At 46.3% G+C, this 144,179-nt stretch overlaps 2 protein-coding genes across 4 annotated transcripts in view; both read right to left on the reverse strand.

The window, feature by feature from the left end:
• Positions 1–38,582: 38,582 nt before the first annotated feature.
• Positions 38,583–113,488, reverse strand: LOC106601278 (noelin-2). 2 transcript variants are annotated; one of them, XM_014193365.2, is made up of 6 exons: positions 112,922–113,488; positions 54,025–54,174; positions 46,096–46,251; positions 44,415–44,634; positions 42,901–43,007; positions 38,583–39,762 (listed from the first exon to the last, which is right to left on the reverse strand). In XM_014193365.2, the coding sequence occupies exons 1-6, from the start codon at positions 112,976–112,978 to the stop codon at positions 39,088–39,090; spliced, it is 1,365 nt and encodes a 454-aa protein (XP_014048840.2). In that variant the 5' UTR covers positions 112,979–113,488; the 3' UTR covers positions 38,583–39,087. The 2 variants fall into 2 exon arrangements, with proteins under 2 accessions (XP_014048840.2, XP_014048839.2); XM_014193364.2 differs by lacking the exon at positions 112,922–113,488 and adding an exon at positions 71,007–71,510.
• Positions 113,489–130,130: 16,642 nt separating this feature from the next.
• LOC106601277 (collagen alpha-1(XI) chain) overlaps positions 130,131–144,179 on the reverse strand; it is an 83,312-nt gene continuing 69,263 nt past the window's right edge. For both annotated transcript variants that reach the window (XM_045715123.1, XM_045715122.1), the window contains 8 exons: positions 143,996–144,179; positions 143,847–143,882; positions 143,341–143,394; positions 142,904–143,222; positions 141,006–141,118; positions 140,508–140,576; positions 132,691–132,924; positions 130,131–132,333 (listed from right to left, as the gene is read on the reverse strand). The exon at positions 143,996–144,179 is cut by the window's right edge and continues 32 nt beyond it. In XM_045715123.1, the coding sequence (XP_045571079.1) occupies positions 132,187–132,333; positions 132,691–132,924; positions 140,508–140,576; positions 141,006–141,118; positions 142,904–143,222; positions 143,341–143,394; positions 143,847–143,882; positions 143,996–144,179 (1,156 nt within the window). In that variant the 3' untranslated portion in view covers positions 130,131–132,186. The remainder of the gene's footprint in view (positions 132,334–132,690; positions 132,925–140,507; positions 140,577–141,005; positions 141,119–142,903; positions 143,223–143,340; positions 143,395–143,846; positions 143,883–143,995) is intronic.

Consider the following 144,179-nt stretch of genomic DNA (forward strand, 5'->3'; position numbering starts at 1 on the left):
TCAAAGCCTTGACCACGGCTAACAACTCCCTGTCCCCCACATCATAGTTGCGCTCCGCCGGGCTCAGCTTCTTAGAAAAGAAAGCGCAGGGGCGAAGCTTCGGAGGAGCGCCCGAACGCTGCGAAAGCACAGCTCCCACCCCAGCCTCGGACGCGTCCACCTCCACTATGAATGGCATAGAGGGATCCGGATGCGCCAGCACCGGAGCGTTGGTAAACAGAACCTTCAGACGACGGAAGGCTCTGTTCGCCTCTGCCGACCACCGCAATTGCACCGGACCCCCCTTCATCAGTGAAGTAATGGGAGCTGCCACCTGGCCAAAACCCCGGATAAACCTCCGGTAATAATTGGCAAACCCCAAGAACCGCTGCACCTCCTTCACAGTGGTAGGGGTCGGCCAATTACGCACAGCCGTAACGCGGTCATCTTCCATCACCACCCCTGTGGTGGAAATGCGATATCCCAGAAAAGAAACGGCTTGTTGGAAGAACTCACATTTCTCAGCCTTGACGTATAGGTCATGCTCCAGCAGCCGCCCAAGCACTTTACGCACCAGAGCCACATGCGCGGCGCGAGTGGCGGAGTAGATCAAGATGTCATCAATGTACACCACCACCCCCTGCCCGAGCATGTCCCTGAGAACCTCGTCCACAAAGGATTGGAAGACAGCGGGAGCATTCTTTAACCCATATGGCATGACGAGGTACTCATAATGGCCCGATGTGGTACTAAATGCGGTCTTCCACTCGTCTCCATCTCGGATACGCACCAAGTTATAAGCGCTCCTGAGATCTAATTTGGTGAAAAAGCGCGCCCCGTGAAATGACTCCACGGCCGTAGCAATGAGAGGTAGTGGGTAACTGAACCCCACTGTGATAGAATTTAGACCTCTATAGTCAATGCACGGGCGCAGGCCTCCCCCCTTCTTCTTCACAAAAAAGAAGCTTGAGGAGACGGGTGATTTAGATGGCCGAATGTATCCCTGTCTCAAGGATTCAGTGACGTATGTCTCCATTGCCACTGTCTCCTCCTGCGACAGAGGATACACGTGACTTTTAGGAAGGGCCGCGCCAGCCTGGAGGTTTATCACACAATCCCCTGGTCGATGGGGTGGTAATTGAGTCGCCTTCATTTTACTGAAGGCGATAGCCAAATCGGCATATTCAGAGGGAATGTGTACAGTGGAGACTTGGTCTGGACTCTCCACCGTGGTTGCACCGATGGAAACTCCTATACACCTACCTGAGCACTCCCTCGACCACCCCTTAAGAGCCCTCTGCCCCCACGAAATCAGAGGATTGTGAGAGGCTAGCCAGGGAAGTTCCAGCACCACCGGAAACGCCGGGGAATCAATAAGGAACAGGCTGATACGTTCCTCATGACCCCCCTGCGTTACCATGACCAGTGGCACTGTTTCCTCCCTCACTTGGCCAGACCCTAGTGGTCGACTCTCTAACGCGTGCACGGGGAAGGGTTTGTCCAGTTTAACCAGGGGGATCCCTAACTTATCAGCAACACTTCGGTCCATGAAACTCCCAGCTGCGCCTGAATCGACTAGTGCCTTATACTGGGAGTGAGGGGAAAAACCAGGGAAGAAAACAGAGACATACATGTGGTCGACAGGGGGGGTCTGGGTGAGACTGGTGCGGACTCACCTGGGGGGGTCGATGGAGTGCTCTGCCTGCCCTCTGAGTTCCCGGGAGAACCTCTCCAGCACCGGTCCGCAGTGTGTCCTCTACGGCCACAGTGGGTGCAGGAGAGGCCGCCCCCTCCGGTCCTCCTAGCAGCGGTCCCTCCAAGCTCCATGGGCGTTGGAGCAGGAGGGATGGGAGGTGGAATGAATAGGCCCCGATCGGAACGTCCCCGGGCAGTTAGCAGGTTGTCCAGCCTGATGGACAAATCAATCAACTGGTCCAGAGTGATGGTATGGTCCCGGCAAGCCAGTTCCCGGCGGACGTCCTCACGTAGACTACACCTGTAGTGGTCAATCAGGGCCCGCTCATTCCACCCCGATCCGGTGGCTAGAGTCCGAAACTCCAGCGCAAAGTCCTGAGCGCTCCTCGTCTCCTGCCTCAGATGAAATAATCGCTCGCCCGCCACCTTGCCCTCCGGGGGATGATCGAATACCACCCGGAAACGGCGAGCGAACTCTGGGTAGTTGTCCTTTGCTGAGTCTGGGCCCTCCCAGACGGCGTTGGCCCATTCCAGGGCTCTACCCGTGAGGCACGAGACGAGGACGCTCACCCTCTCTTCATCGGAGGGAGAGGGCCGGACGGTCGCCAGGTACAGGTCCAACTGGAGCAAAAACCCCTTGCACCCAGCGGCCGTCCCATCGAACTCCCTGGGAGCCATTATCCGTATCCCGCTTGTACTGGGTTCGGTTGGATTCGGTAGGGGCGCAGGGCGATGAATTGGTCCTGGTGGGGGTGATGGAGCGACTCGCTCCCAGCTCTCCAGTCGGGTCAGCACCTGGTCCATGGCCGTGCCCAGTCGCTGGAGGAGACTGGCATGTTGGCCGACTTGTTCCTCCATTGACAATGTTCCTGTCCCTGCTGACTCCATAAGCGGTGCGGGATTCTGTCACGAACGGAATGAACAGTTTAAGGATTGAGTCAAACGCAGGAGACTGAGGTCCGTTGGAACAATCTTAATTTAATATATCCACGGGTAAGTTTCACATACGGCTGGGAGCATAACAGTCAGAAAAATGGACAAAAAGAAGCTCCGTTCAAAAGACAGACGAGGCGCAGCCCGGCAACCCTAATGCCTAGATAATAAAAGTAACACCACACGTAACAACGAACAATCCCGCACAAAATCCTAGCTAAACACAGACAGACTAAATAACCCCCCCACTAATGACAAAACACAAAACAGGTGCAAACAAAAACCAGACATAACTAATAGACACTGAAACACAGATCGGTGGCAGCTAGTAGGCCGGCGACGACGACCGCCGAGCGCCGCTCGACCGAGGAGAGGCGCCCCCTTCTGTGGATGTTGTGACACCCAGACCATTATTCCTCCTCCACCAAACGTTACAGTTGGCACTATGCATTGGGGCTGGTAGCGTTCTCCTGGCATCCATCAAACCCAGATTCGTCTGTCGGACTGCCAGATGATGAAACGTGATTCATCACTCCAGAGAATGCATTTCCACTGCTCCAGAGTCCAATGGCAGCGAGCATTACACCACCCCAGCCGATGCTTGGCATTGCACATGATGATTTTAGGCTTGTGTGCAGCTGCTCGGTCATGGAAACCCATTTCATGAAGCTCCCGACAAATAGTTATTGTGCTGACGTTGCTTCTAGAGGTAGTTTGGAACTCGGTAGTGACTGTTGCAACTGAAGAGCTACGCGCTTCAGCACTCGGTGGTCCCATTCTGAGCTTGTGTTGTCAACCACTCTGCGGCTGAGCCGTTGTTTCTCCTCTACTTTTTTCACTTCACAATAACAGCACTTACAGTTGACCAGGGAAGCTCTAGCAGGGCAGAAATTTGAGGAACTGACTTGTTGGAAAGGTGGCATCCTATGACAGTGCCACGTTGAAAGTCACTGAGCTTATCAGTATGGGCCATTCTACTGGCAATGTTTGTCTATGGAGATTGCATGGCTGTGTGCTCGATTTTATACACCTGTCAGCAACGGTTGTGACTGAAATAGCCGAATCCACTCATTTGAAGGGGTGTCCACATACTTTTGAATATATAGTCTAAATTGAGGAGCTGACGTTTTTCAAGAATGTAAATGTGTTATTTTCTGACACCAAGTTCAATTCAACGAGAAAGCAGAGTGAGATTTGGGGGAGAGATGAGAGATGGGGTGACAGTGAAAAAGAGATCAAGAGGGCCAAAGAGAATGTGTGTGTTTGGATAGAATATAGGGGAGAGTACTGTCTCTGCTCATTTGCCCCCAGGCAGGATGATTTCCCTCGTGAAAGGCTATCAAACAAAACTCTATGAAGAAGAAATCACATCAGAAATTCACTTTTGGAGGACCTGAATCGTTGTGTTTTTCTAACCCCAGACAGGGTAGTGTAGAGCCTGCCGCCCGCGTCTCTGGAGGATCAGGCTATACGGTCTGTTTTCCCATACGGCTCTATCTCATCAAGCCAGCGTTTGACATCTTTCTGCTCTTTTCCTGGGGCATAATTGCAATTATAGGCTGTGTAGAATGTAGATGTCATGTGATTTACCAGTTGGCCTCTTGTTAGAGGAGCTACGTACCTGGTTTAAGCTCTTGATTGTTTCAGTGTTTAAAACCGACCTCTGCACCGTGGCAATTTAACACGGAGCTGCTGAAATGACTAATTGGCCACACACTTAGGCTGCGTTTACACAGGCAGCCCAATTCTAATCTGTTTTTCACTAATTGGTCTTTTGAGCGATCACATCAGATCTTTTCACATCAGATCTTTGTCAGAACTGATCTGATTGGTCAAAAGACCAATTAGTGAAAAAAGTAGCAGAATTGGGCTGCCTGTGTAAACGCAGCTTTTGGCTACTCTACACTCTCTCCTCTAGTCATACAGTAACCTCCGTTCCAATGGCACACGTACATGCATGCACGCAAACCACCCAGGGGCTAGAGGACCCATTACTGTTCTGTTGAAGAAAACATGTGAACCAGCTTAGCATAAATTAGTGCACAGACTGCCATCCATCATTTAAAGTCCCCAAGTAGCCTGTCATACATACATAGCTGTCATGTCCTGACCATAGAAAGCTTCTATTTTCTATGGTAGAGTAGGTCAGGGCGTGACAGGGGGTTTTGTCTAGTTTATTTATGTCTATGTTGGTTCTAGTTTCTTTTTTCTATGTTGGGTTTTTTGTCTAGTTTCTGTATTTCTATGTTTTTTTGGGGGGGGGGGGATGATCTCCAGTTAGGGGCAGCTGGTCATCGTTGTCTCTAATTGGGGATCATATTTAAGTTGTTGTTTTTCACACTAGGTTTTGTGGGAGATTATTTTGAGTAAGTGTATGTTGCACCTCTTCGTCACGGTTTGTTGTTTTGTTTACTAGTTAATTTGTATGTCTTGCATAGTTTCACAGTTTAAATAAAATGTGGAACGAATACACATGCTGTGCCTTGGTCCCATTCTTCAGACAGCCGTGACAGAATCTCCCACCAACACAGGACCAAGCAGTGTACCCAGGAGGTAATGGAATCCTGGTCTTATGAGGAGATTAGGAGGAGTATATCCGGGGCTTGGGATGAAATAGTGGCAGGAGAAAAGAGCCTGCCAGGGAAGCAGGCGGAAGCAGCGAAGGAGGAACAGCTACGAAGTCGGGAAGGAAGGCCACAGAAACCCCAATAATTTTTTTTTGGGGGGGGGCCGAGGAGTGAACCAGAGCCAATCCGGGAGAAGAGGGAGAATTTGGAGAAGAGAGAAATGGGAGAGTTGTTGAGTTGGTGGAGGATGCACAAATTTTTCCCAAAGGAACGTGTTGTCAGTTTGGTGCCACCTGAGTCAGCTCCCCGTACTCGTCCTGAGAAGTGTGTTGAAGTTCCGGAACAATTGATACCGGCTATACGCACCAGGTCGCCATTACGTCTCAACAGCTCGGTACGTCCTGTGCCTGCTCCTCGCATTCGCCCTGAAATGCGTGTCACCAGTCTGGTGCCACCTGTCCCGGCTCCATGCAGTAGGCCTTCAGTGCGTCTCCCCAGTCCGGTGAGACCTGTTCCGGCTCCACGTAAGAAGCCTCCAGTGATGATCCATGGTCCGAAGCCTCCAGTGATGATCCATGGCACAAAGCCTCCAGTGATGATCCATGGCGCGGAGCCTGCAGAGATGATCCATGGCACGGAGCCTGCAGCAACAGCCCCCGGTCCGGAGCCTCACGACGGCCCCCGGTCCGGAGCCTCCGGCGACGATCCGCGGTCTGGTGACATAAAAGCAGAGGGATCAGTTGGCGGAGCGGGGGCTATGCCCCGAACCGGAGCTGCCTCCTATGCTGGCGGATAAGCAGGATGAGAGGGTTCTTCGTCCTGCACCAGAACCGTCACCGACATTAGACACCCACCCTAACCCTCCCTGTTTTTTGTTGTTGTTTAAGGTTGTGCGTTCGGAGTCCGCACCTTTTGGGGGAGGGGGGGGTACTGTCACATCCTGACCATAGAAAGCTTTTATTTTCTATGGTAGAGTAGGTCAGTGTGTGACAGGGGGTTTTGTCTAGTTTATTTATGTCTATGTTGGTTCTAGTTTCTTTTTTCTATGTTGGGAGTTTTGTCTAGTTTATGTATTTCTATGTGGGGTTCTAGTTTATGTATTTTTATGTTTTTTTTTGGGATGATCTCCAATTAGAGGCAGCTGGTCATCGTTGTCTCTAATTGGGGATCATATTTAAGTTGTTGTTTTTCCCACTAGGTTTTGTGGGATATTATTTTGAGTAAGTGGATGTTGCACCTCTTCATCACGGTTTGTTTTGTTTATTCGTTATTTTGTATGTCTTGCATAGTTTCACAGTTTAAATAAAATGTGGAACGATACACATGCTGCGCCTTGGTCCCATTCTTCAGACAGCTGTGACAATAGCATAATTTTATTATCACTGGGGAGGGGGGAAAAAACTGTTTTAGCTATGGCTCCGTCAAAGGTTGCAGAAGCTGTGACATAATATCTCTTCTGCAGATGTAGATGATGTCTAGCTGCCGGTTGTTCTCTGAGATGGAACGAGAGGGCAGAGATTTCTACTGCTAGCTAGTTTGATGACAGGCCAGCTCTCGCCTGGGGAGTACTAGTTTGTCTGGCAGCGATGGCGAGGGAAGTAGAGCAGTCTGGGTAGAGTGGCGGGTGACTGGACGTTTGCTGTGGCTCTGTGTGTGAGTGTGTGTCTCTGTCTCTGTGTGTGAGTGCATGCGTGTGTCACGTCCTGACCAGTAAAAAGGGGTTATTTGTCATTGTAGTTTGGTCAGGGCATGGCAGGGGTTGTTTGTTTTGTGTGTTTCCGGTTCTGCAAAGGCAGAACTACGTTTCTGGGAGAGAAAAGTAAGGGAGCAACATGAGGCCGAGAGGCATCCCCAAAAACATTTTTTGGGGGGGGCACACAGGGAGTTTGGCAGAGTCAAAGTGGAGACCTGAGCCAACTCCCCGTGCTTATTATGGAGAGCGACGGATCAAGCAAGCACCTTGTTACGCAGAAATGCGCACGGTGTCGCCCATATGCAGTCCGGTACGGCCAATAAGGGCTCCGCAGCGTTGCCGGGCGATCTGGTCTCCAGTGCGTCTCCTCGGCCCAGTTTACCTTGCGCCTGCTCTACGCACGGCAGCCCTCATTCCTCAGCACAGCCCAGTTCGCCACATGCCAGCGCTCTGCCCGTGCCGGGCTACAGTGACTATCCAGCCAGGACAGGTTGTGCAGGCCGTGCGCTCCAGACCTCCAGTGCGTCTCCAAGACCCAGTGTACCCTGTGCCTCCTTGCACTAGCCCTGAGGTGCATGTTACTAGTCTGGCACCTCCAAAGCCAGCCTCATGCATCAGGCCTCTAGTGCGCCTGCCCAGTCCAGTACGTCCTGTTCCTGCTCTCCACACTAGCCCTGAGGTGCGTGTTACTAGTCTGGCGCCTCCAAAGCCAGTCCCACGCACCAGACCTTCAGTGCGCCTGCCCAGTCCAGTACGTCCTGTTCCTGCTCCCCGCACGAGCCCTGAGGTGCGTGTTAATAGTCTGGCGCCTCCTATGCCAGTCCCACGCATCAGGCCTCCAGCGACGCTCCTCAGCCCTGAGCCTTCAGCGACGCTCCTCAGCCCTGAGTCTCCAGCGACGCTCCTCAGCCAGGAGTCTCCAGCGACGCTCCTCAGCCAGGAGTCTCCAGCGGACGCTCCTCAGCCAGGAGTCTCCAGCGACGCTCCTCAGCCAGGAGTCTCCAGCGACGCTCCTCAGCCAGGAGTCTCCAGCGACGCTCCTCAGCCAGGAGTCTCCAGCGACGCCCCTCAGCCCGGAGTCTCCAGCGACGCCCCTCAGCCCGGAGTCTCCAGCGACGCCCCTCAGCCCGGAGTCTCCAGCGACGCCTCTCAGCCCGGAGTCTCCAGCGACGCCTCTCAGCCCGGAGTCTCCAGCGACGCCTCTCAGCCCGGAGTCTCCAGCGACGCCTCTCAGCCCGGAGTCTCCAGCGACACCTCCCAGCCCGGAGTCTCCAGCGACGCTCTTCAGGGTTGGGAAGGGGGGGTGTAGGACAGGGACCATCGTTGACGGTGGCCACCTTCCCTTCCCTCCCTTTAAGTTTGGGATTGTTTTTTATGGGGTTTTGTTTTTAAGGTGCATTCGGGGTCTGCACCTTTGGGGGGGGGTACTGTCACGTCCTGACCAGTAAAAAGGGGTTATTTGTCATTGTAGTTTGGTCAGGGCGTGGCAGGGGGTGTTTGTTATGTGTGTTTCGGGTTTTTTGGTTTATGTTCTATATTTTCTATTTCTATGTGTATATCTAGTTTTCTATGTTGGGTTTTTGGCAATGACCTCCAATTAGAGGCAGCTAGTTGTCGTTGTCTCTAATTGGAGGCCATATTTAGTTGGGTTTGTTTTCACTTGTGTTTTGTGGGTGGTTGTTTCCAGTATAGTCTGAGCACCTTACCGGACTGTTTTCATCGTCAGTTTATTTTGTTTAAGTGTTTTCTTTAATAAAGAAAGAAGATGAGCACTTTACCCGCTGCGCCTTGGTCCAATCCTTATGACGCCCATGACAGCGTGTCAGGAGGGATGGAGGGATGCCCAGACCTAAGTTGTTTCTGGGAAAAGGGATTGGATGGAGGAGTGAGTGCCACAGTTGTTAAAAACGTCTTGGCTATTTTGTTTCTTTTTGTGAACATAAAGTGATCATATGAGACAAACTGCTTGGCAAGCTGGACTGTGAAAAGCATCAAACTCACCATTATTTTGAGTGGACAGCAGGTGTGTGTTGTGATCTGCCTTGTAGCACTGCAGACAGACCTACAGTATATCTGGGCACTTTCACTGTAGGAAATTAGACTGTGGTCAGCTCAGTGTTTATGCTTCTAACTATAGAAAAATGTACATGCCAGTCAATTCATGTACTTTTTCGGCACCAACCGTTTATCAACCAATCAAATCCCACATGTTTTCGCGTTAAGCACATTCATATATGTCACCAAATCAGAGAAGTTCTAGTATTTCAGTTAGAGATGCACTGTAATGAAGTGGCTGTCATGACTTCTCCCGAAGTCGATTCCTCTCCTTGTTCGGGCGGTGTTCGGCGGTCGGATATAGTGAGGATGTAGTGTCTGATCGGGGTCCCCAGTTCACTTCGAGGGTCTGGAGGGCGTTCATGGAACGTCTGGGGGTCTCGGTCAGCCTTACCTCAGGTTTTCACCCCAGGTGGAAAGAGTTAACCAAGATGTGGGTAGGTTTCTGAGGTCTTACTGCCAGGACTGGCCGGAGGAGTGGGCAGCGTTCGTGCCTTGGGCAGAGATGGCCCAGAACTCGCTCCGCCACTCTTCCACTAACCTCTTTCCCTTTCAGTGTGTGTTATGGTATCAGCCGGTTCTGGCTCCTTGGCATCAGAGTCAGACCGAAGCACTGGATGACTGGTTCCGGCGGGCGGAGGAGACATGGGACGCCGGCCCATGTCCATCTTCAGCGCGCCGTGCTGCGCCAGAAAGTTGGCGCAGACCGTCACTGCAGTGAGGTCTGGCTCTCGACCCAGAACCTGCACCTCCGCCTGCCCTGTCGGAAGCTGGGTCTGCGGTTTGTGGGGCCATTTAAAGTCCGGAGGAGAGTGAATGAGGTATGTTATAGGTTACAGCTTCCCCCGATTACCGCATTAACCGCATTAACCGCTGATTACCGCATTAATGTGTCTCTTCTCAGGCTGGTGGTGGCTGGTCCGCTCCAGGAAGCTGAGGTGCGGGAGGTTCCTCCGCCCCCTCTGGACATCGAGGGGGCCCCAGCGTACTCCGTTCGATCCCTTGTGAACTGGGAGGGGTATGGTTCGGGAGGAGGACGTGTTGGACCCTTCTATGCTGCGGGATTTCCACCATCTCCGTCTGGATAGCCCTGCGCCTAGTCCTCCGGGCCGTCCCCGAGGCCGGTGTCGGCACGCTGCTGCGCATCAGGGGGGGGAGGGGTTACTGTCATGACTTCTACCGAAGTCGGTTCCTCTCCTTGTTCGGGCGGTGTTCGGGTGGTGTTCGGGCGGTGTTCGGCGGTCGACGTCACCGGTCTTCTAGCCATTGCCGATCCATTTTTCATGTTCCATTTGTTTTGTCTGGTTGTCACACTCACCTGGTTTCAATACCCTAATTACATGTTGTATATGTTCCCTCTGTTTCCTCCATGTCCTTGTCGAGAATTGTTTATTGTAAGTTGTGTGCCTTTGTGTGACTGGTGCTTTACGGGTTTTGTGCCCATGTGTTTGTTATTTTTATATACCGGTAGTTATGTTTATTTAACGGCTCCGGCTATATATCAAGTTCTGCTCTCCTGCGTTTGACTTCCCTGCCACCAGTTACGCACCCCTGACAGTGGCTTCTAATTACGCCTCATTTCAGGACAGCTCTCTCCATGTTAGTTCAGAGCAGAGTGAGGTAATTTGTGTCCTGGCTAAGGGTCCTCTCAGTAGCCCCACTAAGCACTTCAATTTCCCTCTTATTCTGCAGCCTCTTTGTCCGAGGATAATCACCAAAGCTGTGAAATATCCACTGAATGCACTAGGCTTTATGTAACTCACACTCGTTGGATGGAGAGACCCATTCTGACTCTACAGTAATGTTTTCAAGGAGGGAGAGCGGATATTAGGACTAGATCAGGGCTGCTGAAAGATGAGTAAAAGACCCATGGCGTTCTACAGTACAACGAGCGGATTGAGCTTTGTGTGTTTGGTGGGGGGTTGAGTGAGAGGATGTTTGTTTGGACTGGAGGAGGGAGATGGGTGAGTCGGTTGCATTTGGGCCTCGGAGCTGCTGAGTGAAGTAGTCCCATATGTGCCTGGGTATAAATAATTATCCTCACTGTTCTGCGTCAACAAGCTGACATACTTTCATCTCTGCGTTCTGAGGATCAGAAAATAGATCTGGGTGTTGCTCTAAACAGCAGACAGGATCAGCAACTGTACAACCATGAGACTTCATAAGGAACGGAGTTGTTGTCAGTGTTACCGGGGTCTTTATTCATGTTACAGGCAGATGCAGTACCTGGTGGTTTATGGGAATACTGGCCCACATGAAACAGTACATGAGAGGATAAAGCCATGGTTGACAGGATACTGTAACTGCAAAAGACATCTCCTATGCTGTTTGACCAATATGAAGGCATAGTCTCTGTCCTCTTTAGTTTCTGAACAAAATAATTGATTCAAGACATTTCTATACTTATTGTTGTGTAAGTTTCCGTGTAGTGTTTATGGGACATACCTGCCAGAGAAAACGGAACGTGTCTGAGTCTTGCTGTAATATATTAGCTCTACTCTGTTTATTTGTCTGGGGCTCTTGATGAAAAGCCATGTCGCTCTCCATTCTCACTGTGTTTTCAGTTATTACGCAGAAATTAAACATGGCTGTCACTTTACCTTGCCTATGAGCTCCATCATGTTACAGGGGGGGAGAGGGTGGGGAGGGAGAAGAGACATGCAGACCCACGTGATCACACAGTTTGCATCTGTCTCCTGCTGTGAATGATTCTCCCCTACACATCCCCTTGTTCCCTCAGTTCCTCTGCCTCCAAACTCTTCTATTCATTATTTTCATTTTCCAGACCATCTAATAAAGTAAATCAACCCAACCCTTCACCAAGACGAAACAACAACAACAACAACACGCTGGTTAAAATACCCCAAAGCCTTCCTGCCGAAAGAGGAATAGTTTGGGACTCATCAAAGATTTACTGGCTGTGACTTTTTATATTTATTTCTGCCCGCCTCTGTTTTGCAAATGAGTTTGTTTTCCTCCTCCGCTCCCATGCTGATAGATCCCCTCCCAGCCAAGTCTGGTTTCCACAGTGATGTGGCTGCTATTGCCTCTGCTCAGAATATGCATAGCCTAATGCTCAGTTTTGTATGAGGGGTGGTGAGTCCCCTAAGCCTCGGGGCTAGGACTGAAGTCTGACAGAAAGGGCTATCTGAAATGGCATTATTGTTTCATTATTAAGCGCATCTGGAAACAGCTATACATTCATTAAGCAAATACCTGCTGCAGTAAACCTGATGATTACATTAATTACCAAATTACCAAAATCCAAATGAAAGTTCAATATTTCCTCGTCATTCTTTGAACTTTTCAGCAATAGCTACTATTAATAATTTCAATGTTTCATTAGAGTCCTTTAAAACATTAATGATTCATCTCATATTCAGCATTCCATCACTTCTGATCAAATTTCCTATAACTTATGTCCACCTTCCATTACACTTCCAGGACCCAGGCACACACACACGCACGCACGCAAGCATGCACACACACACACACACACACACACCTCCTTTGTTCTCCAGGGATGGAGGAAGACAGAACCACTTTAAAGGTTATTTCTGCTGCTGAGAGGTCAGGAAGTTATTAGCAAGTTCATGAATGTGGCCGTCCTTCTCATTTCCTACCTATTACTGTTCCATTACCCTGTACTGTGTGGATACATGTAATTACACATTTATTCTCAATATTGAAAAGTACAGTTATATAATAGCAGTATTTATTTAAGGCAGCTTATAGCCTAGACTGTATGAGGCTTTTAGTCCAGTTGTCCTTGATGGTCTGGCTTTAACTGTACTGTTCTGCTTCCATTCGATCTGTGTTTTCAGTGTTCTGGTCTTGAGTCAGTGAAACATGAAGACTGTGTCTACCCACTGCCTAACTAACTACTCCCTTCTCCCTACCTTCTCCACTGTTCCTGTGTCTCTGAACATACAGCAAGGGCTATTAACAAGGTCTGTGCCACAAGTAACCATACTGCCTAAGAGCTGCACTGGGTGTGCTAAAGACACTGATATGGAGCAGCAGCTGAAGAGCAATGAATGAGGAAGTAGACCAGAGGTGAGGGACCTCTTGGTGTGTGTCAGAGAATCCCAAACCACCCCCTCACCCCTACCAACTCGCTCGGAGGGCTCTCCGTTGTCACGTGTTGCTGATGAAACTCTGAGGGTGACTTCCAGAGAATGGCGAGGAGATCAATAAACCCATCAACTTCTGGACACACTGCTGACTTGAATGAAGCAATTCATGTTCCACTTTTAAATAATAAAACAAGCATGAAATTCCTCCTGTCGTTTTACAAGATATAAACCTCAGTAAGAGTTAAATATTTAATTTGGGAGGTATTTGTGTCAAGTCTTGAAATCAGACATAAACAAACGCATGTGGAATATAATCTGGCACGCCTCTCAATTAAAAAAAAATGTAATTGAATAAACTCCAAACATATCGCAGTGCATGTCAGAATAGTACTTTGCTCTGAAGCCTGCAGCCTTGCTGGTTCATGTCTATCTGGGGGTCTAATTAGCCCCTACACCCTTGATCATTTTCACTCCCTCAGCTTTGGGACACTTGTGCAAATGGTGATTTGGTGTGTGTGTGTGTGTGTGTGTGTGTGTGTGTGTGTGTGTGTGTGTGTGTGTGTGTGTGTGTGTGTGTGTGTGTGTGTGTGTGTGTGTGTGTGTGTGTGTGTGTGTGTGTGTGTGTGTGTGTGTGTGTGTGTGTGTTGACTGGGCTGGGCATCTGGTGTGATGTGAATTATAACTCTCATCTTCACCACTAGCTCTTAGTGTCTGGGAACTCACTACAAATCCTCTTTTCTGCAGACAAAGCACAATGCCATGGAGGGAGAAATTAGTTTTAGGTTAAGGCTTTGTCCCATTCAACAGATTACATTACTCTCCATCTTAAATTACTTTAGCCAATGCTCTTATCTGGGCTTACTCACAGCTTTCACACCCTAGCAGTTTCTGAATTTCAGGCATGGAGTTATCATTGTGGATGAATACAGAACTAGTATTTTGTTTGTGTCAAAGTGGGACCAATCTGTATACCCCATTCAGCCACTTTATATCCATACAACCTCTCCTCTATCTCTCTTTATTCCTTTTGGCTATGTGGGAACAAACCTACTTTCCTACGCTTCCACTCCCTCCAACCTGTCAGTACATCTCAGCACAGGAACCTATCCATTGATATCAGCATTCCCCTTTGTAAAACTAAACATAAAAAATCAATTACTTTTGCAACTAATTCTGCTTCACTTTTAGCTGAAGTGCTTCCCCACTGTTGGAAAGGCAAAAAAATTATAGCCAATTTGCATGTTTCTCTCAAACAGACATTTTGGTCTTTTCACCCTACACAAACCCTTTCTCCAAGGTCATCAGTCACTCCTACACTTTAAGTCTCCTCCCTGTCCTTCTCCTGCTATTAGGGATCTCGATACTGGAGTCCCCATTTTCACAATAAATGGCTTCTGTCGCCTTTCCCCAGCACTGCCCTCTAAATTATTACAGTTGTTATACCTTGCGAGTTGGGCGCTTTGGATGGAGACCTATTTACTGCAGAGAGGAATATGTGATGGAAAAGGTTGTAGATAACACAAGGGCACAAACACAAAGAAAACACAGAACTGCCAACCTGAGCGAGGATTTAATTTGGACTGTAAATGCCAGTTGTCACGGCACTACTTTCTGCATCACAACCGACCATGTTTTGCTTTGGGTTTGTACACGTAAAAAAAAATCAGTGAAATTACAAATGGCTGTGAGAAGTCCAAGCAGCAGTTCAATCACCAGAGGGGCGGAGGGGCGCCAGGCATGCCTAGGGTGTAATTGGGCTCCTGTTCTTTACATGAGTCAGCAATTTACTGTGTACTCAAAGTTAACGATTTACTGCAATCCCTTGCTATCCCTCTATCTCCCAACTCTCTCTCTCTCATAAACACACAGATAGCATTGTTATGTACCTCTTGACAATGCACATTTACAATATTGTATACACTGTATAAACTAAACATTGGGAATACCTTCCTAATATTGAGTTGCACCTCACCCCCCCCCCATTCTTGATACACACGGGAAACTATTGAGCGTGAAAAACCCAGCAGTGTTGCAGTTCTTGACAAACTACTACCATACCCCTTTCAGAGGCCCTTACATATTTTGCCCTGCCCATTCACCCTCTGAATTTCACACATACACAATCCATGTCTCCATTGTATCAAGGCTTAAAAATCCTTCTTTAACCTGTCTCCTCCCCTTCATCTACATTGATTGAAGTGGATTTAACAAGTGACGTCAATAAGGGATCATAGCATTCACCTGGATTCACCTGGTCAGTCTATGTCATGGAAAGAGAAGGTGTTCCTAATGTTTTGTACAGTCAGTGTATGACTCATGCACGCAGAGGAAACAGACTCTCCTCCCTCTCTCTCGCTTTCTCTCTCTCTCCTTCTCTCCTTTCTCTTCATTGCTCTGTCGCTCATTTACTTTCAACTTAAACCTACTAGCTATACATTCATATATTGTCCACATCTAAGTGCACTCTCTTGTTGCAAACTGTCTTAGGTGTGAACTGTTTATTCACGCCAGCTTGGTCCTAGTCTAGCAGCGTATAAAAATCGAATTCATCAATAGGTGCCTTGCTGGCGCATCTCTGTTTCCACCAAAGTAAACAGTTAGAGAATAATTGAATGAGTGCCTCTCTGACTGAGACAAATTACTCTCTTCTGTGACTGATTGGACTTGTTGCTGCGCCCTTACCCTCCTATCTCTCTCTCTCTCTCTCTCTCTCCTCTTCTCTCTCTCTCTCTCTCTCTCTCTCTCTCCATCTCTCTCTCTCTCTCTCTCTCTCTCTCTCTCTCTCTCTCTCTCTCTCTCTCTCTCTCTCTCTCTCTCTCTCACTCCTCTCGCTACAGCTACTCGTATTGCCTTCCTTGCTCTCCCTCTGTTCGCCCCAAATTTTTATTAAAATAAGGTGCATTGGTACTCACAACAAACAGTGTGCTGTTGCCAAATTATTTTAAGATATTTAGAAATGCCAACTTTAGATGAGATGAGAGACGAGATGGAAAATTGATGTTAGCTCTTGATTTGCTGTCGTATTGGCCAAGCACCTCTTCACGACTTCCGCCGAAGTCGGTCCCTGTCCTTGTTTGGGAGGTGTTCGGCGGTCGACGTCACCGGCTTTCTAGCCATCGCCGATCCACTTTTCATTTTCCATTTGTTTTGTCTTTGTCTTACACACCTGGTTTCAATCCCCCAATTACTTGTTCATTATTTAACCCTCTGTTCCCCCATGTTTGTTTGTGAGTGATTGTTTGTATGTTATACAGTCCGTTATGTGGGCTTGCCTTATTGTATTGTATTTGCCTATTTTGAGTAAATTACATTTATTTACTCATATCTGCTGTCCTGCTCCTGACTCCTCTACACAAGCTACACACAGACCTCATAGCAGAATCACTCACCCGAAGAATGGAGTCAGCAGGAGCAGACGCCCTCCCTTCAGAGATAGAGGAGCGCATCCAGCAGCACACGACCATATTGCGACATCTGGGCACCGCCATGGATCGCGTGCTGCAGAAGATAGATCGTTGGGAGAGAGGAGGAGGTCGTCCAGCGCCTCCACCAGCCCCACTACAGCAGGTCCCACTGTCCACCCCTCCTTCACCCGGTTCCAGCGGGATTCGGCTCGCGCTCCCGAGGGAGTATGATGGGACGGCTGCCGGATGCCAAGGGTCCCTACTCCAGCTGGAACTCTACCTGGCGACCGTCCACCCGGCTCCTTCGGGACGTGAGAGCATGTCCGCCCTCGTCTCCTGCCTCTCAGGCAAAGCCCTGGAGTGGGCCAACGCCGTTTGGAGTGAGGGCTCACCCAGAGCCCCCTGTTGCTCACATGTATGTGTTTATTTCTTTACCTGAGATGTCCCCGCATTCCCTGCATAAGGCGCAGCTGAGAATTTTATTGACCGTTCATTTGCCCATAGTTTAGGGATCCCCCTTGTTCCTGTGGGTATGCCGTTCCCTGTGCATGCCCTAGATAGTCGACCATTAGGGTCAGGGCTGATTAGGGATGCCACCGCTCCACTAGACATGGTTACGCAGGAGGGTCATAAGGAGAGAATCAGTCTCTTCCTTATTGATTCTCCTGCATTTCCCCTGGTGTTGGGCCTACCCTGGTTGGCCTGTCATGACCCCACTATTTCGTGGCAACAGAGGGCTCTCAAGGGGTGGTCACGAGAGTGCTCAGGGAGGTGTGTGAGGGTTTCCATCGATGCAACTACGGTAGAAAGTCCAGACCAGGTCTCCACCGTGCGCATCCCCTCAGAATATACCGATTTGGCTCTCGCCTTCTGTAAGAAGAGGGCGACTAAATTACCACCTCATCGACGGAGGGGATTTTGCGATAAATCTCCTGGTAGACGCAGCACTTCCCTGGAGTCACGTGTATCCTCTGTCACAGGAGGAGACGGTGGATATGGAAACATATGTCTCCGAATCCCTGGGGCAGGGGTACATTCGGCCCTCCACTTCACCTGCCTCCTCAAGTTTCTTTTTTGTGAAGAAGAAGGATGGGGGTCTGTGCCCGTGTATTGACTATCGAGGTATCAATCAGATCACTGTGAGGTACAGCTACCCGCTGCCTCTCATCGCCAGTGTGATCGAGTCAATGCACGGGTCACGCTTACAACCTGGTGCGTATCCGGGAGGGGGACGAGTGGAAGATGGCATTTAGTACCACCTCTGGGCACTATGAGTACCTCGTCATGCCGTACGGGTTGATGAATGCTCCATCAGTCTTCCAAGCCTTTGTTGACGAGATTTTCCGGGACCTGCACGGGCAGGGTGTAGTGGTGTATATCGGCGACATTCTGATATACTCGGCTACACGCGCCGAGCAGGTGTCCCTGGTGCGCAGGGTGCTTGGTCGACTATTGGAGCATGACCTGTATGTCAAGGCTGAGAAATGTCTGTTCTTCCAACAGTCCGTCTCCTTCCTAGGGTACCGCATTTCCACTTCAGGGGTGGAGATGGAGAGTGACCGCATTTCAGCCGTGCGTAATTGGCCGACTCCCACAACGGTAAAGGAGGTGCAGCGGTTTGTAGGGTTTGCCAACTACTACCGGAGGTTTATCCGGGGTTTTGGTCAGGTAGCAGCTCCCATTACCTCACTGCTGAAGGGAGGACCAGTGCGGCTGCAGTGGTCGGCTGAGGCGGACAGGGCTTTTGGTCACCTGAAGGCTCTGTTTACTTCGGCTCCCGTGCTGGCTCATCCGGATCCCTCTTTGGCGTTCATAGTGTAGGTGGACGCGTCCGAGGCTGGGATAGGAGCCGTGCTCTCTCAGCGGTCCATGGATCACACTCCCATACTTCCGGCCTCTTGCCTGGTGGCACCGGTGGTGTGGGAGCTGGACGCGGACATAGAGCGGGCGTTACGCACAGAGCCCACTCCCCCTCAGTGTCCAGCTGGGCGCCTGTACGTTCCGTCTGTTGTCCGTGACCGTTTGATCTATTGGGCCCACATGTCACCCTCCTCTGGTCACCCTGCCTTAGAGGGAAGTACTGGTGGTCCACCTTGGCCAAGGACGTGAGGGTTTATGTTTCCTCCTGCTCGGTGTGCGCCCAGTGCAAGGCTCCCAGGCACCTGCCCAGATGGAAGTTACAACTCCTACCCGTTCCACAACGGCCGTGGTCGCACCTGTCGGTGGACTTCCTGACAAATCTTCCTCCCTCACAGGGCAACACCACGATCCTGGTCATAGTGGATCGGTTTTCTAAGTCCTGCCGTCTCCTCCCTTTGCCCGGTCTCCGTACGGCCCTACAGACTGCGGAGGCCCTGTTCACTCACGTCTTCCGGCACTACGGGGTGCCTGAGGATATAGTCTCTGATCGGGATCCCCAGTTCACGTCCAGGGTCTGGAGAGCGTTCATGGAACGTCTGGGGGTCTCGGTTAGCCTCACCTCAGGTTTTCACCCCGAGAGTAATGGGCAGGTGGAGAGAGTAAATCAGGATGTGGGTAGGTTTCCACTTTTCATTTTCCATTTGTTTTGTCTTTGTCTTACACACCTGGTTTCAATCCTCCAATTACTTGTTCCTTATTTAACCCTTTGTTCCCCCATGTTTGTTTGTGAGTGATTGTTTGTATGTTATACGGTCCATTATGTGGGCTTGCCTTATTGTATTGTATTTGCCTATTTTGAGTAAATTACGTTTATTTACTCATATCTACTGTCCTGCACCTGACTCCTCTACACAAGCTATACACAGACCTCATAACACACCTACCCCATTCAAACTCCCATAAAGACTCCCTTTGCATTTGCATATGACTATTTCCCTATTCCCTTTCTCCATCCCCACTGCTGACATTAGCACAAATCACATCAGTTGCAGTGAGCCAGCCCAGCGTCCCAGTACTGACCGAAACATGAATATGGGCCAGTGGATGGTTGTTTCAAAACTGAACAATAAAGTATCATCACCTCTAAGGAGTGATCTGGTAGTCTTTGGCTACTATTCTGCCTCAATATCTCTATCTACCAAAACCAGGTCTGGAGAGATGTATTCTCTGGTTGGTTCTGTTGGTATCCCTATTCTCCTCGGTGCCTGTGGTGAAGCGCCCTAACTCAAAGTCCTGATGAAATTTCCCATTTCCATTCAATTCAATTGTGGTCCTATAAAGAATGGAACAAACCGTAATAATTAGAAAGCTCTTATCTATAATTTATAAGCAGATTCAATTAGAATCACCTGCCTGCATGCGAGGAGGCATGTGCTGCTAGCTGGCTGGCTGGGGAAAGCTGCTCACAGGAGCACAAATACAAATGGCTATCATCAATAACTGGTGCTACTATGATTTCTAATCATGTGTGTGGAAGTAGAGAGCAATATGCTCTGTACTGTATCTGGGGATAAGGCTATAGCTTATTTTCCATAATGTCTCAGGCAGATACACTTGCTGGCTTCTCTAAGTAAAGAGGTAGGAGAAAGATATATGGCCCAACAATATTTCCTAACATTCCTATCTTTATTTGGTGTTGACCGTTGCTGGTGGACAGTAATGGAATGTGGACTGTTCTACTATTGTGTGTGTATCAGTCTCCTCATATCTGATAACCACAAAGGAAATGAGATCAGGATAGGGCCCTTGTGCTGTCCTGCATGTTGTTATATATTGTCCCCAACAGGAACAGTGAGTTATATTGTGCTGACATCCAGAAGCCCATGCGTGTCATTTATTCTCCATGAAGGTGTCTTTCAGAGCGGCAGCCTGTACGCCCGTGTTTTAGATATATTTAGATATATTGGTGTGTAGCGGCTGATGTGCGTGGAGGGAACAGGCCAGCTGAGAGGTTAATTAGCTTCCTGCGTCCCGGGAGGCACTCTGAAATCTAGCATACCTGTCATCCATTACTGCATTACAGGAGACCGGCTCAGCTCAGGGCATTTGTGTGTGCGTGCGTGGATGCATATATTACATTTAAAAAAATAATCACTGTGTATCATGTTGCCATAGTTCTGATGATACTACAATAATGTAGTTGTTCCTCCCATACCAGTGAGGGTGTATCTGACTAGTAAACCAGCCCTTTGGGGTGCTGTACAGCAGGTACCAACAGGTCTCAGACCTGCTCAGTGCTGGACTCTATGTAAATGACTACAGTAAGCAGATGTAAGTGGCTGCTCATGTTCACATCACAGCTTTGCCCCTCTGAACTCCCTCAGGGGCAGAAGCTGAGTTTGACACATCATTTCATTCTCCCCCTTTAGCCCAGAACAGCCCTGTGCTGTGACCCAGACCTGGCTAATCTTTTAGCACCAACTTCACACAAAGCAGACTCATTGGTCAGGAGATGATGAATAAATACGTCTCTTGTGAGGCTTGTTCTATTGGCCTCCGTCTTCACATTACTTTATCTCATTACAAGACTGACAAGGTAATGACATGGAGATGGCAGCCAGTGGCAGTGGAGAGTAAAATGTTTATGTAGAGAATTCAAATAGCTACATGTGATTGAAACATTCTTTGTTGTTTTTCACCCCTGGGTGTGTCAGATAAACATGATTATAAAGGTCTTTATATATTAAACTGTTTTCATTGGAATCTGTCCCAGTAATGTCATCTCCTTTCAGTGTTCAGACGTGTGGGGGAGAGGATGATTAGATGGTTTGCTGTGTGTTTATGTGTGCATGTTTGTGTGTGTGTGTTTGTGTGTTTGTGAAATCAAATCAAATCAAATTTTATTAGTCACATGCGCCGAATACAGGTGTAGACCTTACAGTGAATTGCTTACTTACGAGCCACTAACCAACAATGCAGTTTAAAAAAAAAATACGAATGGAGTAAGAATAAAAGTAACAAGTAATTAAAGAGCAGCAGTAAAATAACAATAGCAAGACAGGGGGGTACTGGTACGGAGTCAATGTGCTGGGGCACCGGTTAGTTGAGGTAATATGTACATGTAGGTAGAGTTATTGAAGTGACTATGCATAGATAATAACAACTGTGTGTGTGTGTGTGTGTGTGTGTGTGTGTGTGTGTGTGTGTGTGTGTGTGTGTGTGTGTGTGTGTGTGTGTGTGTGTGTGCGTGGCAGGCTTTGACAGCCTCCAGTTGAGATAATATGTACATGTAGGTAGAGTTATTTAAGTGACTATGCATAGATAATAACAAGTGTGTGTGTGTGTGTGTGTGTGTGTGTGTGTGTGTGTGTGTGTGTGTGTGTGTGTGTGTGTGTGTGTGTGTGTGTGTGTGTGTGTGTGTGTGTGTGTGTGTGTGTGCATGTGGCAAGCTTTGACAGCCTCCAGTTGAGATAATATGTACATGTAGGTAGAGTTATTTAAGTGACTATGCATAGATAATAACAAGTGTGTGTGTGTGTGTGTGTGTGTGTGTGTGTGTGTGTGTGTGTGTGTGTGTGTGTGTGTGTGTGTGTGTGTGTGTGTGTGTGTGTGTGTGTGTGTGTGTGTGTGTGTGTGTGTGTGCGTGGCAGGCTTTGACAGCCTCCAGTTGAGATAATATGTACATGTAGGTAGAGTTATTTAAGTGACTATGCATAGATAATAACAAGTGTGTGTGTGTGTGTGTATGTGTGTGTGCGTGTGTGCGTGTGTGTGTGTGTGTGTGTGTGTGTGTGTGTGTGTGTGTGTGTCTGTGCGTGGCAGGCTTTGACAGCCTCCAGTTGAGATAATATGTACATGTAGGTAGAGTTATTTAAGTGACTATGCATAGATAATAACAAGTGTGTGTGTGTGTGTGTGTGTGTGTGTGTGTGTGTGTGTGTGTGTGTGTGTGTGTGTGTGTGTGTGTGTGTGTGTGTGTGTGTGTGTGTGTGTCTTTGTGGCTGTGTGTGTGTGTGTGTGTGTGTGTGTGTGTGTGTGTGTGTGTGTGTGTGTGTGTGTGTGTGTGTGTGTGTGTGTGTGTGTGTGTGTGTGTGTGTGTGTGTGTGTGTGTGTGTGTGTGTGTGTGTGTATGTGTGCGTGGCAGGCTTTGACAGCCTCCAGTTGAGATAATATGTACATGTAGGTAGAGTTATTAAAGTGACTATGCATAGATAATAACAACTGTGTGTGCGTGTGTGTGTGTGTGTGTGTGTGTGTGTGTGTGTGTGTGTGTGTGTGTGTGTGTGTGTGTGTGTGTGTGTGTGTGTGTGTGTGTGTGTATGTGTGTGGCTTTGACAGCCTCCTTCCTTCTGTCTCCCAACACATAATGAAGATCAGGAGGCAGAACGACCTCAATCTCTCACTCAGCCACAGCACCGGGACACCTTCCCATTGTCATGTCTACTGTTCTCACACACTTCACACAGCTCACACCTCCATGGCAGTGTTTGGATAATATCACCTTCAGATTCCTACAAATGGGTATAGTTGGAGTCTCGGTATGAGCTGAATCAGGGGGAAGCAGTATGAGCTAAGCGGGCAGTGTGACGCCCTTTACACATGGACAAACACAAACACAAACATATGGACACACCCTAATTCAAACCATAGCATGATAACCGAAGTAACATGTGAGACATACTCCGCCTAGTAAGGTCTGTAAACCATATTTCATGCATGGTCTGTACACACACTAAACACATACACATGTCTGAAGTTCTTGTCAGTTGTAGTCAGTACAGTATTTCAGTGAAGCAGAGGGCTGTGACAGAGTAAAAAGCTGCTATTAATGTGTACAGTACTGTAGGAACTCAGTTAGACTCTGTCTCTGTGAAGACCTCAGAGTATAAAACCCGCTGTCAGACATCATGCTGCCCTCCTCCTCCCTCCTTCCTCCCTTCTTCCTCCTCTATCTCTATCTCCTGCTGGGCAAGAAGGATCGCTAGCTCGTCCTCTCCCTCTCCTCCTCTCTCCCTTTCTCTCCCCCTCTCTCCCTTCACCTGTCAGCCAGGCTGACAGAGGTTTGTGGTTCATCCTCTGAGCAGTGACCCTTACTGGGTTACAGCAGCACTGACAACACGGGAGGAAACTCTACAGGCTAGGGAGGGGGGAGGATGAGGGAGGAAGATGGAGGGAGGGAGGGAGGGATGGTAGGAGGAGGGAGAAAGAAGGTGCGATGCAGTAGGAGGAAGAGAGGGAGGGAGAAGAAGAGGGGGAAGGAGAGGAGGAGCTAGGTTGAAGTGAGGCAAGGGAGAAAAACCTGTGCAGAATGTTTGCTTTCTCATGGCTGAGTTGTTGTTACTGTCTGGGTAATAAACCTCTAGAGGATCTATCTGAGTGTCATTGTTAGAGTCTGGCTGCCTCTCTCTCTATCTCCTTCCTTCCTTCTCTCCCCTCTTTCCTTCCCCCTCCCCCCTCTCTCTCCCTCCTTCTCTTTCTCCCTCTCTCAATTCCTACACAAGGCACACACTCCACGCAACCAGGTACACACAGTTCTGCATAAATTCTCTCCTGTCTGACCTACGCACACACACATGGACACACACACACACACACTGAGTGACGTGGTGTGAACTCAGTGAGTCAGAGCAAGGGTATGACAGTTGTCTGAGAAATATAATAAAGAATGACCTCTAACCCCACTGCCTGAGCCTGCCATCCTATCAGTGATACATGCTAGAACTCCATAGTAACCACAGGCCTCATGTCTTCCAACTCCACAGCTGGCTTTTTGTTGGGTGAACTTCACTAATCATAATGTGTGTGTGTGTGTGTGTGTGTGTGTGTGTGTGTGTGTGTGTGTGTGTGTGTGTGTGTGTGTGTGTGTGTGTGTGTGTGTGTGTGTGTGTGTGTGTGTGTGTGTGTGTGTGTGTGTGTGTGTGTTTGAGAAAGATGCTTATGATAACATATTCTTGCCATTTGCTTGAGTAGTATCGATGTTGTCCTGCACCAGCGGTCCAACTGTTGAATAGAAGGAAATTAGTGAGTGAAAAGAGTGATTTCCTAAAGAGCTGTGGTTCTTTCACTGTGAGTCCATCTCTTCTCTTTCTCTACCTCTATAAACCCTGCAATCATTTCATCAACCTCTCTTCTCTTCCGCAGGGCCGCTCATCATTACCTTTCTTCCCTTTTTTCAACACTCGCTCGTTTCTTTATCCGTCCCTCCTAGCCCCTCCTCCACTTTCCCAGTCCTACATTCACTCAATCCAAACACACTTTCATTTGAGCTTCTTCATTGGCTTGCATGGCTTGTCTGCGTGGGCTGCCAAAACTCTCAATGTATTGATTATGCAACAAGCACATAAACCGCTGTATCCACCTGATTCATTAATCAACCAGATGACTGCACCATTGTTCCTGATGTGATTATTATGGGCAGTACAGTTTGATAGCAGTTGTAGAAGTAGTTATGTGGATTGTACATTGATTTTCTCCTCTTTGTCAAGTCTGCACCACAGGAAGAGAAATACACTTGTTTTGTTCCAACTGCATGTGTTGCTCTCGCCTCTTACTCTCTCTCTTTCTCGCTCTCTCTCTCTCTCTCTCTCTCTCTCTCTCTCTCTCTCTCTGAGTTGCTCAGCCACTAAATGATCAGAAAGCTTTCAACTATGTCAGTTTTCCTTCCATTTTCTCTAAAGAATTGTGATGCACTGTATGTATTGGAAGTCCCATGGCTTTAAAAGTTTGTATAAACTGGTGTATATTTAGTTTACGTTTATTAGAATCTAGAAACCACAGCTTTGCAGAATCCAATGCATCATGTTCCAGGATCTGAGCCATCATCACTGTTGTGTTTTTCATTCCAGGCCTTGATAATGGGCTAGTCACAAGTTGAATGATCAGCACACTACTGCCACTGCTACAGACGGCCTAATCAAAGCCTAGCTGTCAGAACCGAAGCTGGAGATGAGAAGCAGGTACGGAGAGTTGAACATTTAATGTAGCATAGACACGGAACAGGACAGGAACAGCATCAGAACCGGGTAAGACAAGGACATACGACAATGAATGCAGAAGTGGGGAGCAGAGTTGGGGAACAGACAGATAAAGGGGAGGTAATAACACGGAGATTGAGTCCAGGTGATTGCAATGAATCGCTGATGCGCGTATCGAGGGAAGCAGGTGTGTGTAATGATGGTGGCAGGAGTGCGTAATGTAGGGCAGCCTGGCGCCCTTGAGCGCCAGGGAGGGAGAGCGGGAGCAGGCGTAGGCACTATCAGCAACTCTACATCAACAACTATTAGAGAGAAAAGAAAAAGGAAAAAAAAGAGAAAAAAGAGAAGGACAGAGCGATGGAGGGGGAGGCGGAGAGAGAAATTGTGTGTACAGTAAAAGAGAAAGTGAGCAAGAGGGTTGAATTTCATGTGACCATATGCCTGCATTAAAAATTTAACCGGAGCCGTTAAAATAACAAGGAAATGCTTGGCTGTGTTTGCTGCAAGTAGGCCAGGACGATAAATCTTTCATTTTGTTCCTGGATGACGGGTAACCACAGGGGTCCTGCTCTCCTGTCATTGCCTGCCATCTCTCTCTCTCTCTCTCTCTCTCTCTCTCTCTCTCTCTCTCTCTCTCTCTCTCTCTCTCTCTCTCTCTCTCTCTCTCTCTCTCTCTCTCTCTCTCTCTCTCTCTCTCTCTCTCTCTCTCTCTCTCTCTCTGTCTCTCTGTCTCTCTCTGTCTGTTCTCAGTCAGGGAGTGCTACAGCCTCATTCTCCCAGAGTCCTCTCCTCTGACAATCTGTGGCGTAACATTGTTTAAACCTCAGTGTGGGTCTGTATTTACTGCTGCTGTTCCTCTGAAAGTCAAATTCAAACCAATCAGACTGAGTAATGAATGGGACTGGGAGCCACTGTGTGTATTCCTCTCCTTCACAGAGCTCCTGTCCCTGCACTGTTAGTTTGTTAGTGTTGGTGTTGAAGATTTGCTGAATCTGTTTGTGAAAGTGTTCTCTGATGTTCCCAGACCCTCCCCCCTTGCTCTCTCTTGAGGTGACGCAGCATTTTAATCAGTGGTTACAATCGCAGAAACAGGAAATTAAGGTTTTCCAGCCCATTGCAGATCCTCGCTCTCCCCTTCTCCCCCTCCCATCCTCTCCCCCAGCACCCTCCTCTCTCCCTCTCCCCCTTCACTCCCCCCACTCCCCCTCCTCTCTTCCTCTCCTCTCCTCTCCTCTCCCCACCCCCACTCCCCCTCTTTTCCCCACTCCCCCACTCCCCCTCCTCTCTGCTTCTCCCTCTCCCTATCCCCTCCCCCTCCCTATCCCCTCCCCTATCCCTCCCCCCCCACTCCCCTTCCTCCCCCTCCTCTCTCCCTATCCCCCCCTCCCCCTTCTCTCTCCCTCTCCCCTCCCACCACTCCCCCTCCTCTCCCCTGGTGAGATAAAGGGCCTAGAGCAGGGATGTGTCCTTAAGGAAGTGGAGTTGATCAGCGGTACGTCTCAATGCAGTGACCACCTCCTCCGGCCCTGGCTGCTAATCAACCTGCACTCAGAACAGCCATCCTTACCTGCCGCCAGGCTAGCTGCTCCTGTACACGCTAATATGTGGGCTGGAAGAGGAGAAGAGGGGAAAGTTCACACCTTAGAGAATTGAAATAGAAAGTTTGAATTTAGATGAAGGTTATAACAGCAGTGAGAGAAATGCATGGTGAGGTAGAAGACAACCATGGACATACTTCTTCCTCTCTTCACTGCTCTTAGCTTGTATGCTGCACTATGTTCCCCTCTTCTCCACACTCCTCTCTTTTTGGTATTCCTCCCCAGTCTCCTCCTCTCTCCCACTTACCAACCACTGCATAGAGCCAGTCCCCCTCTCCACCTGCTGTCTCTGCAGATGTTCTAACCCACTCTCTCTCCCTCGATTCCTCCCTGCTCCCCCTCTTTTTGTATTCCTCCATTTTCTCTCTGTTTTCCCCTTTCCTCCTCATGTCTTCTTAGCATCTTTGTTCCTCTGCCGTCTCTGGTGGAGGGCTGTAAACACAAAGCACATAATGCTCCATATGACCCCATGTTTTCATAGTTATTGCTCTAACGATTGCTAACCGGTTTGCTGATATCCCACACTCTAGTCTTTTGCCCAAGGTCACCCCAGACACAAATAAAGGAAGTGGAGAAACCAACTGCAAAGCCTTTTACATACACAACCCAGGGGGACCGTTCGTCCGCCACCTCATCCCACCTGCACTGACAGACTGAAGGACGGACTGACTGGCCCCTGTTTGACAGTGTGTGAGAATGTGTGAGAGAGTGTGTGTGTGTGTGTGAGAATGTGTGAAAGAGATGCAGAAGGAGAGGGAGAGAATAGAAAGAACCTCAATCTGTCATTTGTAATGACAGTTTATTTGATATAATTGAGTTAAAGGGGTGCTACTGCTTGGAACCAGTTTTATCCACGTGCACCTGCATGCAGACATTGAGTAGAGGGAGGGGTGTGATTGCTTCTGTGCGTGTGCGATGGCCTGTATTTTGTCGATGGCACTGCATTTCATTTTGCTAACCTGTGAGTGCAGCGTTTAGTCCCACCTGCTTCTTGGTGATTGCACCGTGATGTCAGCTTCACAACACATGTCGCTGTCAGTCACTTGATCATCCATCCCATCCCTGTGGACACGGGTTAGTGGCCAGAGCAAAGGGATGGAAAGTGGGTTGTTGTTAGGGAGGGAACAAATCAAAACAGGTGTAGACCTTACAGTGAAATGCTTACTTATAGGCTCTAACCAATAGTGAAAAAAAGGTATTAGGTGAACAATAGGTAAGTAAAGAAATAAAACAACAGTAAAAAGACAGGTTATATACAGTAGCGAGGCTATAAAAGTAGCGAGGCTACATACAAACACCGGTTAGTCAGGCTGATTGAGGTAGTATGTACATGTTGGGTCCTCACCCTGATAATGTATAGTTAAAGTGACTATGCATATATGATAAACAGAGAGTAGCATAAAAAGAGGGGTTGAGGGGGGGGGCACACAATGCAAATAGTCTGGGTAGACATTTGGTTACCTGTTCAGGAGTCTTATGGCTTGGGGGTAAAAACTGTTGAGAAGCCTTTTTGTCTTAGACTTGGGACTCCGGTACCGCTTGCCATGCGGTAGTAGAGAGAACAGTCTATGACTGGGGTGGCTGGGGTCTTTGACAATTTTTAGGGCCTTCCTCTGACACCGCCTGGTGTAGAGGTCCTGGATGGCAGGCAGCTTAGCCCCAGTGATGTACTGGGCTGTACGCACTACCCTCTGTAGTGCCTTCCGGTCAGAGGCCGAGGAATTGCCGTACCAGGCAGTGATGGAGTTGGGGTGATTGACGGCCCTGTGAGTGGCTGTGACTGCAGCGCAGCGTTGGTGGCCCCAGCGGTGGTGGCCCCAGAGGTGGTGGCCCCAGCGGTGGTGGCAAGGTGGGACGGGTGGTGGTGCTAGCGCTGTGCTGCAGCAGTTTACGGCCCCCGTCTGTCTCCCTCTGTCTCCTTCGCTGACAGGGCCCCTGCCGTGATGAATGTAAAATTGATAAAGGTTCATTGATATGCGTCGACTGGAGGAAAACCCATCGACTACCTCAGCAGACTCCCTCCCTTCCACCCTCCACTTGTTTGGGGGAAATGTATTTAATAATAGGATCAGCAAAGCGGCCCAGCCCCAATTTGCATATTAATGAAGCATTGTGCGTGCCTCCTGCAATGTTTATGGGGAGTAAAGTGGGAGGGAGCAGAGTTTTAAATGACCTTTACTTTGTGTATCTGTGGAGGGTGGCAGGGGTGGGGCTCTGTAGTGCCAGGGAGAGGAATCACCATTTTTCAGGAGACTGATAGCCTAAGTATATTAATTAGATGGATAAGTCCCTTCCCAACCTGGACAGTTTGTGTGGGACTTCCTGCTCATTCACACACACTGAATACAAATAACACACACAGATATCCAAATCCAACGTATAGGTTTTTCTGTGGTTTCAGAATGAGACATTTCATGTGTCCCACATAAATCAATATCTAAACCATTGTTAGCTGTCAAGGATGAATGTGTTTTTTATGTATGGCTGTACGGTAAATTCCTTTTATGAATGCATGGATATAATGAAGATTTGTGTAGCGTTTAAAATGGAATCCATATCTATTCGACGGGCATGAATTATACAACAACTCTGTGTGAGGAGGAATGTGAATTCACTAACCCAAAGACCGCTGAACATATTACTCTGTGTGTGTGTGTGTGTGTGTGTGTGTGTGTGTGTGTGTGTGTGTGTGTGTGTGTGTGTGTGTGTGTGTGTGTGTGTGTGTGTGTGTGTGTGTGTGTGTGTGTGTGTGTGTGTGTGTGTGTGTGTGTGTGTGTGTGTGTGTGTGAGAGAGAGAGAGAGAGAGAGCCGGAGAGAGCCGGCAGGCAGGCTTGCCCTTGGAAGCTTGGCCCTCTGGACCTGCGCTGCAATTAGTTCCATGTTTTAGTCACATACATTATATATACAAAAGTATGTGGACACCCCTTCAAATTAGTGGATTCATTCAGCTATTTCAGCCACACCTGTTGCTGACAGGTGTATAAAATTGAGCACATATCCACGCAATCTCCATAGACAAACATTGACAGTAGAATGGCCTTACTGAATAGCTCAGTGACTTTCAACGTGGCAGTGTCATAGGATGCCACCTTTCCATCAAGTCAGTTTGTCAAATTTCTGAGGTGCTAGAGCTGCCTACCTGCCCCAATGCATAGTGCCAACTGTAAAGTTTGGTGGAGGAGGAAAAATGGTCTGGGGCTGTTTTTCATGGTTCGGGCTAGGCCCTTTAGCTCCAGTGAAGGGAAATCTTAACGCTACAGCCTACAATGACATTCTAGACAATTCTGTGCTTCCAACTTTGTTGCAACAGTTTGAGGAAGGCCCTTTACTGTTTCAGCATAACAATGCCCCCGTGCACAAAGCGAGGTCCATACAGAAATGGTTTGTCGAGGTCCTGCACAGAGCCCTGACTTCAACCCCATCAAACATCCTTGGGATGAATTGGAATGCCGACTGCGAGCCAGGCCTAATCACCCAACATCAGTGCCCAACATCACTAATGCTCTTGTGGCTGAATGGAAGCAAGTCCCTGCAGCAATGTTCCAACATCTAGTGGAAAGCCTTCCCAGAAGAGTGGAGGCTGTTACAGCAGCAAAGGGGCGACCAATTCCATTTTATGCCCATGATTTTGGAATGTGATGTTTGGCAAGCAGGTGTCAACATACTTCTGGTCATGTAGTGTAGCTTTGTGGTGTCTAAAGTGGGCCTTGGCCTGCTCCTCTCTGCACCTCTCCCCTCTGCACCTCTCCCCTCTGCACCAGAACCCCCGTAGTCCTATGACAGGCAGCCTGCTACCTTCTCATTTCTTCGTCATGGAAAGAGTCTAGAGGAAGAGGCGGAAGGGAGAAGCAGAAGGAAATAGATTCTCTCTCTGTCTCTCTTCTGAGATGCTTCCCCTGCCTCCTCTTCTCTTGTTCTTACAGAGGGGGCGAACAGCCCCTCGTCTATCTGACAGTAACTACAGCAGGAAAAGGCTTCTGATCCCTCCCGTCTCCTCACCTCAGCCCAGATTTCACTCCTCTCTCTCTCTCCCCTGGAGCACATCCTCCTCCCTCTCGCACCTCAAGATTCTGTTAAAGATTTGGTTTGAGCATCGATGAGAGTTAGAGCTCGTTATTGCTCTGTCAGCGCTGTTGCGCTTCATGTTACCTCAGTCTGTATTTATTTAACTATTGTATACGTACATTTCAATCCACACACCAACACCACTCCACACCAAACGAATAGACAGTTTGTTCTTGAAGAATGAATTCACTCTGTTCCTGGCTGGTGACGCATTATCTGAGAGGAAATGAGAAAGGGGGAGAAAGTGTGGGAGCGAGGGTGGAGGAAGAGGGAGAGAGAGAAGAGACAGGAGGGAGTGTTTTAATATTGACGCCCATGTATTCCTTCTGTTCCCAAATGAATGGCAGTTGGAGTGAGAAGAGGCTGAGACAGAGACAGAATAGAACTGAGAGTGAACAGCAGGATCATGAGTGTTCCCTTCAGTTGAGATCCTAATGGCACTGTGAATGTTTTAGTAAACACATGTAATGGTCATTGAGCGGGCAGATGGAGGTGGTGTATACCTCCATCTACACTAATGCTGCTGTTCTTCAGGCTACTATAGACCCACCTCTATATCATGTTCTGGTCTGGAGGACGTCTCATCAGTCATGGCCATGATCCCTGTAACAGGAACACACAACAACAAGCACTGACACTAATAGCCTAGCCTGCTCATCACATCACAATATCAGACCTGATTTACACCTGTGACACGGTCAGTGACGTAGTGGAGGAGAAACACTGACACGCGTCACGTGAACGTCGTGTTAATACACAGCCTTTTGATATTGTGAATGAATAGCGTTTACACGCCTTTCTTTATCAGCACATTGCAGGATACAGGCACCAAATCTAGAAATAAGTCCTAGTGGGGATTTTATATGGCACATCTCTAACTGCAGTACCACATTAAGCTCAGTTAGTCGAACACGGCGCTCGCAATGCCAGGATTGGGAGTTCAATTCCCGCTGGGACCATCCAAATGAAAATGTATGCATGCGGTCGGTTCTTTATATCGGAATGGCCACCCATCCCGACCTAACCCTAACCCTACCCTAGCTTCATATCCACACCCTGGTTCAACCCTAACTCTAACCCTATCCCTACCCTAGCTTCATATCCACACCCTGGTTCAACCCTAACTCTAACCCTAACCCTACCCTAGCTTCATATCCACACCCTGGTTCAACCCTAACTCTAACCCTAACCCTACCCTAGCTTCATATCCACACCCTGGTTCAACCCTAACTCTAACCCTAACCCTACCCTAGCTTCATATCCACACCCTGGTTCAACCCTAACTCTAACCCTAACCCTACCCTAGCTTCATATCCACACCCTGGTTCAACCCTAACTCTAACCCTAACCCTACCCTAGCTTCATATCCACACCCTGGTTCAACCCTAACTCTAACCCTATCCCTACCCTAGCTTCATATCCACACCCTGGTTCAACCCTAACTCTAACCCTATCCCTACCCTAGCTTCATATCCACACCCTGGTTCAACCCTAACTCTAACCCTATCCCTACCCTAGCTTCATATCCACACCCTGGTTCAACCCTAACTCTAACCCTAACCCTACCCTAGCTTCATATCCACACCCTGGTTCAACCCTAACTCTAACCCTAACCCTACCCTAGCTTCATATCCACACCCTGGTTCAACCCTAACTCTAACCCTATCCCTACCCTAGCTTCATATCCACACCCTGGTTCAACCCTAACTCTAACCCTATCCCTACCCTAGCTTCATATCCACACCCTGGTTCAACCCTAACTCTAACCCTATCCCTACCCTAGCTTCATATCCACACCCTGGTTCAACCCTAACTCTAACCCTAACCCTACCCTAGCTTCATATCCACACCCTGGTTCAACCCTAACTCTAACCCTATCCCTACCCTAGCTTCATATCCACACCCTGGTTCAACCCTAACTCTAACCCTAACCCTACCCTAGCTTCATATCCACACCCTGGTTCAACCCTAACTCTAACCCTAACCCTACCCTAGCTTCATATCCACACCCTGGTTCAACCCTAACTCTAACCCTAACCCTACCCTAGCTTCATATCCACACCCTGGTTCAACCCTAACTCTAACCCTAACCCTACCCTAGCTTCATATCCACACCCTGGTTCAACCCTAACTCTAACCCTAACCCTACCCTAGCTTCATATCCACACCCTGGTTCAACCCTAACTCTAACCCTAACCCTACCCTAGCTTCATATCCACACCCTGGTTCAACCCTAACTCTAACCCTATCCCTACCCTAGCTTCATATCCACACCCTGGTTCAACCCTAACTCTAACCCTAACCCTACCCTAGCTTCATATCCACACCCTGGTTCAACCCTAACTCTAACCCTAACCCTACCCTAGCTTCATATCCACACCCTGGTTCAACCCTAACTCTAACCCTATCCCTACCCTAGCTTCATATCCACACCCTGGTTCAACCCTAACTCTAACCCTAACCCTACCCTAGCTTCATATCCACACCCTGGTTCAACCCTAACTCTAACCCTATCCCTACCCTAGCTTCATATCCACACCCTGGTTCAACCCTAACTCTAACCCTATCCCTCCCTAGCTTCATATCCACACCCTGGTTCAACCCTAACTCTAACCCTATCCCTACCCTAGCTTCATATCCACACCCTGGTTCAACCCTAACTCTAACCCTAACCCTACCCTAGCTTCATATCCACACCCTGGTTCAACCCTAACTCTAACCCTAACCCTACCCTAGCTTCATATCCACACCCTGGTTCAACTCTAACTCTAACCCTAACCCTACTTATTAAGGGCTCTATTTAATCTGTATCCCGAAAGTTCAGCATTATTACATTTTAAAGGCAATGTTCCCGCATTAGCGGAGACTGCATTCACGGTAAACACGGCATATGTCTGCTCACTCGGAAATAACCTTTACATTTATATTGCGTCATCTGTTATGCTTCCGTGATACAGACTGAATAGAGCCCTTCATCCTTTTCGTGTCTTGAGGCTTGTCAGGCCACATCTCCTTTTTCTACCCTGACCCCAGCTGCTTCCTTCCACGGTGTGGCCGAGCCCTCTGCCCTGTCCACTAACCTACAGCAGCGTAAATACAGAGGGAGATTGGGGGAGCAGGAGTCCACGTGGCCCCACCCCCATCAGCTACATTTCATATTAAATCTTCTCAATGAAGTGTGCCATGTCAGAACATCACAGGTGTAAAACCAAATTACCCATGGCTGTGCCCCAGAATATTGCCACAGCTTTACTGCCCTTCACAAATCCTAGCCTAATTAGACTCTAGAGCTGGGAGGATCGATGGCTGCTCCAAAATGCTATTAAACACAGCAGTTAAAGGAGAGGGTCTCTCAGGAGACATCTTTCTTTTCTCCATCTTTCCCTCTCTCTCTTTCTCTCTCTTCTGTACCTCTACCTCCACAGTCCCTCCCCCCTTCAGAGAGAGAGAGAGAGAGAGAGAGAGCTCATCCAGAGTGATTAAGATACTGTAGGACCCTCTTAAGAGAAGGACTATGGCTGCAGTGTTACTGTGTTGTGTTTATGTGTACCTCCCTCCTGCTGCCTGCCGTCGGTTCAGTATAGCAGGGAGGATATAACTGATGGTTTAATTGGCTGGATATAAAGCAGCTGTCGGAGCTTGCATACAGCGCTGTAAGTCTTAATTTAACAGCAGGGCATCTTTGCCGCTCCAGCCTCGGCTCTGGCTGCAGACGAACGACACGGCAGCTTTATATGTATAATAGACTTTTTCTTATTCTGCCCCTCCACGAGACGGATGCATGATTAATATGGTGGTGGGATGGGAATGGGCTCTCACAACTCTCAGGGACCAGAGTGGATGGGACTGTTTCTCTCTCTGTCTTCTCCCCATTCAGCTCAGCCCCTCTCCACTCCATCACACTGTCTCCCACTATTATATGAGTCAATCAGAGTGAGTGCATGCAGAGCAGAGCAGAGTAGACATGCATGCTTATAGGCAGCTAGGCTAAGCTTTGAGTGAATGAACTCTTACTATGCCACTCCATGGTTCAAACTTATTTTCCTGGATTGCATTAATGCTAGGATCCAATCAATTGCAGATAGTGGATTTTTCAGGATATCACTTTGAGAAGTGTGAAGTGTTTGATTTGCACAGCAGCATGTCCTGGATAGAGGGAGTTGACACTTGTAGAGATTGTCAGTCTGGTTGTGTGCTCTGGATGACTTTGATGAGTTGAACGCTATGGACTGGCGTTTCTAAATCAAGCCTCATCTCCCTCCATCCAGGACATGTTGCTATGCAGATCAAACACATTTCTGGAAAGCCACTATCTGCAATTGACTGAATCCTTGCCTGAGGCTTCCAATGGAGAGAGACATGTTATGAACCAAAATCCTCTAATTGAAGCAGAAGTTTGTTGAAATAAAGCCTGATAATGGTGAAATGATACAGTGAGGGAAAAAAATATTTGATCCCCTGCTGATTTTGTACGTTTTCCCACTGACAAAGAAATGATCAGTCTATAATTTTAATGGTAGGTTTATTTGAACAGTGAGAGACAGAATAACAACAAAGAAATCCCGAAAAACGCATGTCAAAAATGTTATAAATTGATTTGCATTTTAATGAGGGAAATAAGTATTTGACCCCTCTGCAAAACATGACTTAGTACTTGGTGGCAAAACACTTGTTGGCAATCACAGAGGTCAGACGTTTCTTGTAGTTAGCCAACAGGTTTGCCCACATCTCAGGAGTGATTTTGTCCCACTCCTCTTTGCAGATCCTCTCCAAGTCATTAAGGTTTCGAGGCTGATGTTTGGCAACTCGAACCTTCAGCTCCCTCCACAGATTTTCTATGGGATTAAGGTCTGGAGACTGGCTAGGCCACTCCAGGACCTCAATGTGCTTCTTCTTGAGTCACTCCTTTGTTGCCTTGGCCGTGTGTTTTGGGTCATTGTCATGCTGGAATACCCATCCACAACCCATTTTCAATGCCCTGGCTGAGGGAAGGAGGTTCTCACCCAATATTTGATGGTACATGGCCCCGTCCATCGTCCCTTTGATGTGGTGAAGTTGTCCTGTCCCCTTAGCAGAAAAACACCCCCAAAGTATAATGTTTCCACCTCCATGTTTGACAGTGGGGATGGTGTTCTTGGGGTCATAGGCAGCATTCCTCCTCCTCCAAACACGGCGAGTTGACTTGATGCCAAAGAGCTCCATTTTGGTCTCATCTGACCACAACACTTTCACCCAGTTGTCCTCTGAATCATTCAGATGTTCATTGGCAAACTTCAGACGGGCATGTATATGTGCTTTCTTGAGCAGGGGGACCTTGCGGGTGCTGCAGGATTTCAGTCCTTCACGGCGTAGTGTGTTACCAATTGTTTTCTTGGTGACTATGGTCCCAGCTGCCTTGAGATCATTGACAAGATCCTCCCTGTGTAGTTCTGGGCTGATTCCTCACCGTTCTCATGATCATTGCAACTCCACGAGGTGAGATCTTGCATGGAGCCCCAGGCCGAGGGAGATTGACTGTTCTTTTGTGTTTCTTCCATTTGCAAATAATCGCACCAATTGTTGTCACCTTCTCACCAAGCTGCTTGGCGATGGTCTTGTAGCCCATTCCAGCCTTGTGTAGGTCTACAATCTTGTCCCTGACATCCTTGGAGAGTTCTTTGGTCTTGGCCATGGTGGAGAGTTTGGAATCTGATTGATTGATTGCTTCTGTGGACAGGTGTCTTTTATACAGGTAACAAACTGAGATTAGGAGCACTCCCTTTAAGAGTGTGCTCCTAATCTCAGCTCGTTACCTGTATAAAAGACACCTGGGAGCCAGAAATCTTTCTGATTGAGAGGGGGTGAAATACTTATTTCCCTCATTAATATGCAAATCAATTTATACAATTTTTGACATGCGTTTTTCTGGATTTTTTTGTTGTTATTCTGTCTCTCACTGTTCAAATAAACCTACCATTAAAATTATAGACTGATAATTTCTTTGTCAGTGGGCAAACGTACAAAATCAGCACGGGATCAAATACTTTTTCCCCCCACTGTATATATTAGAATTTCCTTTGGGTGGATATGATTGTTTAGGAGGATGTTAGATAGAAATGATAATGTTAAGGTTTTGGAAATACATGTGTCACAGGAGGCTGTTGAGGGGAGGACGGCTCATAATAGAGTAAATGGAATGGTATCAAACACATGGAAAGTTGTATTACCATTCCATTATTCCATTCCAGCCATTACTATGAGCCCGTCCTCCCCAATTAAGGTGCCACCAGCCTCCTGTGGTGTGTGTTAATATAGCTCTACTGTATGAGTGTGTGTATGCATATTTAAAATGAGCAACTGTTTAGATCCCAAACTCATTTCACGCACGATTATTTCCTCCGTTTCATCACAGCTGTGCATGTCCTTCCTCTCCGCTCAACTCAAATGGATGACCAATTAGACCTTGTCATGAAACACAGCCTCTCTTAGTGGACTGTCCGTCAGGGGGTGCATCCAAAATGGCACCCTATTGCCTATAAAGTACACTACATTGGACCAGAGCTCTATGGGGTGCACTTTATAGGGAACAGTGTGCCATTTCAAGCGCAGCTGGGAGTAACCATACCGTAATAAAAGTTTTTTTCTTTCTTTACATGAATTTTTCTAAGAGACCAATACTCTGTGGGAGATACGGCCTGTGTTATTCTCCATGCTGAATTAGATTGATTTGTGTCTACAGGAAGTCTCAAAGGAAAGCCATTGAGACATGTCCTTTGTGTTTTGTGTTCATCGTCTGAGTTTTTGTATTGTCCTGCATTCCCATACGTCCTTCTGCTAGTGAAATGTCAGCCTTGCTCTGTCTGTGAACTCATCAGGGTCCTGGACAGCATGAAGGCTGACCGATACAAAGGTCACCTCCAGAGAATCAGATCACCATGGTAACCCAGGGCTACCCCTCACCACCTCATCCTCCTGTTTTATTCTCCTGGGTCTCTTCTAAAAAATGATCTGATCTCGTCTCAACCTGTATAAATGAATAAAATGAAAGGAAAATTGTCTCTATCCAAACTCCTCTGCCTTTCAGAGATAAACCTGAAATGCCAAGGGGGTTTTTAGAATATTTTGTTGGTAGGTTTTGTTTTATGTGTCATTGAATAAACAGGAACACAGTGAAAAGGTCACTGTTTATGCAGGTGGTGTCATACTGAGTGTGCACTCTGTCTGTCCATTGTAGTGCAGCGGGGGCTGGAGAAGAGCTACGCACTTTTAAAGAGATGGAGAGAGCCAAACGCAAACAGCAACAGTTGGCGTCAGTGTTGCCTGGGGGCTCAGTTCTCTGCCTCAATGCTAATGTTGTCACATTTATCTTTATAATTTTCATATCTCTCTCTCGCTCTCACACTCCCCAATCCCTTCACACCTCTTTCCTTTCCCTCCATACTGTTTATGACCACTCTTGTTCTTTCACAGACAGATCACCTTGGAAACAACAACATTGTGTCTGTGTTGAAACTTTGAGATCTTCAGGTAGTGAGAGCTCAAGATGGACATGTTATTTTGAGTGTTGTTTCTTCAGTCCCATTAGGATGATTATTGAAGGAAATGGAGCTTTCATAATGATTAAAAAAAGCTATTTCAGCCCTCAAAGAGAATAATGGTGGTCGTACTCTACTCAAGAGGCGGGAGCCACAATAAAGGACAAAGTTTTAAATGGTAAAGGTTGATATTTATTTCTCATCACAAATAAAAAGAACCATGCTTACTCATCACAGAAAAGAAAATCAGAAAGTCTCGCCCAGTCTGTATATATTTACTGACCTTGCTGTTGGACTGTATTTTTCTGAATGAATAACAGCAGTCTATGAAGAAGATTGAAATGCTTTAAAAAAGTCCAAGCCTCCTTCCGTCCATCTGTCTGCACCCCCGCCGCCCCCCCCTCTGCTGCTGGGTTAGCCTGGTCCCAGATCTGTGCTATCTTTCCAACACATATGGTCAATGTCACACTAGGAGTTGTCAAGACAGCACAACAGACCCGAGACCAGGCTAGCTCTGGGTGTCTCTGGATGCTTGTGAACGGAGGACGGCTCATTGTAATGACTGGAATGGAATCAATGGAAGGCTTGTTTGATATCGTTCTATTCATTCCATTCCGACCATTACAATAGGCCCGTCCTCCGATGTAAAATCACACCAGCCACCCCTGGTGTCTCTAGTCCCCAGCAGTCTTAATGACCTGGAACAGAGTGACGTTGTAGAGCACCTGGTGTCCATTGTTCCAGGTGTACAGCACCCTCTCCCTGGGGTTATAGTCCATCATGGAAATGTGGGAGTACTGGTTGTGGAAGGGGATGTCTGTGTATTCGTAGCTAGAGGAGTTGGTGTAGTAGGCGAAGTAGATCTTAGCCCCGGCCAGGTGGGAGTTGGTGACGTACAGCGTGCTACAGATCATGAAAGACTCTCCGGCGCTGCGCTTGGGGAACCCTGTGTCCCACGTCTGCAGCACCTCCAGGCTCTGCGGCTCCAGGCGGCTGATGACGATGTTGCCGGCGTTGGGGATGGTGGTGTAGACGGCCCACAGGCCGTTCTCGTCTGCCATCAGGTCGATGTCTGAGGAGCCTCCCCAGGAGTAGGGGAAGGTGTTGTTGTAGCCGGCCCCACTGAGACTGCGCTGCACCAGAACACTGCGGGACCTGAAGTGGTACTTGATGATGATGTTGCTCTGGTACTTGTTGTAGTACAGAGAGCCGTTGTAGACCACGTGGCCGGTCCCCGCCCAGGGGTGGGGCAGCAGGTGCTGAACGAAGTTCTGGCCTTTCATGAAGTCGTTTAGGGTGCGGTACTCCAGGACACGACGACCTTTAAAGTAGCCGTCCATGGACCACACCTAGAGAGTGAGAGAGAGTGAGAGAGAGAGAGAGAGAGAGAGAGAGAGAGAGAGAGAGAGAGAGAGAGAGAGTGCGAGAGAGAGAGAGAGAGAGAGCAAGAGAGAGCGAGAGAGAGAGAGAGAGAGAGAGAGAGAGAGAGAGAGAGAGCGTGAGAGCGAGAGAGAGAGAGAGCGAGAGAGAGAGAGAGCAAGAGAGAGCGAGAGAGAGAGAGAGCAAGAGAGAGCGAGAGAGAGAGAGAGCGAGAGAGAGAGAGAGAGAGAGAGAGAGAGAGAGAGAGAGAGAGAGAGAGAGAGAGAGAGCAAGAGAGAGCGAGAGAGAGAGAGAGCGAGAGAGAGAGAGAGAGAGAGAGAGTGAGAGCGAGCGAGAGAGAGAGAGAGCGAGAGAGAGCGAGAGAGAGAGAGAGCGAGAGAGAGAGAGAGAGAGAGAGAGAGAGAGAGAGAGAGAGAGAGCGAGTAAACATAGTGATAATGTCGTGCTCCATTACATCAGAGGTGTCTGATCTTCAGGCGTGGAGTGTCAGTGTGGTCTTTCTTCCTGGATAACCTGCCTACGGCAGTGCCCTGAGCTAAGTGTGTGTGTGTTCATACGAGCGTGTGTATGTGTGTGCATGTGTCTACATGTATGCGTGAGTGTGTTTGTGTGATGTACGTGCAGTGTGTACAGTGTTATTGATCTCCTGTGTGTGTGGGGGGGCGACGACTTGTTTAACTACTCAGTAGTCCCCACAAGAATAGTAAACAATGGTGATGTCAAAAGATTTGACCAACTAGGGTCAAATGTTATTTCTAGGAGGTTTAGAGTTAAGGTTAGAATTAGTGTTAGGCTTAGAATTACGTTAAAGGTTAGGGTTAGGAGCTAGGGTTAGTTTTAGGGTTGGGTTAGGAGCTAGGGTTAGTTTTAGGGTTAGGAGCTTGGGTTAGTTTTAGGGTTAGGGTTATGGAGATAGGGTTAGGTTTAGGGTTAGGGTTCAGGTTAGGTTTTTGGGTTAAGGTTAGAGTTAGGATTAAGGTTAGGGAAGGGTAAGAGTACGGTTAGGGTTAGGGTTAGGGTTAGAGAAAACAGGATTTTGAATGGGACTGAATTGTGTGTCCCCACAAGGTTAGCTGTACAAGACTGTGTGTGTGTGTGGGAGGGAAGAAGTTGTCTGTATTCTCTGCTCTGCAGTCAGCCCAGCCAGCCACACTGCTCTCTGCTCTCTGCCCTTTTCCAGTCCACACTTACAGAAAATCAATCCTGTTAGCATCTCTTTCTCTCTTTTCTCTCTACTGAGAATGACTGGATCAGGACATTGACAGATCAGCCCCCTCCATGACCCAATCTCCAGTCATCCCCTGGCCTCTCCACTATTAATTGATTCAATTAAACCACAGTCAGCTCACATATGTACTTTTTGCTCTTAATAAATCAGGCAAGGATTTAGGTCCTATCCACTAGTTTTCACACTGATCCCCGGAGGGAGGGAGGGAGGGAGGGAGGGAGGGAGGGAGGGAGGGAGGGAGGGAGGGAGGGAGGGAGGGAGGGAGGGAGGACAGGAGCTGGGGTGGTGCTGGAATAGCAGCTGAATTATGGAGGAGGGAAGATTATGGAGCATTAAGTATTATTTCCCATTTTCACTGTTAAACGAGTCCCTAGAGCATGGAGGGGCTTTGCTTGGGCCCTAGTTTGGACACGCATAGGCAGACAGGCATGTCTGAGAGAGTTTTTTTGTCATGTAGCATTTGGGAGGCAGTATGGAGCAAATTACATTTCACTCTAAGGAGCCGATGACATTTCGGCTCCCAAATGTGATCACAGTGATGGATATGGGCATTAATGTGATACTCCTTGGATGTATATGGGCTATAGGATCAGTGACTGATATGAATTCTAATGTGATGTCAGTGAGCAACGTGATCATTAAACACAGTCGTCTGCATAAACACAACATTCCATCTATTTAGTCTGGGACATGATGACAGTGTTAAGATGAGAAAGGCCATCTTCATTTTTCCCCACTGAACGAAACGTCTATCCTCTCCTCATCTCTCTCTTCCCTCATTTCTTCTATCCTCCATTCCTCTCCCCCTCCACGCATCCCCTTCTCTCCCTCTCCTCTTCCCTTCTACTACCTCCTCTCCTCTCCTCTCCTCTCCTCTCCTCTCCTCTCCTCTCCTCTCCTCTCCTCTCCTCTCCTCTCCTCTCCTCTCCTCTCCTCTCCTCTCCTCTCCTCTCCTCTCCTCTCCTCTCCTCTCCTCTCCTCTCCTCTCCTCTCCTCTCCTCTCCTCTCCACATCAGAGGGTCTTGTTAACGTGCGACCACATGTCCTCTCAAATTACGAAAACCCATTACTATATCATCTGTGTCCAAGCTCACATCCTTGTCTCAGTCTCTGCTGCTCTGCTGCTCTGCTGCTCTGCTGGCAGTCACACTGCTGGTAATTACCCAGGTGATTGGAGAAACTTCTGCTTAAACAACTCGTTCATTTCTTCCCCCATAACAGAATGATTAATCATCAGGCGTGCTGTGGCTGTGACGGGATGGGACAGGAGGGAGGGAGGGAGGGAGGGAGGGAGGGAGGGAGGGAGGGAGGGAGGGAGGGAGGGAGGGGGAGAGAGAGAGAGGAGGGAGGGCTGACATCCATCAGTGACTCAGCTCTCAGTGACTCAGGAGTCTGACAGACTGTAGGCAAAATAGTATGTCACCAAAGTAGCATTACAGCATACAACCCCCTTGTGAGGGTCCTGTGGAAATGTAGTCTAAGCCATGTGATAAACTCTGTTTTGGGGGTCAGGGGTCAGTGTGTGTGCGTGGTTTGGTTTATACTATCCTTCTGGTGACCAGAAGACCTCACAAGGATACTAAAACAAGGACAATTCTGAGTGGGGACATTTTGCCAGTCCCCGCAAGGAAAAGGGCTTTTTTAGGCTTAAGGATTAGGTTTAGGGTTACAATTATGGTTATAATTAGGGTTAGGGTTAGGTTTGGTTTTAGGGGTTTGGGTTAGGGGTTAAGGTAAGGGTTAAGGTTCGGTTAAGTGTTGGGGTTAGGTTTAGGTGTTAGAGTAAATAGGATTTTGAATGGGAATCAATGTTTTGGTCCCCACAAGGGTAGTAAAAGCAATGTGTATGTTTGTGCATGCGCTCATGTGGAAAACTTACCCGGTTGTCTGAACTAGGGATCATGGTGTCAGTCATCCAGGAGCCGAACCTTGACCCTGACGCACGGATGGTGATGGGGTTACTGACGCCGGTCAACTTCCCACAGCCTGCGACACACACACACACACACACACGCGCGCGCGCACACACACACACACACACAGCTAAAGGCAACATTTCAGCTGCAGTCCCGTTTTCTGTAAAATCATCAGTTTAGCTCCACATATTACATGAGAATGATCATTTATCTGAACATCTCTAGACCATTACTGGATCATTTATCTGGACATCTCTAGGTCATTACTGGATCATTTATCTGGACATCTCTAGACCATTACTGGATCATTTATCTGAACATCTCTAGACCATTACTGGATCATTTATCTGGACATCTCTAGGCCATTACTGGATCATTTATCTGGACATCTCTAGGCCATTACTGGATCATTTATCTGGACATCTCTAGACCATTACTGGATCATTTATCTGGACATCTCTAGGCCATTACTGGATCATTTATCTGGACATCTCTAGGCCATTACTGGATCATTTATCTGGACATCTCTAGGCCATTACTGGATCATTTATCTGGGCATCTCTAGGCCATTACTGGATCATCTATCTGGACATCTCTAGACCATTACTGGATCATTTATCTGGACATCTCTAGGCCATTACTGGATAATTTATCTGGACATCTCTAGGCCATTACTGGATCATTTATCTGGACATCTCTAGGCCATTACTGGATCATTTATCTGGGCATCTCTAGGCCATTACTGGATCATTTATCTGGACATCTCTAGACCATTACTGGATCATTTATCTGGACATCTCTAGACCATTACTGGATCATTTATCTGGACATCTCTAGACCATTACTGGATCATTTATCTGGACATCTCTAGGCCATTACTGGATCATTTATCTGGGCATCTCTAGGTCATTACTGGATCATGTATCCAGTTTAATACTAGTACTGAACATGAACATCATTAGAACGTTGACCATTAATAGCCTGTGTCTCAGCTACCGTAGCTACACTTCACATTGCTCTTGGTGATAGTGTATCATCAATGTGTTGGTTTAAATTGATGGTAAAAAGTACTTTGGTGGAAAGGTGGCATCCTATGAACTCTGGTTTTTATAATGGTGTTTTCAGAGAGCACTGCTTGACTATTCATTGACAAAAACAGTAAGTCCTTCATTCTAAATCCAACAGCATCTCAGGTTGTGAACAAATACGTTTAGTATGAAAATATTACAAATGATCTGTATTAGGTTTTTCTTACATTGCCTAGTAAATGTGAATAGCCCTCACAGTATTATGTACATGAAGACTACCTCTAGCCAGTTATAGTAGAGTAGTCCATGCCAAGCCAGACGACATTCAATGCTGTTGGGATGTCAGCATCTTTCTATCAGTATAATGTCATCCTGGATCTTTACCTTTATGGATATTTATGGGTCTCCACAGATACCACCCACCCCCCACCACCCTCCGCTCTCCTCACCCAGTTTCTGCATGCAGGAGTGGAGCCTGGTCTCCAGCAGCAGGACCCTGTGTCTCAGCTCCTCGTAGTCGTAGGCTCCCATCTCCTCCTGGATGGCCATGAGCACCAGAGACAGGTTCCTCACCTCCTCCCTCACCCGGCTGATCTGACGGGCATCTGTCTTGTACTGCTCCAACACCGGCAGTAGGGGGAGCAGCTGGGTCACCTTGTCCTTCAAATCCTGCGGGTTGGATGGAGAGAGGGAGAGAGGGGTGACAAAGAGGAAGATTAGATTCAGAAAGAGGAAAAACAGTAGAAAGAGGAGTGAGAGAGAGAAGCCACACATAGCAAACAGAAGGGTGATGGTAACTGACTGCATTCCAATGTCAGAACTTGTTGCCGTTCTCATGACAAATCCCCAAATGTGTTTTCATACACACTGTTGATCCTGGACTCTATTGTTTCATTCTCCAATGCATTCTTCCTCATTTGGGGACCTACGTCATCTATCCTATCCTAGGCTCAGCTCCACATCTATGACTGATCTGCTGTCAGGGAGGGGGTGGGGCTGATTTCTCATAGGCCAGTGGTGTATCGATGCAGGGGCAGCAGGAGAGGAGAGGTAGCCTGAGGTAGCCTGCTAAGGTAGCCTGCTAAGGTACATCAATGCAGTCCTGTGCTGTGAGGCTGTTAGGAGCAGCAGGCACATCAATAAAACTAGTCCACCACAGGGGGGGCTGTTTTCTCCTTGTTAAGGTTTATCGTAAATCTGGTGATGGAGCAGCTCTCAGCCCCACAGCGTCACATTATAAATCTCATTTTCCCCCGTTCGCCCCGCAAAAATTCCCTCTCGTTAATCTCCCGTGCCCTGCCATCGGCGACGTTGAGCTCCACACATTCATCAGGCTGTCTCACAGAAAGTCAAATGCAGCTTTTAGACTTATGCAGTTTTTTCTCGACCCATTGGATTGTGAATGAGTATTTATTCACATTTGGAAAGCTATTTGAATTTGCATGACTTGGCATATGTTAGTGATATTAAGATATATTGATGAATGGGGGGGGATTTCGTAAACATTGCAGTGACTTTAATAATAAAAGGTGTAGAGAGAGAAACACCATAAGGCCATTCCCCAGGCCCATCCCTGTTGCCGTGCAGAGTCCCAGCAGTAAATCAAGTTTACGCATTAAGAATTTATCAAAGCATCTTTTAATCAAACCATTTTATGGTCCATCTAATATCCGCAGAGTGTAAGAAACGCGTGGAAAGGACCTGCTGATAATGGAGCCTGAGATTCCGCTTGTAGGAAGATAAGGAATAGATAAATGTGAATATATATGGCTGTTAACTGAGAGAGAGAGAGAGAGAGAGAGAGAGAGAGAGAGACACTTGTGCTTGGTCGTGGGGTTTTAATAATGCAGGAGAGATTGTGCTGAAATTGCCTCCTGTACATGACTCAATTACACTGAAATAGCAGATGAAGATAAGCTATGTGAGTGTTAGTGTGTCATAATGTTGTGTGATGTAGAGGAAGCTGTAGTAAATATACGTTATAAAGCCTGTGCTAGAGTCCAGGATATTCCTATAGAAAGTTCTTATCAGAAAGTTCACATACATAGTTTAGAAATATGCTTGACGTAGAAACCTGTGTGATTGATTTTCAGGACAGATGAATGGACACATGCATGTCATGTGCGTTACCTGTAAGCTCTTGGGGTTGAGGCTTCGGGGGTTGTCTGAGGCAGTCTTCAGCTTGACGTCTACAGCCTTCATCAGGCTCTCTGTGTTCCTCACATACTGAAGGTCCCTGTTGGTCCGCAGGTCCAGCAACTCCATGGACTGGGTGATGTTCTGGACCTGTCAGTCAAACACGCACATGCTGTTAGACACACAGACGCACAGACAGACAAATAGATACAGAAGCCCCGTTTATACCTGGTTCTAATTTGAGTCATTTGTCCTGATCTTGTCCACATTCCGATTGTGCCCACATTTTTTGACAGGTGTAGACACTCAAAGGACACAGATCATCCTGCCCAACTCCAGAGGTAGTCAAACACACATTGTGTCTGGATATCTTACTAGTGTAGACCGATCTGTACAAGGAAACCATTTAAATCATCATTATTCCTCCCTCTAAAATCATTGAGAGGTGGCACCATTGACTGACTACATCAATATGTGTCTTACAATAAATAAATGTTATTTTGAAGGAATAGCTGTGAAATCATTTGCATAAATGAAGGGACCAGGAACTCTTGTGACAATGCAGACGGATAACAGACACATTATAATACCATGTGTAGACACATTTCTGGACATGTGGGCACAATCAGTATGTAGACAAGATCAGGACGGATCCATGTTAGCACAATGTATAAACGGGGCTAGAGTCAGACACACAGACTCACAGACAGACACGGAGTCAGACACACACAACATGACATGTTTATTCAGTGGCCTGTGTTTTCCTTTTTATTAAAATGAGTGTGCTGTGCCGTACTCCCAACAGCACTTTGCCTTCACTTCCTCTTATCAGAAGTTAGTTGTGTCTTCCTCCTCTCACCACCAGCTGTCCTGCCCACCCACTGGGACATCTGCCCACTGGAACCACCCACTCACTATACACTCTGCTACTGCTCTATTCCACCCACACACTACACCCACTCTCCCACACACATACTGGCCAGGGTTCAACTGGCCAAACCGTATGTAACTAATTAACAGAATACTTACAACCTCATGCTAATCGCATTAGCCTACGTTAGCTCAACCGTCCCGTGGAAGGGACACCGATCCGGAAGAAGATTAAATATTCATTTGGGTATTCATTTATGTACATTAATTATTATGTAGTTTGTAGTTCATTCAATGTGTGTATTAAAGTATGTACTGTACATGAATTACACTCTATATACAAAAGTATGATTACTGGATTCGGTTATTTCAGTCACAGCTGAGCACAGAGCCATGCAATCTCCATAGACAAACATTGGCAGTGGAATGGCCTTACTGAAGAGCTCAGTGACTTTCAACACCGTCATAGGATGCCACCTTTCCAACAAGTCAGTGTGTCAAATTTCTGTCCTGCTATAGCTGCCCCAGTCAACTATAAGTGCTGTTATTGTGAAGTGGAAACGTTTAGGAGAGTAAAAATCATCTGCCCTCGGTTGCAACACACACTACCGAGCTCCAAACTGCCTCTGGGAGCAACATCATCACAATAACTGCTCGTCAGGGGGCTTCATGAAATGGGTTTCCATGGCCGAGCAACCCCACACAAGCCTAAGATCACCTGTTCTCTGGAGTGATGAATCACGCTTCACCATCAGGCAGTCTGACGGACAAATCTGGGTTTGGCGGATGCCAGGCGAATGCTACCTGCCCCAATGCATACCGCCAACTGTAAAGTTTGGTGGAGGAGGAATAATGATCTGGGGCTTTTTTTTTTCATGGCAGCGTTTCATGGTAGCGAGGCCCCTTATTTCCAGTGAAGGGAAATCTTAATGCTAGAACATACAATGACATTCTAGAATCTAATGCCCCCGTGCATAAAGCGAGGTTCATAAAGAAATGGTTTGTCGAGATCGGTGTGGAAAAACTTGACTGGCCTGCACAGAGCCCTGACCTCAACCCCCTCAAACACCTTTGGGATGAATTGGAATGCCGACTGCGAGCCATGCCTAATCGCCCAACATCAGTGCCCAACCTCACTAATGCTCTTGTGGTTGAATGGAAGCAAGTCCCTGTAACAATGTTCCAACATCCATTGGAAAGCCTTCCTTCCCATAATAGTGAAGGCTGTTATTGCAGCAAAGGGAAGACCAACTCCATTTTAATGGCCATGATTTTAGAATGAGATATTCGATGAGCAGGTGTTCACATACTTTTGGTCATGTAGTGTGTATTATGACGCCTCGGGTTGTGTGTGACTGTGTGTAGACATATTCTGTCCTGGCAGGTGTGATAGACAGGTATCTCCATCCCCAGAGAGGCCTTGAGGTAACACTAACATTAGCGAACGCTAACCACAGACTGCTAGCTAGTTCCATATTCCTTCTCTTGGCTGGTTTAGATACATGTTCTAGTCAAATCTGCTTCTGCTGTCTGGCGGTCCAGCACAGTGAGTTATGCTGCTCCATATCTCTTCCTTATCACACTGAGGGAAGTGATACAAGCTCTTTAAATGTCTGTCTGTTTAAATGTCTGTCTATCTGTCTGTTTAAATGTCTGTCTGTCTGTCTGTCTGTTTAAATGTCTGTCTGTTTAAATGTCTGTCTGTCTGTCTGTTTAAATGTCTGTCTATCTGTCTGTTTAAATGTCTGTCTGTCTGTCTGTTTAAATGTCTGTCTGTCTGGCTGGCTGTTTAAATGTCTGTCTGTCTGTCTGTTTAAATGTCTGTCTGTCTATCTGTCTGTTTAAATGTCTGTCTGTCTGTCTGTTTAAATGTCTGTCTGTCTGTCTGGCTGGCTGTTTAAATGTCTGGCTGTTTAAATGTCTGTCTGTTTAAATGTCTGTCTGTCTGTCTGGCTGTTTAAATGTCTGTCTGTCTGTCTGGCTGTTTAAATGTCTGTCTGTCTGTCTGGCTGTTTAAATGTCTGTCTGTTTAAATGTATGTCTGTCTGTCTGGCTGTTTAAATGTCTGTCTGTCTGTCTGTCTGTCTGTCTGTCTGTCTGTCTGTCTGTCTGTCTGTCTGTCTGTCTGTCTGTCTGTCTGTCTGTCTGTCTGTCTGTCTGTCTGTCTGTCTGTCTAAATGTCTGTCTAAACGTCTGTCTGTCTGTCTGTCTGTCTAAATGTCTGTCTGTCTAAATGTCTGTCTGTCTGTCTAAATGTCTAAATGTCTGTCTGTCTGTCTAAATGTCTGTCCATTTAAATGTCTGTCTGTCTGTCTGTCTGTCTAAATGTCTGTCTGTCTGTCTGTCTGTCTGTCTAAATGTCTGTCTGTCTGTCTAAATGTCTGTCTGTCTGTCTGTCTGTCTGTCTGTCACCTGCGGACACCATGACTCGAGCTGGGCCTAGGGCTCGCGATAATTTACAGTTAATTAACATAAACGTGTTTAGCGTCTCCAGGCATCTACACATACAAGCTGCATACAAGCCTCTGATGTGCGCCTTTGGAACATAAAAGTCTAATAAATACAATTAATATACACCATCACAATATATCCATTATTATTGTAGTCAGGTCTAAAGAAACATGATATGAAGAAAATGTATTTCAGAAGAACTGAAAATGAGTTGGCCTACAGTATGTTATCTTGCTGTGCGCCCATGACATAGACTGTAGCCATGACATAGACTGTAGCCATGACATAGACTGTAGCCATGACATAGACTGTAGCCATGACATAGGCTGTAGCCATGACATAGACTGTAGCCATGACATAGACTGTAGCCATGACATAGGCTGTAGCCATGACATAGGCTGTAGCCATGACATAGGCGTAGCCATGACATAGGCTGTAGCCATGACATAGGCTGTAGGCTAGTTCAGTTAGGAGGTCACGGTGGTGTGAAAGGCTTATTTGTTCATTATTTTATATTATATGATTTTATAGTATAAAGAATATAATTGAACTTAGCTGAATAAAATAGAAAGGATATTTTTCCCATCCAGGAGAGAGTGGGCATATGAAGTGGCTATGTTGAGCGTAAAAATGATCATTTGCTACATTAGATTTATATGCTAGATTTAGAGTTATTTGGGAACTTTAGTTGTGAATGATACAAACCTTAGAATGTCTTAAATCAAAACAAATATGGGCTGCATGATGCGACTATAGGCTATTGATGATTTGAGAAAGTTGCAAAAAGAACTTGAGCTTTGTTATTTGCCTCAGGCTGCACGTGCTGTTCTCTCATCATATTTTCATATTTTCATCCTCCTCTTTTTAGTGGCAACCATCAAACCTCTGCTTTCACACAGGATTGTATATAGAAGGACAGAAGGAGAAAGAGGAGGCGATGGAGACGCACTGTGGTGAGATATTCTCCAGCTAAAGGTAATGTGTCAGCCTATTAATTATGAAAATAAAAAAAATGCCCTATTACTAGGCTATTCAAAATAAAATAAAATTCACTATAATTGTAGGCTAACTCTGGAAGCCGCCCTGCACAATCAATTAACCAATAGCGTCGCCTAGGCCTATACGTTCTCTCCCAGAATAATGGATAGACATTTTGGAGTGTAGCATAAGGTAACCAGACCATCCAGTATGCATAATACTACAGTCCAAACTCAAAGAATTTGGTGAATTGCTGTCAGAGTGGTTAGAGGGACAATAGAGCCCTGAGTACCAGGTCATTAGGACCTGATGGTCGTTAGAGCCCTGATGGTCGTTAGAGCCCTGAGTACCAGGTCATTAGGACCCGATGTTCGTTAGAGCCCTGAGTACCAGGTCATTAGGACCTGATGGTCGTTAGAGCCCTGAGTACCAGGTCATTAGGACCTGATGGTCGCTAGAGCCCTGATGGTCGTTAGAGCCCTGAGTACCAGGTCATTAGGACCTGATGGTCGTTAGAGCCCTGAGTACCAGGTCATTAGGACCTGATGGTTGTTAGAGCCCTGAGTACCAGGTCATTAGGACCTGTTGGTCAAGTTTGTGAGTTGGGTACTACCAATGCAGTGCATAAGAGGAGATAACTCAACAGTCATGTGGAATTATTAGTATTATTATTGTATTCTTTTAGGGGGTAGACCAGCTTTTTTATTGCAGATAGATTGTGGCTTCCATAAATGTAATTGTTTGCATCATTTCCAATCCCCCATATATTTTCTTTGTAAATATATACAGTACCAGTCAAAAGTTTGGACACACGTACTCATTCAAGGGTTTTTCTTTATTTTTACTATTTTGTACATTGTTGAATAATGGTGAAGACATCAAAACTATGAAATAACACATATGGAATCATGCAGTAACCAAAAAACTGATAAACAAATCAAAACATATTTTAGATTTTAGATTCTTCAAAGTAACCACCTTTGCCTTGATGACAGTCTTGCACACTCTTGGCATTCTCTCAACCAGCATCACCAGGAATGCTTTTCCAGCAGTCTTGAAAGAGTTCCCATACAGTTGAAGTCAAAAGTTTACATACACCTTAGCCACCTTAGCCTATGCACCTTGAAAAATTATTGTGTAACAATACTTATCAGAAATCATGTAGCTTAATGCTGTTTGCCATCGTGTTTCTGTCATCATTTAGAGTTAATGTACTGTATCTTGTTTAATGTCTACCACATGCATTAGTGGTGAGCTTTGGCAGCACGCATTACAATTCAGAGAGAGAGAGAGAGAGAGAGAGAGAGAGAGAGAGAGAGAGAGAGAGAGAAATCATTCTAATCTGATCGTCTTTCTGTCCACTTTCAATGGGCTTGTGTCCTTAATTGCATTGCTCTTCTCTCTCTCTCATTACAATTGACTTTGAGTGCCGGTGTGGCGGTAATATGATGATCACCGCAACAGCCCTAACCGTGACCATGGGTATGGAATTTGTACACCTTTACAAATGATGCTAGATATTGTGGCATTTTATTGTGGTATTTTACAATCTCTGGATAGAATTGAACTTTGTACGGTACATTGTTAGCATATCCTTGGCTGTCTGAGGTGAGGATCATGTCTAGTGTGTTTTAAATGAGGATGTTATATTGGATGACAGAGTGTCTCCATTCAGCCCACCTCCTCCTCTGCTAGGCTCTATGGTATGCTGGGCAGGTGGCTCAGAGACAGAACCACTGACCCCAGGTGTCCTCATTAGTCTGGCCTTTATTAGACAGGAGCGGTAGTCCTTCACAGCTGCTGTCTTACAAGCTCACACACACCATGCCCACACACACATTTGTGCATTCGTCAAAAAAGTGTGTGTGTGTGTGTGTGTGTGTGTGTGTGTGTGTGTGTGTGTGTGTGTGTGTGTGTGTGTGTGTGTGTGTGTGTGTGTGTGTGTGTGTGTGTGTGTGTGTGTGTGTGTCAGTCAAAAACCTGAGCGGAGGAGACACACAGCGTGAAAGGAAGGGGAAAAGATGGCTATCAGTGTGAATGAGATCAGAGAATTCAGGTGTCTCATTGATCCACTGAGGCTTCCACAGCCCATTCAGCATCTCAATTTACCTCAGCTCTCCTCTTCTCTCAGCACCCTATCAATGTCGGCCTTCCTATCTCTCTCTCTCCCTCCCTCCGCCTCTCCCTCTATCTTTTTCCCACCCACAGACTCCCCTCACCAGCCCTAACTCAATACTGCCTCCTGCCAGGCTCCAGGCTACAGTGGTCTAGTATGTACAGTAGAGCTGGAGATGTGTCTATGAGAAGTTAGAGCAGAGTGCCCTGCTGGGGAAAAAGGCCTGGACAAGAGTCTCAGCAAGCCAAATTATTAGCCACAACACAACTGCTGAAACCTCTGGAAGGAGGTGGAGAGTTGGGGTTAGATACACACGCCGACTGACGCGCTCTTGGCATCTATCTGTCGATCGATGCAACTGCAGGACAGCAGAGTCAACATCTCTTTCTCTCTCTCTCTCTCTCTCTCTCTCTCTCTCTCTCTCTCTCTGTCTCTGTGTGTGTGTGTGTGTGGCCTCTATCTGGCCTTGTTCCTCCTCCTGAATACATAATACCCCTACCTAACCACTAGGCTCTCTTCTAGACCTGAAAGGATCGGTTACGTTGCACCTTGTGATTCACCTTGGCTTCTGATTTGCTGGGGTGGCTTAAACCTATCCAATCATTTCAGACTTACAGGAGAGTCTATGGAGTTTGGAATTCAGCATCCCTCTCCCCAAACCTGTGTGTGTGTGCATGTGTGTGTGTGCATGTTTGTGTATGTATGTTTGTGTATGTGTATGTTTGTGTATGTGTGTGGGGCGCAGAGAGTGGTTGGAGATTGCATTTGCATATTCAGTGCTCTCAGGCCGCTGCCAAGCTATTCCAGCATCTCTCTACATGTTTGAGGATATGTGTTTCACACACAGCTCTGTTAGAGGCAGGCACAACAACAGATGTGTGTAAATGAGTGCATGCTCTCCTGTTTTTTATGCGGGCATTTTTTGCAGGCATTCTATTTCATATGGCTGCTGTGCTGTAGTGTATGAGTGTGGAGAGATGGTGTAGAGAGTGTATGAGTGTGGAGCAAGAGAGCTGGTGTGTTTGACTGTTTATTTAAATTGACATTGTGAACAGTTAGAGTGCAGCTGCAGCATTAGGCTGGCTGCTCCATTTACTGATTTGGTTCATATTCTTTTTCTTCACTGCTTTTTCTTGACTTTGTTTTTCAACCTAATGGATCCAATTGGAACAACGCTACAAGACGAAGGCTCAATGAATCCAATCTTCATGGGTACCTTTTTTTCTAAAGCTACTGCAATCGTTTTGACTGACAAACTAAGTATTCTGACACACAATGTTTGCGTGCATGACTGATCAAATCTCAGTGGGATAGAGTGAGTGTGACTGTCATAGTGTGACTGTCATAGTGTGACTGTCATAATGTGACTGTTCATCGCTAAGAGTCTAATTGGTTTACTACAGAAGGAGCCAGGGTGTGGATTGGTTTCTAAGCCTGCGTCGTGTGTGTGCGTGTGTGATTGTACCAGACTTGGGTAACACAATGTGTAAGTTGTTGATGGCTGTTACCTTCTCCATGAGCTGGCGGAGCTGCCGACTGCGTGGGTCTCGGTTACACATGTTCTGCGCCGGGGCCACCACTGTACAGATACACTTCCCATCTGCATCCTGAGCTGAACTGTAGATCTGCCAGCCCTCCTCTGGGCTAGGATAGATAGCCTGCACGGAGACACAGAGAGAGGGGGGTGAGTTGGTGATAGAAAGAGAGAGGGGGAGAGCGAGTGGGGGAGAGAGGGAGAATGGAAAAGGGAGAGATGCCGTAAAGAAAAGTAAGAAGAAGAAAGAGAGGAGAGGATGTAGAGAGAGAACAAAATAAGGGGGGGAAGAGAGAGCGGGGCTTACAAAGTAGAGAAAGGGAAGGAGGGATCAAAGGACTGTGTGAGAGGAGAGCTTCTAATAAGTTTGGACACAGAGAGGAAATAGAGCTGTATTGGGATCGATAGCGCTGATCTTTACCAGAGCACCATGGGAGGGGCTGAAAAGATGGATGTCTCTCTTAATAATCCAATCAGGAGAAGTAGTGTACACACACACACACACAAGTATTGACATACTGTACAGAAACACACACTCAAGCATTGACATACTGTACAGAAACACACACACACACGCCTGTAAGAGACACGTACACACACGCAAACATGGCTTTAGTTTAACACACACGGACACAAACCCTCACACAGAATACAAAGTCAATTGTAATGAGAGAGAGAAGAGCAATGCAATTAAGGACACAATCCCATCGAAAGTGGAGAGAAAGACGATCAGATTAGAATGGCTTGGGGGACAGACAGGAGGACTGTGTTTGGAGTACAAAGTAGCAGCCACCCTGGGAGCCAATGTGCTCTCTCTCTCTCTCTCTCTCTCTCTCTCTCTCTCTCTCTCTCTCTCGCTCTCTCTCTCTCTCTCTCTCGCTCTCTCTCTCTCTCTCTCTCTCTCTCTCAATGCATGCTGCCAAAGCTCACCACTAATGCATGTGGTAGACATTAAACAAGATACAGTACATTAACTCTAAATGATGACAGAAACATGATGGCAAACAGCATTAAGCAACATGACTTCTGATAAGTATTGTTACACAATCATTTTTCAAGGTGCTTTGGGTGTCAATGATATTCAAATAGGCAGTAATATCTTTATGTCACAGTGGCCTGTCTAGCCGGTTACTGTGAGCAATATTCCTGTCTGTACTCTATTATTCCACCTTTACATCATCAAGTTGCACAGAGTTTCCTGCAGCTCAAACTCTCTATTCTCTAGTCTGAGGCTACTCTCTCTCTCTCCGTCTCTCTTGCTCTCTCCATCTCTCTACCTCTCTCCGTCTCTCTCCCTCTCCCTCTCTCCTTTCCCTTCCCTTCTCTCTGTCGGCTGCCTAAATGAGAATTAGGGTGGAGTATGTGCGTGTCTGATCAGTCTGAGACACAGAGAGGAGAACAGATGGGATGTTGGGCCTGGCTCGCAGTCGCCGTTCCAATTCCTCCAAAAGGTGTTCGATGGGGTTGAGGTCAGGGCTCTGTGCAGGCAAGTCAAGTTTCTCCACACTGATCTCGACAAATAATTTCTGTATGGAGCTTGCTTTGAGCACAGCGGAATTGTCATGCTGAAACAGGAAAGAGCCTTCCCAAACTGCTGCCACAAAGCTGGAAGCACAGAATCGTCTAGAATGTCATTGTATGCTGTAGCATTCATATTTCCCTTCACTGGAACTATGGGGCCTAGCCCGAACCATGAGAAACACCCCCAGACCATTATTCCTCCTCCACCAAACTTTACAGTTGGCACTATGCATTGGGGCAGGTAGCATTCTCCTGGCATTTGCCAAATCCAGATTCGTCTGTCGGTCTGCCAGATGGTGAAGCGTGATTCATCACTCCAGAGAACGCGTTTCCACTGCTCCAGAGTCCAGTGACGGCAAGTTTTACACCCCTCCAGTTGACGCTTGGTATTGCGCATGGTGATCTTAGGCTTGTGTGCTGCTGCTCGGCCAAGGAAACCCATTTCATGAAGCTCCCGAACGAACAGTTATTGTGCTGACGTTGCTTCCAGAGGCAGTTTGGAGCTCAGTAGTGAGTGTTGAAACCGAGGACAGACGATTTTTACCCGCTTCAGCACTCGGCGGTACCTTTCTGTGAGCTTGTGTGGCCTACCACTTCGCAGCTGAGCCATTGTTGCTCCTAGATGTTTCAACTTCACAATAACAGCACTTGACCGGGGCAGTGCTAGCAGGGCAGAAATTTGACAAACTGACTTGTTGGAAAGGTGGAATCCTATGATGGTGCCACGTTGAATGTCACTGAGCTCTTCAGTAAGGCCATTCCACTGCCAATGTTTGCATATGGAGATTGCATGGCTGTGTGTTCGATTTCATACACCAGTCAGCAACGGGTGTGGCTGAAATAGCCGAATCCACTAATTTGAAGGGGTGTCCACATACTGACTACACCGGCCACTAGAGTGCATCCTCCATCATGCGCATGCTGATTTTGTCCATCCACATCTTACAAAATCATGTTTCTTTACTCCGACTTTTATCACTAGAAAAGCTGGGCATCTAGCAATCCCGTTCTGAGCCAATACATTCTAACATATAATAAATACATTTCATTTATGCTATTGCAAAAAATGATCACAATTATGCTCTTGGAGTTTTTTGTTAGTTATCAACGATTAATATCGCCTCGTTCATCGTTCAAATACCCACGTGGGGTTGGATGCTCCTGAACACCAATGAGTAGAATGGAGAGGCTGGACATTAAGTGTCTCAAATAGAACCAAGATCTAGTTTAGCGCTTGGCTGCACAGACACTGCGCACGTTCACGGCCCGAGTGGTGTGGCTGAAATGACTCAATAACATGTATGTGTACATTTATTTTGCACCGCTTGCGCACGCAGTGTGGCCGGTGTGGTTTGCATGTTACTGATCCGTTCCTATTTTCAGTATTCCTCTGCCTAAATGTCAGATCAATTATAGGGCTGGGAATTGCCTGGGAACTCACGAAACGATATTATCCCGATGCTTAGGTGCCGATACGATATATATTGTAATTCTCACGATTCTGTATGTGTTGCAATTTGATACTGTGATTTTTTTGTGTTTCGATGTTCCAAACATATTGCTCACCAATATGCAGAGGGACAAGAGAGAGCCAAGAGAAAACGAGTTTTGATCAGTCATGGAAATTAAAGTGCTGAAAACAAATTGGCTCCCTATTTAAAAAGATGATGGAGAAATACTAGTTTGGTGCAGGTACAGCCAATTAGCGCAAAAATACTACTGCGATATTGTCAAAATAATACAATATATTGTGTGAATAAATATCCCGATATGTAACTGTATCCATTTTTTCCCCGTCACTAGCATTAACACTACAAAGCAAGGTTTCCCTCACTAAAAATGTATTTAAAGTAGGCCAATACTAACAAGCAAATATCTCAATATGAAACTGTGTCCATTTTTCCCCCGTCACTAGTCATTAACACTACAAAGCAATATGCAAAACATTAGGCGCAGTAATATTACACACAGCACATAATGCAGCCTACCATACATGCTCCAGCTGTATATAATCAGCCTGATGATCATGAAATGAATATGCAAAACATCTGGCGCAGCAACACATGTACAACACATGTACAACACATGCTCCACCACTGCCCTCATATCCTCTTATCGTCACATCTTCACACATACAGTGACTATGTTCTCCAGCCAATTCACTGGTGCTGAGAAGGTTCGTGCAGAGTGAGACATCTCCTGTTCATTAATGTTTCATAACACTGACTTTTAAATGAAGAGCTTATTAAAATCAGACCCAAATTCATTACCACCCACCTATTACTTGTGGAAGTAATTTCCCTCATCTCCCCATAATGGCAGAGGAGGGAGCAGGTGGCTGCAGGGGGAGCAGAGGAGGAAACTTGGGGTAGAGGTGCAGCTGCACTAATTTGTCTCGCAGCTTCGGGAGCGCAGATACTGTCAATATACGTGCACACACACACACACACACACACACACACACACACACACACACACACACACACACACACACACACACACACACACACACACACACACACACACACACACACACACACACACACACACACACACACACAGGAGCTACAGATCTATATCCATGTAAACATCAGCCCCCATAAGCAGCAGTAGTGGTGTGTAGGAGTCTGATCTAAGTGAATTGACATTTTGTTACACAACACCCACTTATTTATGTAAATGTGATTGTTATTAAATTCCCTCTCCCGGGACGAGAACAGGCAAATTTACAATGGTTCATCTAGCATCTGTACACATAGTACACGCTCACACCATGCATGCATGCTCCCAGCCTCTCATTAGCATTTTAACAGCAATCTCCTGAGCATCAAGGGAACAGATATAAGCTTCAAATGCCAAGCTTGAATAGTATCTGACTGACTGAGACAGACAGACAGACAGACAGACAGACAGACAGACAGACAGACAGACAGACAGACAGACAGACAGACAGACAGACAGACAGACAGACAGACAGACAGACAGACAGACAGACAGACAGACAGACAGACAGACAGGGAGTTGAATGGAGAACTGTGTATGTAGTACAACATGTATGTTAACTTAGGCTTCATGATAAAAGAGCTCTGAATCTACTAAACATTCAGCAAGGTTTAAAGAGGCAGCAAAGCAAGTCCTGACTATAATCCTATTCTCCCACAGTCGACACAGTCACAGACAGATCCAGACGGGTGTTTGAGGAGAGGAGAGAGGTGCTGCTGGTGTCCCAGAAATGGCTCCATTAGGAGCTGCAGATGACATAGAATATGTAAAGCGGCAGATTTGGGGATGTCACAGTCAATGCTGCCATGCGAAAGCCCATTAAAGAGATGACAGCGCTAATAAAAACAACGGGGGATGGGGGATTACAAATCAAATGGGTCTTAGTCACTAAAATGAAAATTACATTGCTCTTAAGACGTCTGACCTGCCCCCTCCACATGAATCATCGCTAGGATCTCTCCTCTCTCTCCGGGCGGCTCTATCAGACCTGGGTTCAAATAGTATTTGTTTTCTTTTGAATGCTCAAACGGTGCTTGATTAAGCTCGTCTGGCATAATGGAACCAATGGAGAAGGCCCAAAAGTGCAAATCCCATCCATCTGGCACTCCAGACAGTCTCAATTAAATACTCTAAGTATTTTAAAGGAAACCCATACTATTTAAACCCGGGTCTGCCACACCATCACAGCACGCCATTCTCTCTCCACCAGCCATCCTGCCATGCTAGATTGACAGAGAGATACTTAGACAGAGAGTGAAGGAGGTAGAGAGGGACATGCAGTTAAAGAAAGGCTGACAGAGAAAATAGGAAAAGGGTCTAATTTCAGTGAGAGGGAAGCAATTTCCTCTGGCTGCTGAGCCTGTGGCTTGTCTCTATCTCTGTCTCTATCTCTGCACAGTCAGAAGAGTGAGTGACACATTCAGTACCATACCTGCTGGAGGTGTGGAAGAGGAGAGGTGAGATGAGGAGAGGTGAGATGAGGGGAGAAGGCTGAATTCTTTGTGGCCATCACTGAGCTTATTTATCATTGAGCTATGGTGATTGTGTTGCTTTCTAACCTCTAAACATTGTCCTAAAGAAAAACAGTTAACTGAGTTTAGATTGAGATTGAACACTAGGAGCTGAGTGGATAAACAGACAAGTGATCAATGATCAGGTGAATGACCAATGAGGAGATAGGTAATCAATGGCCAAATAAGTAACCAATGATCAATCTTTGATCACAGACTGACCAATGACCATAAAGACTGATACATTGAGAACTCAACAGACCTGTGGGTGATGTCACAGTCTCTATATCAAGGTGACCCAATCTCCTGCAGTACCACCACCCTGCCACTGGCATCTCTACCTCCTCAAACCTCTACTAAATTCAGCCCAAAAAATAAACATCCCTTTTCAGGACCCTGTCTTTCAAAGATAATTCGTAAAAATCCAAATAACTTCACAGATCTTCATTGTTGAGGGTTTTTAACCCTGTTTCCCATGCTTGTTCAATGAACCATAAACAATTAATGAACATGCACCTGTGGAACGGTCGTTAAGACACTAACAGCTTACAGACGGTAGGCAATTAAGGTTACAGTTATGAAAATGTAGGACACTAAAGAAGCCTTTCTACTGTTTCTGAAAAACACCAAAAGAAAGATGCCCAGGGTCCCTGCTCATCTGCGTGAACGTGCCTTAGGCATGCTGCAAGGAGGCATGAGGACTGCAGATGTGGCCAGGGCAATAAATTGCAATGTCCATACTGTGAGATGCCTAAGACAGCGCTACAGGGAGACAGGACGGACAGCTGATCATCCTCGCAGTGGCAGACCACGTGTAACAACACCTGCACAGGATCGGTACATCCGAACATCACACCTACGGGACAGCTACAGGATAGCAACAACAACTGCCCGAGTTACACCAGGAATGCACAATCCCTCCATCAGTGCTCAGACTGTCCGCAATAGGCTGAGAGAGGCTGGACTGACGGCTTGTAGGCCTGTTGTAAGGCAGGTCCTCACCAGACATCACTGGCAACAACGTCGCCTATGGGCACAAACCCATCGTCGCTGGACCAGACAGGACCGGCAAAAAGTGCTCTCCTCTGACGAGTCGCAGTTTTGTCTCACCAGGGGTGATGGTCGGATTCGCGTTTGTCGTTGAAGGAATGAGCGTTACACCGAGGCCTGTACTCTGGAGCGGGATCGATTTGGAGGTGGAGGGTCCGTCATGGTCTGGGGCGGTGTGTCATAGCATCATCGGACTAAGCTTGTTGTCATGGCAGGCAATCTCAACGCTGTGCGTTACAGGGAAGACATCCTCCTCCCTCATGTGGTACCCTTCCTGCAGGCTCATCCTGACATGACCTTCCAGCATGACAATGCCACCAGCCATACTGCTCGTTCTGCGTGATTTCCTGCAAGACAGGAATGTCAGTGTTCTGCCATGGCCAGCGAAGAGCCCGGATCTCAATCCCTTTGAGCATGTCTGGGACCTGTTGGATCGGAGGGTGAGGGCTAGGGCCATTCCCCCCAGAAATGTGTGGGAACTTGCAGGTGCCTTGTTGGAAGAGTGGGGTAACATCTCACAGCAAGAACTGGCACATCTGGTGCAGTCCAAGAGAAGGAGATGCACTGCAGTACTTAATGCAGCTGGTGGCCACACCAGATACTGACTGTTACTTTTGATTTTGACCCCCCCCCCTTTGTTCAGGGACACATTATTCCATTTCTGTTAGTTACATGTCTGTGGAACTTGTTCGGTTTTATGTCTCAGTTGTTGAATCTTGTTATGTTCATACACATTTTTACATATGTTAAGTTTGCTGAAAATAAACGCAGTTGACAGTGAGAGGACGTTTCTTTTTTTGCTGAGTTTATATCTCAACAGCTATCCACCGCCTCACCCATCAGCTCACAGCCAGCCTCATTACCAGTCGAGCCCCAATGAACTAACTACAGTGGGGATTAACCAATTAGGTGTTAGTGGCTGGGCTACACTGCGGGCTCAAGCCTGCAGGATTGACTTCCTCCAGTGTTTCATTAGGCCGACCCTGGAGCGGAGCAGAGCTGAGCTGAGCGCTGTAAAGCCGGGATAAATGAGATTATAAATCAACAGCTCCTCACTTTACGAGCGTGACGGGAAGTCTATTACAACTTTCATAAGCAGAGAGAGAGAGGAAGAGAAAGATTGAGTCTGAGAGAAGGGCAGGAGGGGATAAAAAGGGGTCTGAGAGAGGAATTTGAAGAAGAGAGACAGCGAGTCAGAGAGGGAGATGATGGACAGATGAAAGAGAGAATAGGGGTCTCCAAGCCTGGAGTACAGTAGTATTCTATTTGAGGGAAAGTAAGCAGTAAGTGTGTCTCTCTGCAACATGATGTAGCCTGCTTGGTGTTTTCGTCTTTAGCCACTGCCTGCCCAGCGATGCCGACAGCCAGGTAGGAAACATCTGTCTCTATCTGCTGGGTTACAAACACTCCAGCTCCACTCCACTCTGTTATGCATAATTATGTCATGGCCAAAAGATCACCTGAACCTCTCAATCATTACTGGCCTGCCATGATGAGCTAGTACACACACACACACACACACACACACACACACACACACACACACACACACACACACACACACACACACACACACACACACACACACACACACACACACACACACACACACACACACACACACACACACACACACACCTGAAATGAGCAGTAGTCCCATAACCCCTGAATGCATTCAGGGCAGCTGCTGGTCTTAAATATAACTCAATGAAGAATCACACAATCACAGCAACACAGCAGCAGGGCCCCTGGTCTCCCCATGCAGTCCAGAGTAAAACTGATTACCACAATCAGCACAGCATGGCTACTGGTCAATAATATGACTCATAAACTCATCACTCTCTTCTCTCCCTCCTCCTCCTCCCTCCCTCGGTCCCTCTTTAAAGGTCCCTATTGCTTCTACACTATATCCTTATGTGCCTCTTGTGCCGATAGATCACCCTCCCTCTCTCTTTCTCTTTCTCTTGCTCCTGTCACGTACTGCTCTTCTCAGTGGAAGGGCCTGAAGTGCTATTAAGGCAGATGGCTTTGCTCCTGTCTATAAAATGGTGTCGGAGTGTAACTTGTCCTGCCCTTTCTTACCCTGACCAGCCTGGCACCAGTCCCTGGCACAACCCTACAGAGTCCTGGTGAGGAAAACAGGCCAACTATACATCCTGTGTTAGTGAACTATCTCCTTCTGAAATGAACACCCGCAACCATTGGTAAAGTAAGGACAGGAAGGGAATACATGAATAAAACAATACTCCCTTCACAGAACAGCGCAAACTGGCCCTAACCAGAATAGAAAGAGGAGTGGGAGGCCCCGGTGCACAACTGAGCAAGATGACAAGTACATTAGAGTGTCTAGTTTGAGAAACAGACGCCTCACAAGTCCTCAACTGGCAGCTTCATTAAATAGTACCCGCAAAACACCAGTCTCAACGTCAACAGTGAAGAGGCGACTCCGGGATGCTGGAGTCACTCTGTCCAGTGTCTGTGTTCTTTTGCCCATCATAATCTTTTATTTTTATTGGCCAGTCTGATATATGGCTTTTTCTTTGCTACTCTGCCTAGAAGGCCAGCATCTCAGAGTCGCCTCTTCACTGTTGACGTTGAGACTGGTGTTTGCGGGTACTATTTAATGAAGATGCCAGTTGAGGACTTGTGAGGCGTTTTTTGGTAAGACAGATCTTCCAAAGGTGGGGGAGTGGCAATCTTTACCAAGGATCACCTTCAGTGCTCGGTTGTCTCCACCAAGTCTGTCCCCAAACAATTTGATTTGCTGGTTTTAAGCATTAAACTTTCAAATAGCTCTTCGTTGACTGTTGCTGGGTGTTATCGTCCTCCATCAGCAGTGGCCTCTACCCTACCTGCACCCTACCTGCCCGAAGCTCTCTCCTGGCCCCTTACACTAAGTCTGAATTTGTCCTGCTAGGTGACCTAAACTGGGACATGATTAAACCACCTGACCAAGCCCTAAAGCAATGGGACTCCCTAAATCTTTCTCAGATTATTACCAATCCCACAAGGTATGACTCCAAACACCCAGAAAAGGCTACTCTCCTCAATGTTATCTGTAATGACCTTAGTTATCACTGTTTTACAGCCTGTGTTCGTAATGGCTGCTCAGTGAAATTACCTGTTCTGATTTGTCATAGACGCTTGCTAAAAAACTTTAATGAGCAAGCTTTCCTTCATGAACTGCCCTCTGTAAAATGGTATAGAATCAGCTTGATCCCCTCTGTCGAAGACGCTTGGACCTTCTTTTTTGATATTTTCAGTGGTATTGTTAACAAACATGCCCCCATAAAGAAAATGAGAATTAAAAACAGGTTCAGCACCTGGTTCAACCGGAATTTTGCAGAGTTACTCCATCTCAAGAATTGCATTTGGCAAAAGGCTCAGCACACGCATACTCAGGCTGACTGGCTCTCGTTCAGGCAAATGAGAAATAAGTGCACTCAGGCTATCCAGGAAGGCAAAAGTTATTTACTTTAAGGAGCAGTTCTCTCTCTGTGGTCTAACCCGAAGAAGTTCTGGAAAACAGTTAAAGACCTGGAGAATAAACCCTCCTCCTCACAGCTGCCTATGTCCCTTAATGTTGATGATGTGGTTGTTACTGACAAGAAGCAGATGGCTGAGCTCTTTAATCACCACTTCATTAAGTCAGGATTCCTATTTGACTCAGTCATGCCTCCTTGCCTGTCCAACATTTCCTCATCTCCCACCCCTTCTAATGCGACTATCCCCGATGCTTCTCCCTCTTTTTCCCCTGCACAGCTACAAGCTACTCCCTGCGGTCACTGAGTCCGAGGTGCTAAAGGAGCTCCTTAAACTTGACCCCAAAAAACCATCTGGTTCAGATGGCTTAGACACTTTCTTCTTTAAGGTTGCTGCCCCTATCACCGCCAAGCCTATCTCTCCTTTCTGGGAAGGTTCCCATTGCTTGGATGGCAGCCACGGTTCATCCTTTATTTAAAGGTGGAGATCAAGCTGATCCTAACTGTTATAGGCATATTTCTATTTTGCCCTGTTCATAAAAAGTGTTGGAAAAACTTGTCAATAATCAACTGACTGGCTTTCTTGATGTCTATAGTATTCTGTCGGGTATGCATTCTGGTTTCCACTCAGGTTATGGATGTGTCACTGCAACCTTAAAGGTCCTACATTATGTCACCATTGCCCTTGATTCTAAGCAATGTGGTGCTGCTATTTTTATTGACTTGGCCAAAGCTTATGATACGGTAGACCATTCCATTCTTGTAGGCCGGCTAAGGAGTATTGGTGTCTCTGAGGGGTCTTTGGCCTGGTTTGTTAACTACCCCTCTCAAAGAGTGCAGTGTATAAAGCCAGAAAATCTGCTGTCTCAGCCACTGCCTGTCACCAAGGGAGTACCCCAAGGCTCGATCCTGCACTCTATACTCCCCTGTAAACTCGTCATCTCTGTATACCTATCTCAAGACCGACTGGTTGATGCTTATTAATAAAACCCTCTTAGGCCTCACTCCCCCCCTATCTGAGATACCTACTGCAGCCCTCATCCTCCACATACAACACCCAGTCTGCCAGTCACATTCTGTTAAAGGTCCCTAAAGCACACATACCTGGGTCGCTCCTCTTTTCAGTTCGCTGCAGCTAGCGACTGGAATGAGCTGCAACAAACACTCAAACTGGACAGTGTTATCTCAGTCTCTTCATTCAAAGACTCACTCATGGACATTCTTACTGACAGTTGTGGCTGCTTTGTGTGATGTATTGTTGTCTCTACCTTCTTGCCCTTGCCCCCGTCTTCGCAGGAGGCCTTTTGGTTGGCCGTCATTGTAAATAAGAATTTGTTCTTAACTGATTTAAATAAATAAAACAATTAAATAAATAAAAGTAGTGATGGACTGTCATTTCTCTTTGATTATTTGAACTGTTCTTGCCATACTATGGACTTGGTCTTTTACCAAATAGGGCTATCTTATGTATAGCACCCATACCTTGTGACAACACAACTGATTTGCTCAAATGCATTAAGAAGGAAAGAAATTCCACAATTTATTAACAAGGCACACCTATCAATTGAAATGCATTCCAGGTGACGACCTCATGAAGCTGGTTGAGAATGTAAGTGTCACGTCCTGACCAGTAAAAGGGGTTATTTGTCATTGTAGTTTGGTCAGGGCGTGTTTGTTTTGTGTGTTTTGGTGTTTTTGGTTTGTGTTCTATATTTTCTATTTCTATGTGTATATCTAGTTTTCTATTTCTATGCTGGGTTTCTGGCAATGACCTCCAATTAGAAGCAGCTGGTTGTCGTTGTCTCTAATTGGAGGCCATATTTAGTTGGGTTTGTTTTCACTTGTGTTTTGTGGGTGGTTGTATCCAGTATAGTCTGTGCACCTTACTAGGACTGTTTTCGTCATCAGTTTATTTTGTTTAAGTGTTTTCTTTAATAAAGAAAGAAGATGAGCACTTTACCCGCTGCGTTTTGGTACAATCCTTACGACACCTATGACAGTAAGGGAAGAATTTCCACGACAAGAGAATGCCAAGTGTGTGCAAAGGTGTCATCAAAGCAAAAGTTGGCTACTTTTAAGAATCTCTTATTTGTTTAACACTTTTTTGTTTACTACATCATTTCATGTGTGTTATTTCATAGTTTTCATGTCTTCACTATTATTCTACAATGTAGAAAATTGTCAAAATAAAGAAAAAACCTTGAATGAGTAGGAGCATCCAAACCTTTGACTGGTACTGTATATATATTTATACTGAGTGTACAAAACATTAGGATCAAGCTCTGTCCATGACATACTGTAGACTGACCAGGTGCATCCAGGCAAAAGCTATCATCCTGTATTGATGTCACCTGTTAAATCCACTACAATCAGTGTAAATAAATGGAAGGAGAGAGGTTAAAACCTCCCTAGGGTAGGGGGCAGCATTCGGAATTTTGGATGAAAAGCGTGCCCAAAGTAAACTGCCTGCTACTCAGGCCCAGAAGCTAGGATATGCATATAATTGGTAGATTTGGGTAGAAAATGTTTCCAAAACTGTTAAAATAATGTCTGTGAGTATAACAGAACTGATATGGCAGGCAAAAACCTGAGGAAAATCCATCCAGGAGGTGCTATTATTTTGAAATGCCTGTTTTTCCATTGAAAGCCTATCCACCATACAAAGACTTATGACCCAGTTCACGATCCCTATGACTTCCACTACATGTGGCCAGTCTTTAGGCATTGTTCCAGGCTTTTACTCTGAAAAATGAGGGAGAAACACCACTTTCAATGAGAGGACAGTGGACATTTCCAGACATGAGTCCTTCGCATGACCGGGAACGTGCCTTTCTTGTTTTTCCTTTTCTATTGACGAAGCTATTGTCCGTTTGAAATATGATCGATTATTTATGACAAAAACAACCCGAGGATTGATTATCAACATCTTTTGACGTGTTTCTACAAACTTTTATGGTACTTTTTAGATTTTTCGTCTGTCTGTTGTGACCGCGCTTTGTTCCAATGGATTACTGAACAAAATGCGCTAACAAAACTGAGGTTTTTGGATATAAAGAGGGACTTTATCGAACAAAACTAACATTTATTGGGTAACAGGGAGTCTTGTGAGTGTAACCATATGAAGATCATCAAAGGTAAGTGATTAATTTTATCGCTATTTCTGACTTTTATTACTTGTCTACTTGGCTGGTTACTGTTTGTAATGATTTGTCTGCTGGGCGCTGTTCTCAGATAATCGCATGGTTTGCTTTCGCCGCAAAGTCTTTTTGAAATCTGACACCGTGGTTGGATTAACAAGAAGTTAATCTTTAAACCGATGTATAACACTTGTATGTTGAGACATTTGAGACATCGATTGTGTATGTGTGCCATTCAGAGGGTAAATTGGGCAAGAGAAAAGTTTTAAGTGCCTTTGAACGGGGTATGGTAGTATCTGCCAGGCGCACTGGTTTGAGTGTGGCAAGAACTGTTTCCCATGTGCATCAAGAATGGTCCATCACCCAAAGGACATCCAGCCAACTTGACACAATTGTGGGATGCATTGGAGTCAACAGGGGCCAGCAGCCCTGTGGAACGCTTTCGACAACTTGTTGAGTCCATGCCCCGACGAATTGAGGCTGTTCTGAGGGAAAAAGGGTGTGCAACTCAATATTAGGAAGGTGTTCCTAATGTTTTGTACATTCAGTGTATATGTGTGTGTGTTTGCAGTCAGGATGATTGGTGAATGTGTCCAGTAGAGCATCTCCACAAGTGATCTGATGTATATCTATATCTTCTAACTCCATGCTATATCATACCTCATAAATATTCATCATAGAGATCTAAATATTCATTCATACAGAGGATCTAAGAGCTTCAAATAACAAGAGAAGATGTTCTACCATCAAACATAAAATAACTATGTATGAATATGGATAAAAGACCACGGAGCGACTTTAATCTGAGTTGGTCCTTTCGTCTGCCGTCAGATTTATTAGATTGGCCTTGGGACGTGATAAAGTTTACAGTCATGGACACCATGCAGACAGACTAGTGTAGAGACCCCAATCTGAGTAGCAGGCCTCTCTCTCTTTGTGTGGGACCATTGTTTGTTCCTCTGGCTCTTTTGATATTTCCCATCGTCAGCCTTCTGCCTGGCTGGGTAATTATTAATACAAGATATCAAAGGGACAACAGCACTGTGTGGAGTGTGTGTGTCTGACAGACTGCCCCCCCACGCACACACACCCTTGTTTCTTGTTTGATAGTGTAATAGAGTCCTGCCATACCATCTTGTGTCAAGGTTGTGTCTTGTTTTATTGGATTATTCACGGTTTGGTTTTGCACTACCCAGGCTAGCCATACCCAGGCTAGCCATACCCAGGATAGCCATACCCAGACTAGCTCAGCTCAGCTGGTTGTTGGAAAGGGACTGAAAGCAAGTGGAGCAGACTGATTGTAGCTCAGAGGAGTGTGAATGTGGGACACTGACCATGCATGCGGACACTAGGGTGAGAAGCAGTCATACATGGCCATTGGGACACTGGCGCCACAACATCACAAGACGACCCAAGAAAGGACTAGTGGGTTTGAAACTAACCTAACAACAACGTTAGTCAAATGTTCCTCCAATGCTTTAACCCCCATGGCTTCCATAAGTTTAACCTCCAGCTCATCTGCATGGTTGAACCTTAGAAAGTTTTATAATGTGTTTAGATTCCACCCAATCTATCACGTCTCATAGAATTTGTCATTAAGACTTTAAAATTTGAAAATGTTGTTGATGGAAGCCTTCGATGTTGCTTTGAGAGTGATGAAAAATAAGAAGCAACACTAATTGGCTCTTTGTTGAACCAGAACATGTGAAATGGTAAGAGAGAAATAGTCCTCCTCTCTGATGACTCCATCACCACAACATCAAGTCCAGATCCACCACATCAACCATGGAAGCAGAACAGATCTCAAAGCCCCTCCTGAACTAGCTCTTATAGACCATGGCTCTGTTTCAGTAGCCACACTACTATCAATACTACTATACCATCTACTTCAAATGATGCCATGTATTGGCCATGAATTCTAAGTGGGATGCTAGTATTGACATTGGGACCACAGAAGGTTGGTGGCACCTTAATTGGGTACTTGTGGCAATGGCTGGAGCGGAATAGGTGGAATGGTATCAAATACATCAAACACATGGTTTCCATTTGCTCCGTTCTAGCCATTATTATGAGCCGTCCTCCAATCATTAGCCAGGTCCTGCAGTCCATGTCCACTGGAGAAGAAGTCCACTTAGACCACACCCACCCAGGCAGGAAGTAGAACCCCTCCTGTACTACTCATTCAGAGACACTATGGGAATGTCATCATTCCTAGTTCCTCAAAAACTAAAGCTCTGAAAAACACACAGATCAGACACAAGCTATATTGATATTGAACTTGAAGAGAAATACCTGGCTTGAGCTGCGTTTGTAGAATAGATAAATGCATCTCAGGGAATGTTTTGCTAGACCTCTCTCTACAAGGTCAACACCTTCATAGAGCTCAGCCTCAACCGTGAAAACATAAACAATGTTTCCTCCAGTGAGCCGTTGAGACAGTTATTATAGCTGGGTGCCTCAGTGCAATAAAGTGGTATTTGTTGGTGCAGTAGGCTTTTATGATAAGACTGGACTGATTGAGGATAGGGCTCTGTGATAGAGGATAGATTGGGAAGATAGTGTCATAATTCTCTCAACAGATGGACCCCAGCTCCTGAGACCATAGGGGAGACTTGACCATAAATACACACCTGTAAGTGTGCGCACACACACACACACACACACACACACACACACACACACACACACACACACACACACACACACACACACATTAAAGAAGGCGGGCAATGATGCAGGCATGTGCGCGCACACAAACACACACACGGACAGAGCTGGACACACACAGATGGACAAAGCTGGACACACACATTTCATCAGGGCTGGGCGTTTAATAAGGGAGCAGATGCCATGAAAATAGACCCAGGAAAGAACCAAAGGTTATCACTCACTACTAATGATCCTGAACATGACAGATGCATTCCTCTGCTTGACACTTCTCAACACCTCTCATCTCATCCATATGGAGCACCCATATGTACAGTCACACCACACATACATCACAGTATACACACGCGTACACCCACAACAAGCTACGCAAACCTTCACATCTCAATCTTATAACACGCTCCTCACATGAAACCCAACATAATGTACCTTTCAAGGAGATAACAAAATGAAGGTCCCTGCTTGGATTCTGAACACATACACCTTTACAGAGTCGGTCCATTTTGACACAGGGGACGAAGGAAAGAGAGATGGGGGAACGAGATACGCATCCAACTGGAATAGGGTGTGTAGGAGCTGGAGCCCAAATCTCCCAAGTCCCCCCCCTCATCATCATTATCTTCATCATCACCTCAGAGTTGGCATATCATCAGTTACACCCTCCAGCTCTCTGACATATCAGTCAACATCCTCATCCCTCACCACACCAGCAGTATCCCAGCTCTGATCCCCCACAGCACACAGAGGATTTACCAGCAGGGCAGTTCTCCCCTGATTCTCCTTCTCCTCCCAGCAATCAACACAGCAAAATCATTCTGGATCTGTTCCCTGGGAGCATCACTCACACAAGACCCTGAACATCATTCCCACTTCGTCTGACTCCCAGCAGCATCGCTCTCACATGCACCGCTTTCATCCTCTATCATTTCTCTTAGCGCCGCCCCGTGAGACAGACCCTCTCCGATACCCACCCCCCCAACCCCGCTTCAACCACCCTACCGCTCTGAGACCCCTCTCCCGGTCTCCACCTCATCCACCCAGCAGACAGATAGAAAGGATGGGAAAAGTGCAGTCTACTGTACGCACGCTGACGATCCTCTCGGAGGTGCCCCCTCGGGAGACAGTGGTCCCGTTGAGTCCCACCAGAGAGGGCAGTGTCTGGGACATCCAGTTGGTCACCATGGCCATGGTGCTGAGCACCGCCCCGATCTTCAGCAGCGGCACGCTCATTTCGCCTGTCCCCCCACCTCCACACCGCTCCGCGCTCCTCAGCCCCTACCGCCCCCCTGCCCTGCACTCTTCCACCCCACTCTGCCTGCCTGCACCGGGACCAGTTAGTCAGACAGGCAGGAGCAGAGAACCAGGCGGACAGGCAGTTTGCCAGAGACACAGCCCCAGCACGGTGGCTCTCTCCTCAGCCCAGGGAAGAAACTAGAGTAGCTCTGATAACCACAGACCCAGGCTTAGTCAGTCAGTCAGCCAGCGGTAGAACCAGAGAGCGGGGCAGAGGAGGACAGGAGCTCACATCCAGCAGCAGCATCACACTGGGTCTATCCATCTGAGAGCAACTGCCTGCCAGAGCCTCTCTCTCCCTCGCTCGCTCTCTCTCAAGATACAGAGCTGCGCATTGGCTGCCTCTCTCTCTCTCGTCCCATCCCTGGCTGCCTCTCTCTCTCTCGTCCCCTCCCTAGCTGCCTCCCTCTCTCGTCCCCTCCCTGGCTGCCTCTCTCTCTCTCTCTCTCTCTCTCTCTCTCTCTCTCTCATCCCCTCCCTAGCTGCCTCTCTCTCTCTCCTCCCTAGCTGCCTCTCTCTCTCCTCCAAGGCTGCCTCTCTCTCTCCTCCCTGGCTGCCTCTCTCTCTCTCCTCCCTGGCTGCCTCTCTCTCTCTCTCCTCCCTGGCGGCCTCTCTCTCGTCCCCTCCCTGGCTGCCTCTCTCTCTCCTCCCTGGCTGCCTCTCTCTCTCTCGCCCCCTCCCTAGCTGCCTCTCTCTCTCTCCTCCCTAGCTGCCTCTCTCTCTCCTCCAAGGCTGCCTCTCTCTCTCCTCCAAGGCTGCCTCTCTCTCTCCTCCCTGGCTGCCTCTCTCTCTCCTCCCTGGCTGCCTCTCTCTCTCTCCTCCCTGGCGGCCTCTCTCTCGTCCCCTCCCTGGCTGCCTCTCTCTCTCCTCCCTGGCTGCCTCTCTCTCTCTCCTCCCTGGCTGCCTCTCTCTCTCTCCTCCATGGCTGCCTCCCTCTCTCTCCTCCATGGCTGCCTCTCTCTCTCTCGTCCCCTCCCTGGCTGCCTTCCTATCTACTCCCTGGCTGTCAGCCTCTCCTCCCTTATTCCAGCCTTTCTTTAGATGCTTTACGTCCCTCTCTTTTTAGTCTCTCCCTCTCTTTCATGCCTTCTATCGCAGTTCTCTCATGACTCTTTAGCGTGTTAATTGAAAAGCACACAGTCACAGAGAGAGACGATGACACTGTGGAGGGAGGCTGTAAGGGTATGTAGATGAATGCAGACAAGACAGGACAGGACATTCAGTGTTCAACACCATGACTGTGTTGGGTTCCATTACTCTGTCCAACTCACAGCTAGCCTGCAGCCTGTTCAGAGGCATCACCTCATACACATCCCCCTCTCTACTCAGATGGACTGGAGGAGGAGGAGGAGGAGGAGGAAGATGCAAGCAGAGTGGGTATTAATGAGGAAGATGAGGGAGAGGAAGAAGAGGGAGAGGAGGAGAAGGAGCAGGCTGTGTGGTGAGGGTATAATGAAGAAGAAGAAGAGGATGAGGGTGAGGAAGAAGGAGAAGAGGCAAGCAGGATGGGTATTAATGAGGAAGAGGAGGGAGAGGAAGAAGAGGAGGAAGAGAAGGATGACGAGGTGGGTATTAATGTGGAAGGAAGTGGAAGAGGCTGCATGGTGAGATGGACATAAGGAGGAAGAGGAGGGCAATTAGGGAGAGGAGGAGGTGTAAATAGGCATTCTTGGCAGGGTATTAATGAGGAAGAGGAACGAGGTGTTCCAGCCCACAGCTCCTCTTCTCCTCCTCTCCTCTCCTCCTCTCCTGACAGCCCATCAGTTACCCTGCTTCCTGACTCTTCCTTAATCACCCTGTAATATGCACTCTCAACCGCTACAGCCCCGCTCGCCACTGCACACACTGCACACACACACACACACGTACAAACACACACACACACGTACACACACACACACACGTACACACACACACACACACACACACACATCTCTCTTTGACTGTTACTGGCACACACTCCGACACACTGCTATCTTTTAACTCAAGCTGAACGAACCCCCTCTCTCAAAGTACTGGCCATGCGAGGAGCTTTCAGTGTGGACCTAACTAACTAAACGAGTTGATGAAATAGAAAGTTAATCAATAATAGGGAGGTAATTATAGAAGTGGAGAAAATTGGAAGCCTAATGGATCTGACTGTGAAATGAAGTAGGAATTGAGAGGCTTTTCATGGAGCAAAATGGCTGCCATGTCGTGCATCACCCAGGTGGATGCTACAGAGTGGGGGTGGTGGAGTGAGTATGTGGAAACCATGCAAAGCAGTTGATTATCATCATCGTCATCAGGTGGTGGTTGTTATCATCATTACTTTCTCTTGTTCTTGTGGAAGTGTTTCTTGAACCAGGCAATAGTGTCATGTTTCAGAACTTCAGTTTACCCTGTAGGGATTATGCATCAGCATCAAAATGACCCTCTAAAACAGCAGCATAATGATGACAGACTGCCTGGGTATGACAGAATGCCCATGTCATCTCCTCTCCTCTTTGTGTACGGTGACTGATTGATCTTGTCAGACAAGCCTCTCCTACCCAGATACCGACACTGGGCAGGGGCTGGGTTGGGGCTGGGGAGATGGTGAGTGATATGGGGTTTGCTGTGTAGGGCCATGGGTTGACATGTTATGAGAGGAGACAGCTTGCTGAGCTCCATCCAAGACATGTCAGGCCTCCTCAGCTCACCTGCTTGCTCTCTCTCTCTCCCACTCTGCCTCTCCAGCCTATTGCTGTGACAAGGCTGCCCTCAAGTGGCCAGTAGGAGCATTACAGCTATTCAGCTCTCCCATTTGCTTGAGGCCAATCAGCCTTTGACAATTACTGCCTCGCCGGCGTTTACCTGATGGTGGTGACACACGATTGTCACAGTTTAGTATCATGATGGCATGTCAAGGAATAATTGAGTCACACATCCTCTCTTTACAATAATCTGTTGTAACGGTTCTATATTTACTATGCTTTCCCTTCTAGGCTGTCGTATGATGCATTTATACATGTAGCTAGACTATTCACAGATCACACACACACACACACACACACACACACACACACACACACACACACACACACACACACAGGTCCCTGCATGATTCTTACCTTACCCTGGATATGAAAGAGTAAAAGATCACAGCAAAGCAGACAGATATACCCCTAGTCTAGCTGAACCTGGGTATGAGTGGGCTGGGAATTGCCAGGGACCTCACAATATGATATTATCCTGATACGGTGACAGGTAGCCTAGAGGTAAGAGTGTTGGGCCAGTATCCCAAGGCTCGCTAGTTCACATCCCTGAGCAGACGGGGTAAAACATCTGTTGATGTGTCCTTGAGAAAGGCACTTAATCCTAATTGTTCCAGGTTTGCTGTTGCTAATGCTGGCTGTGATCCCACTGTCTTGCAAAAAACACATTTCCATTTCATACATGTGTATAATACACATTTGTACATGTGTGGAACAGGACTAATGTAATCACCCATTAAATTATTATTACTTTGGTGCCGATACGATATGTATGTGATTCGATACTGTGATTTGATGTTCCAAAAATATTGCTCACTATGTGCATACAGATAGTTGCATTCGCTAGCTAAGTGAGGGAAAGTAAAAAATATATACTATGAAATAAGGCTCTCTCTCTTGCTTCTCCTGTTCAACTATTGTCTTTCTATCTCTTTGAGTGAACTACTCACCACATTTTATGGACTGCAGTGCTAACTAGCTGTAGCTTATGCTGTCAGTACTAGATTCATTCTCTGATCCTTTGATTGGGTGAACAACATATCAGTTCATGCTGCAAGAGCTCTGATAGGTTGAAGGATGTCCTCCGGAAGTTATCATAATTACTGTGTAAGTCTATGGAAGGGGGTGAGAACCATGAGCCTCATAGGTTTTGTATTTAAGTCAATGCACCCAGAAGAGAAACTAGCTGACCTCTGGCTACACCATGGTGCCACCATACAGAGTGTTGTTGAGGCTACTGTAGACCTTCATTGCAAAACAGTGTTTAATAAATTATTTGGTGATGTGAATATATTTAAATCAAAAAAGTTAAACTTTTGTAATGTTTCACTTTACATTTTTCTGAAATTCACTGAGGAGGATGGTCCTCCCCTTCCTCCTCTGAGGAGCCTCCACTGGCTGCAGAGAGAGAGGAGAGAGCATGATAAAATGAATTTTCATCAATAATGGAAATAAAAGGTTATGTATTGTGTGTAATACAGCATGTGTAAGCAACACATCATACATGTGTTAGTGTCCATGGCCACCGGATGGCAGCAGGAGGTTTAAAGAGATGATTTAAATAAAGAGACAAATGTATCACTGACAGCCACACAATACAGTATCTCACCTTGTGATACTAGTACATGTTTCTACAGAACGGATCTATCGAATCTCTACTGATCTCTAGTTTGTAAGACAGATATGCAAGATGAACTAGAAACAGTATTGGAGGAAGCAAGATTTACTGGGAACACAATACCATCTGCCATATCTACTAGAGGAGAATCTATGCATTTCAGTAAACCCACTGTCAGACTAAAGTTTGCACTAGTATGATCCGACAAGCTTTAAGCAAATATTGTCTCCCGTCTGGACTACTGCAACTCGCTGTTGGCTGGGCCGCCCGCTTGTGCCATCAAACCCCTGCGACTTATATAGAACTCCACAGCCCGCCTGGTGTTCAACCTTACCAAGTTCTCCCATGTCACCCCACTCCTCCACACACTCCACTGGGTTCCAGTCAAAGCTCGCATCCACTACAAGACCATGGTGCTTGCCTACGGAGCAGCATGAGGAACTGCCCCTCCCTACCTTCAGGCTATGCTCACACCCCAACCCGAATACCCTGATTCTGCCACCTCCTGTCTCTTGGGCAGTTCCCGCTTAGCCCAGTCCAAGCTCCCGCTTAGCCCAGTCCAAGCTCCCCCCCCCCCCCCCCCCAAAAAAAACCACTGCCTTTTGTAAACTAACACTTGCACTTGACAGCCCATCCCACCCATCTCTACTGACAGCTACTTGATTGAGTACAAATGTACTATGACTGTGACATGTGGTTGTCCCACCAAGCTATCTTAAGATGAATGCACTAACTGTAAGTCGCTCTGGATAAAAAAGTCTGCTAAATGACTAAAATGTCAAATGTAAAGCCATTCTGACATTTTACCTCCCTCTCCCTTTCTCTCCGTTTCTCTACTATCCTCCCTTTCTCTCCATTTCTCTGCTCTCCTTCTCCCTTTCTCTCCATTTCTCTACTATCCTTCTCCTTTTCTCTCTATTTCTCTACTCTCCTTCTCCCTTTCTCTCTGTTTCTTTACTATCCTCCCGTTCTCTCCATTTCTCTGCTCTCCTCTCCCTTTCTCTCCATTTCTCTATTCTCCTTCTCTCTCTCTCTATTTCTCTACTCTCCTCTATTTCTCTACTCTCCTTCACTCTTTCTTTCTTTCTTTCTTTCTTTCTTTCTTTCTTTCTTTCTTTCTTTCTTTCTTTCTTTCTTTCTTTCTTTCTTTCTTTCTTTCTTTCTTTCTTTCTTTCTCTATATTTTTCCCAGACCTTCTTTTTCTCTACTGACCTTCTTTTGCTCTCTCCTTCTCTCGCTCTCTCATTCCCTCCCCCCCTTGCCTGCTACCCAAACTTCTTGCTAGGCCAAACGTCATGCCCACTGACAGTTTCTTCTCCACAATGAGTCAGTACCTACCTGGCAATTTCTAGAACACAAACACATTCTAACCATTCTGATTGGTTCCATAAACAGATGGATTGGGTCAGAGCCAGAACACACGTGGGTAAAGCGATGTTTGGAAAATTTGTCATTGGCTTTGATACTCTGATTAGTAAGAGATGATTCAATCGCTGATGACTTTGGTTTGTACAGCAGCCCTGATTTTGACGTCAGCACAAACGGCCTTAACTATGGAAGTCTCTGACTGAACTACAGTACGTAGCAAACATAGAGCAGAGGAATAATTCAATTTGAGTCGTCAGGCAATCCCCCCTCTCGCCCCCTCTCTCCCTTCCTGTCTCTCTCTGCCCTGTGGCCATGGTGAAATGGCATCACATCTCTGCATTCTACTTGTCCTGTAGGCCTCTCATTCCTTCTATTTCTGTCCAGAGCTCTTAAACTCTCATTAATGATATTAACCATATTCTCTCACATCCACATCCTTCAATACATGTCTGCATACATACTGTACATATCACTACAGCCAACTCACGTCTTTTGATGTCTTCCCACATGCAACAAGACTAAATAGGATGATACACATCTAATGAAAAATTCCATTGTAGTCGTTGCCCATGGCGATTTTCTATAAAGGGCATTTTTAATCAGTTCCTACTGTGAGAATGCCCACCACCAACAGAAATGGCAGTCTCTGTGTATCGCCCATGGAGGGCAGCAAAGCACTGCTGAGCCCCGAGCTATAAACTGTCTGAGACAACAACACTCACTACTGCCTCGCTGCGGTTTAGACTGCAGACAACTGCATCAATCACACGTATTGACTAGTTACACATGCACCATGAACACAGCTTCTGTCCAGCTCCACTCTCTGTCAGTCATAGCTTGAATATCACCTCACACTTCTTCTGTTGAAACAAACTCAATCCAAGCAACAGTACTAGAGACCAAGGCTTTGTCCAAAATGGTATCCTATTCCCTATGGGCCCTGATCAAAAGTAATGCACTATTTAAAGAATAGGGAGCCATTTGGCCACATCCCAAGACTCATTACCCAAGCTAAGAGCTACAGTATAGCTAAAATCTAGTCCTACTGTGTAAGATATGAGTGATTTCGTTCTAAGAATACTGCCTATTTATTATGAGTCATAATTCATTAAATTTGATCACAGCCATGGAGGCCCATTTGCCTTCCTAGGAAATCACGATCAACATCAGTCCAAACTAAGCATGCTCTCATTTCCATGGCAATGGTTTCAAATGGCATAAATATAGCCAAAGTTCAAAGAGGATGGCATGCTTGGTGATGGAGTGGATAGTGAACTATCCCTATGGGGTTAACAATCATGGCATTTAAAACCACACAGGGACCAAAAGGGGACCACGCTTACATGCATCATGCATTGACCCCTGCGACCACATCATATTGAACTCATTCAATAATGCAAGCAGCGAAATGTCACCGCAAAGGAAGTGCAGTTATGTCACACGCAGACCGCAAAGCATCAACTGATATGATATGACAAGACATGGTATGCAGCTGACATCTGAGGATAGGAAACACTGTTACCACCGATAAATCCACTATAACTGAGAATTTCAATAAGCATTTCTCTACGGCTGGCCATGCTTTCCACCTGGCAACCCCTACCCCGGTCAACTGCCCGGCACCCTCCACAGCAACCCGCCGAAGCCCCCACCATTTCTCCTTCACCCAAATCCAGATAGCTGATGTTCTGAAAGAGCTGCAAAATCTGGACCCATACAAATTACCGACCATTTCGAATCCCACCGTACCTTCTCCGCTATACAATCTGGTTTCAGAGCTGGTCATGGGTGCACCTCAGCCACGCTCAAGGTCCTAAACGACATCATAACCGCCATCGATAAGAGACATTACTGTGCAGCTGTATTCATCGACCTGGCCAAGGCTTTCGACTCTGTCAATCACCACATTCTTATTGGTAGACTCGACAGCCTTGGTTTCTCAAATGATTGCCTCGCCTGGTTTACCAACTACTTCTCTGATAGAGTTCAGTGTGTCAAATCGGAGGGCCTGTTGTCCGGACCTCTGGCAGTCTCTATGGGTGTGCCACAGGGTTCAATTGTCGGTCCGACTCTCTTCTCTGTATACATCAATGATGTTGCTCTTGCTGCTGGTGATTCTCTGATCCACCTCTATGCAGACGACACCATTCTGTATACTTCTGGCCCTTCTTTGGACACTGTGTTAACTAACCTCCAGACGAGCTTCAATGCCGTACAACTCTCCTTCCGTGGCCTCCAACTGCTCTTACACGCAGGTAAAACTAAATGCATGCTATTCAATCGATCACTGCCCGCACCTTCTAGCCCGTCCAGCATCACTACTCTGGACGGCTCTGACTTAGAATACGTGGACAACTACAAATACCTGGGTGTCTGGGTAGACTGTAAACTCTCCTTCCAGACTCACATTAAGCATCTCCAATCCAAAATGAAATCTAGAATCGGCTTCCTATATCGCAACAAAGCATCCTTCACTCATGCTGCCAAACACACCCTTGTAAAACTGACCATCCTACCGATCCTTGACTTCGGTGGTGTCATCTATAAAATAGCCTCCAACACTCTACTCAACAAACTGGATGCAGTCTATCACAGTGCCATCTGTTTTGTCACCAAAGCCCCATACACTACCCACCATTGCGACCTTTACGCTCTCGTTGGTTGGCCCTCGCTTCATACTCGTCGCCAAACCCACTGGCTACAGGTTATCTACAAGTCTCTGCTAGGTAAAGCCCCGCCTTATCTCAGCTCACTGGTCACCATAGCAGCACCCACTCGTAGCATGCGCTCCAGCAGGTATATCTCACTGGTCACCTCCAAAGCCAATTCCTCCTTTGGCCGCCTTTCCTTCCAGTTCTCTGCTGCCAATGACTAGAACGAACTGCAAAAATCTCTGACGCTGGAGTCTCATATCTCCCTCACTAGCTTTAAGCACCAGCTGTCAGAGCAGCTGACAGATCATGGCACCTGTACATAGCCCATATGTAAACAGCCCATCTATCTACCTACCTCATCCCCATACTGTATTTATTTATTTATCTTGCTCCTTTGCACCCCAGTATCTCTACTTCCACATTCATCTTCTGCACATCTGCCGTTCCAGTGTTTAATTGCTATATTGTAATTACTTCACCACCATGGCCTATTTATTGCCTTAACTTACCTCATTTGCACTCACTGTATATAGACTTTTTGTTTTCTTTTGTTCTACTGTATTATTGACTGTATGTTTTGTTTATTCCATGTGAAACTCTGTGTGGTTGTATGTGTCGAATTTCTATGCTTTATCTTGGCCAGGTCGCAGTTGCAAATGAGAACTTGTTCTCAACTAGCCTACCTGGTAAAATAAAGGTGAAAAATAAATGTTTTATTTATGTATGTATGTACAGTGAGGGAAAAAAGTATTTGATCCCCTGCTGATTTTGTACGTTTGCCCACTGACAAAGAAATTATCAGTCTATAATTTTAATGGTAGGTTTATTTGAACAGTGAGAGACAGAATAACAACAAAAAAATCCATAAAAACGCATGTCAAAAATGTTATAAAATGATTTGCATTTTAATGAGGGAAATAAGTATTTGACCCCTCTGCAAAACATGACTTAGTACTTGGTGGCAAAACCCTTGTTGGCAATCACAGAGGTGAGACGTTTCTTGTAGTTGGCCACCAGGTTTGCACACATCTCAGGAGGGATTTTGTTCCACTCCTCTTTGCAGATCTTCTCCAAGTCATTAAGGTTTCGAGGCTGACGTTTGGCAACTCGAACCTTCAGCTCCCTCCAGATATTCTATGGGATTAAGGTCTGGAGACTGGCTAGGCCACTCCAGGACCTCAATGTGCTTCTTCTTGAGCCACTCCTTTGTTGGCTTGGCCGTGTGTTTTGGGTCATTGTCATGCTGGAATACCCATCCACGACCCATTTTCAATGCCCTGGCTGAGGGAAGGAGGTTCTCACGCAAGATTTGACGGTACATGGCCCCGTCCATCGTCCCTTTGATGCGGTGAAGTTGTTCTGTCCCCTTAACAGAAAAACACCCCCAAAGCATAATGTTTCCACCTCCATGTTTGACGGTGGGGATGGTGTTCTTGGGGTCATAGGCAGCACAGGATATAGGATGCCAAAGAGCTCCATTCTGGTCTCATCTGACCACAACACTTTCACCCAGTTGTCCTCTGAATCATTCAGATGTTCATTGGCAAACTTCAAACGGGCATGTATATGTGCTTTCTTGAGCAGGGGGACCTTGCGGGTGCTGCAGGATTTCAGTCCTTCACGGCATAGTGTGTTACCAATTGTTTTCTAGGTGACTATGGTCCCAGCTGCCTTGAGATCATTGACAAGATCCTCCCGTGTAGTTCTGGGCTGATTCTTCACTGTTCTCATGATCATTGCAACTCCACAAGGTGAGATCTTGCATGGAGCCCCAGGCCGAGGGAGATTGACAGTTATTTTGTGTTTCTTCCATTTGCGAATAATCGCACCAACTGTTGTCACCTTCTCACCAAGCTGCTTGGCGATGGTCTTGTAGCCCATTCCAGCCTTGTGTAGGTCTACAATCTTGTCCCTGACATCCTTGGAGAGCTCTTTGGTCTTGGCCATGGTGGAGAGTTTGGAATCTGATTGATAGATTGCTTCTGTGGACAGGTGTCTTTTATACAGGTAACAAACTGAGATTAGGAGCACTCCCTTTAAGAGTGTGCTCCTAATCTCAGCTCGTTACCTGTATAAAAGACACCTGGGAGCCAGAAATCTTTCTGATTGAGAGGGGGTCAAATACTTATTTCCCTCATTAAAATGCAAATGAATTCATAACATTTTTGACATGCGTTTTCCTGGATTTTTTTGTTGTTATTCTGTCTCTCACTGTTCAAATAAACCTACCATTAAAATTATAGACTGATCATTTCTTTGTCAATGGGCAAACGTACAAAATCAGCAGGGGATCAAATACTTTTTTCCCTCACTGTATGTATGTACAGGCTGCATCAGCAATTTTTCACAGCGGCATCTGAGGCAGGGTAAAAGATGAGGGAGGACTGGAAAGGTTCTCTTAAAGCTTTTATGGATATGCCTATTTTGGAATGTGAATGTGTCTGTGTGTCCGTGTGTGTGTCCGTGTGTGTGTGTGTGTCTGCACACTAGAGGTGGCTGGTTGGAGGAGCTTTAGGAGAATGGCTCATTGTAATGGCTGGAACGGACTAAATTGAACAGAGTCAAATGTGGTTTACATATTTTTGATGTGCGTGATAACGTTCCATTTAGTCCATTCCAACCATTCAAATGAGCCCGGCCTCCTATAGATCATCCCACCAGCCTCCTCTGATATACATGCATGAGTGTCTGTGCCTCTCCATTGAGCTGTGAAGTATGTATCCTGTAATCATTGTTGCCACAGTGGCGTGTGGAGAGAGCTGGCCAACAATACAAGCATACATCACCACAATAGAGTCTCTGTATCTGTATATAGGCCTCCTGCAGACAGAGTAGACTGAGGTGGGTTGTGGGAGAACTGAAGTCATCAGTAAATGTGTTTGAATCCTCTAATTGACTATGACAGATTTGTATTGCTGTCTGTTGATGACTGCTCCTACTGACGCGTGTGGGGTAGGATTCACATGATAGGCTCATAACTCCATGGTTACTATTAGTGGGAGTTTTCAGTGGGGGTCTGGCTGACTGTTAAAGAGCTAAATGGCTGACAAGCAGCAGGGAACTCACACGTGTCAGACCCTGCATCAGTATCAGCCAGAGAAAAGCTATGACGTAACCATGGCAATCAGTCGCCATGTATCCTGCTTCACTTGCTACAGTGGCACTGCCCGCCATCCTGTATAAGCTACCTACTTATGCCCCGTGCCCATTGGAGCAAGCAGGGCTCAATGCAACCACTTACTGTAGCAGCTAATGTCCCTGCCTGCATGTATCCATCCCACACACAATTACCAGGATCACCTCCCTATTCACTGCACCTCCATGACCCAATTACCATCCAGCCATCAGCCCGGGACATGGAACCACAGAACACAAAAAGACGGTGCCATGTGCTGACCTTTCCCTGCATCCAGCTAATCAAACACTGACTCTGTGGCGGTCAGTCTGGGGAGTGGGGGGCTATTCTAGTAAATGTAGTAATTACTGGCAGCGAATTGGGAGTCTTAAGCCTGACTGACTGAAAGGTAGCTGAGGCTGAAAAGAAAAGCTGATAATTGAGGCTGCCCCCCTATGGCCTCTCACTCTGCCTCATCAAAAACGCCCTTCACTCCCGCTCACCGCTTGTGGCGCGGGCGTTGTCACTGCTATCTCTCAGAATAATTGGCTTTCCCCATTCAAAGCCCCAACGATAGATCACTCCTTTCCTCTTTCAGGAGAGGCCCAGCTTGCTTTTCTAGTCCAAATGGTGTGACATTTTTAGACAATCCGCAATCTATAGTGCATTGTCTCCCACCCAGCTAATGTTTATAGGCCTACAATACTCTCTCGATACTCTCAACCCACCTGTGTTGTTACAGAGAGGACTCTTCAAAGTATCTGTTCATTATTGTTGTGGAATCGTGGATATCATAGAGTGTCACACCCTGATCTAATTCACCTGTCTTGTCTCCACCCACCTCCAGGTGTAGCCCATCTTCCTCATTATCCCCAGTGTATTTATACCTGTGTTCTCTGTTTGTCTGTTGCCAGTTCGTTTTGTCCATCAAGCCTACCAGAGGTTTCCCCTAGCTCCTGTCTGTTGCTATAGTTCCTGTTTTCTAGTTTTCCCAATTTTTACCATTCTGCCTGTCCTGAGCCTGCCTGCCGTTCTGTACCTTGTCACACCGCCCTGGATTATTGACCTCTGCCTGCCCTGACCCTGGGACTGCCTGCCATTCTGGACCTTTTGCATCCTATCTGGATTTCTGACCTCTGCCTGCCCTTGACCTGTCGTTTTGCCTGCCCCCTGTACTAGTAATAAACTTTTGTTACTTCGACACTGTCTGCATCTGGGTCTTCCCTAAAACGTGATAATGGAGGGTGATTGTACTGTAATGACTAGAAGCTTTCTTTCGGAAACCTTTTCATATACAGAACATTTAATGTAAAAGCCTGGAGATTATTTCAAAAGCCTACCACCGAGCCAGTCAGGCATCTCCTCAGACAGCTGGTGGGCCAACGGTTTCCTGTCTGTCTGTAGCACCTCATTCCCTCTCCACCTGAGGCAATGTTCACACATGTCAACCAAGAGCAAAGTGAAGGTATTGAAGTGATTAGCTAATCACTATGGGGCATTACACAGAGAAGGCAAAGAAAAGAGAAAGACGGGGAGGGAGAGTGGAAGTATGGGTATCTGCAACCCAATATGGCGACCGGAGTATGGGTGAGTGGGTGTGTCGAAAGGAGTGGGTGTATGGGAAAGCAAATCAACTAATTGGGCAGATTTGATGCCACTCAAGAGCGTTTTGCGTGGCTGATTGGGCTGCACTACAAGTCAATAGTACGCCGGCGGGAGCTACGTGGCCATTTTTTTCTCTCACATGATTTCATTTCAAGTAGGATAGCAGTCTACACAAGAAATAACTAATATTGATAACCATCTAAATGTCACCTACTACTCAATAATGAGGGCATGAACGGCAACCATACGGCAACAACACCGGGACACAGTGCCCTTCGCTCCTGCTTGACAAGCACTACAGTCCGGCAACGGCGTGGGAAGTAGCTACCTAGTAGCCAATATCAGGGTGATAGTCACAGTAAGCACACACATACAACACATGAAGCAGCAGTACACCCATCATCAATTTCTTTTAATCAAAAATTAACAATCATCATTTCGATAACTGAAAATATAAAATTATTTGCTGTAAAACTAACAGTGAAATACGACTCATCCTCTGGCTTGAAAACAGAAGTCTAAACTCTTGTGGTACAGTCTCTCAATGTACGGCTCAATTAAAACCGTCTAACCACAGAGTTTCTAAACCATACTCTTCTGTCTTTGGTCTGTGACTATGGGCTATGTAGTTCTGTGACTATGGGCTAAGTACTGTAGTTATGTTACTACGGGCTATGTACTGTAGTTCTGTGACTATGGGCTATGTAGTTCTGTGACTATGGGCTATGTAGTTCTGTGACTATGGGTTATGTACTGTAGTTCTGTTATTATGGGCTATGTAGTTCTGTTACTATGGGCTATGGGCTATGTAGTTCTGTTACTATGGGCTATGTACAATAGTTATGTTACTATGGGCTATGTAGTTGTGTTACTATTGGCTATGTACTGTAGTTCTGTTACTATGGGGTATGTAGTTCTGTGACTATGGGCTATGTAGTTCTGTGACTATGGGCTATGTAGTTCTGTGACTATGGGCTATGTACTGTAGTTCTGTGACTATGGGCTATGTACTGTAGTTGTGTAATATACTGTATGGGCTTTGTAGTTCTGTGACTACAATTGAAGTCGGAAGTTTACATACACCTTAGCCAAATACATTTAAACACAGTTTTTCACAATTCCTGACATTTAATCCTAGTAAAAAATTCAGTTAGTTAGGATCACCACTGTATTTTAAGAATGTGAAATGTCAGAATAATATTTGAGAAAATGATTTATTTCAGCTTTTATTTCTTTCATCACATTCCCAGTGGGTCAGAAGTTTACATACACTCAATTAGTATTTGGTAGCATTGCCTTTAAATTGTTTAACTTGGGTCAAACGTTTTGGGTAGCCTTCCACAAGCTTCCCACAATAAGTTGGGTGAATTCTGGCCATTCCTCCTGACAGAGCTGGTGTAACTGAGTCAGGTTTATAGGCCTCTTTGCTCGCACACACTTTTTCAGTTCTGCCCACAAATGTTTTATAGGATTGAGGTCAGGGCTTTGTCATGGCCACCCCAATACCTTGACTTTGATGTCCTTAAGCCATTTTGCCACAACTTTGGAAGTATGCTTGGGGTCATTGTTCATTTGGAAGACCCAATTGCGACCAAGCTTTAACTTCCTGACTGATGTCTTGAGATGTTGCTTCAACATATCCACATAATTTTCCTGCCTCATGTGATGCCATCTATTTTGTGAAGTGCACCAGTCCCTTCTGCAGCAAAGCACCCCCACAACATGATGCTGCCACCCCCGTGCTTCACGATTGGGATGGTGTTCTTCGGCTTGCAAGCATCTCCCTTTTTCTTTCAAACATAACTATGGTCATTATGGCCAAACAGTTCTATATTTGTTTCTTCAGACCAGAGGACATTTCTACAAAAAGTACGATCTTAGTCCCCATGTGCAGTTGCAAACCGCAGTCTGGCTTTTTTATGGCGGTTTTGGAGCAGTGGCTTCTTTCTTGCTGAGCGGCCTTTCAGGTTATGTCGATATAGGACTCGTTTTACTGTGGATATAGATACTTTTGTACCTGTTTCCTCTAACATCTTCACTGTTGTTCTGGGATTGATTTGCACTTTTCGCACCAAAGTACGTTCATCTCTAGGAGACAGAACACGTCTCCTTTCTGAGCGGTATGACGGCTGCGTGGTCCCATGGTGTTTATACTTGCGTACGATTGTTTGTACAGATGAACGTGGCACCTTTAGGCGTTTGGAAATTGCTCCCAAGGATGAACCAGACTTGTGGAGATCTACAATTTGTTTTCTGAGGCCTTGGCTGATTTCTTTTGATTTTCCCATGATGTCAAACAAAGAGGCACTGGGTTTGAAGGTAGGCCTTGAAATACATCCACAGGTACACCTCCAATTGACTCAAAGTATGTCAATTAGCCTATCAGAAGCTTCTAAAGCCATGACATCATTTTCTGGAATTTTCCAAGCTGTTAAAAGGCACATTCAACTTAGTGTATGTAAACTTCTGACCCACTAGAATTGTGATACAGTGAATTATAAGTGAAATAATCTGTCTGTAAACAATTGTTGGAAAAATTACTTGTGTCATGCACAAAGTAGATGTCCTAACCGACTTGCCAAAACTATAGTTTGTTAACAAGAAATTTGTGGAGTGGTTGAAAAAAGAGTTTTAATGACCCCAACCTAAGTGTATGTAAACTTCCGACTTCAACTGTATATGCTATGTACTGTAGTTCTGTGACTATGTGCTATATACTGTAGTTCTGTGACTATGGGCTGTGTAGTTCTGTTACTATGTGCTATATACTGTAGTTCTGTGACTATGGGCTGTGTAGTTCTGTGACTATGTGTTATATACTGTAGTTCTGTGACTATGGGCTGTGTAGTTCTGTGACTATGGGCTGTGTAGTGTAGTTCTGTGACTATGGGCTATATACTGTAGTTCTGTGACTATGGGCTGTGTAGTTCTGTTACTATGGGCTATGTAGTTCTGTTACTATGGGCTATGTAGTTCTGTTACTATGGGCTATGTAGTTCTGTTACTATGGGCTATGTAGTTCTGTTACTATGTGCTATATACTGTAGTTCTGTGACTATGGGCTGTGTAGTTCTGTTACTATGGGCTATGTCAGGGGTCGGCAACATTTCTTTGGCCCCCCAAAAAGTTTTTTGTAAAACATTTATATATTTCTGGGGGGTATCACCAGGAATTCAGCTAAAAATGTGTTTAATTTAGGAAATCTGTTCCCAAGTATTCCCACAAATAAAAAAAGAGACTTGATTGTGTCTCAATGTAATCAAGAAATGAAATTAATGTTATTTTAAAATACCATCTCTCTTTGGGCTTCGTTGTGGTCAATTTGCAGTGTACAAATGATTAAATATGTTCTGGCTCCCGACCATCCATTCTGACAAAATCGGCCTACAGATTATTCTAGTTGCCTACCCCTGGGCTATGTAGTTCTGTGACTATGGGCTATGTAGTTCTGTGAATATGGGCTATGTAGTTCTGTGACTATAGGCTATGTACAATAAGCTCCAGAAGTACTGGGACAGTGACACATTTTTGGTTATTTTGGCTCTGTACTCCAGCACTTTGGATTTGAAATGATACAATGACTATGAGGTTAAATTGGAGACTGTCAGCTTTCATTCGAGGGTTTTTACATCCATATCGGGTGAAATTACAGCAATTCTTGTACTGTACATAGTCCCCCATTTTAGGAGACCAAAAGTATTGGAACAAATTCATTTATATGTGTATTAAAGTAGTAAAGTTAAGTATTTGGTCCCATATTCATAGAACACAATGACTACATCTGTCACGACTTCCGCCGAAGTCGGCTCCCCTCCTTGTTCGTTCGGTGTTCGGCTCCCCTCCTTGTTCGGGCGGTGTTCGGTGTTCGGCTCTCCTCCTTGTTCGGGCGGTGTTCGGTGTTCGGCTCTCCTCCTTGTTCGGGCGGTGTTCGGTGTTCGGCTCCCCTCCTTGTTCGGGCGGTGTTCGGTGTTCGGCTCTCCTCCTTGTTCGGGCGGTGTTCGGCTCCCCTCCTTGTTCGGGCGGTGTTCGGTGTTCGGCTCCCCTCCTTGTTCGGCGGTCGACGTCAGATTATTTTGTGCCCAAATGAAATAAAGTATTGTGGAGTCACTTTTATTTTATTAATATTTATTTAACTAGGCAACATGTATTGAACTATTTAACACCCTATGGGACTCCCAATTACAGCTGGTTGTGATACAGCCTGGAATTGAACCAGGATCTGTAGTGATGCCTCTAGCACTGAGATGCAGTGCCTTAGACTGCTGCACCACTTGGGAGCCCCCAGTGTGGTGCAGAATAAAATATACACTTGTACATTAATGTGAATGCTACCATGATTATGGATAATCCTGAATGAATCGTGAATAATGATGAGTGAGAAATTTACAGATGCACAAATATCAAACCCCAAAGACATGCTAACCTCTCACCATTACAATAACAGGGGAGGTGAGCATTTTTGGGGGACTATGATATTTGTGCGTCTGTAAATTTCTCACTCATCATTATTCACGATTCATTCAGGATTATCCAAAATACCCTCACATTAAAGCTGACAGTCTCCACTAGAACGTCATAGTCATTGTATCATTTCAAATCCAAAGTGCTGGAGTACAGAGCCAAAATAACCAAAATGTGTCACTGTCCCATTACTTTTGGAGCTCACTGTAGTTCTGTGACTCTGGGCTATGTAGTTCTGTGACTATGGGCTATGTAGTTCTGTGACTATGGGCTATGTAGTTCTGTGACTTTTATTTGATTTTATTTCACCTTTATTTAACCAGGTAAGCCAGTTGAGAACAAGTTCTCATTTACAACTGCAACCTGGCCAAGATAAAGCAAAGCAGTGTGACACAAACAACAACACAGAGTTACACATGAAATAAACAAACATACAGTCAATAACACAATAAAAAAGTCTATATACAGTGTGTGCAAATGAGGTAAGATAAGGGAGGTAAGGCAATAAATAGGCCATAGTGGCGAAATGATTACAATTTAGCAATTAGACACTGGAGTGATAGATGTGCAGGAGATGAATGTGCAAGTAGAGATACTGGGGTGCAAAGGAGCAACAACAACAAAAAATAACAGTATGGGGATGAGATATTTGGATGGGCTATTTACAGATGGGCTATGTTCAGGTGCAGTGATCTGTGAGCTGCTCTGGTGCTTAAAGTTAGAGAGGGAGATATGAGTCTCCTGCTTCAGCGATTTTTGCAATTCGTTCCAGTCCTTGGCAGCAGAGAACTGGAAGGAAAGGCGGCCAAAGGAGGAATTGGCTTTGGGGGTGACCAGTGAAATATACTTGCTGGAGCGCGTGCTATGGGTGGGTGCTGCTATGGTGACCAGTCAGCTGAGATAAGGCAGGGCTTTACCTAGCAAAGACTTGATGACCTGGAGACAGTGGGTTTGGCTACGAATATGAAGCGAGGGCCAGCCAACGAGAGCATACAGGTCACAGTGGTGGGTAGTATATGGGGCTTTGGTGACAAAACGGATGGCACTGTGATAGACTGCATCCAATTTGCTGAGTAGAGTGTTGGAGGCTATTTTGTAAATGACATTGCCGAAGTCAAGGATCGGTAGGATAGTCAGTTTTACGAGGGTATGTTTGGCAGCATAAGTGAAGGATGCTTTGTTGCAAAATAGGAAGCCGATTCTAGATTTAATTTTGGATTGGAGATGCTTAATGTGAGTCTGGAAGGAGAGTTTACAGTCTAACCAGACACCTAGGTATTTGTTGTTGTCCACATATTCTAAGTCAGAACCGTCCAGAGTAGTGATGCTGGACGGGCGGGCAGGTGCGGGCAGCGATCGGTTGAAAACCATGCATTTAGTTTTACTTGCATTTAAGAGCAGTTGGAGGCCACAGAAGGAGTATTGTACGGCATTGAAGCTCGTCTGGAGGTTAGTTAACACAGTGTCCAAAGAAGGGCCAGAAGTATACAGAATGGTGTCGTCTGCGTAGAGGTGGATCAGAGAATCACCAGCAGCAAGAGCAACATCATTGATGTATACAGAGAAGAGAGTCGGACCGAGAATTGAACCCTGTGGCACCCCCACAGAGACTGCCAGAGGTCCGGCCAACAGGCCCTCCGATTTGACACACTGAACTCTATCAGAGAAGTAGTTGGTGAGGCAGGCGAGGCAGTCATTTGAGAAACCAAGGCTGTTGAGTCTGCCGATAAGAATGTACTATGGGCTATGCAGTTCTGTGACTATGGGCTATGTAGTTCTGTGACTATGGACTATGTAGTTCTGTGACTATGGGCTATGTAGTGTAGCTCTAACTAAGGAATATTAGCGAGCGTTCCGTCTCCTAGCTCTGCCTCTGTGGTTTTCCAGCTGCAGGTCATTAGTGTTCAGGGAAGCTGTTACATTTAATTAGAGTGTATTATTGTAATGTGGAGCAGAGCAGCCCCAACACATCCCCTAACTGCCTAATGCATTTGTTTTTCCGGGTAATAGCGTCTTGACTCTTTTGCCTGTGGAGGGGCTTGGGAAGGCTGCTGGGTGAATAGCCTGGCCTAGAACCACACACCAGTTAGGTTCATATGCAGTACACTGTACAGCATAGTCTTAGTGTAGTTTCCTGGATAGACTCATGGTAGTCTCTTCATAGCCGCTGTGTTAGGGTCCAGCAATAATATACTTACGGAAACAGAGTGGAATCATTGAGCCGTTCAGTTATTACACAAACACACAGAGAAAAACAAGCACACCAACTGGATCAAGTGAGTTTTAAGCAGTAGAAATGAGAGCTGGACATGTGTGATGAGCGGGGTCTACAGCGGGGGCTACAGGGGGGGCTACATGGGGGGCTACGGGGGGGGGGGGGGGGGGCTACAGCGGAGGCTACAGGGGGGGCTACAGGGGGTGAGAGGAGAAAGGGGTTGGGCTCTCACTGTGTACTCTATCATTTACACAACAGGGGATCTGTTTGAATCATCAACTCTGTTGTGTTGACATGGCACTATTACAAGATACAGTAAAGGACACTTGTTAGACGTAATGTCCTTTAAAACCTCATGTTAAACTTATCTTATTGTTATGACACATTGTCCTTTCAATGATACATACTACAGTATAGCTAATAGGTTGAGCTGATGTATGACTGAAGTATTACATACTACATACAGTAGGTTGTGAACATCGATATTAGGCTACAATATGACGCGAAAATAATACAATATTGTCGGAATTAAGCATTCCATGATATTTACACTACCTGGAATAACAATATAATAATTAGATGGGTGCTTCATTTTGTCCTATTTCAGACACGTACAAGTGTGTATTATACACATGTGAATAGGAAATTCGTTTTTTTACATATCCCACTCCCCCTGAGAGTGGGGTCACAGCCATTATTAACAGCAATTAGGGCTAAGTACCTTGCTCAAGGGCACATCGGCAGATCTTTTACTTCAGTCGGCTCAGGGATTCAAACCAGCAACATTTCGGTTACAGGCCCAATGCTCTTAACCACTAGGCTACCTGCTGCCCACGTTCCTCTCCCTCTCTGCGATTGTGCATGTGTATGTGTGTGTGTGCGCGTAATGTTCATAGGCATGTTCTGTAGGCACAGTATGTGTGTCTGTTATCCAGTCCTGTCAGGAAGGAAAAGGACGGTCCTTAATGATGATATTTATGCAGGAGCCTTGAAGACATGAGAAATCGGAAAGACCATCTTCTAAATGAATATTCCATTCATACATGAGCCCGGGAATGGACAATGATTTCTCCCTTAAGGAGATGCTTCCTATACTAATCATTAACATAAATATTCACTCTATTTTCTCTCCCTAAGACATCTCAGCAGTGTTTTCACCTCCTGGGTCATATCACTGTTGAGTGTATAGCATGACGGCCAGAGGTTAAAATGAGGCAGGAAGGAACCAATTAGAATAGTTTCACCCCTAAGGATGGGGGAGAGATTACATTATAAAGGGTATTTCATATATTTATCATAAATAATATGTATGGAAAGTCAACAAGCTGGTGGAAATTTCCCCCCAACAATACAAAACAGCAATGCAAACCTTGACGACAGCCAGGGCCCTTCTCTGCATTACAATAATATCAAATATAGATATACTGTATCTTGTAGATATTGATGTGATCCAACTTGGATACCATTCTGCATCATTTCTGATTGGTGAACAATTCAGGATAGGATTAACGGTTTGTACAATGTACACAATCTACTCTATGTCAAGTGCATTGAAATGTCTCGATTATTAAGACTGATATTTCTGATACTTAGACAACATACCAAAGCCCCCCAGCAAACCTGATATAGAGCTAGCTCTCCATCACTACAACACCAGGCACACAGAGAGGTGCGGTCCCCACTAGCTGGGTCTGTCTAGTCATTTTTAATAGAGCCCTGTCTCACTATGATCAACACAGATACCAGGCTGGCTGCAAATATCGATCGCCAACAAACCAAGTAGAAAAATGTGTCTGACAAGTGAGAAGCACTCCTCTCCCAGAGAGTTTCCCTCAGCTATGTCCCTTCCAGTCCACCTCTCACTAAGGAGTGTGAGAGAGAGAGACAGAGACAGACAGAGACAGAGGGAGGAACCGAGAGAGAGCCAGAGGGAGAGACCGAGACAAGCAGCCTAGGGCAATGTGGCTTAAAGGGACTTTTCCTGAACATTTGTTCATTCAATTGGCTGTAAGTGACTTTTACATGCTGACCAGACCGCACACGCATGTGCGTCTGCGTGCGCCATCGTGCGCATGTTGATTTTGTCCACACCGGACGCGATCAGGTTGAAATATCAAAACGAACTCTGAACCAACTATATTCATTTGGGGACAGGTCGAAAAGTATTAAACATTTATGGCAATTTAGCTAGCCAGCTTGCTGTTGCTAGCTAATTTGACCTGGGATATAAACATTGGGTTGTTATTTTACCTGAAATGCACAAGGTCCTCTACTCCGACAATTAATCCACAGATAAAGGGGCAACCAAGTTTGTTTCTAGTAATCTCTCCTCCTGCAGGCTTCTTATTCTTCTTTGGACTTTATATGACCAACCAACTTTACAGCATTACTACAACCGACTTCTACATCTGCATTGCTTGCTGTTTGGGGTTTTAGGCTGGGTTTCTGTATAGCAGAGCTTTATAAATACATTTTATTGAATTTGATTGAGTGGAGTGTGGACCTCAGTTCACCCACACTACTCGTGTGCGTCAGCAAGCATCTGCGTAGCCAGGCCCTAAAATATAAGGTGGTTCTATTTGTTACCCTCAACCACCCTTGCAAGTCCTGCCTCTCCCATCTCCTCAATGGTTTTTAGGAGCATATACCCACGTACCATCTCCTCATTGGTTTTTAGGAGCATATACCCACGTGCCATCTCCTCATTGGTTTTTAGGAGCATATACCCACGTGGGTGATTAAAAGATGAACTGAGGTCCACACTCCAGTCGGTTGTGGTAATGTGCCTTAAAGTAGGTTGCCAACCGTCATATAAAGTCCAAAGAAGATGAAGAAGCCTGCAGGAGGAGAGATTACTAGAAACGAACTCGGTTTACCCGTTTATCTGTGGATTAATTGTCGGAGTAGAGGACCTTGTGCATTTCAGGTAAAATATCAACCGAATGTTTATATCCCAGGTCAAATTAGCTAGCAACAGCAAGCTAGCTAGCTAAATTGACAAATGTTTAATGCTTTTCGACCTGTCCCCAAATTAATATAATTGCTTCAGAGTTTGTTTTGATATTTCAACCTGCCTGTCCTGATTGCGCCTGGACAAAATCAACATGCGCGCAATGGCGCACACAGATGTACGCGCATGGGCAGTCTGGTCATCCTGTTAGCCTCTATGTCTCCAGTTTAAATACAGGTGAGGGTTATTGCTCCAGGTCCCATTGCATCCTAAACTGTAACTCATCATTATTAGCTTGTGACTGTAGTATCAAGGATCTGTCATGGTCCATGTGGCAGACCATGCCATAATGGGTAGACTAGCTACACCTTTCTCTCATAGCAGATGATGTGTTAGCAGGCATGTTATGTCCTTAATCCAGTTAGCCAATTCCACCTTATTCCTCTCCTCATGCACAGTTGCATACCGCTCATGAGGCTTGTCCACACTCTCCACACACACATACGAGAGAAGAAGAGAGGGGGCTGTAATTATACGGAAAGCACCGGATGGATCAGTGTGTGAAGCAATCAGAGAAAAAGTCAAGACCCATCACGTTCTCTTCCCCTCTCTCCCATCTCTACATCTTTTTCCACTTCCTCCTCTCTGCATGGTGTTTCCTACACTAGCGTGCCTCTTGCCCAGGTATACAGTATGTGGCAGATTCACATGCCATTGTTCGGCCATACTTGTGGCCATATTGATTTAACACTAGAGGCCTAATTACAACCAATCTGTCAGGAAAGGAGTGTGAGCTAGGCAGCAGGCAGACAGTCAGGGGAATGAGGGGAATGGAATGAGAGTGACGGAGCGATAGAGGGGTAATTATTCCTTTCTTTGTCATTAGGATGGAGAATATAATAACCCTGTAGGCAGAGCAGCAGGCAGTTTACATATCTCCCTCTCTCCCTCCCTCCGTCTATCTTCCTCACTCTCTTTCCACCCCACCCTCTCCCTCCCCAATTTCCTTCTCTGCCTCTCCTTCTGCTCTCCATTGCTCCCTGTCTCTCAGTAGTAGTCCACTGGGCATTGATTCAAACCCACTGCACATCCGCCCACTGTGTACTCGAACTCTGCCTCATCCAGCCCGCCTGCACACCACCACTGATCATTGCTATTCATACCACAACATGCCTCTCATTGTGTTGGTTCCTGTGTGTGTGAGTGAGTGAGTGAGTGAGTGAGTGAGTGAGTGAGTGAGTGAGTGAGTGAGTGAGTGAGTGAGTGAGTGAGTGAGTGAGTGAGTGAGTGAGTGAGTGAGTGAGTGAGTGATTATCTCTGGGTTAGTGAAGCAAACACGCCCTCAGCGGAGCAGGTTAAGTGTTTCTTCCTGGAGGTTTGCTGGGCCTCATAACTCCATGGTCAAGGACTATGGAAATGTCAATAGGGAACTGAGGTGAGGTTTTAGAGGGGCAGGTTAAACTCAGGGCCAAACAGTAGGGGTGCGTGGGTAAAATCCCCGGGGAAGCCAAGCCAGGAAAAACAAGCCATATAACAACCTGTGTGTTGTGATAATTTGCTCTATAGCATGTTAGTTCATATGCCTTGCCACTGTGATATATAGGCCTAAAACCGAGACAATAAGAAGACACAGTGGCAGAATATATTCAACCACACCTTTGTTTCATTACAAAACCGGAGAGCAACATCTGTCTGGTGAAGTCCACAAAACATATTGCATGTAACAGACAGTTACATGACCTACAGCATGGTGAAGCAAGTTAATGTTTCCAACATTTTTGTGCTGCTAAACAACTATTGATTTAGAACCACAGACAGTTATCGTAAGTTGCAAAGAAAACAGGCGCTGCCTCCACTATTCCAGCACCATTTCAACTTCAACATTTCAACATCATCAAATCACCTCTGCTTAGTCTAATACAGTAACAACTAAAAGATACCAAAACCTATTTAGTCCAATCAATATAAGCTAAATATGATGTGGCTGTCCATGGTACTGATTTCTGTGTGTGTGTGTGCAGTTAGACAGAACATGTTAACACACCCTACTTGTAGAGAAACACCAATGCCATCTTCCTCTTTCATGTTGCCTAAACAGTCTATGACGCTGTCATACAGTACACACTTTTAGTTTTTGTTGTCCTAGGCTACCTGGCTCAAATGCTTGCGTGCTAGCCCAACTTCCTTTCATGGGAAACGATGCTCCAGGCCAGCTAGTTAACAATTAGCCTAAATCCTATCTCTATCCATAGTTAATTTAGTCATTTAGAAAAGGAACGATTTTACCTAGCTAGCCACCAGAGGACAATGACAGAATGAGTTTTCTGTCAATGACGTTTGACTTCTGATGTGATTGGTGTGAAGCCAAATGCAAACTGGCTTTTTTTTGGTGTGCCAGGACCATTCACAGCTGAGCACTCTTAGTTTAGCTGATTGGCTACTATTTTATGAAAAAAATTATTAAGCCAAATGCTCCCTGGCTTCCCTTGCAGTCAATGCTATGGGCGGCAACAATGTCATACCCTTTTTGAGCAGACAGCATCAGAGAAACGGCCTACACATACAGAGACAGAGGGGCGCTGTTTCACTCGCTCTGATACTTTCTCTGGTGAGATACATTCAGCCTCTTGCAAACTGAAAGAAAAATAATTGTCTATGTATTATTTTTTTCTTTTTTTTCTTGGTAATTGTTTGGAGGAAGCCTGACTTTGGCATCCATTAAAACACACCACTCGGGCCAACATTTCCTTGGTTAATATTTTGTTCATATTTGCAGTCCTTGGTTCTAAGGTATGATGAATGTGTCTAGTACAGTATTTGTTTTGGTCCAACATCCAGCTTTTGTCCACACACACCACAGTGCAGATAAATAGTTCCCACTTCATCATTACAAGTCTGCTGCCGTTGCTGCATTCTCTGTTATGGTATGCATGGCCAGTGACTGCTACATGGGTATATCTGTGTTTTATCATGTTGAGGAAGTCCCAAAGAGTTGAAATCAGAGAGAATAGGCTAGTGTGTTTTTATATATATATATATATATATATATATCAAACATATATATATCAAACATATGCTTCGACTGTATAGCTAATAGCTACCTCTTTACCTTCCCAACCATGGGCCTACAGAGAGGAGAAGAGAAGAGCCTGGAGGAGCTGCTTGATATACGCTGTCAGGCTACAGCTCAGGCGATGACTCCCCTGACTAGCGACTTTCAGGCCCCGGCTCCGTCAGGGAGGCCCCCCTCATCAATGACCCTACTGAGTGGCTGTGACAGGGTGCTCACTGCAGAAACACATTGATAAAAAGGTTCCTCTCGCCACCCGCCCGCCCGCCCGCCTCCGCAGCGCCATGCAGCACTCGCCGGTCATCCACAAAATGAAAGCTCTCCGACAGTTAGCTTTCAGCAGGAGGGGAAGCACTGTCACACTCACAATGGAAGGTGAAGAGGACAGAAATCACTAGGAAGAAAGGTATAAATTCTATGAGAGGGAGGGATGGAGGGAGATAGAAAGACAAGGAGAGGCTGCAGCATTCACGGGGGGGTTCCATTTAGATTTCCTCCTTGTGTCTGGATGTACCGTTTTGATTTCCTCCTTGTGTCTGGATGTACCATTTTGATTTCCTCCTTGTGTCTGGATGTACCGTTTTGATTTCCTCCTTGTGTCTGGATGTACCGTTTAGATTTCCTCCTTGTGTCTGGATGTACCGTTTAGATTTCCTCCTTGTGTCTGGATGTACCGTTTAGATTTCCTCCTTGTGTCTGGATGTACCGTTTTGATTTTCTCCTTGTGTCTGGATGTACCGTTTTGATTTCCTCCTTGTGTCTGGATGTACCGTTTTGATTTCCTCCTTGTGTCTGGATGTACCGTTTTGATTTCCTCCTTGTGTCTGGATGCACCGTTTTGATTTCCTCCTTGTGTCTGGATGTACCGTTTTGATTTTCTCCTTGTGTCTGGATGTACCGTTTAGATTTTCTCCTTGTGTCTGGATGTACCGTTTTGATTTCCTCTTTGTGTCTGGATGTACCGTTTTGATTTCCTCCTTGTGTCTGGATGTACCGTTTAGATTTCCTCCTTGTGTCTGGATGTACCGTTTAGATTTCCTCCTTGTGTCTGGATGTACCGTTTTGATTTCCTCCTTGTGTCTGGATGTACCGTTTTGATTTCCTCCTTGTGTCTGGATGTACCGTTTTGATTTCCTCCTTGTGTCTGGATGTACCGTTTTGATTTCTTTTGATTCTGAGTCAGACAGCACTAGAGAACTCATCCTCAGCTGACTGGTGGCCATTGTACCGGGTGCGAATTGTCTGATATCAAACAGCTTCTCTCTGACATTCTGATATGGAACCTGTGTACTCTGAATGTGGAAAATTGTACTGAATGAGCTGTCTGGAATGAAATGTGTGTCCACTATCCATTCCAATGATGACATCTTTCCACTTTAAAATGGAATATTGTCTTGTGATTGGGAATGTGAGAGCACTCTGATATGGAAATGTGTGTCTTGTGATTGGGAATGTGATAAAAGAGGAGCGTTCTGTAGGAGAGCACTGCAGTGCAGTCAGGTACACACAGCAGCAGCCCAATCTGCTCTGTCTCCTAGTGAGTATGAAAGCTTTGTATCACAGAGAGAAGCTGTGGGCTTTAAGCGCAACTGCCATATTTATATTCCAATCTTCTTCACAGAAACCCACATCGCCAAGCTCATAAAAGATTCATTGAGCTGGGGAAAGCAAGGTCGTACAGAAAACTGGTCAGGAGGTTCTTACTGCTTACCGCAACATTAAAAAAAGGCTGTGTGATCCCCATGGCTGCAGTTACTACGGTTACTCCTCACGTTGCCCTATTCAGGGTTGTCAGCCTGTCCTAAGATGCTGACCGCACAACTCCACGTCCTGACTGCCTGTCTGTCCATCAGCTGTCACTCTCACCCCAACACAGGTACAAGTAGCCAAGCGTTTAGCGCGTCGGGCCAGTAACTGAAAGGCACTTAACCCTAATTTCCTCCAGGGGCTCTGTACTACTATGGCTGACCATGTAAAACTGCACCTATCTAGCGTACGTGACAATACAACATCTTGTTTTTACACCACACGCCTCTCTTACGTTTGTTCATCTATTCATGTTAAATCCTCTCTGCGTCTCCAGAGAAACACTGATCTATTTGTGTAATAGAAGTAGCCAGCAGAGGACACAGTGTGTATAACGTGTAGCCAAGGCCCAGCCCAGCTCTGGAAGGGTGTTGTCAGAGGGATGTCACATTGGGTTAGAGTCATCCTCCACAGACCTCTGAGAGCTGTGCAGCCTGCAGCGTAGAGGGAGAGACTATCTGGTATGGCTGATATTCATCCCACCAGCACCAGCCAGCCTGCCTGACCTGCCTGGTCAGCTAAGCTAAGGAGAGGAGACATGAGCATATGAATAAAGATACGACACAACCTTCCCTCTGTAACCCTATAGTCAATCAATATAATTGGGATGAAAAAGGTTATTAGCTTACGCTGACTAGAATCATTATGTAACTGCACATGGAAAAAACAAACCAATGACAGGTAATATATGATGGAATGATGATGACAGTCCTCTTTAGGTGTTGGTGTTGTGTAGACACCAACCATACAGGACTGGCCAGAATTACTTCTAGAGTTTACCATTTGTTATTTGAATGTGGTCCAAGAAGCAAGGTTGTCTGTAAAAAGGACTGCCTGCTATAAAAGTGTCTGTGTAAAATGCACAAAAAAATGTAAAATAAAAGGACCATCAAAGCTCACTGTACATATACTTTCCAGTGTAATATGCAGTATGTGTTGTAATACACAGTATGTGTTGTAATACACAGTATGTGTTGTAATATATAGTATGTGTTGTAATATACAGTACGTGTTGTAATATAAAGTACGTGTTGTAATATACAGTACATGTTGTAATATAAAGTATGTGTTTGTCACAACTGTCGTCATGGAGAGAAGAAGTGGACCAAAATGCAGCAGAGTTAGTGTTCAGCATCATTTAATTCAAAAAAAGATCACTGGAACACTACAAAACAAGAAAATAACGACAGCTCAACAGTACTGACAGCATAACACACTGAACAGAAACAATTACCCACAACCCCAAAGAAAAACACACACTCCTATATAAGACTCCCAATCAAAGGCAACTCAACACACCTGCCTTCAATTGGGAGTCCAATCCCAATTAACTCTACATAGAAAACAAACCTAGAACCTATACCCACAACTAACTAACTAAACCTAGAAATACATAAACACAGAGCAGTACCCAAAACCCCCGGAATACATAAATAAAACAACCTACTACCTACACCACCACCCCAAACCATATAAAACAAATACCCTCTGCCACATCCTGACCAAACTCCAACAACAAATAACCCTTAACTGGTCAGGACGTGACAGTACCCCCCCCCAAAGGTGCAGACCCCGGAATGCACCTAAAAGAAAAAACAAACCCCCAAACAAAAAATATCCCCCTAAACAATAAGGGAGGGAAGGGAGGGAAGGGAGGGTGGCTGCCGTCAACGACGGCACTGTGATACACCCTCCCTCCCCAACCCACCTATCCTGGAGGTGGCTCAGGTGCAGGACGTGGACCTCGCTCCACCTTCGGCGTCGCCCACTTCGGTGGCGCCGATAGCTGCGCCGGGCAGACGGGCCACTCGGGCTGACCCTGACAGACGGGCCACTCGGGCTGGGCCGGAGGGCAGGCGGGCCACTCGGGCTGGGCCGGAGGACAGGCGGGCCACTCGGGCTGGGCCGGAGGACAGGCGGGCCACTCGGGCTGGGCCGGAGGACAGGCGGGCCACTCGGGCTGGGCCGGAGGACAGGCGGGCCACTCGGGCTGGGCCGGAGGACAGGCGGGCCACTCGGGCTGGGCCGGAGGACAGTCGGGCCACTCGGGCTGGGCCGGAGGACAGTCGGGCCACTCTGGCAGACCCGGCATTCGGGCCACTCTGGCAGAACCGGGCAGTCGGGCCACTCTGGCAGACCCGGGCAGTCGGGCCACTCTTGACTGGCGGGCAGCTCTGGTGACCCTTGACTGGCGAGGCTGGGCTGACGCACTAGACGCCTGATGCGTGGGGCTGGTACTGGACGTGCCAGCCTGGAGACACACACCTCCACGCTAGTGCGCACAGCGGGAAACACCGGACCGTAGAGGCGCACCGGCGGTCTTGAGCGCAGGGTTGGCATCACCCCTTCAGGCTCGATGCCTACTTCGCCCTGGCACATGCGGGGCGCTGGTACTGTGCCTACCGGCCTGAAAATCCCAGGCCTCACCACAGCCCCAACCCCAAAGCACGGGACCTGTCCAGTCTGCCCTACAAGGGTACGGGGAGCTGGCCTGGGCCTCCAATCTCGCCCCGCCAAATAGCCTTTGTGCCCCCCCCCTAAAAAATTCTTGGGGCTCCCTCCCGGGTTTACTAAACTCTTCCATAGCCCTGGAAACACTCCTCCTTAACTCTGCCCATGTCCATCCTTCCTCCTCGTTCCTCTGCTGCTTGGTCCTGGTTTGGTGGTGGGTAGTTCTGTAACAGCTGTCTTCAGGAATGGACCAAGGCGCAGCGGGAATGTGGATACTCATGTTTATTGATAAAAACAAGTAAAGTATCCACTGGAAAACCAAAAAAACAATACTCACAACGGCAACAGTGTGGCAGGCTAAAACAAACGCAGTGCACACAAACAACTACCCCCGGAATACATAAATAAAACAACCTACTACCTACACCACCACCCCAAACCATATAAAACAAATACCCTCTGCCACATCCTGACCAAACTCCAACAACAAATAACCCTTAACTGGTCAGGGCGTGACAGTGTTGTAATATACAGTACATGTTGTAATATACAGTATGTGTTGTAATATACAGTACATGTTGTAATAGACAGTATGTGTTGTAATATACCGTACGTGTTATAATATACAGTATGTGCTGAAAGAGACTACTTCATTTGCTCAATTGTGGCCAGGCAAGTTCAATCAAGCATATCTGACATTTTTGAAAGAAATCTGATATTGAAGTCAGAGCTGCTGTAGACCAGATAGATACAGATGTAGAATACTGATGTAGAATACTGAGTGGGACAGTCAGTTTAGAACACCTTCTCACATTTACATTTGAGTCATTTAGCAGACACTCTTATCCAGAGCGACTAACAGTAGTGAGTGCATAGATTTCCATACCTTTTTTTTTGGTACTGGTCCCCAGTGGGATTTGAAGCCACAACCCTGGCATTTCAAGCACCATGCTCTACCAACTGAGCCACACTGGACCACCAGTTAGAAAGGCAGAAACATTGTGAGACAACCCCGTCTCGGAGCGCCATACAGGGACAGTGTGTTAGTGTGAGGGACGAGGAGGCCGATGACCTCATGCACACTCTACCCAGCATTCCATCTGTTCTGGTGGTCCATTACAGCCCAGACCGTTGCTGCTCAGTGCCCATCCCTCACCTGTTTAACCCCTGCCTCACAGCAAAATCCCTCCCCTTCCTGTAACTCAGCCCAGCGTCACACTAATATCACTCCCCTTCCTGTACCTCAGCCCAGCGTCACACTAATATCACTCCCCTTCCTGTACCTCAGCCCAGCGTCACACTGATATCACTCCCCTTCCTGTACCTCAGCCCAGCGTCACACTGATATCACTCCCCTTCCTGTACCTCAGCCCAGCGTCACACTAATATCACTCCCCTTCCTGTACCTCAGCATCACACTAATATCACTCCCCTTCCTGTACCTCAGCCCAGTGTCACACTAATATCACTCTCCTTCCTGTACCTCAGCATCACACTAATATCACTCCCCTTCCTGTACCTCAGCATCACACTAATATCACTCCCCTTCCTGTACCTCAGCATCACACTAATATCACTCCCCTTCCTGTACCTCAGCATCACACTAATATCACTCCCCTTCCTGTACCTCAGCATCACACTAATATCACTCCCCTTCCTGTACCTCAGCATCACACTAATATCACTCCCCGGTCAGCAGTGTCCATTCTGTCTACTGACCTACTTTGTAGAAGAGGTGCACCCACACACACACACACACACACACACACACACACACACTCCTCTCAGGGTGGTTAAGAAGACATGAAAGAGCCTGAGACATTAGGAGGAACGGAGGAGCAGCCAGCACAACACCTCCTTCTCCTCCCACCCCTCCTTGAACAGACTCTCCTTGTGACATAACCTCCTTACGCTACAACAATTCTGGCACACACAATACAGTCTCATTAGCTGGCGCTGCTTCAAGCTCTACAGTAATCAGCTATGACACTAAAGCACACACTATTCAATCTCCTCAAGCAGCCCTGAATCAAACACAATGCTAGCTCATTATCCACCACAGACTGTGAAGCGGTATACTTCGATGTATGACTAAATGGAGAGAGCACGTGAATGTGGTGGCGGGCGTGAAACTAATCAATCTATCACTGCGTGTTTATTCGCCCACATGCTGCTCAACATGATTGTTTCTGTCTGTCACCCACCACAACATTATAATTAGGTGTACGTATCACTGCACAGGACAAGAGGCACCATCTCACCAATCAGTGAGTGTGTGTGCATGTCTGGCCTGTGCCTGTATGTGTGTTATCTGTGTACTGTATATCTCTCTAATTGTCTGAGTGTATGTCCCTTCTAGCCCACTTCATTCCACTCCATCCACTTCCATTGGCACAGCCCATACAGAGGGGGATGGAGGATGGAGAGAGAATCCAGTGTGGGTCCAGTGTACGGGGTGTCGTCTCCTCCAGGTTGAGGAGCCATGATGCAGGCCGAGCCTTGTGCGTGTCCTCGCCTCTCCGTGGGAGATTTACACCCCTCTCTCCCGCAGCTTTTCATTTGTCTAATTCCCTGTGTGGTTGGCTGGGAGGTTTAGGCTGCTGCTAGGCAGAGCACGTACTGTCCATCCGCCCTGCGCGGCCTGCCTACCAGCGTCCTTGGGTCCCCAGAGCAATGCAAGGAGGACTCTCTCTCTTACTTCAATGCCCCTTCCCTCTCTCTCACTCTCTCTCTCTATTTGAATGCCATCCAACTGCTCCCTCTGTCACATCCACTGCAATTTATAGGAATTTTAACAGCCCAGGTTCACTGATTGTAAACCATTTCATTGCCGAGGAAAGTTGAAAAGGAGTGGTTTTATAAGGTTTATGTGTCCGTGTTGTTTTGGTAAGATGATTGTGTAGTCGCCTCCTGGCCGGAAGACAAGGACAGGAATTTAGCCTGTGAGTGGTTCAATCACACCAGCCTCCGCAGGGCCCAGGGAGGGGTTTAAATGGTCGTCATGCTGCTTCCTCTCATTGGACGAGCACCAAGAAAGGAGATTTCCCGGCACGGGTTCCCACTACCAGGTCAGCTGGGAGCTGATCGGGATTGGACGACAGCCATGCCAGCTGTTTGTCCTGCTGCCCTCTAATTGGGCCAAGTTCTGTCCTGCGTGTCCTCTCAATGTCTGTGTTGGACCAATTAAACCCAAATGATTGTAATGTACAACTATGATTGGCTCTGTGTGAGTTTTGTCTCTGCTCAAAATGCCAGGGTAATAGAAAACCCTGAATGTGACTCTGCAGACAAAGGCTGCCTGCAGAACATTCCACTAAATCAACAATGCTTTTCTATCTACTCCTTTGCAGCGTAATCTGCATTTCAATGAAGTTGAAATTGGCTTCTTAAATATAATCAACTCAACGTATTTGTGAAGTAAAGTGAGACATACTGTACATTTCTGTGAACTGCTATATTCACTCTAATGTGTAGCTAGCTGTTTACAATCAAATGACTCCAACTTTGGGCACAATTTCTGTTGCAAACAGGAGGAGCATTTTTAATAGTCCTAAACAGACAGTCTATTTCAGCCAATTGTTTATCGGCCTCCCTGGTGCCAAGGGATAGAACAAATTACGGAGGGAAATAAAGCTTTTGATTTATTTACAGAAGTTTTGTCTTCCTCTTTGAGAATGACAGCCAATTAGGCGTTCTCGCTCACTGAGCTCAGCATTTGAACAGGGAAAAACACCAAAGCAAGTGGTAACTTCCATCACTCACAGCCTTCAAGGCCAGACTGTTTCAAACAGTAAATACACCCCACTGTCTACACCAGTCATTCCTATGGGAACACTACACTGCACTCATGCTCTCATATCGGTAAGTAAGCAGTGTTGTGTTCACAGGTTGTTTCAAGTACATGTAAAGATGTCCTGCCCACAGCCGACAGCCACTGATTTAAACAAGAATTATTACAGAAACATTGAAGTCTCTCAAGACCCCCCAAAGCTCTACTTCCCAAGCCCTCTGTTTAGTTCAAAGTCATTTAATAATTAGATTTGATTGTGGTGTTGAGGACTCTGATCTGGATTTTAGATCTGCAAAGACTCGCTAAGTGCTTACTGTGTTTTTGATAACGTTTCAAATGAAACATTTTAATGATGGAACATACACTGAGCTGAGTATACCAAATATTAGGAACATCTTCCTAATATTGAGCTGCACTCAGAACAGCCTCAATCCGTTGAGGCATGGACTCTACAAGGTGTTGAAAGCGGTCCTTAGGGATGCTAGCCATGTTGACTCTAATGTTTCCCACAGTTGTGTCAAGTTGGCTGGATGTCCTTTGGGTGGTGGACCATTCTTGATACACACGGGAAATGGTTGACCGTGAAAAACCCAGCAGCATTGCAGCTCTTGCCACACTCAAACCAGTGTGCCTGGTACCTACTACCATGCCCCATTCAAAGGAACGTAAAACGTGTGTCTTGCCCCTTCACCCTCTGAACGGCACACATACACAATTCATGTCTCAATTGTCTCGAGGCTTAAAAAAATCCTTATTTGACCTGTCTCCTGAAATGGTCTTTAAACCTGCATTACCTCTAGCTACTGAAATGGTCTTTAAAACTGCATTAACTCTAGCTAATGAAATTATCCCTAAACCTGCATTACCTCTAGGAACAGAAGTGACCCTTAAACCTGCATTACCTCTACAAACATATGATCCTTATACCTACATTACCTTTAGGTACAGGAACTATGCTAAAACTCATTGCCTCTAGCTACTGAAATTATCACTAAACCTGCATTACCTATAGCTATCGAAATGATTCATAAACCTGCATTACCTATAGGAACATAAATCATGGCTACTGCCTTAAAGCTGCAATATGTAACCTTTTGGGTGACCAAATTCACAAAGAAATATGATTTATAGATCTGTCATTCTCATTGAAAGCCAGTCTAAATAGTGATATATAAGTTCTAGGCACTCTATTTCTATTTCCCATTCTTAAGATTAGTTTAGTTTTACTTAACATTTTGTACCTAAGTTTCAAACAGTTGAATATACAATTTTTTTGTTTTAATTCAAATATATTTCCCAGCAGTTTAGATGGTACAATGATTCTCTATACTATCCATTGCTTGTTTTGTTACATAAACTGAAATTAGGCAAACTATTAGAATTTTAGCAACCAGGAAATGTCAGAGTGATTTCTGCCCCTTTTCAACCTCATATTTGTCACGTCTACTCCTGCTCCTCCCCTCCGGCGTCCGCCGGTTTACTAACCACCACTCCTGGGAACCATCATCACGCGCACCTGCGCTTCATTAGGCACACCTGGACTCCATTACTTCCCCTTTATCTGGCACTCCCTTAGGTTCTTTCCCCAGGCAGTACTGTTTTGTTCATGTCAAGACGCTACTCCTACGTTGGATCGTTCCATGTTTCTTGTTATATTAAACTGACCACCTGCTTCCTGACTCCCAGCATCCACGTTACAATATTCACTATCTCCAGCATCTACATTTCTACATGCGTGTTTCTATTGTCTGTGGATAAAAAGATAAGGTCACAAAAAAATGCTTCTCTGTGACATCACAGGGTACGATTAAACGGTTTTATTTTTTTAAATGCTACGAGTTTCTAGCCAGAGGGAGGGTACTGTATGTTCTTGCTCCCCACGTCACCACAAATCTCATATTGTTTGAAAATCACTTTTTTTATGATGTTATCGAATAGAACTTTAAATATTTTTCTACAAAACGCTCCGTTTTCACATATGTAGACACTGGTATTGTGCTGGAGATAATGAAAGTACATTGAAAGGTGAGCTCTGCTCATATACCTGGTAAGATTGGCATCTCTTAAAGAGGCATTTTGAAAAAGCAGCCTTTATCTTTTGATGTAAAAACGTCTCCAGAAATGTAACTCTACTACTCATCAAAGTACGTGTTTTAAAAACACATTACATATTTAGCAAATCAAAGAACCATACAAATTAGAACAAAGTATTTATATAATATTAAATATAATTGAGAAAATATTGCCATTATTATAGAAATTGACATTTTTACATGGAAACATGATGCTGACCTTCTAGTCAGAGTTGCAAAGAAAAAGCCATATCTCAGACTGGCCAACAAAAATAAAAGATTAAGATGGGAAAAAGAATAGACACAGGACAGAGGAACTCTGCCTAGAAGGCCAGCATCCCAGAGTCGCCTCTTCACTGTTGACGTTGAGACTGGTGTTTTGCGGGTACTATTTAATGAAGCTGCCAGTTGAGGACTTGTGAGGCATCTGTTTCTCAACCTAGACACACTAATGTACTTGTCCTCTTGCTCAGTTGTGCACCGGGGCCTCCCACTCCTCTTTCTATTCTGGTTAGAGCCAGTTTGCTCTGTTCTGTGAAGGGAGTAGTACACAGCGTTGTACGAGATCTTGAGTTTCTTGGCAATTTCTCATTTCTCAGAACCTTCATTTCTCAGAACAAGAATAGACTGATGAGTTTCAGAAGTAAGGTCTTTGTTTCTGGCCATTTGAGCCTGTAATCGAGCCTGTAATCGAACCCACAAATGCCGATGCTGCAGATACTCAACTAGTCTATAGGCCAGTTTTATTGCTTCTTTAATCAGAACAACAGTTTTCAGCAGTGCTAACATAATTGCAAAAGGGTTTTATAATGTATTCAATTAGCCTTTTAAAATGATAAACTTGGATTAGCTAACACAACGTGCCATTGGAACACAGGAGTGATGGTTGCTGATAATGGGCCTCTGTACGCCTGTGTAGATATTCTATAAAAAAATCACCTGTTTCCAGCTCCAATAGTCATTTACAACATTAACAATGTCTACACTGTAGTTCTGGTCAATTTGATGTTATTTTAATGGACAAAACATTTGCTTTTCTTTCAAAAACAAAGACATTTCTAAGTGACCCCAAACTTTTGAACGGTAGTGTACATTTTGAGATTTCAAATGGACATCACATCTTACTTTGAAGAGATCATGATTAGTTCTTAATAGGTGTTTGGTGATTGGTAGACTAAATTCCTTGTACTTCTCTTTAACTACCATTTCCTGAAAGTCCGACTCTTCCCACACACTAAGTAATTCATCTCAGCTTTAGACGCACCTGCATTCACCAAATGTTGCGTGGTTATACTGAGATATATTCCCCAGACATGTATAGAGGGAATTGTTCATATGTTGTCAAATATAGATTTTAGATAACATTTTCTTTGGAAATATGCACCAAAAATGCTGTTTACCCACATGGTTTAGTAATTTACAGATAGAAAGATTAAAAAAAGTATATATCCACAATCTGCTCAAAGTCCAGTCCTGGAAATATGAGCAGATCTTATTAGATATTGCCTCAGTTTGCATATTTTAATACAATAATTCAGAAACTTTGTATTACAAAAAAATGTATATATTGGTGTTTTTATTTAAATGGTAGAAGTTCATTGTGATATGAATAAGGGAAAACATGACCCTATTAGGGTGTGGTGCCTTGCCTGAACTGTAATATTGTATAGTGCATCTCACGTGTTTTGTTTGATTTACTTATGTAGGCCTATGTATGCTGCAATTCAGCTTTTAGCTGCAAATGTGTCCAATTTAAAATAAACCTTAAATATATATGTATTATGCTGTCATTTTCAATTATATTTCAGTGCTGTGCAATTTTCTCTAAACAGCATAATTACGGTGCATTTTATCTGCTGAAATATACATGTATTCTCTGCTCAGCCCACAAGTAGAATTCAAAGATCACCATGCATAAATATCAACTGTTACACAGACGTACATTTACCAAGATCACCATGCATAAATATGAACTGTTACACAGACGCACATTTACCAAGATCACCATGCATAAATATCAACTGTTACACAGACGCACATTTACCAAGATCACCATGCATAAATATCAACTGTTACACAGACGTACATTTACCAAGATCACCACGCATAAATATGAACTGTTACACAGGCGCACATTTACCAAGATCACCATGCATAAATATCAACTGTTACACAGACGTACATTTACCAAGATCACCATGCATAAATATCAACTGTTACACAGACGTACATTTACCAAGATCACCACGCATAAATATCAACTGTTACACAGACGCACATTTACCAAGATCACCATGCATAAATATCAACTGTTACACAGACACACATTTGCAAAGTGTATGCATGGTGTCAGTCATCTTGTGATGCAACATACCTCATAACAACGGCGTACATACAGAGGCAGCGCCAAGGTCGAGCAGGTGTCCGTCTGCATCACTGGCTGTCAGGACTCCTGGGGTATTGTGGGTACTTAACAAACACATGCAGAGAGCCAGCGAGTGCATGTGTCTCATTAAAGCATAGTGCATATTTAATGTAGGGCCCGTGCTGAGACTGTGCGTGAGAAGATGTGCACATATGAGTGAGATATCCAAACTCCTCCAGTGTAGAGAGACTTCCTATCAGTCGGAAGATGCAGCCAGTCGAGTTAATAAATTCTTTATGTCTGCAGAGCTAGGCTACATTAGGGAAATGTGTGGCGCGATATTTTTTTTTTCTCTGTAGGGTTGATTAATATTTAATGTAAACACTTACAACAAATTGTCCCCCAAGGCCAATTATGAGCCATTGGAGGCAGGGAAACAGTTCCACTGATAGAGAGATGATTGTATCTCCTGAGAGTAAGTCTGGGACACACACATCCTCAGGTCCTTATGCCTTATGGTTGGGTGCTCACCTGCCTACTGTCTCCTGCCCTCTGACTCCAATGAGCGTCAGCGCTAGACGGGGCACCACTGTAATGGACCATGTTGGAGTGGGTGAAACAGTCGGCTAAAGAAGTCTCTCCGCAGGTGGTTTCATATGATACGTAAACCAGGGTTTTCCTAAGTACTGGGGGGCATACCATAGCAAAACATTTTTCCAAAGGAAATAGGACAGGTCCAGGTAGTAGGTCCACATTTCAGTCTGTTTCCAAACGCTTTGTCACTACTGAACAGGACCGAGTAATCCATCAGTAGGTCACACACACACACACACACACACACACACACACACACACACACACACACACACACACACACACACACACACACACACACACACACACACACACACACACACACACACACACACACACACACACACACACACACAGACAGAGAGAGAGAGCACAAAGACAGAGATGAAGTCTTGTGTTACACTGAGATACCACTGGCTGTGCTCTGCACATCCTTTCCTGTCACTGACAGCACCACCTGCTTCTCTCAGTAGGGTCTCATTGTCACCGCCACCGTTTGAAAGGAGCATGGCCTCAGGACAGGTAACATCGGATCCATTTCTGGGAAAAGGTCAGCTCAAGTCTCAACGCAGCACGTAGACATGGCAGTTAACATGGCACACTTCTGTAGTAGACAACATAGTCGTTCTGGAGAGCAGGATGTTCTCTCAGTGCTACTGTGTACTAGAAATGAACTACAGCAGATGTTTTCATTTCATGGTTTGCACACAGTCAGAATACTGTATACATCTGCAGCTGTTGATCTATATGGTTAATACAGTCATATCATTCTCAGAACATTCTTGGGGGTTCAAAAGATATTTGATCAATCCTGCCCAAACATGAGTGATGGTCAGGATACTCTCAGGGGGCATATCTACTCAGCAAAATTATGCACATAACATTCTACACTTGGGGGTCAGGCCTGGCATGCCAGAGAATATTATTTCAACTGTAGGTCCATCCCAAGCTTTACTCTTGACCATTAATGTGTTACCCGGTGATTGTGAGAACAAAACAAAGGGTTTGGAAACTGTTACACACTAAAACTGGGATCCTTGGGAAGTCCCAACTATGACATCAACCAATTTAAGTTGAAATGTAAAAGGGTTTTAAGGTTAGCTTTAGGTAGCGGTTATCGTTAAGATTAGGGTAAGGGTTGGGGTTAAGGGTCGTCCCAAGGATTACCGAATAGCACTAACACAGAACCCAAACCGGCTGCGCACATGTGCCATCGTGCACATTCGTGCAAAATGTATTTTATCCCCCCACACCAAACGCGATCACGACACGCAGGTTAAAATATCAAAACAAACTCTGAACCAATTACATTAAATTTGGGGACAGGTCGAAAAGCATTAAACATTTATGGCAATTTAGCTAGCTAGCTTGCACTTGCTAGCTAATTTGTCCTATTTAGCTAGCTTGCTGTTGCTAGCTAATTTGTCCTGGGATATAAACATTGAGTTGTTATTTTACCTGAAATGCACAAGGTCCTCTACGCCGACAATTAATCCACACATAAAACAGTCAACTGAATCATTTCTAGTCATCTCTCCTCCTTCCAGGCTTTTTCTTCTCTTGACTTTATATTGCGATTGGCAACTTTTATAAATTAGGTGCATTACCGCCACTGACCTCGTTCATTTTTCAGTCACCCACGTGGGTATAACCAATGACGAGATGCCACATGGGCACCTGCTTCTATAAACCAATAAGGAGATGGGAGAGGCAGAACTTGCCACTTGATCTGCGATCTTTTTAGCTCTTGGCAACGCAGACGCAGTGTGGGTGCAATAATTGAATAATATAGATTTCTACATTTATTTTACAACGCTCGCGCACGCTACGCGTGCGGTGTAGTCAGCCTGTAACTCTGTTTTTAGGCAAAGGCACTCTGAAGCGCTGTCCATGGTGCTGAAATAGGCCCATAGACTTCAACGTCATATCAAGTCTTTTAGGAGCTACATTATCGGTTTGTGTAGACATCTTTTTAAAATGGCAACCTTTTTAAATATTTAACTGTTGCATTAAGCATGTTAACATGTTCTAGAACTTATTTTGTCTGACAGCTGAAGCCGCAATAACAAATTATTCACATCTCTTGGACTTTCAAGTGTTTTCTGGGTCAGATAATTTACCTTCCTTCACTTCAATTTACAACTGTCACTTCAGAGCTCATCGTTTCAGGGAAAGGTCTGTGCTTAGTGCTTCTCTGGTCCAACGTAGCCGCAAATACATAACTCCAGGACATAGGCCTATAGATAAGTCCATTCACCACGGAACATAGTTTAGCGTTTGAAGGGGCATTAGAAAAGCACTAATAACAATCATCTTACTAACACTGAACCTGACACGTGTGTCCACACATTCGCAAATCACACTTGGATTGTGCACAAGCTCGCTGGAGCGTGATGTACAGTGCCGGCATAATATAGACTTCTGTTGCTCAGAGAAGCCCCAGAGCCTTTCTGTCGCTTCCTCTCTCAACTTTCTCTCTGTCCTGCCCCTCTGAATCCATGCTGCTGTATTCCAGGCCAGACGGCCGCAGATGTGAGATTTGACTAGCCTACACATTTTCCTTACGACTGGGGAAAAATAATACAGAGGAATCATCTAAAATCATATTTGGAGTCATTGTGTGGCATGTTCGCACTAAGACGTTTGTGTATTTCACACTCATTCCACTAAACGTGTTTTTCTTCACACTTGCTCAAGTATTGATTTTAAGCACATTGGCATATGTCTAATAGACACAGGCAAGTCCTCGAATATGTATTCTGTACCCCCAATAGCCGGCATTTATGAAACGTTAACAAATAAAGAGCATATTAAATATGAGATGTACGCGTGTTCTTACCTCACTGGACATGGCAGCTAACATCACTAGTAGGAACATGGCACTGAAGAGATGCATTCTTGCAGAAATGACAGCGTTCCAGCCGAGACCAGCTCTTCGGTTGCTCTTCCCCTCTTGCCTGTGTCCTTATTGGGGCGGTTTCTTCAGCTCGAGAGGGATTCTGTCAATGCTCTGTCGAGTGTACACGACGAACCTCATCACCAGCCAGTCTGTGCGCTGGGTTAATTCCACACACGGACGCAGAGTAGACCTCTAGCTCGGTAGGCTACAATGATCAGCGATGAGCGGTGTGGACTCGCGCCTGCTCCTCCTCCCTTATGACCAACACCGATCAGTGGACCGCAGAATTTTGACAGTGAACGCTGAATCAAATACACAATCTTTCACACACGATATGTTTGTTAGAATGAGGCAATGCCTTTAACCTGTAAATGAGCACTGGACTCAATGGTATAGTAGCTAATGACAGGGGCAGAAAGTCGCAGAGGTTGGAAGGTGACTTCCGTGCTTGCAAGGTGACGACGCTAGGAGCAGCACATCGATGCTTTGGTAACTGATTCAAAGAAGTACCACTCTGCGTGCGTGCATGTGTGCGCGAGAGAGAGAAAGTGTGCGGGAGAGAGAGATAGATAGAGAGAGAGAGGGGTGGGGGGCTGCATTGACTAGACTAGACAGTGTTGTTTGCTGCTCTGTATGGATTTTCAGTAGAATGACAGATACACGGAACGCATTGCCATAATCGACTTCTTTGTTATCTGCACACCAACGCTGATTGGGGCTGATATTGCGTTGTGTAAGATCCGGATGGTGATTGTCAAACAACATAATGCCATCAATTTAGCTCTCATCCGCTTCTAATTGGTCAATTAAGGTGCCAATATAATCCGAAGGGATTTCCCAGAATTGGGGTTTAGAGAAATAAGCATGCTAATATTTTAATTATGTTGCTAAGTGTGTGTGTGTGTGTGTGTGTGTGTGTGTGTGTGTGTGTGTGTGTGTGTGTGTGTGTGTGTGTGTGTGTGTGTGTGTGTGTGTGTGCGCATCAGGACTCTGGTGGGCCTCTCCTAGTTTTTGACAGCCAGAGCAAGTGGCCCCTGGCCATCCTGAACACGGTATGAATAATAAAACACTCTGGCCTGCGCGACCCGCTCCGCTCTTCCTCCTCAGTAATAGCGCTCAAATTCACTTTCCCATTTCACCACTTTCCAAAGTTACATCCAACAACAAATCACTTTACATCCTTACCTATAATCACCTATGAATGACTCAAGTGTTACTTAACTACATATAATAGGGCTGGAACCTTGGCAGTCTATTGCACTTGTCACATGCAGTATCCTCTTCACTAACCCTAATTCTTTTTGCTACGTCAATCTCAATACATGACACGGCGTGTGGAACATTATACCTGTCATTATGAGTGCCATGTACAGGGTACAGTAGGTTACTGTATAGGGTAAAACCAGTGTAAGACGTCCCTCCTACAGCAAAGCGGAGAGTTGGAGTTCCGGCTTCCTGCTGTTGCCCTCAGGTGCACAGTGCACACCCCTACATTTACCCAGCAGGAGCACAGAGAGGCATGGAAAGAGCTTCTGAGAGACAGAGAGGCATGGAAAGAGCTTCTGAGAGACAGAGAGGCATGGAAAGAGCTTCTGAGAGACAGAGAGGCATGGAAAGAGCTTCTGAGAGACAGAGAGAGAGAGAGAGAGAGAGAGAGAGAGAGAGAGAGAGAGAGAGAGAACGTACAGTAGAACAGAGCATTAAAGACCCCAAGGAAGCTCTGTCATTGTTACTGCATCTCTTTGTCATTACCCATTTACCCATGAATCCAAGTAACAGTACCATCAGAGTACAGTACAGTTCTCCTTCCAGCCTGTCCCTGGATACATACAGTTTGGCATGTGGTTGTGAATAATAGCTTAGGCTCCTGCCTGAAAGGAAGAGTCAAAGTGATGTTGAGTCATTGTGTGTGGTCATAGTGGCAGCAGCAAAGTGGCTAATGGCAATGCTGAGGAAATATACTGTATTAACACATTCATCTAAAGCTCTTTTCTCTTTTCTCTGTCTCCATCTCTCCACTCACTCCCCTGTCACTATCTACAGTCCTGGGGGCTGGAGGATATTTCTGAGGTAGGTGAAGACAATACATGACCCATTTGTCAAGGAGGCAGCATGTTTCTGTTTTATCTCCAAGCCAGACCAGGCAAGGCAAGAGAAAAGAGAAGGGGAAAAAACAGTTACCAGAAGTCCTCTCAGGCATAGAGCTGGTCGGTCAGCCTGTGTCTCTCTCCCTCTTTTTCCATCCCTCTCTCTCTCCCTCTCATGCTCTGCTGCACTCTGTGAAGTAGATACGGAGCTGAAATCTGCATTTTCTCCTTCCTCTTTCTCCCTCTGTTCTCACTCTCTCCCTCTGGCCAGAAGGTTCATGCTCTTTGCATTTGTCTAAAATAACTTTAACCCATAGCATCACCCTCTGATGTCCATTTTGAATCATGTTTATTTTGTCAATTTTGTATGTTTATGTGTGAGGTGTGTGTGTGTGTGTGTGTGTGTGTGTGTGTGTGTGTGTGTGTGTGTGTGTGTGTGTGTGTGTGTGTGTGTGTGTGTGTGTGTGTGCCTGTGTACAACCATAGGTCTCAAGCATTAAAACTCAGCAGTCCAGGTGGGCGTATTTGTACTGAACCAGCGCTGCCAACCATATCATTATATAGATTTTACATTTTTAGGAGTTGATTCTCTCTAAATAATGGGAAGTGAGGAGAATTTAAAATGTCTTATGAGGATGAGAAGGATGAGACCGGAGCAAGGGAATGAAGGGTTAGGGACTGTACTATAAGCTGGAAAGGAGGTGAAGAAACTGGAGAATTGAGTCAGTAAGTGAGAGGTCTATAGATCTCCAGAGAGAGAGACAGAGAGAGAGAGAGATTGAGAGAGAGCAGAGCAGAGCACAAGGACAGACATGAAAATGAGGTTTATTTGTGCTTTCCTGTGTCAGAGAGAGAATTCCTGAATTGACTGAATGGAAAACTGAACTGATCCCAACCCTGAATCAGTCAGTCTGTCCTTTGTTATTAAATCACTATTGTGATGTGGCTACTGTGGAGTCATTACGCAATGGGAGCTAAAGAACCATATGCCTGCTAAGAGTTTCCACAATGTTCCATCAACGTTATTAAGTATTCCAATGGGCATGAGGCGGATAAAGATAATCTGATGGAAACTCAAATCTTTGGCATGGATTTTCTGTCACCCTGCTGCCAACAGGATGCAACATAACATGCCCTCATGATGCCAGCCACACACACACGCACAGACACACACCTTCTGAAGGAAAATACTTCACTGTTACTTTGAAATTCAAAACCTCCCTCCTACTATTTTCCCCTGAGTTCAAATTGCCGGTATCGACGTACACGGTTTCCTTACAGACCTAGTAATTGTTTTCTTGAGGCCATATTCTTCAGCTCCAGAGTCGAGTCCTTTATTTCAAGGTCAAACTCATCCAGCAGTGTAAATAGCTGAACAAGGTCACTATCTGTGTCTGTATCTCACCAGGCATTCTAGGGTGTATTTCTTTTCCTCACCGCTCGTATCTCAGCTGAAATACTGAATACTGCCATATCAGCCCTGTTGTTCCATTATAGTATTCACATACAGAATATGACATATTAACATGAATGCACCTGAAATGAGTCCATAAGTCTCTCCAAAATCTTCTGGGGCAGGAGGTTATAGAGTGCTTGGTTGCCATAGTGATGGCTGTCTGCAAGGGGCAGGAAGGGAAAGGTGTGAAAGCCAGATTGCTCATTGGCCGGCTGAAGCGAGAATTAAACATGGCGTTTCACACCTTCCCCTGGGCTGTTTGGCATGCACTACCTGCACGTTACCACAGAAACCAGGGTAAGGACACGCCAGGTTCACAGGGAGGTGTTATACAGTGGTGCTGTAATGCTTTGTCTCTGAGTCCAGCCCAGACCAGTCTAGACACACAAATCAATCTTCATTTAGACCACACAGAACTCTGGTCAGAGCAAAGCTGCTGTGGATCAGAACAAAACAAAGCGTTGACCTCTACCATCTACCTCCCAGACACATGGAGAAATGAGGAGAGACACAGACTGGCAGAGACAGAGAGATGGACTGCCAAACAGTCCATCATCTCAAGTTCAAACATCACACACACACACACACACACACACACACACACACACACACACACACACACACACACACACACACACACACACACACACACACACACACACACACACACACACACACACACACACAGAATTTCTTGCAGATTATGCAGAGCTGGGAGATGCTCCCTGCGTTGTGCTCTGTAGCCTGTGTTTGTGTTTAATTGGATGAAAAGATGATGCATAATGCAGTAGGAGAGAAACATGTAGGAACCAAAGTCCATGTCGCCCACGGCAACAGAAACCAGCAGCTATTTGTTGTTGACATTTTTCTCCCCTGTTTTTTTCTGCTCCATTGAAACAGCAGTAGCTTCATGGTTTGTCATGTATCTGAAGCTTTTTCCTCTCCCAGCTCAGAGCAGAGTTCACAGTGTGTTTCTCAACCAGCGCATGCATGCGTACCCTTCTGTGTGTGTGTGTGTGTGTGTGTGTGTGTGTGTGTGTGTGTGTGTGTGTGTGTAGGATAAGGGTTAAGGAGCTGGTCCATATAATGTATGTCACCCACACACACACAGCCTATACAAAGGTATGAACATGAACCATTGATGCGAGGTCACATAAGTGGCCTTGGTAGTGCAAGGTAAAGGAGTGAGTCTTACATTGTCTGCTACTATATAGAACACACAGTACCAAGAACACTGAGTTCCTGCTTCTAACGTACACTCTCTCAGTGCTCCCTCTCTCAGTGCTCCGTCTCTCAGGATTCTCCCTCTCTCAGCCATTTGGACTGAAACCCTCTAGCAGCAGCTGCCTTTCAGGTTGGTTCCTCCCAGCATGTCTCCTCTTCTCATTCTCTCATTCTACACTGCAGTTCCGTGCACCGTGCCGGTTACATTGCAGGGGGCCTATAGAGAGAGCGAGAGAGGAGAGGGGAGGGAGTAGAGAGAGGGAGTGACAGACTGGGAGGATAAGGAATGTTTTTTACATAATGAAGCAGATAGAAGCGATTACAGCAGCTTAGCCGCGGAGCAGTGAACTGCTGCACATTCAGCCTCATTATGAAGTTAAATACTCCAAACTGTCACTGACGGCTTACTTACGCTCCTCCCGGAACAATCGACTTACAGCTTTACATCGCCACCATCCACAAACCTGCTCCTAAACACACAGGCATTACTGTATAAGAAGAGAACACAATGCCTTTGCTCCTTCTGTCTACCCCTCTCCCTCCTCTCCAGCCCTGGAGTTAAAATACTACTGATTACAGTAACAAAATGTCCCTCCTCTTCAGCCCTGGAGTTAAAATACTGCTGATTACAGTAACAAAATGTCCCTCCTCTTCAGCCCTGGAGTTAAAATACTGCTGATTACAGTAACAAAATGTCCCTCCTCTCCAGCCCTGGAGCTAAAATGCTGGTGATTACAGTAACAAAATGTCTCTCCTTTCCAGCCCTGGAGCTAAAATGCTGCTGATTACAGTAACAAAACGTCCCTCCTCTCCAGCCCTAGAGCTAAAACGCTGGTGATTACAGTAACAAAATGTCCCTCGTCTCCAGCCCTGGAGCTAAAATGCTGGTGATTACAGTAACAAAATGTCCCTCCTTTCCAGCCCTAGAGCTAAAACGTTGGTGATTACAGTAACAAAATGTCCCTCCTCTCCAGCCCTGGAGGTAAAATGCTGGTGATTACAGTAACAAAATGTCCCTCCTCTCCAGCCCTGGAGGTAAAATGCTGGTCACTACAATAACAAAATGTCCCTCCTCTCCAGCCCTGGAGCTAAAATGCTGGTGATTACAGTAACAAAATGTCCCTCGTCTCCAGCCCTGGAGCTAAAATGCTGGTGATTACAGTAACAAAATGTCCCTCGTCTCCAGCCCTGGAGCTAAAACGCTGGTGATTACAGTAACAAAATGTCCCAGGAGAGGAACACTGGCCACACAACTGAGAGTGACCCAGAGTCTTACAGTGTCTTTAACCTCTCCCTGCAGCCCCTCGTGGGTGTGTGCCCTCTGTGGGTCTCCTATCTCTGCCCTGGCCTCTGAAGTGTTGTCCCAGTCTGCAGGTGCTCCAGAGCCTGCTTGGCTGCCTGCCTGTCTGCCTGGCTGGCTGCCTCCACACAGGGAGCAGCTAGACCACAGAGTGTGGAGTGTGGACTCAGCACTTCTCAGCAGTTACTGTCTGAGGCCATGCACCAGGGCTTTTATTCTTCAGCCTACTGTTGCATTATTGAATCAGGGCCCTTCTCCAAACCTGCGACTGGACAGCCCTGGCCCAGAGGCTACATGCAGATTTGATTAATCAATATATTGCAATGCAACCATGTGGAGAGGAGAGGGAGCAGCAAGGGACATTATCGTGATTGGAACAGATACAATGGATCCGCTTCACTAGCTTCCTTGTCTGCCTTTACACACTTCTCTCTTGATTATGTTCACACACACACACACACACACAATATGGACTTGCTACTTAACCCTTATCCTACACACACACACACACACACACACACACACACACACACACACACACACACACACACACACACACACACACACACACACACACACACACACACACACAATCATAATTAGGTGAGTGCTTATATTTGTCCTATTTCACACATGTAAAAGTGTGAATTATACACATGAAATGGAAATGTGTTTTTTGCATATCCCAACTCCCCGTGAGACAGAGAGTGGGGTCAGGGCCAGGGTCAGCCATTATCAAAGTCGACCCTGGAGCAATTAGAGTTAAGGACCTTGATCAAGGGCACGTGGACAGATTTTTCCCCTTGTCGGCTCGGGGATTCGAACCAGCAACCTTTCGGCAACCCTTGAGCAAGGAATTTAACCCCCAACAACAACTGCTCCCCAGTTGCCAATCACATGGATGCTGATTAAGGCAGCCCCCGCACCTCTCTGATTCAGAGGGAGGGGTTGGGTTAAATGTGGAAGACACATTTCGGTTGCATGCATTCAGTTGTGCAACTGACTAGGTATCCCCTTTTCCCTTTATTACTGGTCCAACATGCTAACCGCTAGGCTACCTGCCGTCGCTGTAAATGCAGGCCCACGCTGGTACACATACAAACTTGCACCAACGCATGCACGCACACACGAACACACACACACACACACACACACACACACACACACACACACACACACGCACACACACACGCACACACACACACACACACACACACACAACTCCCTCCCCTTAAGGCCTTCATTAGATAAAAGGAGAACTGTTCTTTCCAGAGCTGCAGTGCAATTATTCAGTGTAGTCAGGCATGTCTCTGTGTGACAAAGCAAATTGCTTTTTCAGTTTGCTGTTCCTGATACAGATACGGCTTTCAGAATCGGAGAGGAAGACCCGCGCCAGTGCTCCTAACGCCGCAAGAGATACCAGCAGCCCTCATTTAGCCCCAGTGTGTGTGCTCAACTGTTTGTTGAGTGATGGTGGCCATGCATGTGTGCCTGTGAATGTGGATTGGCAGGCAAATGTGTGTTTGTGTGTGCATTTGTATTCTGTATGGTGTGAATGTTGACGTGCTACAGTACATTGTGGCTTGTGATTCTCCAACTGAGGGCACACAGTACAGCACTTGTTTAAGCACATGATCACAGTATACAAGGATGTGTAGACACCAAACATAATGGGTTAGAGACAGGATAAGACTGGCTTAATTCAGAAATAATAGTCACGTTGAAGAAAATATGCAATATGTAGGTCGGGGGCTTTAGACTGGTTGCAGATCTGTTTGTACTTCAGCCAACTCCTCCCCATTCAACATTCATTGCTCCAATTGCTATGGGCTCTTTCTCATGGCTGGCAGATGATTATCCTTCCCATCATGTCAGGGTGACTGAGAGAGCTGTTCATGGCCACTGACTCAGTATTTATCTTATCTTCCTGCTCCGTACACTCAGAGACCAATCAATACACTGGGACGAAGAGAGACAGGGGGACGAGAGAGGGGAAGAGAGAGAGAGAGAGCGAGAGAGGAAGACGAAGGAGAAATCATCTATGGCGAATGAGCAGAGCAGAGCACAAGGACAGAGAGGAACATGGGATTTATTTGTGCTCTCCTGTCAGGCTGCGTCGGCCACACAGGGCACGGGGGAGAGTAATGGCCATGCTATGGTAATGAGAAAGGAAGGCTGGGGAATCTGAAGAGTTTAAATGGACCACATGGAGGAATTTTGTAATGATTATTGGTTTTGTAAGGCATTGATTTAGTCATATGGATTAGTCAGGGATAATGTTTTTTGTTGAGGATTGGGTTTCAGTTAAATGATGGTCTGTGAAAGAGTAGGAAATGTTTACCATTGGGATTGCAAATGGGTTTTCTCCACACTCAAATTGCAATTTCTTTTCTATGTTTGAAATGTCTTCGGGATTTAACAATCATGCATTTACACTAATGGTTGTTTGCAATATGGGTTATATGGGTTGGGTTCTTTAAAAAGCAGAGCCATACAGGAGTGATGTATGAATGATCCTGGCCATGAGTGAGTTATTGATTTGGAGCGGCTAACCCACCAGGCAGAGGATCTGGGGGAGGCCTGGAGCACTGGTACATAACCAGACCAGCAGCACAGGAATTGCCTGGGCACACCGTCGCCATGGAGACCTGTTGTTGTCATGCCGACACGCTTGATAGAATGCAGCGAGAGAGAAAGAACGAGAGAGAGAGAGGGAGGAAGAGAGAGAGAGCGAAAGAGGGAGATTCAGTCAGAAAACTTTTTTCCATTGTTTACTCAATGGAGTGCCTGCGGGTTCAAGTCCCATTTCAAAACCGGTTGCCACAGAGACAGATGGGATCAGGAGAAGTGCTACTATTCACTTATTGGGCCGTATCAGGAGGCAAGTGGTAGAACGACTGAGTGAAATCCTGTGTGTGACGAGGGAGATCGAGGTCTGGGTTGACATTGGAGCTAGGACTAGCTGTGTGTGTGTAGAGGATGTGTGGGAGAGTAAGAGGGGAGAGAGAGACAGACATAGAAGGAGACAGAGAGAGAGAGATTGAGAAACAGAAGGAGAGATATGGGAAATAGGAAAAGATATGGGGAGAGAGGGGGAAAGATAGAAAATAGAAAGAGAGAGAAAGGTAGATAGAGAAAAAGAGAGAGATTGAGTGTTGTCCTGGCCTGTGGAAGGCAGTGACCACTTTAATTATCCTCTATTTTCTTCAAACATACCGGAGCCTTTGTGAGTCTGTCTCCTGGGACACACCTCCCTCCACATTTCCTCTGGGATTCAATTCCACTTCATCCCTCTCTGTCTTTTACATATAAAACACTTTCTTCAATTATTCCTCTGATGTTCGTATCTGTATTATTTGACTGCCGGGCCTATTCAGAGTGACTGCTCATCTCGCCCCAGCTCTGTGTGACTAGAATCAATCCCAGCCTCATTGCAGGAGAGCCACTTTCTCTCTCTCTCTTTCACAGTGTGTGTTCACATGTGAGTGCATATGTATGTGTGTGTGTGTGTGTGTGTGTGTGTGTGTGTGTGTGTGTGTGTGTGTGTGTGTGTGTGTGTGTGTGTGTGTGTGTGTGTGTGTGTGTGTGTGTGTGTGTGTGTATGTGTGTACGATTGGAGAAAATGTGAGATATGGAGATCTGGTGATTCACAGTGTGTGTTGCACATACTGTATCTGTTAATGGTCATGAGTATGTGTGTTTGTGAGTGTTTGTTTGTAGAAGGCAGACGTCAAGGCAGAGAACGCTGTGTAGTAATGAAGGTATGCCTGTCCCTGGTTCTGCTCTCCCCTGGGTGGGAGAGGGACAGACAGCACGCTTTATTAGAGATCACATGGGCCTTTAATTACATGGTGGATGCCTCTGCTTCTCCATCGACTACAAACAAAAGGTGCATTCCATCAGAGTCTGTTAACCAGAGAAGAGACACTGCTCTCTGAAGGCATGGTCCCCTAGCAGCCAGCTCACTAACTTGGTATTCTTAGCAGGGGAATGTGGAATGGTTTCCAGGCATACCCTTACCTATTGCAATGAGAGTTTTATTAAGAATTTACAGCTGGCATAATAGGCTGTTCCATATTCAGCGAGGGGGCTGCCCTGGTTGGGGGGGGGGGGGGGGGAACACAGGTTCTACCTGGGATGTGGAGCAGGCACAGGGGACAGAGATGAAGGGACATGGACAGGTGTGTGTGTCTGTGTGCTCCTTCAGTCTGCTAGCTGGCAGTCTCGCGGTTAATGAGCAGCTGTTGAGCATCACTATTCATGAGACCTGTCAGTCACCCCTCCTCTCCTCTCCTCTCCTCACTTCTCTCCTCACGTCTCCTCACTTCTCCTCTCCTATCCTCACCTCTCCTCTCTCACAGGGCCAGCCAGCACCTGAAATCCCCAGTTTCTCATTAACTCTCCAGCATCTCACCAAGCAGTTCAAACACTACGGACGACAACCAGAAAACACACCCAACACACCCTTCAGCCAAGTACTTACTCAACACCCCAGTAGGCCAGACCCAGGCTGTAGTTTATTCAGCTAGCACAGCCATCAGCGATTCCACATGAACATCTTCACAGCACTTTCATCTGTTGAAGGAACAGACACATGGGAGTAGAGGGTGTCTGACGTCCCTGTGGGATTAATGGACCACTGTTTCTGACAGTGTGTGTGTGTGTGTGTGTGTACACTACCTCTTCATATGTATGTATATATTTTTTTAGAATATGTGTATGTATAGTGTGTCTGTGTATAATGTCTTTACTGCTACTATGTACATACATGTAGTGTATGTGAAACATGGGTCTGGGTAATACGACGGGAGTTAGTGGTGCAGAGTATATTCCTACAGCAGATTCAGATAAACTATACCGCTCTATTTCTTAGGTTGGAGCTGAATTATTGAAAAGCAGCTGAGGGAAACAAATGAGCACATCAATTCACAAGCGCAGGCCTACACTTACAACCACAGAGTAAACCCTATCTAGTACACAAACAAACCAGATATACAATACATACAGGACACTGGAGTTTTTCTATTTATCAGAATAAACATTTTGATTAAACCACTGCGGCACTTACTGTACTGTTCAAATGACAAACAGCCCAGTGCTGTCTGACTGACAGCATTCATTATTACCTTCATCTCCCTGCTATCTCTAGCTATGCATTTCATCTATAGCAGTAAAACACCAGCCAGGCTCTCAACAGGTTAGTATCTTTTAACCCAGCTCCATACCCACTGACAGGAGGCTAGGGTTGCGTCCCAAATAGCACCCTATTCCCTATTTAGCGTACTATTTTTGACCAGGGCTCTCATCAAAGGTAGTGCACTTTAAAGGGAATAGGGTGACATTTTGTACTCAGCGTAGGTGAGGCTCACAGCAGTCAGACAGAGAGAAAGACAGTCCTGTTCTGCTCACACAATGGTTCTGCTTCCTCTGCAGTTCACATCTAGTCAGCAGCGAGGCCAGCTAAGATTTATGAAATGTGTCCAGGGCGTTCATGAAATGCTGCCATGTTGGATTCTGACAGAATAACAACCATGTCAGCGTTTGCAGAGCAGCCAATACTACAGGACAGGGTTCATTGATCATCCTGAGAGAGAGTTGGGAGAGAAGGAGGGGAAGGAGAGAGGGAGAGAGACAGGTGGGTAGAGGAGGGTAAGGTGGAGAGGAGGGAAGGAGAGGGGGAGAGAGAGGGATGATGGAAAGAGAAGGGTGAAGAATGAAGAGAGGGGGCAGAGGAGAGAGAGAGAGGTAGAAAGGAGGATCCTACTACATTCTGTTCCACAGAGGAAAGGAGTCATGCAGCCTCATATACTGTAGGAGCCGAATGGAAAGGATTACTTCCCCTGACTCAACACTCAAGTGGACTACGACCCCACTATACACTCATCATTATAACATTCAATCTGCCCTTCTCTCCCTTCTCTCCGTCCCTGCCGCCAATGATTTATGTGCAAATCATATTTATTGAACAGTGGAGTCCTTCATGGACAATGGAGTCTCTCTAACACACACACACACTCTCACACATAAATCCCCCGTGACCGATTCTGACAATTTGTTCCAGCTCCTGATACGAGTGTGGTTTGTTCATTACAGTGCATTAATATGTTTCTCCTTTATGAACAGGCTGTGTCCACACTGAAATTGGCCTGAGTGATTCTCCCATCACTCTCCCTGGTTAGTAATAATATGAGTCTGCTGATTACCTCGGCTGTGCGTGGAGGGAGCGAAGCGCTGCTGGGACGACTGACGCTGTCCTACGCACTGAGGACTAAACTAAGTGAGAATGACACAGTGGAGACGGGCGGTGAGAGCTGAAACAGAGGGGCATGAGGGGGGCGGTGGAAGGAGTGATGCAGCAAGGAGGACAAAGGGCGGGAGGGGGTTGGGGGGGGATAGTGGAGGGATCCACGGCTGTGTCTGGTCTCTCTTCTGTCTCCCAGATAATCATCTGACACTCTTTCAGACAGCCACAGGACCCAGGCCTCTCTCTCCCCGCTACTCACCGCTCTACAGACACCTCCGCCTAGGGAATAATTATATTTCCCTCCCTCTCCTCCCACCTTCCCTTCAATTCTTTACTAATGTTAGCTTTGTCGATAACCACTTTTGATGGGAAAAGAGAATCTGCGGAAATAATCTCCCCTCTTCCGAAGACAAAGAAGCTGCGGAAGGGTGTCAACAGGAGGAGAAACGCTCACATGCACACTAATGAGTGCACGTTTGTTCACTCACTCACATGCACACATACGTGTTGGATACCTACATTTACATTTTAACAGACTCTTATCCAGAGCGACTGACAGTTATTGCATTCATCTTAAGATAACTAGGTGGGACAACCACATTATCTTATAGTAAGTACATTTTTCCTCTAAGTAGCTATCAGCCAAGTCAGTGCTAGTAACGAGGGAAAAAGTCAAGTGCGAGTGTTAGTTCACAAAGGGGGGGGGGCAAGAGACCAGAGGTGGCAGAACGGAGTTATGGGGTGGGGTGTAGGGTTTGAGCAAAGCCTGAAGATAACGAGGGGCAGTTCCTCTTGCTGCTCTGTAGGTAAGCACCATGTTCTTGTAGTGGATGCGAAACCAGTGGAGTGTGTGGAGGAGTGGGGTGACATGGGAGAGCTTGGGAAGGTTGAACACCAGGCGGGCTGCAGCGTTCTGGATAAGTTGCAGGGGTTAAATGGCACACGCGGGGAGATCAACCAACAGCGAGTTGCAGTAGTCCAGAAGAGAGAGGACAAGTGCCTGGATTAGGACCTGCGCCGCTTCCTGTGTGAGGTAGGGTCATACTCTACGGATGTTGTAGAGCATTAACCTGCGAGTCACTGCTTTGATGTTTGCAGAAAATGACAGGGTCTTGTCCAGGGTCACGCCAAGGTTCTTTGCACTCTGGGAGGGGAACACCATGGAGTTGTCAACCATGATGGAGAGGTCTTGGAGCAGGCAGGCCTTCCCCGGGAGGAAGAGCAGCTCCATCTTGTCGAGGTTGAGCTTGAGGTGTTGGGCCGACATCCAAGTTGAGATATCTGCCAGGCACGCAGAGATGGGTGTCGCCACCTGGGTGTCAGAAGGGGGGGAAGGAGAAAGGTAGTCGAGTGTCATCCGCATAGCAATAATAGGAGAGTCCATGTGAGGATATGACAGAGCTAATGGTACAGAGAGAAGAAGAGAGGGCCTAGAACCGAGCCCTAGGGGACACCAGTAGTGAGAGTACGTGGTGCAGACACAGTGACAACATGGAATTCAAATGAGTAGGTGGACAGGGAGTGAGGGAGAAAAGAGAAAATCTCCACTTAGGAGAAATGAGTAGCCCTGTGCCACCCCCCGTGATGACCAGATGCTCTCAGACTATGAGAAAACACGTACTCAGATTAAGAGAGAGCAGGTGGAGTAGCAGTGTTCTCTGGGATGATCCATGTCTCTCCATCAGGGCCAAAAAGTCTACCGACTGAAGGGCAGTATAGGCTGAGATGAACTCGGTGTTCTTGGCCGCAGATTGGCAGTTCCAAACGCTGCTGGAGACCAGGAATTCCACATGGGTTGTGCGCACAGGGTACACTAACTTAGAAGGGTTTCACTATATTAGAAGGGTTGCAGCCAAGGGGTGGTGAGTGTCTGTAAAGCCTATATAAAAATAAAAATAAAATAAAAATCCTACAGGGAGAGGACAGGTATACAAACACACACATAGTTGCCAAATGAGATCATATGGAAATAACTAGGTAAGATATTCAAGTCAGAGATTGTTGTGGAGCCTTCCTCTCGTTCCTTCCTTAAATAACTCCACAGAACAACTCGGCAGAACCGTCTTAGTTTTGACGACGAGACCGCCACTGACACGACCGCCGTTTACAGCTGCCACTGAGAAAACAGGGGAGACTGAAGGACTAACACTAATTGCTAATTGCCTAGGAGAGGAGAAACCACTCCCCCTCCAATACAGCCACTGATTACCAAAACAACAACAATCACAAATTGCCCTGCCCCTTAATCCTGGTCGATGTGTCAACAATCAGCTGCAAGTTATGAGCAGTCAGCAGTTCACACACCAAGTAGGACACTGGGAAGACAGGCAGCACTTAAAGTAGACGGCCTTAGCTAGCAAAAAGACTGTACTAGACCACATCAGATAAAGACAACATTTATAATTATCACTCCTGGAGATATCAACAGTCCTCTAGATATAGACATACCGCTTGCATATAAATATACAGGAAGAGTCATACATAAGTAAATATGTATCGCAAAACGTAGTGCTTTCACAAGAAACCAATAAATCCATATATTCACACAACGCTGATGTGGCTAAATAATGTTTACAGTTATGGATTGTGACACAACAGAAAGATGTAGTGGCATCGGTAGAGCTGTTACAGCCAGGAGTCTACAGGAGATGTAGATATCTCTGTGTTCACTCTCTCATGAATCTAAACGCCTGTTTAATATGTTCATCTCTCACACTGACTTGGTGACATGTTCAGCCCAGTTACAATCAACGTCACTGAGACGCATAGGAGAGGAAACCTGGGGGCTGGGAAAGAGAGGAGAGAGAGAGAGAGGAAAGAGCAGGAGAAAGAAAGATGGTTAAAGGGAGTGAGGGAGAAAGAGAAGTCGAGCTCCAGCTACAGAGTTCTGAGACTAGTGAGAGATAAGAGAGATGGAAAGAGAATGAAAGAGATGAATGAAAGAATATGTTGTTACTGTAGCACTGAAACAAATTCTCTGTGTGCTATAGGGACTGGAGAATTAGTCTACTCCAGGATCTAAATACAGGAGGCTAAACATGGCTCATCAACCCTTCACTAAACTCTCTTCCACAGGCCCGGAGCTGGGCTGATTTACAGTATAGAACAGATCCAGATTAATACAAAGCCTAAAGATCACAGCACATCAGATCTATATGTAGATATAGGTCAGTATCGCGCGTACAGATCACAGGACAGCAAAGAGAGCCCAGAGATCAGAGGGTATCAGACAGAAATAGTCCTACACAGATACAGGAGATAAAGAGATACAGTACAGGAGATACTATCTTACTATCTTCTCTGCTCAACAAAGCAACATGGACAATGGGTTGGGGAGAATAGAGGACCTCAGAGATACAAAGACCCAACGGCAGCACCAGATTCAACAGCATAGTGATTCATTCTACTCAGATTCAACAGCATAGTGATTCATTCTACCCAGATCCTACAGCATAGTGATTCATTCTACTCAGATTCAACAGCATAGTGATTCATTCTAGTCAGATTCAACAGCATAGTGATTCATTCTACCCAGATCCTACAGCATAGTGATTCATTCTACCCAGATCCTACAGCATAGTGATTCATTCTACCCAGATCCTACAGCATAGTGATTCATTCTACCCAGATTCAACAGCATAGTGATTCATTCTACCCAGATTCAACAGCATAGTGATTCATTCTACCCAGATCCTACAGCATAGTGATTCATTCTACCCAGATTCAACAGCATAGTGATTCATTCTACCCAGATCCTACAGCATAGAGATTCATTCTACCCAGATCCTACAGCATAGTGTGTGCTAAAATGTATATTAGCCTATCGATGGTCATGATGTACTTTGCTTGATCATTATTCTGAGGAAGCAGCTAGGCCTGACCTTTCCCAGCCAGGAGCTTACACTGTGGTTAAAATCCAATTGAGTTGAAGAGAGCAGAAAGGAGAGAAATGTACTGTAACCTTTATTCTGCATTGACGTTAACCTTGAGGACTAGTCTCCGTAGGGGACTGGTGGACTTGCTCTTTGGTTATGTGATCGAACGTGTGTGTGTGTGTGTGTGTGTGTGTGTGTGTGTGTGTGTGTGTGTGTGTGTGTGTGTGTGTGTGTGTGTGTGTGTGTGTGTGTGTGTGTGTGTGTGTGTGTGTGTGTGTGTGTGAGAGAGAGAGAGAGAGAGAGAGAGAGCAAGTATTATGTCTGAATAAAAGTGAGAGAGGAGAGCCAGCAAGAGGAAGATTTGACAGTGTGTTTTTGTCACATAACCAGCCAACCAGACAGTGTCATAGCAAGAGCCAACAATATGGCAGTGTCTGTTCTGTGTATCCTCCTTTCTGCCCTCTCACACACACACACACACACACACACACACACACACACACACACACACACACACACACGCGCCCACAGTTCTGGGCAAAATTCAATGGCTGTGTTCCTTATCCAGTTCATTACCGCTCTCCTCCTTCCCTCCCTCCCTCCCTGGCTAGCGTTTCTCCTCTGTTTCTGGAGGAATGAAACACCAGCTAATTGAAATAAATGAACTGGGAATCCAATCAGAGTTGATTACATCTGCTGTGGTGGGATGTTGATTGCGGGCTCATTGAGTGAATGTTGCAGAACTAGGCGGTAATGAAGAGACTTGTTTGTCTATTACACTGAGTGGTGAGAGGCCGATACAAACATCTCTCTCTCTCTCTCTCTCTCTCCCCCTCTCTCTCTCTCTCTCTCTCTCTCTCTCTCTCTCTCTCTCCCTCCTTCTCTTCTTCTCTTCTCTACTCTCTCTCTCTCTCTCTCTCTCTCTCTCTCTCTGTGTGTCCCTCTCCCAGATACAGCCTAGTCTTTTTAAAATAGTTTTTTTTATTCGCTTTTCACAAACACGTTTTCATTCAGGCAACAGATTATTAATCATACTCAAATCCTTAGAATAACTGTACAGTATATAAATGAGTTGGACAGATACTATACACAGGGTGTGGAAGGACGGGGCGGGAATTTTACTGTACTGAATTGTTTAAATACTAAAAGACAGTGTGAGGAGGAGTAAGCTGGTAAACTGCCTGTACTGTTTATGTATTCAGGCTGGGAGACCAGCCTGCAGGTTATGTTGGAGAGATGTTGTAGAGATGTAAAGGCACTATGTTGTAACAGCGGCTGTCTTGGGAGTTTTAACGCTTAAAGCGAAAACGTGGAACTTACCCCTAACCTACCTCTGGTACTGTAACCTGCATACCATACAGCATGTTGGAGTGTGTGTACTGTAGTGTCCAGTCCTACAGTACGATATGATACTCCCTGGCTCAGAGAGCATTCCTTACCCATCATGCACAGCTTTTGCAGCACAAATAACTTGCACCCTTTCTCCCTCAAGACACACAACAACACAAATGTAGTTGACATAAAACAAAAACATTTTCTTTAGCACCACACATCATAACAAAATACATCATAAAAATGAAAACACATAAAACAAATAAACAAATACATGACTGAGGTGGAGAACAGGACAGTGGATAATAATAGTACTTTTTAAAAGATGCTTGAAAACAACGACATGTGAAATGCTCCTTGATGTAACAGACAAATGGAGGACTGGAGAAAACACTGTTAATATCCTTTTTAAGAACAACATGCTCTGAAACTCATTCTCGGGCTAAAACAGCTCCAGCTCAACCATTAAGGCCTGGAATACAGAATGCTTGTTTTCCGTAATAAAATGGACGCCAAACTGACACAAATAGGAAATGAAAACATGGAAGGCCGGAAAGTCATATTATCAACAGCGTGCAGAGTAAACCAGTCCGATAAGGAAAGCAACCTTCTCCATTCAAGTAACCATTGGGCTCAACAGACTACTAGTAACATGGTATTGTGTGCTCTTCTCAAGGTCATTCAGTGAGTGATCTGCAGTTGAAGGGAAAGCACTGAGCAAAGATATCATTTCTATCATACAGTATGTTCAACCTTCTAACTAACACAGGGAACGTTGACAGATGAAATAGACTAGTATGGAATTGACATGCTACTGATGTAGGATCTTTCATTTGAAATGTAAAACTTGTAGTGTATTTGTAATTTTTACTTAGAAATTTCAGACTTGATTTTCCCTTATGAAAAATGTATCAACCCCAACAAAAATGTCCATTCATTATAATCCACATAATAATTCACATTTCCTGTTGCTGCAGGATTATTTTCCTGCTGTAGCAAACTGGCTCAAATGAAGATCCTACAACCGTCGATACTGCGGTACACCACCAGTTAACAAGAACTGATGTCCTTATACTGCAATATGATATTATCCTACTGCAATCCAGGCATGCTAATGAGTATGCTAGTGTCTCCTGCTAATTCCACTCCACTCTCATCATAATCCCTCAGGTAGCAACTCATCTCATCTGCATCCCAGGCCTGGCAAAGACAGTGCCACTCAACTGACCCATACCACAGATGACAGGCTAACCCCATGCCTCAACATGGGAGGGATCTGCCTGTCTTTTTAAATTGGTTGTTGTCAAGTGGAACAAGAGACTACTTCTAGTGAATCTAATTACAGCACACTCAAAAGGTGAGCGAAGAAAAGAATGCCGATAAAGAAAAAAACACTACAAATTAAATATATCTAATTGGATGAATTCCCTTTGATAAATGTGCTTTGTTCCTTCTTGCCTTTGCTCCTCTACTCACCATTGGTTGTTATTGTCACGGAAACAATGAAACCTCACGTCCCATTGGCTGTTTGAGAGTCTTATAACATATGCCACAAACCTACCACATATACGGACATATAATAATAAATATTGTGTGTGGAAACAACAGTGAAGTCCAGTTTCTTTCATTGGTAAGTTGTTGTGCAGGTCAGTTCCGGTCATTCCTTGGTTGGTTGAGACAACGTTAGTTAACCGTTGTAACATACTGGTCCCACGTGGAAGCCAAATTTTTGGTTGTTGCTTCCAAAGTCTGAGGGGGCCACGTCTATGACTGGCAGCAGCTCTGCTCTGGGGGAGTCGATCTCCAGGACTGTCCGCTCCTGTCCCTTACGGAACTACAGCAGAGACAAAGAAAAAGACAGCAGAGTTGAGGATACACTGTGCCTGCTAACTTGCTAGATTTCATTCCAACTCCAATCCTATCTATACCATACTCAGATATCATATGATGAACTGATTGTGATCAGCTGCATGGCCTTATCGAATCAAACAGCAGCTGACAAAATATTGGTCAAAACATTAGCATTGATCAAAACATTAGCATTTGTCAAAACATTAGCATTGGTCAAAAAATTACCATTGGTCAAAAAACATTAGCATTTGTCATAACATCAGCATTGGTCAAAACATTAGCACCAATTACAGTAATTCAGTCATTCATTCATTTTCCTTTGTCTCTGCATGGCACCTACCTGGCAGCCGTCGTGTGTTGCCTGGATGAAGGGGTTCTTGGCCTGGCTCATCTCCTCGTCGTTGCTGCCCCGGAAGCGTATGGCGTGTTGGTGGCTGCGGGTAGTGCTGTCAAACCAGCCGGCAGAGTTCTGGCAGGAGTAGGTGAAGGTCTGTCTGGCCGTGGCACTCAGCAGTTTCAGGAAGGTCAGCTGGACCACGTGGACCGGGTTCCCATCAGAGTCACTGTACTGTAACTGGACCAGAGACACACAGCATATCAGAGTCACTGTACTGTAACTGGACCAGAGACACACAGCATATCAGAGTCATTGTACTGTAACTGGACCAGAGACACACAGCATATCAGAGTCATTGTACTGTAACTGGTCCAGAGACACACAGCATATCAGAGTCATTGTACTGTAACTGGACCAGAGACACACAGCATATCAGAGTCATTGTACCGTAACTGGACCAGAGACACACAGCATATCAGAGTCATTGTACTGGAACTGGACCAGAGACACACAGCATATCAGAGTCATTGTACTGGAACTGGACCAGAGACACACAGCATGTCAGAGTCATTGTACTGGAACTGGACCAGAGACACACAGCATATCAGAGTCATTGTACTGGAACTGGACCAGAGACACACAGCATGTCAGAGTCATTGTACTGTAACTGGACCAGAGACACACAGCATATCAGAGTCATTGTACTGTAACTAGACCAGAGACACACAGCATGTCAGAGTCATTGTACTGTAACTGGACCAGAGACACACAGCATATCAGAGTCATTGTACTGTAACTAGACCAGAGACACACAGCATATCAGAGTCGTTGTACTGGAACTGGACCAGAGACACACAGCATATCAGAGTCATTGTACTGGAACTGGACCAGAGACACACAGCATGTCAGAGTCATTGTACTGTAACTGGACCAGAGACACACAGCATGTCAGAGTCATTGTACTGTAACTAGACCAGAGACACACAGCATATCAGAGTCATTGTACTGGAACTGGACCAGAGACACACAGCATGTCAGAGTCATTGTACTGTAACTGGACCAGAGACACACAGCATATCAGAGTCATTGTACTGTAACTAGACCAGAGACACACAGCATGTCAGAGTCATTGTACTGTAACTGGACCAGAGACACACAGCATATCAGAGTCATTGTACTGTAACTAGACCAGAGACACACAGCATGTCAGAGTCATTGTACTGTAACTGGACCAGAGACACACAGCATGTCAGAGTCACTGAATGAGAACTAGACCAGATATGAACCACATATTAATATAGACCACTTGAAGCAACCGGGCTCCCGTCACTGCATGATAACTGGACCAGGGGAAAGAAACAACTCTCAATGACCATTTCAGTCACATGTGGAATGTCCATACCAAATAGCAGTACCAATGCATTTGTAGTAGAGCATCTGGTAAAGCACTATATACATCCAATCTATAATGGCTAGGGCCAGGAGTTTTCCATGACCAAATAACCTGGGCAGGAAAACCTAGCTGACAGAGGTAATGCTGGCACAAAACCAAGCTGACATAGTTAATGGTGGCACAAAACCAAGGTGACAGAGTTAATGCTGGCACAAAACCTAGCTGACATAGTTAATGGTGGCACAAAACCAAGGTGACAGAGTTAATGCTGGCACAAAACCTAGCTGACAGAGTTAATGCTGGCACAAAACCTAGCTGACAGAGTTAATGCTGGCACAAAACCAAGCTGACAGAGTTAATGCTGGCACAAAACCTAGCTGACAGGGTTAATGCTGGCACAAAACTAAGCTGACAGAGTTAATGCTGGCACAAAACCAAGCTGACTGTCAGTCGTTGCTAGGAGTGGTGGTAGGAGTCAGGCGCAGAGAGCAGAGGTAAGGAACTGTGTGTTTATTCAATAAAAACACAACACGATCGACGCCAACACAACGGGCGTGAAAAATGCAAAGTGCCCAAACAACAGGTGCACAGCATGCATGAAAATAGAACAGTAGTAGATCGCCACCACATCCAAATACAAAACACAACCTGACGCTAAATAATCCCGCACAACACTGGGCGGGCTAACCAGGCTTAAATAACCAAAATCAAAAGACAAATGAGGAACAGGTGCAACCAATAAGACAAACCAAACGAAAAGGAAAAAAGGATCAGCGGCGGCTAGTAGGTCGGTGACGACGACCGCCGAGCGCCGCCCGAGCAGGCAGGGGAGCCACCTTCGGTGGGATTCGTGACAGTACCCCCCTCCTGACGCGCGGCTCCCGCAGCGCGCCGCCACCGACCTCGAGGGCGACCCGGAGGACGAGGCGCAGGGCGATCCCCATGAAGGCGGTGGAACTCCCTCAGTAGTGGAGGATCCAAAATGTCCCTCCTGGGTACCCAGCACCTCTCCTCCGCGCCGCACCCCTCCCAGTCGACGAGGTACTGTAGGCCCCGCCCCGAAGTCTGGAGTCCAGAATGGCGCGTATTTTATACGCCGGGGACCCCCCAATGTCCAGCGGGGGGGAGGAACCTCCGGCACCTCACCTTCCTGCATGGGACCAGCCACCACCGGCCTGAGGAGAGACACATGAAACGAGGGGTTAATACGGTAGTAAGATGGAAGTTGTAACCGGTAACACACCTCGTTTATCCTCCTCAGGACTTTAAACGGCCCTACACACTGCGGGCCCAGCTTCCGGCAGGGCAAGCGGAGGGGCAGGTTTCTAGCCGAGAGCCAGACTCGATCCCCTGGTGCAAACACAGGGGTCTCACTGCGGTGCTGGTCAGCGCTCTTCTTCTGCCGTCCACTCGCCTTTGTAAGTGCGTCTTTGACGGCTCTCCAGGTGTCCTTCGAGCGCTGCACCCAATCCTCCACCGCAGGAGCCTCGGTCTGGCTCTGGTGCCATGGAGCCAGGACCGGCTGGTAGCCCGACACGCACTAGAACGGTGACATGTTGGTTGATGAGTGCCGTAGAGAATTCTGGGCTATTTCTGCCCATGGCACGTATCTCGCCCATTCTCTGGGCCGGTCCTGGCAATACGTCCTTAGAAACCTACCCACCTCTTGGTTCACCCTCTCCACCTGCCCATTACTCTCGGGGTGGAAACCCGAGGTCAGGCTGACCGAGACCCCCAAACGTTCCATGAACGCCCTCCAAACTCTGGACGTGAACTGGGGACCCCGATCAGAAACGATGTCCTCGGGCACCCCATAGTGCCGGAAGACATGGGTAAACAGGGCCTCCGCAGTCTGCAGAGCCGTAGGGAGACCGGGCAACGGGATGAGACGACAGGACTTCGAGAACCGATCCACAACGACCAGGATAGTGGTGTTCCCCTGTTATACGGGAAGGTCAGTGAGGAAGTCCACTGATAAGTGTGACCACGGCCGCTGTGGAACGGGAAGGGGGTGTAATTTCCCTCTAGGCAGGTGTCGAGGAGCCTTGCTCTAAGCGCACACCGAGCAGGAGGAAACATAAAACCGCACGTCCTTACCCAAGGTGGGCCACCAGTACTTCCCCCTCAGGTTCCGCACTGTCCTCTCGATCCCAGGGTGACCCGAAGAGGGGAGATTATGGGCCCATCGAATCAATCGATCACGGAGACCAAGCGGTACGTACTGAACACCTGTCGGACACTGCGATGGTGCAGGTTCCGACCTTAACGCCCGCTCGATCTCCGCGTCCAACTCCCATACCACCGGAGCTACCAAACACGACGCCGGAAGAATGGGAGCCGGATCGATGGCCCTCTCCTCGGTGTCATATAGGCGGGACAGTGCGTCGGCCTTCGTGTTCAGTGAACCTGGCCGATAAGAGATGGTGAACCGGAAACGGGTAAAGAACATGGCCCACCTGGCCTGACGCAGATTCAGTCTCCTAGCTGCCCGGATGTACTCGAGGTTATGGTGGTCAGTCCAGATGAGGAAAGGGTGCTTTGCCCCCTCAAGCCAATGTCTCCACACCTTCCGAGCCTTGACCACAGCTAACAACCCCTGTCCCCCACATCATAGTTCTGCTCCGCCGGCCCTAGCTTCCTAGAGAAGAAAGCGCACGGGCGGAGTTTGGGTGGCGTGCCCGAGCGCTGTGATAGCACGGCCCCCACCCCAGTCTCGGACGCGTCCACCTCCACTATGAATGCCAAAGAGGGATCCGGATGAGCCAGCACTGGAGCAACGGTAAACAGCTCCTTCAGGCGACTGAACGCTCTGTTCGCCTCTGCTGACCAGCGCAAGCGCGCCGGACCCCCCTTCAGCAGTGAGGTAATGGGAGCAGCAACTTGACCAAAGCCCCGGATAAACCTCCGGTAGTAATTGGCAAACCCTAAAAACCGCTGCACCTCCTTTACCGTGGTCGGAGTCGGCCAATTACGCACGGCTTTAACGCGGTCATCCTCCATCACCACCCCCGAGGTGGAAATGCGATACCCCAGGAAGGAAACGGCTCGTTTGAAAAACTCACATTTCTCAGCCTTGACGTACAGGTCATTCTCCAGCAGTCGCTCAAGCACCTTGCGCACCAGGGAGACATGCGCGGCGCGGGTGGCGGAATAAATCAAGATGTCGTCAATATACACCACCACCCCCTGTCCGTGCAGGTCCCTGAGAATCTCGTCAACAAAGGATTGAAAGACGGCTGGAGCATTCTTTAACCCGTACGGCATGACGAGGTACTCATAGTGGCCCGATGTGGTACTAAATGCGGTTTTCCACTCGTCTCCTCCCCGGATACGCACCAGATTGTACGCGCTCCCGAGGTCCAGTTTCGTGAAAAAACGCGCGCCGTGAAATGATTCCACCGCCGTAGCGATGAGAGGTAGTGGGTAACTGAACCCTACTGTGATGGAATTTAGACCTCGATAATCAATGCACGGACGCAACCCTCCATCCTTTTTCTTCACAAAAAAGAAACTCGAGGAGACGGGTGACATGGAGGGCCGAATATACCCCTGTCTCAGAGATTCCGTGACATATGTTTCCATAGCCAACGTCTCCTCCTGTGACAATGGGTACACGTGACTCCTGGGAAGTGCAGCGTTTACCTGGAGATTTATCACGCAATCCCCTCGTCGATGAGGTGGTAATCGGGTCGCCCTCTTTTTACAGAAGGCGATAGCCAAATCGGCATATTCTGAGGGAATGCGCACAGTGGAAACCTGGTCTGGACTCTCCACCGTCGTCGCACCGATGGAAACTCCCTTACACCTGCCTGAGCACTCCTCTGACCACCCTCTGAGAGCCCCCTGTCTCCACGAAATATTGGGATTGTGATTGGCCAGCCAGGGAATCCCCAGCACCACCGGAAACGCAGGAGAATCAATGAGGAAGAGACTAATCCGTTCCCCATGATCCCCCTGCGTTACCATGTCCAGTGGCACCTTGGCCTCCCTGACCAGTCCTGACCCTAATGGTCTGCTATCTAAGGAGTGCACGGGGAAAGGTTGGTCCAATGACACCAGGGGAATCCCTAGCCTTAATGCGAGCCCACGATCCATAAAGTTTCCAGCTGCGCCTGAATCGACTAGCGCCTTATGCTGGAAAGAGGGAGAAAACAAGGGGAAAGTTACTAAAACGAACATGTGACCAACAGGGAGCTCTGGGTGAGGTTGGTGCTTACTCACCTGAGATGGACGAGGAGTGCTCCGCCTGCCATCCCGATTCCCAGAGGAGCTCCCCCAGCACCTGTCGGTAGTGTGTCCTCTCCGACCACACTGGATACAAGGGGAGCCTCCTCCTCCGGTTCCCCTGGACGCGGCCCCCCTAGCTCCATAGGAATGGGAGCTGGAGGACCTGGAGGTGGAACCAACAGGGCCCCGTCTGGACGCCCGCGCGCAGCCAGCAGATTGTCAAGACGAATGGACATGTCGATTAGTTCGTCTAGCGACAGGGTAGTGTCCCGACAGGCTAGCTCACGGCGGACGTCCTCCCGGAGGCTACACCGATAGTGGTCCATCAGGGCCCTGTCGTTCCACCCCGCTCCAGCAGCCAAGGTCCGGAACTCCAGAGCAAAGTCCTGTGCGCTCCTCGTCTCCTGACGCAGGTGGAACAGCCGTTCACCCGCCGCCCGGCCTTCTGCTGGGTGGTCGAACACGGCCCGGAACCGGTGGGTGAACTCAGGGTAGTGATCCCTTGCCGAGTCTGGGCCATACCACACTGCGTTGGCCCACTCCAGGGCACGTCCCGTTAAGCAGGAGACGAGGACGCTTACGCTCTCCTCTCCGGAGGGAGCTGGATGAACGGTAGCCAGGTACAAATCCAACTGTAGCAGGAACCCCTGGCACCCCGCCGCCGCTCCATCGTACTCCCTGGGGAGAGCCAGGCGTAGGGCTCCGGGTCCGGACGTCGGTGGAGGGGTAGATGGTGGAGGAGGAGTTGGTGCTGGGGATGCGGTAGGGAGGCCACTCCTCTCCCATCGGTCCATCCTCTCCATCATCTGCTCCATCGCTGAGCCGATTCGGTGGAGGATGGTGGTATGGTGAAGGACCCGTTCCTCCATCGATGGGAGAGGAGGGGAGGCTGCTCCTGCTGACTCCATAGCTGGTGCGGGATTCTGTCAGTCGTTGCTAGGAGTGGTGGTAGGAGTCAGGCGCAGAGAGCAGAGGTAAGGAACTGTGTGTTTATTCAATAAAAACACAACACGATCGACGCCAACACAACGGGCGTGAAAAATGCAAAGTGCCCAAACAACAGGTGCACAGCATGCATGAAAATAGAACAGTAGTAGATCGCCACCACATCCAAATACAAAACACAACCTGACGCTAAATAATCCCGCACAACACTGGGCGGGCTAACCAGGCTTAAATAACCAAAATCAAAAGACAAATGAGGAACAGGTGCAACCAATAAGACAAACCAAACGAAAAGGAAAAAAGGATCAGCGGCGGCTAGTAGGTCGGTGACGACGACCGCCGAGCGCCGCCCGAGCAGGCAGGGGAGCCACCTTCGGTGGGATTCGTGACACTGACAGAGTTAATGCTGGCACAAAACCTAGCTGACAGAGTTAATGCTGGCACAAAACCAAGCTGACAGAGTTAATGCTGGCACAAAACCTAGCTGACAGAGTTAATGCTGGCGACAGCACTATATCCACCCTGGTGAACAGAGGAACGCTAGGACCAATTGTGTTACCATGAACCTTTTCGCTCTCTTAGAAATCTCACAACCAGTGTTTCATTAATAATGTAACAGGAGAGGAGGGGACAAAGGTCACAATAATTTGCCTAGAGAGTCAGAATAAGAGAGTTGTAGAGAAAGAGAGTTAGTGGGAGAGAAAGAAAGAAAGAAAGAAAGAAAGAAAGAAAGAAAGAAAGAAAGAAAGAAAGAAAGAAAGAAAGAAAGAAAGAAAGAAAGAAAGAAAGAAAGAAAGAAAGAAAGAGAAAGATAGAAAGAGAGAGAGAGCGAGAGCGAGAGAGAGAGAGAGAGAGAGAGAGAGAGAGAGAAAAGGACACAATGGCGTGGGTGTGAAAGAGTCAGTGAAAGGGATTGGGATTCTGTGTTAAGAGATGTCTGGTCAGGTGCACATGAAAGACCAGTGCTCAAAGCTCTGAATGCTCTTCAATGAGAGTCCACTGCTGCCAATGGCTCTGTGTGACTCACTCACTTCTGCAGGCAGAAAACACAGTTATCATACATGGGCACATACATGAACCCTCTATTGGACAGTAGGTTCTATCACACACATGCTCACACACATGCTCACACACATGCACATCTACTCAATTATACACATGAATATTATTCAAATGCACTCCCTTTAAATTAATATAATTTACCTGGGGTTTGGAAACATTTAAATGAATGGCAGCAGTTGAAAGTGGTCAGTACCTGTTTGCCTTTCCTGTATTGACTGAACCAGCTTCCTGGCTTCTCTTTGTTCCAGGCTGCTAGCTTCACCTGTTCACAAGAATAGAGAAGGAAACAAGGAATCTCTGTAACACAGGCTTCTGAGGAGGTATCTTAATTTGATCACTCTGTTGTTGCGGAGAATTTCCTGCACAGCAGGAAATACCAATTGTAGTGTATTAAAGGTTTTAAAAGGCTTCTAAAGTGTGTGATTTCCACTTTAAAATTGATTTGCCATTATGAAAAATGTAACAGAAAATATATCAACCCCTAAAAAATATCTATTAATTATAATCCACATAATAATTAACATATCCTATAGCTGCTGGATTATTTTCCTGCTGTGAAAAATAGGGTCAAATCAAGATAGTGCATCTGTAAGACACCAGTTGATCTGAGGCCAATGAATATGTACTGTACACTACTACAATGTTCTAGTTAGGTTGATGTGAGCAGACATCAAGGTAGTTTGAGACTCACAGTTTCAATCCTCTTGTCAGGGTAGAGACAAGTCTCTCCCTCAGCGGTGAAGTTACAGAAGACCTTGATGGAGTCCCTGTGACATCCCTGGTTGGGGTCGATCCAGTATTCACCTGGGACAGGTACGGAGACAGAGACAGCGGTGTCATTTCAATACGGGACAGCAGATCAGGCAAGAGAAAGGGGAAGACATGAAATCATAGAGTATGTATGATGTAACAGGTAATTATACTGGCTATTGGAGGATTTGGTGGCTCATTTGCTCAATCAAATACAGTGCCTATAGAAAGTATACTCCTCCTTTGGGTTTCTTCACATACTATTGTGTTACAAAGTGGGATTAAAATGGATTTTATTGTCATTGTTTGTCAACGATCTACACAAAATACTCTGTAATGTCAAAGTGGAAGAACAATTATTTAGATATATTTTTTTAAGAATAATGAAAAAGAAAACACTAATATAACTTGATTAATTAGATAAATACTCACCCCCCAGAATCAATACATGTTATAAACACATTTGGCAGTGATTACAGCTGTTAGTCTTATTGGGTGAGTCTCAGAAAAGCTTTACACACCTGGATTGTGCAATATTTGCCCATTATTCTTTTCAAACTGCTTCAAGCTCTGTCAACTCTGTTAGCTGGATCATGGCTAGAAAGCCATTTTCAAGTGTTGCCATAGATTTTCAAGCAGACTTAACTCAAAACTGTAACTTGGCCACTGTCTTCTTGGTAAGCAATTCCAGTGTAGATTTGGCCTTGTGTTTTAGGTTATTGTTCTGCTGAAAGGTGAGTTGCTATCCCAGTGTCAGGTGTAAAGCAGACTAAAGCAGGTTTTCCTCTAGGATTTTCCCTGTGCTTCATGCTGTTTCTTTTCATCCTGAAAAACTCCCGACTTTGCCGATGTCTAGCATACCCATACCATGATGCAGCCACCACCATACTTGAAAATACGGAGGCAGTGACTCAGTAATGTGTTGTGTTGGATTTTCCCCAAACATAAGGCTTTGCATTTAGGCCAAAAAGTGTATTCCTTTGCCGGGTTTGGTGCTTTGTTGCATACATATGCATGTTTTGGACTATTTGTGTTCTTCTTTTCACTCTGTCATTTAGGTCATTATTGTGAAGTTACTACAATGTTGTTGATCCATCTTCAGTTTTCTCCCATCACAGCCGTTGAACTCTGTAGCTGTTTTAAAATTACCAATGGCCTCATGGTGACGTCCCTGATCAGTTTCCTTCCTGTCCTGCAGCTCAGTTCAGAAGGACGACTGTATTTTTTTATGTGTCTGAGTGGTTTAATACATAATCCACAGCATAATTATTAACTTGATCATGCTTAAAGAGATATTCAATGTCTGATTTGTTATTGTTACCCATCTACCAATCACTGCCATTCTTTATGAGGCTTTCGAAAAGCTCCCTGGTCTTTGTAGTTGAATCTGTGCTTGAAATTCAATACTTGACTGAGCGATCTTACAGATGTTTTATGTACAGTATGGGGGACAGAGAAAGGGTTAGTCATTATTTCATACAGAGTGAGTCCATATAACTTATGTGATTTGTTAAGTCAAATTTAGGCTTGCCTGAACAAAGGAGCTGAATACTTATGTAACGACTATATTTTAGTTATACAAAAATTATCAATTAGCAACAAAAAATATATAATTTTCTTTTCAATTTGACATTATTGAGTATTTTGTGTAGATCAATGACCAAAAAATAAAATTAAATCTATTTCAATCCCACTTTGTAACGCAACAAAATGTGAAACAAATTCAAGGGGGTGCAGATTTTCTATAGGCACTGTACATGTTCACGTCAATAAGAGTGCCAATGCAGGGTGATGAGGGGAGATCTGTGTGATACGAGGGTGATGAGGTGATGTGCTGACCGTCTTTGTAGCCATGCTGGATCATCATGAGCTCCTTGCAGGTGCGGGCGGGGCTCTCAAAGGTCCCCAGGGGCTTCCTCATCAGCTCCACCTCTGTCTTCATGGAGGTGAGGGAGGCAAACACCTCCTCCATGCCCTCTGCCTCCTCCAGCATGGGCTGGTCTGCCTGCAGGAACACCTCCTGCTCCAGATCCATCTTCATCCCTACCTCCTCGTAGGGAGCTGCGCCTCCTTGCACCATCCTAGAGTGCCTCTTCCTCTTCCTCCGGCCCTCGTGGTCTCTGATAGGTAGCAGCTGGACCATGGTGGCAGGCGGACCCTGGAGGGAAGGAACACAAATGGATGACAGATGACAAGAAACAACAGTGACAGAGAGAAACAGAAAGAGAAAGGTAGGGTGGATGAGAAGTGTGGAGGTGTGTATGTGGAGGACTTACAGGGGGTCCGGGGGATCCGGCGGGGCCAGTGTCTCCTTGGAGTCCGATGGCACCCTGAAGAAAAGAATGGAACAAAATCCTGCCTCAATCCTCCAGTCACCTGGAGCGATTCTCACACTAGTTTGCCAAATCCCTCTTTGATCCTGGCAGATATGGTTCAAGGGTTTATAGGATTATCCAGCTCTGTGCATCAGCAGTCTGTGGCCAAAGCCACTGCTCTCTACATGACACACTATGGTACTTTTCATAACATCACACCGCACCACTATATCCTATTAAAATACACTGTACCCACAGGAACAACACATCACTGTATGGGCTCACTTTTAAGGCCAAAATACATTTTAAAAAGTATAATGTAGAAAATTAAGCTGAACGATGGTTCATTTGGCAAGGCGAGATAACGGCTTGTCTGGCAGCATATGCTCCTGGCAGCTGCTAGCTATAGGCTGGTGTGTAAGGAGAGGAATGACAATATGGAGATACAGTCAGATGACTGGACTTACCAGGTCTCCTTTGGATCCTCTCTCACCAACTGCACCCTAACAGGGGAAGAGAGGTCATTTTGAAATAGGAAGATTCATATCAAAGTAAAACAAAGCCAACTATGAAGAGTTGAGTGGGGTGGGGGGACTGAGGAGGAGGGGGCACTTACAGAAAGTCCAGAGGGTCCTGGGGGGCCGGTGGGGCCAGGGAGGCCACCCTTACCCCCGTCTCCTTTGGTTCCTTGTGTGCCCTGATTTCCGGGCAGGCCTCTGTCTCCCTTCTCTCCCAGCTCTCCTGGAGGTCCGATCAGACCGATCAGACCACCGTGACCCTTATCTCCCTTCCTGCCCGGG

The sequence above is a fragment of the Salmo salar genome, chromosome ssa03, assembly GCF_905237065.1.
Source record: "Salmo salar chromosome ssa03, Ssal_v3.1, whole genome shotgun sequence".
NCBI lineage: Eukaryota > Metazoa > Chordata > Actinopteri > Salmoniformes > Salmonidae > Salmo > Salmo salar.

Excerpts from the sequence above, each read along its gene's own strand:
- LOC106601278 (XM_014193364.2), bottom strand. The coding sequence starts at position 71,150 with ATGAGCGTGCCGCTGCTGAAGATCGGGGCGGTGCTCAGCACCATGGCC. Across the intron at positions 54,175-71,006 it reads CCTCCGAGAGGATCGTCAGC|GCTATCTATCCTAGCCCAGA; the intron begins GTGCGTACAGTA and ends GTCTCCGTGCAG. Across the intron at positions 46,252-54,024 it reads TCCGCCAGCTCATGGAGAAG|GTCCAGAACATCACCCAGTC; the intron begins GTAACAGCCATC and ends TTTGACTGACAG.